General features: G+C 31.9%; 14 protein-coding genes, 1 long non-coding RNA gene and 2 pseudogenes across 17 annotated transcripts; 9 read left to right on the top strand and 8 right to left on the bottom strand.

The window, feature by feature from the left end:
• Window positions 1–14122: 14122 nt before the first annotated feature.
• LOC122582672 (F-box/kelch-repeat protein At5g60570-like) lies at window positions 14123–15467 on the bottom strand. Its single transcript, XM_043755100.1, has one exon. The coding sequence runs from the start codon at window positions 15391–15393 to the stop codon at window positions 14296–14298; it is 1098 nt and encodes a 365-aa protein (XP_043611035.1). The 5' UTR covers window positions 15394–15467; the 3' UTR covers window positions 14123–14295.
• Window positions 15468–25954: 10487 nt separating this feature from the next.
• Window positions 25955–33307, bottom strand: LOC122582782 (serine/threonine-protein kinase GRIK1-like). 2 transcript variants are annotated; one of them, XM_043755217.1, is made up of 13 exons: window positions 33195–33307; window positions 32887–33057; window positions 31344–31679; window positions 30721–30795; window positions 30587–30631; window positions 30127–30201; window positions 29752–29839; window positions 29539–29663; window positions 29052–29147; window positions 28621–28687; window positions 28027–28142; window positions 27850–27928; window positions 25955–26631 (listed from the first exon to the last, which is right to left on the bottom strand). In XM_043755217.1, the coding sequence occupies exons 3-13, from the start codon at window positions 31656–31658 to the stop codon at window positions 26471–26473; spliced, it is 1242 nt and encodes a 413-aa protein (XP_043611152.1). In that variant the 5' UTR covers window positions 31659–31679; window positions 32887–33057; window positions 33195–33307; the 3' UTR covers window positions 25955–26470. The 2 variants fall into 2 exon arrangements, with proteins under 2 accessions (XP_043611152.1, XP_043611153.1); XM_043755218.1 differs by having other exon boundaries at window positions 31344–31669.
• Window positions 33308–37051: 3744 nt separating this feature from the next.
• LOC122581820 (probable pyridoxal 5'-phosphate synthase subunit PDX2) lies at window positions 37052–42093 on the top strand. Its single transcript, XM_043754113.1, has 7 exons — window positions 37052–37174; window positions 37280–37407; window positions 38632–38719; window positions 39250–39323; window positions 39428–39613; window positions 40761–40858; window positions 41738–42093. Exons 1-7 carry the CDS (start codon window positions 37123–37125, stop codon window positions 41874–41876), a joined length of 765 nt encoding a protein of 254 aa, XP_043610048.1. The 5' UTR covers window positions 37052–37122; the 3' UTR covers window positions 41877–42093.
• A 728-nt stretch (window positions 42094–42821) lies between these two features.
• On the bottom strand, window positions 42822–45147 carry LOC122583553 (annotated as a pseudogene).
• Window positions 45148–45448: 301 nt separating this feature from the next.
• On the top strand, window positions 45449–46861 carry LOC122580829 (annotated as a pseudogene).
• An 11335-nt stretch (window positions 46862–58196) lies between these two features.
• Window positions 58197–59764, top strand: LOC122582076 (malonyl-coenzyme A:anthocyanin 3-O-glucoside-6''-O-malonyltransferase-like). The gene has a single exon (XM_043754427.1). It carries the CDS (start codon window positions 58233–58235, stop codon window positions 59670–59672), a length of 1440 nt encoding a protein of 479 aa, XP_043610362.1. The 5' UTR covers window positions 58197–58232; the 3' UTR covers window positions 59673–59764.
• A 1510-nt stretch (window positions 59765–61274) lies between these two features.
• LOC122583552 lies at window positions 61275–62374 on the top strand. Its single transcript, XM_043755945.1, has 2 exons — window positions 61275–61740; window positions 62034–62374. The coding sequence occupies exons 1-2, from the start codon at window positions 61275–61277 to the stop codon at window positions 62372–62374; spliced, it is 807 nt and encodes a 268-aa protein (XP_043611880.1).
• A 1163-nt stretch (window positions 62375–63537) lies between these two features.
• Window positions 63538–67800, top strand: LOC122581228 (DNA polymerase epsilon subunit C). The gene is made up of 4 exons (XM_043753402.1): window positions 63538–64006; window positions 66459–66543; window positions 66976–67017; window positions 67388–67800. The coding sequence occupies exons 1-4, from the start codon at window positions 63578–63580 to the stop codon at window positions 67453–67455; spliced, it is 624 nt and encodes a 207-aa protein (XP_043609337.1). The 5' UTR covers window positions 63538–63577; the 3' UTR covers window positions 67456–67800.
• Window positions 67801–68551: 751 nt separating this feature from the next.
• On the bottom strand, window positions 68552–73149 carry LOC122581226 (probable catabolite repression protein creC). Its single transcript, XM_043753401.1, has 11 exons — window positions 72817–73149; window positions 71691–72032; window positions 71487–71595; window positions 71293–71386; window positions 71010–71097; window positions 70826–70909; window positions 70592–70688; window positions 70425–70512; window positions 70238–70343; window positions 69972–70064; window positions 68552–69097 (listed from the first exon to the last, which is right to left on the bottom strand). Exons 1-11 carry the CDS (start codon window positions 73012–73014, stop codon window positions 68747–68749), a joined length of 1650 nt encoding a protein of 549 aa, XP_043609336.1. The 5' UTR covers window positions 73015–73149; the 3' UTR covers window positions 68552–68746.
• Window positions 73150–75955: 2806 nt separating this feature from the next.
• On the top strand, window positions 75956–78873 carry LOC122582445 (fasciclin-like arabinogalactan protein 12). Its single transcript, XM_043754836.1, has 2 exons — window positions 75956–76440; window positions 78372–78873. Exons 1-2 carry the CDS (start codon window positions 75985–75987, stop codon window positions 78675–78677), a joined length of 762 nt encoding a protein of 253 aa, XP_043610771.1. The 5' UTR covers window positions 75956–75984; the 3' UTR covers window positions 78678–78873.
• Window positions 78874–83431: 4558 nt separating this feature from the next.
• Window positions 83432–85605, bottom strand: LOC122582192 (zinc finger protein BALDIBIS-like). The gene is made up of 3 exons (XM_043754551.1): window positions 85183–85605; window positions 84679–85078; window positions 83432–84550 (listed from the first exon to the last, which is right to left on the bottom strand). Exons 1-3 carry the CDS (start codon window positions 85313–85315, stop codon window positions 83647–83649), a joined length of 1437 nt encoding a protein of 478 aa, XP_043610486.1. The 5' UTR covers window positions 85316–85605; the 3' UTR covers window positions 83432–83646.
• A 16607-nt stretch (window positions 85606–102212) lies between these two features.
• LOC122583551 (uncharacterized mitochondrial protein AtMg00810-like) lies at window positions 102213–103397 on the top strand. Its single transcript, XM_043755944.1, has one exon. The coding sequence runs from the start codon at window positions 102213–102215 to the stop codon at window positions 103395–103397; it is 1185 nt and encodes a 394-aa protein (XP_043611879.1).
• Window positions 103398–111120: 7723 nt separating this feature from the next.
• LOC122583007 (agamous-like MADS-box protein AGL62) lies at window positions 111121–112000 on the top strand. The gene has a single exon (XM_043755440.1). The coding sequence runs from the start codon at window positions 111296–111298 to the stop codon at window positions 111815–111817; it is 522 nt and encodes a 173-aa protein (XP_043611375.1). The 5' UTR covers window positions 111121–111295; the 3' UTR covers window positions 111818–112000.
• A 1343-nt stretch (window positions 112001–113343) lies between these two features.
• On the bottom strand, window positions 113344–118192 carry LOC122582867. The gene is made up of 2 exons (XR_006321265.1): window positions 117865–118192; window positions 113344–114918 (listed from the first exon to the last, which is right to left on the bottom strand). It is a non-coding gene; the product is annotated as an uncharacterized LOC122582867 (long non-coding RNA).
• Window positions 118193–120891: 2699 nt separating this feature from the next.
• On the top strand, window positions 120892–121415 carry LOC122583549 (agamous-like MADS-box protein AGL62). Its single transcript, XM_043755943.1, has 2 exons — window positions 120892–121055; window positions 121112–121415. Exons 1-2 carry the CDS (start codon window positions 120892–120894, stop codon window positions 121413–121415), a joined length of 468 nt encoding a protein of 155 aa, XP_043611878.1.
• A 2469-nt stretch (window positions 121416–123884) lies between these two features.
• On the bottom strand, window positions 123885–130681 carry LOC122581100 (MLO-like protein 12). Of its 2 annotated transcripts, XM_043753248.1 has the most exons (15): window positions 130363–130662; window positions 130165–130222; window positions 129825–130063; window positions 127973–128089; window positions 127781–127841; window positions 127160–127248; window positions 126769–126843; window positions 126542–126636; window positions 126398–126447; window positions 125333–125373; window positions 125061–125234; window positions 124889–124924; window positions 124740–124807; window positions 124573–124633; window positions 123885–124493 (listed from the first exon to the last, which is right to left on the bottom strand). In XM_043753248.1, exons 1-15 carry the CDS (start codon window positions 130492–130494, stop codon window positions 124098–124100), a joined length of 1692 nt encoding a protein of 563 aa, XP_043609183.1. In that variant the 5' UTR covers window positions 130495–130662; the 3' UTR covers window positions 123885–124097. The 2 variants fall into 2 exon arrangements, with proteins under 2 accessions (XP_043609183.1, XP_043609184.1); XM_043753249.1 differs by lacking the exons at window positions 123885–124493; window positions 124573–124633 and having other exon boundaries at window positions 124736–124807; window positions 130363–130681.
• Window positions 130682–133924: 3243 nt separating this feature from the next.
• Window positions 133925–139615, bottom strand: LOC122581457 (MLO-like protein 6). Its single transcript, XM_043753690.1, has 15 exons — window positions 139472–139615; window positions 139297–139354; window positions 138947–139188; window positions 138244–138360; window positions 138045–138105; window positions 137592–137680; window positions 136723–136797; window positions 136484–136578; window positions 136322–136371; window positions 135576–135616; window positions 135256–135429; window positions 135124–135159; window positions 134956–135023; window positions 134696–134756; window positions 133925–134606 (listed from the first exon to the last, which is right to left on the bottom strand). Exons 1-15 carry the CDS (start codon window positions 139592–139594, stop codon window positions 134115–134117), a joined length of 1782 nt encoding a protein of 593 aa, XP_043609625.1. The 5' UTR covers window positions 139595–139615; the 3' UTR covers window positions 133925–134114.
• Window positions 139616–143644: the final 4029 nt, after the last annotated feature.

Raw genomic sequence — 143644 nt, 5'->3', positions numbered from 1 at the left:
TGATGGTGATTTAATTCATTAAGGGTATTTTGGTCAATTCGCATGTCTCATTTTTGTCAACTTTCAACATGGGCTTATAATTTTTATATAGTAGTACAGAAGTATAGATGAATGTTACCGCTTTTACAGGATACGTATTACTTTGGGGCCAGATGAGCTTTATGGGGCTACATTAGTTAGAAGCTAAGCTAGCGCCAACCCTAATATAAGGTAGTTTGAACACCACCCTTGACTGCGCCTTTAATTGGAACGATTTGGCCAAAATAGACGTTTACTCTTCTTTATAGGGTCTTGATGTGCGAATACTTTTTCGATCTAGAATTAGACCAGTAAATGGACTAAAAGCCTGGGTTAAACTTCTATGTTAACCTAGCTAGGATTGGAATTTCAGTAACAGTTTGGGCTGGGCTTGTATGTCCCAACCAGTATTTTTTTTTTCTTTCGATATTACAAAAGAACTAAAAAACTAAATTAATGATTATGAATGAATCCAACAAACTTTTATGCCAGCTCGAAACATTCTCTATCAAATTACATTAGGTGATAATTTTCTTTATTCTTACTTTTAAACTACACGAATGCTTAATATACAACGAGCATGGTACCTGCGCAATGTTGTGGCAGTAGTGGGGAAAGCGGTCTGTTTTATTAGAGATTTTTAGTAGTTACGTAAAGAAAAAAAACAAAAAAGTCCAAGGACAAATAAGGTATTTCAAATACATAAATATTTAATAGGGGGGATTTGTTTTATTAATAACTAGTGAGGTTTGCCCCGCTTTGCGGGGCTTCTATTGTCGTGTTAATGCGAGTTTATTATTATAGTCTACCTGAGAACACAAAAGCAAGAAAATTATGGAAAAAACCAAGAATAAACCCCAAATGGGATCCGATATGACAAAGTGATGTGAAATATATGATGAACCAACAGAATAGAACACAAAAGCAAAAAATATTGTACAACAAATTAAGCAAAACCGAAAGAAAAAAATGAACGGGATCCGATATGGCAAAATTTGAGTAGTAATGCGGAGTGTGTAAAAAAGTGTAACGTGGCGGTGGTTGAGAACACAAAAGCAAAAAAAAAAAAAAGAAACTATGAAAAAAATGAAGAAAAAACAAAAAGGAAAAAAATATTAATACTATAATAATAATAAGAAAAAAAAATAGTATATTTAAAAAATAATAATTTTATACAATATTATTGTAAATATATAAAAAAAAATAATAGTATAAATATATAAAAATAGTAATAATATAATAATATTAATATTATATTATTTATATTATTATTTATTATTTTTATATAATATTATTAAAAATCTATAAAATAATAATAGTTTAAAGATATAAAAATATTAATAATATACTAGTAAATAATATAATAATAATATTATTATTTATTTATATTATTATTATTTACTATTTTTATATAATATTATTATAAATATATAAAATAACAAAAATATAAATATATAAAAATATTAATAATATAAATAATATAATATTTATATTATTATTATTATTTATTAGTTTTATATAATATTTTTATAAATATAAAAAATAATAATATAAATATATAAAAAGTTTAATAATATAAATATATAAAAAGATTAATAATATAAATGATATAATAATAACATAACATAAGTAATAATATATGTTATTTAAAGGCATTTTGGTAAATTTGTAAACATTCCATTGGAATGTAAAGATTCCATCCATTTTGTGATGGAATCTTGAATTCCATGATTTTGAGAATTTGAGGGAAAGCTTGCAATTCCAATTTCATCAACTCTTCCAACCAAACATGGTAAAGTATGATATTCAAATTCCAATTCTTATTAAATCCTGAAAATTCCGCGAACCAAACGACCCCTAAAGAGTTAGATTCAAATCCATGTAGATATTCCCAAGATAAAATACCTTACCAATGGGGCCACCTACCATATTGACATTAAGTGGTAATTTTTCGGTTGCCGCAATTAGACATATTCTTGGAAACTTCACTGTTGGGGTCAAGGAGTTCAATTTTGTATGGAATAAATGGGATCCGGAATTGGAGGGCGGTTATGGATCAATTACCCACAAAAGCTGCTTTTGTTAACGAAATATCCAAGTCTTTTCTCTCCTTTAAGTTCATTGCAATCAGTTTCATGAAACAATGGAACACCTTTTAATATCTTGCGAGTTCACTAATATGTTATATGGGGGAAGGGAATATGAACCTGTTAGGCACCTAAGTTGGGTGAAAAACCCCTCACATACCTTTTTTTAAACCATAAAAATCATGGGGGGCAAACATTTATTCAAAATATTAAAATATTGGTATGTGAGAGGTTTTTCACCCAAGTTGGGTGCATAACAGCCCCATACTCACTTTTCTCATGTTATATAGTCATATATATCAGTTCTGGAAGATAACACCTATATTTGTTTTTTCTATCGACGATTTCTTGTGTCTTTTCAAGGTAGCCAAAGTTGTGACATTTGCAGCCATCTATGCAACGTGGCTTGCGAAAAATGAGAAATGACACATGCCTTGATGGAACTCCTAGTCGAAAGAAAAGGTCAAGAGTAAAATTTGAGCAAAGAATCGGAATTTATTTAGGGAAAATGGTGCGATTTAAATTTCAAAACAATGCACTCAAGAAGATCTTGATCGAATCTGGAGCACCACTTCTAAGGTGGTGTTTGGTACAATGAAATGCAAAGATGAGAAAGAGAAACATTTCTCTTGTTTGTTGGTCATAGAGAATGGAATTGAAGAGTTACTGTATCATTCTCTTTCCATGATTTTGATTCTTTAAAAGAATTAGAGAAAGCATGAGAATGTAAATTTAGTAAGGAAATATCCCACGGTCCATTCTCATGTGAATGAGGAGCTCCTTTGTCAAAACTAGTGGGTATAAAGAAGATAGAACACGTGCATTGCACATTCTATCACAAAATAAATTACCTACTCTCTAGTGATTGTAACTCAAAGCCATAAATTGAAAGTTAATGTTCATCTTCATCCCCAATAAAAATCAGTCTCCTAATCTTTTCTTTTTCTTTAAAAGTTAGATTAGATGACTTCTTTCATACCTTATTGATTTGTGGAAACTTTATGAATTTGTAGTTTTAAAAGATCTAAAACTAACTGTAACTTTTGGATTCAATTAGATTAGAATACGTATTTCCTTTGAATATATAATTGATTTTGTGCTAAAAAAAACATTATTAATGTTTTCTGTTTTTTCCTTTCACAATGAAACTAAACAAGTATTTCAGATGAAGATATAATATTTATTATATATGGTTTCCACAAAGTATGTAATCTTGTTTCATAAAAATACAAAACAACATTCTTTATAACATTTCTTAATTTTAACTCTCTACTCATACCAAACAAGGTAATGAATTTCATGATTCCATGTTTATTCCCATTCACTCTTTTTCCATTCTCCATTTCAATTCCATTCTCTTTGATTTCCTTCTACCAAACACCCAATAGTACTTGGACGTGTTTTATGGACCATTATACAAAGAGTTTGGTCCTTAACTGCATATCTTGTTTGAGAGATAACATTAATGATGATGTATTTGATTATTCGGATGTAACTCGATTTGGGTTTATAATTTGCTTTAAAGGATTTATGTCAATCTGGGTCGGTCTGTATGACTTTATGAGGCATTTTTCAAAAATAAACTAGGGTGAGAGCGCACGGTCCTTAGTCTTTGGGATTTTAGTTTGAGATCTTTTCATCTCCATTTTATTTCTCTTACATTTAAGATCCGGACCATTTATGATGTTTAGCTTCTTTATAGTCTTTCATCTTGTATTATGTCTCATGGGCGGCACTAAATCAGAGGGAGGGTAGCCGAAGCTACGGATCCGCAATTTTATGAAATACGTTCGTTTTTTATTGGTGATACGGGTCAACAAATTTTGGGATACCGGTCCACGTAGATAACTTTAAAGTTTTGAAAGATTTTTTATAGCAACAAAACTTATAGAAATGAATTTGAGTAACTAAATTGGAAACGAAAACAAATAAAAGCATTAAACTCTTATCAAAATGTTAAAATAGTGAAAAATACTTAATAATCGTAACAATCTAGTTATTGATGTTACTTTGCACGAATATGAAGCTTGTAATAAAAGTTTTGTGCTACGGGTTACTCGCAATCCTGGTTCCGCTACTATTATGTCTGTACTCAGGAGACTACGTAGCGATTTGTTGATAGTCTATTTACTAATACGTATACTAAATTACCTAAAAAAGAAAAATTTGACCAATTGCATATAAAGCACTTAAAGAGGCTAACGAAATATATTATTAAACTAGTAATTAACTTAACTAGTCGGGTATCCATGCAATACTACAATGGTGGTGGCAATGAATGGTACTAGTTGGGGTGGTGGCGATGACAGATAATGTATGTAATTGATGTAACGAGGTAGTGTATTTATTTAAAGAGTTCATTGTTAGATGTTGTAAATAGGTTAAAGATGTATATTGATCATTTCCTGTATCTAAAATGTACGACTTTCAACATGGGATTAATAATTTTTTAATACTATTTCATAAAAAGTACATCCCTTTTTCTTTAAGACTTTAAGCATTTCTTTTATCCTCAAAATACTCTATATTTGTTTAGTTCTAATTTCCCATCAACTTCTTTTCTACCAAAACTACCCCTAAAAATTTATATAAATTTGTGAGAACTATTTGTACCAATTTACTGAAACTATCAATCGATGCAGCCGTCACTACAACCAATCGCCGTCGCCATCACCACCATTCCACTGCCACCATCACCAATCGCCGGCGCCACCATCATCATTACATCGTCACCACCACCACCACCACCATCGTTGTACGCTACCGCCACTCTTCACTGTTATCACCATCGCATCACGCTATTGTCCATTTAGTATATGGTAACATAAATGAGGTGGAGAAAATGATTTCAGCATATTAGATTTCTATGATACAAGCACTATAACTTATACTTATTGCAAGTTTGTAAATGAAAAAGAATAAATTGTTTAATTGACAAATTTGGAAATGGAAATGGCGACATCTACAAACCCCAAAAAGGTAAAAGGGTCATTGGTCGACTGTCGATTCAATTTATATCTTATCACCTGACTTTTGGCCCAATAAAGCCCATGTGGTTAATAAAATATCAAAAATGGCCTTGTAAAAGTTCGATTCTCTAATAGTGTTTTTTGAAAACTTTAAAATACAGTTTTACCCTCCAACTTTTGTCTTATGCATGATAGTAACCACTCATTGGTTGGTGGCACTAACGACTTTGCCCTTAATCATAAACAACCACCAAGCAGGCAAGAGCAACTAGCCAGGACCACATCATGGTTTATCAACTCATAACACTTCGTCAATTTGCATTTGGTTTAAAAAACTAATTATTGTTTCTAATGGTATATATGTCTATAGGAGAGTAAAATTTCTCCTTCTTCCAGTAAGGTAATAATATATAAATCGGTGGTGTTTGATAGAGACATAAAGTTCAACATTTTATAGACCAGAGGCAGTTTTTTTAGTTTTTAACCTCGATCGAGTTGAGACATAATTGTCTATATTTTATCTTTTTATATTTGGTAATCTACATGATTGTTTAGTTTTATAGTATTGTTGATATGCAACGAAAGACAATTGGTTCTATTTTAGTGTACTCTATGACATCTTTCATTAAATGATATTTATCCACATGTTAAACTAGATTAATACCCGGTAGGTGACCGGGTTACCAACTAAACTTATACAGCAATGTATCATACATTACGAAAAATATACGTCTTGTAATATATTATAATAAAGTTTATTATGAAATCGGGCATATGTTAAGATAACAAATCTTGTACTTTTTTGGGTATAACATATATGAAGTCGGTTTTATATATACTCGACCTTACATGAAGTTCGACTTGAAACTAACCTGGAAAAACTAGGTTAGGGTTATGAAATCTCGACCTGGTAATCTTCCAACTTGATTTTTTGGGTCATGGTCGGGTTGACCTTTTGAATTAATAGATCAAACCGTCAACCCAAAAATATTTTAAATTTATATAAAAAATTATAATAAATCGAACCATCAACTTATTTGATCAAACAACTCACAACCCATTTACTTGAAATCAATCCGCCAACCACCAACCCTATCACCTGAAATTAACCCAGCAAACCATTTAACTCGTAAACTTTAGTTTTGTTGGTTGGTGCTTGGGTTTGTGTTGACGAACTGGCAGAGTGACAGGTTTTGGTTGAGAAATTTTAATTTAAATTATAATTATATACCGACATTCCGAACCCATTAACTCGAACCTGAGATAATTATACTTATATTTATTTTAATTGTTGTTCTATATAAAATTATTTATTCTTTCATAAAAAAATTTAAATTATATAATAACTTGCTATAAACTTTTAAAGTACATTTTAAATGACTAAAACATCATGTTAAGCATATTTTTAAACATTACATTGTACTTTATCTATATAAAAAATATATATATAGGCCACATATATTAAAACATTATTATATATCTGTAAAATTTAAAATCAAATATCTTAATAACTATATGTTGTAAAACTATATGACAGTAAATATGGTTGAATTAATAAAATAATATATGAATATTCAGAATAATATAAATCTAACAAAAGTAATGGATGTAAAATTTTGGATTAGACTCGTAGGGTGAGTTATCATGAAAACCTCTAAAAATCTTTTAAAATTTAGGTATCACGACTATCTTGTTCAATTTTCTTAAGAAAAACACTTTTACGTATTATATACATTAATTAAAAATTAAAGTAATAATATATTTTTCCTTTTTTCCCCCTAAAATAAATTAGTTTATGATTTTTAATTAATTTAAAAATCATTTTTTAGTTTTTTTGTTGTTCAAATATAAACTCTTAAATAATTTGTATTACATATATATATATATATATATATATTTCACCTCTTCCATTTGAATAACAAAATATTACCACTAATCATAGTTAGATTCACCCTCCTCTTCCTTTTCACCTAAACAAACAAACATATACACTTTTGATGTCATTATGCTCGTGATGGTATTTTATAGCTGAGATGTGGTATTCTCATCTTTGTCTAATAATCAAGATATACATCAACCTTCCCATCCCGTCAGCCACCATCTTCGGCTAGACCTTCCCGTAGAGAACAACCATCATGTGGTTGAGAGTGAATGAATGAAAATAAAGAGTAGGTGAAAATTGAATAGAAATGAATGGTTGTGTAATGACATTGACAACCCGTTTTAAAAAATGGTTGGAAATAACGATATTTTTATTCCAACCATTTTAAAAATGTTTTTATTTTTTTGTTGAATTTAATTTTTTATATATTTTTTTTTCTAATTCATAATGATAAACTAACCCTAATGCAACTTTCATGAATTGTAAGTTACATAATTATTCGTTTAACCTGGTCACTGATCGAATATTAAGCTAGTTTTTTATTATTATAAAAAACGACATGTTTGAAAATGGGTTAAAAATGAGAAAAAAAATCACTAAAACGTTAGCAAATGAGAGATAGGAAAAAGACAAAATAAATTTTAAACATGTTACCATATATATATAAACTACACATTTAATATAATTAATTAGTTACCATATCTAGATTTTTAATTTCAAGAACTTAGATTGATTTATAAAACTAATTTCAATGGTCCAGATCAAAGGTTAAATTTTATTTTTTTCTCTTTGCTCTACCAGCAATATATATATATATATATAATATTGGATCCCTCAGTCCCGGTCCTGTTCTAGAGGTTTGCTAGCTTTTTATTTATCATAAGGTTCTTTTGTTAGGTATGGAGAAAAGAAGTTAATTATGGTTGAAAGGATATACTACATGTTCAATTATATTTTTTTGAAAAGGTGAATTTCGCTGGAAACTTTGTGTCGCGATTCGACATCGAAAGGTCTAGCATACGTTGTCTTAACCGGGTCCGCGCTAGAGAGCTCCCTCGAAGTAGAAATGCCTATTTCAAATACCCGATGGGGGAAACCCCCTACTAATCCGCCCGAAGGCACGACGATCAATAAGGTTAAACTCTGCCCCCTCAGACTTGAACATAGGTATACCCAAGCCAAGCCCTCATAAAGGGACTTCTTTATGTCCTCCCTAAGGCTTGAACTCAATACCTCATGGATAAAGGGATGGTATTTCAGCCATTGAGCTAATGCTCAAGGACACATGTTCAATAGTATAATACTAGGTAGATGTTGCACGACGAGAGTGGCGGTGTGATGGTAGCCATTGTTAGTGACGACGACAAAAGGTGTAGATTATTGGTGTAAAAGAAAATAATGTCGTTAATTACCTTACGAGTTAAAAAATAAACTTTATATATTAAATTTATTAAAGGTATTTTTGATTGATCATGTATTTTAGTTGGTATGCAGCGTGGTTTGGATTAGTGGTAAATACTCAGCCTTTTGGAGACAGAGGTCAGAGTTCGATCCTTATCCCATTCAAAGGCCAAAGGTCTTTTTCTATGTAGAACCTGGAAGCAGCCTCTCTAACTAGCTAGGTAGAGGTAAAGTCTATTTACTCCTTAACCTCCCTTATATACCGTAGAGGTATTGGAACTCAAAATCCATGTATTTTAGACATTTCAAAAACTAATTTTGTAGACATATTATTATAAATAAGACATTCAAAATGTTTTATAATCCTTATATAATATAAAAGTTGAGTCATGAATCAACTCTAAATAAAACTTAAATAATCTTTCTTCATAATTGTTGTTACAACTCTAATTGGATAGTTTACGAATGTATGTAGCATGTGTACTAAATTCTTGATTTGTTATGTGGTTTATTAGTAGGTATGCGCATTTTTATAAGAGTTAGTAATTAATTATATTGATGATGATTAGAAGTTGAAAGGATGGAATGTGAAAAGCATATGTATATGTAAATGTATATATATATATATATGTAAACGTGAGGTTTGTGATTAATAGATAGATGGTTAATGAGTTTAACTGAGTTGGGGGCTATAGAATTTGTTTGGTCCATGATGAGGGTCTATATATATGAGAAATCCATCTGTCACTTTCCACTTTGCATTCTTCCCTCCTGTAAACATTTAGTTTTCGTAGGTCTATCTAAAGCAAAAAATTACTTTTTCAAATGGGGAAGAGTAATGATATTGCTGCAAAACAACCTATAGACTGGGATGTTATTTTTTTTTATCAACTTCACAAGGAGCCTTCTGGCCTGATTGTTGTCATGATTTGTAGACACTGGGATGTAATTAGCGTGAAGAACAAGTACATAAATACCAACTTCATCATATGTGAAGAAAAGGAGCCAAATTTACTCCCAGTATTATCATAACCATTCACTTATGGATCTTTCAATTTCCTTCCTTCATTTCTATTGACTTTAAAATGATATGACTTTTGGTATTACCTGTTCATCACCATATACTATTTATTTTGATTGGAATTTAAACCCAAATTATGTTTCTTAATATGCATCTTACTTCGTCTTTCACAATAACTCAAAGTTTATATTTCTATTTGTGCCATGTTTATTTACTCTGGATTATTCACCAACCTTATATTATTTCCATTTCCAAATACGACGTTTAATGACATGTTGAAAAATAAGTAATTAAACTCATCATATACAACATTAAGTCAATGCTAATCAGGGGCGAAACCACATATAACTTAGGGCTAGCCGGGGCTACGGGTCCGATAAATTTATGTAGTACAAAATTTTCAAAAAACAATATATTTTTTATTGGTACTACGGGTCAAATAAATATGGGATACCGGTCAATGTGACCAATTTTAAACTTTTGAAACATTTTTCTATTAATAAAACTTATAAAAACGTATCTGTACAACTAAATGATAAATAAAAACTACTAAAAGTGCAAAAAAATCCTTAAAATTTATTATAAATAGCAAAAAATCATAAAAAAGGCTAAAAATCGTAACAATTTAATAATTATCATTGTTATCATTACTTTAGGCCGATACAAGACTAGTGGGAAAAATTTTGCGCTACCCGTCACTTTTGTTTCTGGTTTCGCCACTTATGCTTCATAACTTTTTTTTACATACAACTCAACACCGTTCTACTATAGATCATTTTAAAACAACTACTCCCTCCGTCCCATTTTAATTGTCTTAGTTTTACTGGTCAAGTCTTTTTCTTCCGACTTTGACCGTAAATATCTTTGTATGTGTTATAAGTTAGTTGATAAAAGTTGTATCAATGAAAATTACATTTAAAACTCAATCAATTAATATATATTAGATCAAGTGTTATATAACATAAACAAAGATATTTACGGTCAAAGTCGAAAGAAAAAAAAGTCAAAAAGTCAAACTATGACACTTAATATGGGATGAAGGGAGTATTACGCAAAAACAAATATAATTCATCTCGGTCGTGCAACGCACGGTTCTTAATACCTTATATAGTAAAAGATATGAATTCAACTTTAACTTATAACTATTGTTTCGTATAACATTACCAAATAAAATCATGCAAAGTGGTGACTTACAAGTTACAACCATGAATGTAGTAATCTATATATCAAGATGTATACAGCTGATGTACGTATTTTAAATTTGATACACATAATAGTCAATTAAAGATAAATACATAACATTACGAGTAATTGAGTAACAAATCAACAGATGTCAAAAACATTATTAGATATTTAGATTGTATCAATATCAATTACCAGAATTTTCAATTTTGAATAGAACACAATCTAGTCAATGAACATGTAAAATACTAGTTTTAAGTTTAAAGAAAGAAAAAATAAAAAGAGGAGCCAAATAATGGGCCCACGACATTCTAAAATAGGAAAGAGGAATCATTCATCTGAGAAGATGAACTGTCAAAACACAGCTAATATTTGCCAAACTGAGGACATTGTGGTAGGGGGGGATACCCCTACACTTAAACCCCATCCACATGTTACAACTCATAAACTACATCTCAAACTTTTGACTTCAATCATACCCCACCCTACCTCTGCTTCTCTATATGCCTTTTTATCTCTTTGCTTCAACATTAATTCATCTTGCAAATTTCCATCATGTTTTATTTATATCAAGCCTTATCGACATCCTATGTCAAATATGTAACCATACAATGCCATTGACAAAATGTAGATCGTTAATTGGTATAAAATTAAGGGGGATTTTTACTCAAGTATATACTATAGGAAGTGATATTAGTATCACAAATAGTGACTTATTTAATACACTGTACAACTTTTATAACATACTGTACAAGTCAGTAAAATGCATATGTGGTAAATTTATCAATTGTTGTGGTACGGATATCACTTCCCATATACTATAGGGGTAACAATTAATGGCTCAGTTTGACTGATTTGAGCTAAAATCTCAACCAAACAAACATAATCGGTATAGTATTTTTTTCCAACCCAAACTACGTCAACCGAACAAACCAATACTGATTGATTTGATCGGTCTATTATTATTAACTTTAAAATTCAACAAATTAAACCAATTATAATACGTAGCATATTAACGACTAGTAAAATCATATGCTTCGTATGTCATAACCATTATTATTAATACTATTAAAATAGAAAATAAGACCAATTTCATGACATAGTAAATATTACAATACAAATATACACAGAAACGGTATAGTGTCTCTAGAATCATATTGGATTACCATCATGAGACGTGACCTCCACATAAAGTTTCCGGTAAAATACTTTCATTTAATATCCACATGATTTTGGTATCTCTAACAATTGAACTTGCTTTTTTCTTTAACTTTTCATATAGACTCAAACTGCATTAGTAACGAGTATTACTTCTTTATTGATAGATTTGTCACAAATATTAATATAAACAAGTACTTGCAACTACTTTGTTTTATTTAATTACGAGCTAAACAATCCGGATTCAACCCGGACATTGTAATCAAAATTTTAAAACCAAAAAAATGTAAAAGAATGTATGTAATTTTTGTTATCAATATATTATAACTTGATACGAAGTTAGTGAATCGACTAAAACAATAATACGTAAAATAAGAGTACTTGTTGCGTTAACAAAGTATAAAAATAAGCACTAAGTGAGATTTTTTTTTTTTGTCAAATATGACATCATAAATGAAAGAAAAAACTTATTAAAAAATATGTAATTTTGACATATCATAATCTTTCTAAAAATACTTCTTAAAAACAATCCTTAATTATTATATATAAAGAATTTTATACTTGCAACTATACACTAACTACACCTTTTGCTATCATTGTAGTCGGTCATGTGTCATCCTCGTATACATTTCAGGAGGAAAACCCAATTAACCGTGGATGCAAGAATCAAACCTATGACGTAGGTGTAACGTATTTGTCAAAGGCTCTATCCCACTACCTAGTGACCACTTGAGGATGTCTTGTTTGGTTCGAATAGTTGGTTAAACATGTAAATTTAAATCCATAAAATAAAATAATAAATCATAAAAACGGTGTATGAAAGAAACATTCGAGTTGCTTGGTTATCAATGATTTAATTAGTTGGTTTGAGTTAAACCGTGCACATCGTACCGTGTACACTAATTTAATGTGGAAAAGGAATAATGTCAGGAAAACGCTAATAAAAATAAAAGAACTTTTCTTCTAATGTTATTCAATCTTTATAATCGACCAAGGAATAGAACAAAAGAATTTTACTTTAACATATAAAACATACAGTTATAAAAAGATAATTAAACATTACATTTGTCATGAATAATATTACACATAATTAATATAATTTAATAGATACTCCTTCCGTCCCAATTTAAATGTCTAATTTTGACTTCCTGAGTCTTTGTACTCTAACTTTAACCATAAGTATTTTTGTTTGTATAATATAATACTTAATGAAAGTTATATTAATGAAAAGTACATATAAAACTTAATCTATTCATATATTTTACATCCATTTTGGTATAACACACACAAAACAATTTACAGTTAAGGTTACGAATGAAAGACTTCAAAAGTCAAAATAAGACATTTAAATCGAGACGGATGGTCCTAATCATATTATGATATTACAATGTGCATGCAATGTCATGTTTTAGCGTAGACATTGGAAAAGTTTCTTTTATATACTCTTAGACTAGATTAATGTTTTGATATAAACATTAAGGGTTTTTTTTTATGTACTTGTTAGACTAATTTAAGTTTAACATTATTGAGGATGCTCTTAGAAGAACATTTTATGCCATTTTAGTGCCATAAAAATATACAGCTTCATCGGTGGTTTTAACGTTCAGTTGGTATTTTGGCCACACCACGTTCAGCGTCGATTGGTATGGTCAAGGGTTGGTGATTGTCGGCGTGGGGATCTGATAGTTCGACCATTTGAGCACTCACCAACAATTATCTAGATAACTGGTGTTGTGTAAACTTTTATACACATCATTTTAGCTTATCTTATTATATATCTATATCCCTTATAAAACATATTGAACAACTATTTTAAGAAATTAAGCATTTTTTTCAGTATTCCCATAATACCCCTTACACCCTTACTTAAACATAAAACTCTTATATACTCTCTTTTTTCCATTCTTTCTAATCATTACACGCTCTTATCAACCTTCTATCACCCTCCGCGCCGCCCTATTTCTCCACCGTCTCCCTTTTATGTTGTCCTCGCCTTCTAGCCGTCGCAACGCGCGGACACTATGCTCGTAATACAATAATAGCCATTCCAACTTGCCTAAACAAACTTGTTAACTTCTTAAAGATGATGATCTGCATTTTCAGAGGCTAATCACAAGCTTTTTAACATATACATATATTAGCTAACCTAAACACCTTGTGAAATACAAAATATTAAATATATGTCCATTAACAACCTATACATAGATCTTCAATCACAAAAAATGTAACTATATCATTAAATTATTGTTATTTCAAGACTTGAAAGTATACTGGTGTACTTGAAAAGCAACAAACATTTAACCGTACCATGTGACCCTTGACAGAATATAATTCAATCATTTGCTTTAGAATTTACACTCGAGTATTGAAATGATGTAAATTGATAATGAATATGAGACAGGAATAAACATTAACCTCAAAATACTATACCCTTTGGAGTTCATTGCCACATAATACAAAGTACACGAATCCAAGAAAAATGAAAGTACCCCAGATGAAATATTTTTTTCAAAGGAAAAAGAAAAAAAGAAAGTTAATCAGAGAATTCCCAGGGGGAAAAAACCTATGGTTAGGGTTTCAAGAACCCATCACAGCACAATTGTAAACAAACACACCAGCATGTTCCTTGACCCCAAGAACCTTCCAGTCCAATACCCTGTTTTTGACCCCGGATTTTGGGCTCCATGAGTTAAGAACAATCGCTTCACCTTCCGGTCCCCTTTGTCCACCCACTACCAAAAGCTCATCCCCACACGCTCTAAAAGCCAGACCCCAACCGTTTGATGAATCAGCCCGAACAGGGAGTCTTCCCAAATCATCCCATGAGTTTTTATCTTTATCGTACTTTTTAACCATGTTGCTTATATATTCAACTGCGTATAATTGATTATCTACAACTGCAACAAGTGGGGGTGCCATTGCAGCCCTGTTTACATTAGGGTACATCCCATCAATTTTCCTCCATGTTTTCGTTGTGAGATCAAATTCTTCTCCACAAGTTAATGTATCTTGAGGGTTTGTCATCCCTCCAATCACGTAAAACTTCCCATCCATGAAAAAACCCGCACACAATCTACGTGGGGTATGCATATCAGGTAACATTTCCCATTTACCCGTTAACGAATCATATAACTCTGCAGAATTCAAAATGTTACCATTATGGTCACTACCTCCTGCTACTATAGCAATCGACCCAAAACTCCCTGAAGCAAATAAACATCTAGGATGCCGCATTCCCTCACATTTAACCCAACTCCTATAAACCAAACTATACTTCCATATAGCAAACTCAAACAACTCGCGCCCAAAAACCAATAACTCACTACCAACAGCTAACGACTCCTTATCCGCATAATTAAAACACTCGTCACAAGGAATCCTAGGCAATCTCATCCATTTCTTACTTATCGGGTCAAACGACTCCCATCCTCTAGGATCACAAACCATATACACCCAATGCTCTATTATCCCCAATTGTTTCCTTAACTCGTATAAATAACCGCTATTTATTAGCAAACTAAACCTCGTGTTTAAGCAAGATAAGGAAGCGTAATCGAATCGACAGGCCCACGCTAAACAAATCAACGCTACATCGTCGTATAATCCAGGTATAAAAGTCTCTTCGTTCTCTTCACATTTTAGTCTACCTTGATAATCACTTTTCTTCCCTTTCATCTTATCCTTAAATATAACTATAACTTATCCAATACAAAAACACTTGTCTAACCTCACACCTACTTACCACATTTTCCTCTATATATCTGTATCTATCTATATCTATAAATAAATAAATATATAATATACAATACTATTTCTATTTCTATATTTCTATACCACACAATCAAGACATGCATACGTCATCACCTCAACAAACTTAATCAAAATCCAAACTTAAAACAAATTTATCCTAATTTCTTAACCTAATTAAAACCTATAATAAACAAATATATCTGATACATTAATTAATTCTATCTTAATCGATAAGCTTATATCATTTCATTTTTTCATTCAATAACTTTTTTATTTTATTGAATTTAATCAATGAATATAAGCAAAATATGAAATAACTATAAGATCAAGATACAGTAGCTTCACCGTAAGGACAAGGCAGATCCCGGCGGTGACAGAGTAACCATCACCGGAGATGATGATGACAGTTCCGATCGTAGCCGGAGATTAGTGTTTTATATGCAGACGTATCACCGGCCGGAAACGTAACGAGATGTTACGTGTAGATATATATATATATAGATATAGATATAGATAGATAGAGATAGATATTGTATGTGTGTGTGTGAGAGAGAGAGAGGGATGAAGATTTAAGGGGGAGAAGGATAAAATGGTACGTTTCTTAAAAGAAAGAAACTGAAACTTGTTGAGAGAGAAAATGGGCTGAAAGTGTATGGGGGGTTTGTCAATTTATACTTAAAAGTCCCATTAACTTTGTTTATTACAAGCTGATAATTTTTGTTATAAAAAAAATACGAGTAATGAAGATAGGTCCAGGTTTTTTATTCGAAATTTCTAAAACTTTGGATTTTTTCATTTTTTTTAGTTATTTTGGATGATATAGACACTTTCAAAGGACCATCTATAGTTTTGATTTAGTTAAAAATATATTTTCTTACGATGTGACAGTGATATAATGGTGACATCAACAAATAATGATAAAGGTGATGACAACGGCGGTATGTTAGTGGTCGCGGTAATACAACCACAATGGATTAGATGCACGGATAAAATAAAATAAAAGGACATCTATATTCATTTATAAAAAGAATAACACTCTCTCTCTCTTAAATGTTGAAAGTGACACATGACGAAATTACACTTATACTCTTTTTATTCTCTACCACTTGAACACACACAACTCACCCATTGAACACATAACCCACCCCTTGTGAGTTGTGACTATATTTATAGCATTGTGATTTAAACATGCTCCATTTAGGAAAAAGTAGGTGTAGATCGGATGATTTTGTGATGTCAATTATATCCACAGCAATGCGCGAATACCATGCTAGTGTTAGTTAAATCTCCTCACCTTTGTTGCAAGTGGGGAAGGGTTTTCTACTTCTTTTTAATAATAGTATAAATTGAGATATTTTAACTTTCTTAAGTAACAAAAATGATCTTAATTTTTTTTCATTATTTTAATCTTCATCTGAGAAAAAAAGCGGAAAAGATTGATTTTAATTTTTTTTTTAACCTTCGTTTTTCATTTTTAATTTCCATTATATATTTTTAACAAATCTTGTTTAAAAATAATTGGGAAAAAAAAATACCGTACACATATGTATACAACTTACACGTATACATTACACATGTGTATGATATTTACAGTTTGACACATGTGTAAGTTATATAAACTTACACATAGATAAAGAATTTTTTTTTTTAAATAAGTTTTTACCAAAAAAAAAATAAAGAGAATAAAAATCATATTTTTTTTCTTTCTTTTCTTAAGACCTTTTCGATCTCTTTTATAAAATATATTTTATAACATTTTTTATTTTATTTATATTTTATAAATACTAACATATCTACCATACCACTTTCCATCAATAATATAAACCATACGTTGCCACCCCACATTGCCCTCGCCATCATTGTCAATACTTATAATATCTATCATACTCTTAATAAAATTTCATTTATAACACTTACCTCTTAACTCCAACAATAACTCAATTACCTTCTTTTAATATAATAACATTTACATCAATAACATACACTATTCGTCACCGTCACCGTCATTCACCACCACCACCAGCCGTCGTCATCACCATCACACTTTTGCTACCGCCGCTATCACTACCACTACCACTACTGCCGCCACATCATGCTGATATCCGTCTAGCATTATATGAAAGTTACACCACATTGTTTATATAATTCCATATTTTCAATATTGAAAATGATTATTAACTCTTATTCAAACAATCTTATTTAACCTTACCTTATATATCTAGTCAACTTTCCATCTGTGTTACTAGTTACTGCAATATTTACTTAATATATTTCGTCAAACTTTTTATTGTTATAATTATATATTAATAACGGTTTTTACACGACATCTTCAGGATTGTCGCATTACGCAGATATTTTTCTTTTTTTAAATATACTTTTACAAGTTTTTCGTCATATATATATGTTTTTAAAAATCCATTTATTAATTTGTTTTAGTTTGAAATACATTTTATGATATTTATCTTTAATTAATACAGTAATATGTTACATGTCTCTCATTCCATTAAAATAAAAACTCGTATCATATTAGATTATAGGATATGATATGTTTAAGAGAAGAGTGAAGTGAGTCGTACCAAAGCAGGTGCCGCACCATGTTATTGGTTTTGTGATGGTCACACCGGAACAAGTTATTGGTTTTGTGATGGTCACACCGGAACAAGTCAATTGAGTTTGCTCGAGGTGTGAAGGTAATGACATAAAAAAACAATTTGAAAGATAATTTGTTTTGGGCTATATTTACCCTAGGTTACAACTTACGTACCATATGTTTTGATTGCACTTCAATTTGAAAGGTTTTTCATGGGCTGAACTTATCTCCTGATAAATCCTAACTCTCAGCCAATATTCTAAACTGTGGCATTGGAAACTTCCCGATAACCTACCCCAGTCTACCGGCTGGATTAAACATGAACTTGATCAAAAATTAGCTACCCGTCATTCAAACATTTGAATCCCGCCTCTCACAATGGAAGGCCACTTCCCTCTCAATTGGTGGTAGAATTACTTTATTTCGTTATGTGCTTGATAGTCTCCCGACCTATTATTTCTCGTTGTTTAAAGCCCCGGTATGTGTTATTTCAAAACTTGAAACAATTCGTAGAACGTTTTTCTTGGGGGGGGGGGGGGGGGGGTTCTTTAAATGGATGCAAGAAAATCCATGGGTCTCTTGGGATAGGGTAATTGCTCCAATTGAATCGGGAGAGCTTGGGTTGGGCTGCTTACAAACAAAAAAATTTAGCTCTTTTATCAAAATGGTGGTAGCGCTTCCATAAAGATTCATGTAGTCTTTGGGGACGTGTCATTAGTTCGATCCATTCATCAAAAAAGAACTGTCAACCTATACCGTCTCGTTCCGTCATCATGAGAGTATGGAAGAACATTTTCGATTTATATTCCCACCTATGCCATTACTTGGAGAAACTGTTTGCAGGGAACATAGGAAACAGAAACAACATTCGATTCTGGATTGACTCGTGGAATGGAGACAAACCGCTCTATGAGGCCTACCCAGAATTATTTAAGCTAAAGAAGAATAAGGTTGTTCAATAAAGGATAGATGCACAAGAAATGGTCGTTTTTCACAATGGGAGTGGGACTGGCTGAGACCTCCATCGAACCCATCAGAACTACAGCAGCTCCATGATTTGATAAGTCAGATCGTTGGTGTTATACTCCACCACACAAAAGACTCGTGGAGTTGGATTCAAGACGCTTCTGGAAACTTCACCGTGAAATCAATGAAGGCACTTCTTCAATCTGCAACATATGGACCGCACCACTGGAGGTTTCCCTGGAATCGATTGGCACCCTTGAAGGCCAACATTCTCGGATGGAGAATAGAGATGAATAGGATACCAACGAAAGATCTAATGCAAAATAAGAACATCATGATATCATCTAACTATTGTCCTTTATGTAATCAATTTGATGAGTCGACCGAGCACCTATTCCTCCATTGCTCTTTTGCTTCAACTCTCTGGAACTTCATCACTGCTTGGTGTAAACTCCCTCACACGAGACCTACATGCTTCAAAGATTTGTTCGAGACACATAAACATCCACTACTCAACCTAGAAAAAGGCAAAACCACCAGCCTCTTAATACTGGCCTACTGCTGGGTAATATGGAAAAGTCGGAACGAGTGCGTCTTCTCCAGCAAGATTGCCTCGACAAGGTTTGCCGCTAAGGAAATCAAGACGAAGAGCTTTCTCTGGTTTATAAACAGATCAACAAAACATCGTGTAGATTGGAACAACTGGAGCACTTTTAATTTTTAACATATTTTCTGATAAACTGTACTATAAAACCCATATTTCATCCTCTCATCCGTGCTTGTAATCTCTAGCCTCTCGCTAATTTTTGCTTGAATGAACAAAAGTGTTGAACGTTCAAAAAATAAAAAATCATAAGACCATCCAATGTTGGATGTTTAAGAATGGTTCGGTCGGACCTAACTGTGAAAAAAAAAAAAAAATACAAACAAAGTTAATAACAACCGACTTAGTCGGTGAGGCAACGGAGGTTTGGGCCAAATTTTTAATTGCAAGTTGCAACATACTGTAATGTGTTTTGTCTCACTTGTATATTTTTAATTTTCCCAATTTGTTCTAACTTAATATCGTGCCAATATGGTGTTTTATTAATTCAAAATCTAAATTCTATATAACTAAATTAGATCTAAAATAAATAAATAAAATTAAAATATGAAATACAAAGTCATGATTGATAATTTAATATATTGAATTAAAATAATACTTTGAATATTTGAACTTAATTTTAAATAAAAGAAATATTAATTAAAAGTATTATTATATATTTTAAAAATAATAATTTGGTTGGGTTGTTAGTGGGAGTATAAAAGTTGGTATTGGTTGGATTGGATATATATAAGAGACAAATAAGTTTTTTAAAGAATAATATTGTTAGATTGGGTTGTGAATATTAAAAGGAACTAAGTTTTTTTGTTGTTGCCAATATAACATTTTTTTTCTAAACCGATCAAGTGATAATAGAATCACATTTTAACGAGCTAGTTAGTCACGTAATTGTGTCATTAAAGTTTGGACCAGATGACCAATGTGACTTATCTATATCGAGTCAAATTTTATCGAGTCAAACTTAAACTAGTCGTTTTTTGCGGTTTGCCCTTAGCGTAGTGAGTTTTGACTTTTTACGTTTAACAAATTTATCATTAAGCAGTTTTTAGCCTTAAAAGAAACAAGGTTCGTATCATTAAAGCTACAAATCATATGTTTTTTTTTAATATTCGTGTCACCGGACAGCTAGCCGTTACATCCATACGGGCAGGTAGTCCTAGCGACCAATCTACGAAGTCAAGGACCACAGGGGAGGAAAAACCCACCAATTTAACCGCTACAGAAGGCACGGCGTTAAAAAAAAAAGGCTCAATCTTTGAGGGTTACCTAATCATGTAAGGATTAAGATAAATGTATTGAAACGACATTATATGGCTTATACGGGGTAAGTTGATCGACAACTCATTGTAATAGTAATTCGAAGTAGGGATTCCCCCTTACCCTTCGTGGTTAGACGTCAAGTTTCGTCATAAATGGTCTCGAAACAATCACCGAGGAAATAAGTTAAAAGCTATTCTCAACAAACATTTCGTAAATATCCTTTTTAGATTATACCACGTACTATTTGAATCGAAATTGACTCTATCCTATATAACCTAAACAAAAATAAGGACTTTTATCTTAGTTTACTAAATTTTAGACTCGTGTTCAACACTGTACACGTGATTTAGGATATTATTAATATTAAATCTTTATACATTTAAGTCATAAAAGCTTATAATTTTGAAGATATACAGTGTTATACTTTGCAAGTTCTAGTAAAAAATCATAGTTTCGTCACTGTCATTATTAGCTGAGACATATTGATGAAAATTGTTTGTCGTATTCATTCCACAAGGCACATGCTAATTTCACTATTATAAAACTTTTTTGACACCAGTTGTACTCATAATGTGATATTGTTATGAAAGATAATTAAGAATTAAAATATAAACATACTTGTGATCTTGTACACGCATAGGTTTATCTTCAATCACATGTCATATGAGAATTAAATAGCAATTAGGATTGTTTTCATATTTTTTGATAACAAGATTTGAGTGACAATTGTAACTTTAAACATTAATACGCAAATCTAATATATAAAAAAAGGAGAAAGTTATGTACCTTTTTTTTTTGAGAAATATAATGAATCTTGAATGAGGTTCATATTGATGTGGATTTAATATTCAAGTAACCATCTGTCATAAATCGTGCTTTGTTCTGTGGTCGTCTCATGATTAGTGATTCCTATTGTGTTTAGGATAAGGGTGTTGTATATCGCCATCTGCTATTATGTTTGGGATATGTATTTAGAGTTCAAATTATGTTTACATTAAATATTAAACTAAATATTAATATTTATAATTTATAAAAATCTAATTTAATATTTGTTAATAAGTCATTAGGTTTTGAAATAATTTCTTATAAACAATATTTAATATGTTGAAATTTTTTTCTAACTAATTAAATAATTATAAATTTTAAAAAATTCTTGATAGCTAAAAATAAATATAAATAAAGTATTTAGGGCTAAAAGTGTAAATTATTGATGAAAAACAAAAAAGTGTAAATTATGAAACCTTTTCTATAAAATAATATCTACCAATATATTAAAACAGAATTGTAGAGTTTTTATGATGACATGTGACACAATCTTAAAACGACGCATATCTTTTTTTAAAATATATCAAACTCTATTATATCAAAATCTTTTTTTTATGATGATAATTAATCATTATATATTTAGTTTCCATAATCCATTAGAAATCTAAACCTTATCTGAACTTAAATATAAATATACTCATTCCGTTTCTTTTTTGTTCCAGGTCGTCAAAACAAAGTAGAAAGTTTGTTTTGTTTTTTTTCCCCCTATTTCCATCTTTACAAAGAAACTAAAACAATACTATTAGTCAATCAAGAATTGAAAGGAAAAGTTGATTTTAGTTACTTCCATTCGAGCAAAGAATTACAGAAGTCAAGCTTCAATTCAACTTTCTAAAATAATTTTATTGTCATTAAAAATCTATAATATTGCCATCATTAACAAATTGTCTCTCTTTTTTTTTTTTTTAATTATTCAACTCCTAATACTTATATTAATTATAATAAGCTATTAACATGAAAACTTCAAAAATTTGAGTTTATGATCCGAAGTCACAAGGCCATTTGCCATCATCCAGATCCATTATGTTTACAAGTTCTGATTTTTGATTTTAAAATTTTAAGGTAAATTTAAAATTCTAACTAAATATATATTATATTTATCATTACTGTGTTTATTATAAGTTAGCTTCGATCATCGATTTACTTTAACCACAATTTATTTCAAACTCACAAATCATGTATGAGGCATATTTGTATTTTTTTTATGATACAATTTATATATCTACCGTACATCGTACGGGTATTAGGAATAGTAAATACTAATATAATAATATATTTGGATAATTATTATTAAGATTTTTAATTTATAGTTAATCAAAATGATGACATAAACGAGAGTCTATTTGATAAAATTGAGCGATATGACTGATTAATAAGTTATTAATTCAACTGTTTTATGGTATCTATTAAGATGAGATAAAATTAAGAAGCTCTTATTTTCGAATAACAACTCACTCACGACAGAGTGACAGACCACATCGATCCTTAAGCTACCAAAACTGTGATAGTTGTGTGGATCCAAAATTATTGATACTGTTTATTTTACGTAAAAAGATTACAAAAGGAAAATTTAAACAAAACTGTAGTAGTTGTGTGGATCACAACAGACCACATCCTCAAGCTATAAAAACACTTCTTTTCCTTTTCAGACTGATGAAAGCATATGATTTTGTTTTCCTATAGGATAAATGCAAAGTTACGTGGTTCTATAAACATAAACCGAATGATATTATCCGTTTCATTTATTATTTTCTTTGAAAATGTGATTATTGGAGGTTTATGTGTTTTTTTCATATTTCAAAATACTCCATTTATAACTTTAATTTTAAAAAAATTTATTACACAGTAATTTTAACACAAGTGGATAAAAATTAAGGTTGGGGAACTTGTAACTCGGACTCAACTCGACGAGGGGAGAGTCATGAGTTTTTGGAGAATCAGACTCGACTCGTGGAGTACTCGAATTAGAATTTTATATAAGTATTTTTGAAATTATATGTAATAATACTTTAAAAATATATTCCAAATTTCAAATTTAAATATATCTGTTTGATAATATTAACATAATAATTCAACTTTTAAAATTAAACGTTAGATTAGTTGATAGATTCACGTTTCATCAACACTTTTTCCGTATTAAAATTGGAGAACTCGTGACTCGGACTCGACTCGGCGAGGTGGGAAGTCAAGAGTTTATTTTGATACTTGGCTGATTCGAGAAAGTTTTACAACCTTGATAAAAATACGACTGTTGCATTACGTAACTCGTGAAAACTTATCTTTACCATTTAAAAGTTTTCTCATTGGTATAGTCAATAATTCTAATACACTCCAACTTATCTTTTAGAAATTTTCTCATTGATAGAATTTATAAATAGACATAGTTGTAAAACAATTCAAAATAGAGAAGTAAACCATAAAAATGAATATTAAAACAGCTTTAAATATATAATTCATTATCTATACATCAACTTTACCAAAATGCTTAATATAAACTATTTATATTAGTTTTGTATAATTGTATCAAAGTTTAGCCTTATATTTTCAAGGTCCTCAATCGTTTTGTTTATTTTATTCGGCATTATTTTAGTGAACCAATAATTTGATATGATTGGAACTTGGAAGTATTATATTTGGGTTTATTTCAAGTGCCTTAAATCAATTTTGTTTTTAGTCCTTTTTGCCTTTTTTCGTTTTCCTATTTATTAAAGAAGTCAACTTTGAACCTTGTTTTTAGTCGTTGGCCAAATTAAGCTTTACTAATTATAGTTCGAAACACGGTATTATTTATACGTCAACATGGTTCGAAAAGGCAAATATTTATTCTAAAATCACATAATATTAACACTAATAATCTCCAACACTTGATCTCATAACGTTTAGGTTGATAAAAACCATCAATTAATACCGTCACGTTAAATTCCCCTATAAATTCTTGTACGTTTGTTATGTTATAGGCCGCTTTGGGTCACTCAGCCATCTCCCCGAGAGATATTTTCTTTCATATAAAAACATAAAAACGCTATACAATTTGCTAATATAATGATTGTGGACCGACGAATTAAAACAATATTAGACGGTCAACTAATTAATTCTTTTTAATATAAGAATGAGGTAAGCTCTAGTTCAGAAATTAGAACGTTTTATAATAGTTGATATATCTTGAATAAAAACTATTGATAATGTGATACGTAGAACTGTAAGGAACCTTTCGTTTGATCGGAAAATATCTAAATTTATCTCCAAAGTCTCTGACAAGGGGGACCGGGAGATGATCATGCAGCTTAGCCATAGTAAAAAAAAAATGTAGGTACATAATTTGAGCGACACATTAATGATCAAATTTATTTGAAATGATGACGATGATAACTTAAATCAAATTCATTTGTATGCCAGTTATCAATTAAAGTTTTTATTTATTGATGATTGATGACATAAAATCTACTGTGAGGAAACTCTTCGAAAAGACAAGGTTATGTAATTAACTAATTATGTTAGAGAGTCATATCCTGATTTGGGAAGTCATGGGCTTAATGTAGAGGGATATTAGTATATGTAGTTTTATTTTTGGTTTTTAAACTCTAAATTATACAATGGATTTAAACGAGTTGGACAATGGATTTGATGTAACTTCAGATTTTAAGCTCGAGCTCACGTCATTTCAGAACTTACGAGTAAAATTTGAACATCATTTACACTGGTTAGGATCATTTTGTAAAATACCAATTTCATAAACACTATTTTAGTATTTTATCATTAAATTAAATTATTCGCTGTTTGTTTAACTCATTTTTGGATTCTTTATTCGCAAAATTGCAATTAAACGTCATTTGTATTTTATTGTTGAAATATATATATATATATACTGCTACTAGAAAATACTCTACTTGAATAAAATTCATTGTTAGTAATTAACAGACCCGAATTCTTTTTGGTTAATGAATTTTCTTTTTTAGTTCATATGAATCGGAAGGGATTGGTTGACTAAATATGATTTGGAGACTTAATTTTGATATGCCGCAGAACAATATACTATTATTATCGCGAGATATGTTGGCAGCAATACCCTTGCACATAAACAAGACCATCATTCCATAAAGAAAAATGGTACTATGGTGAATTGTGGACGTCTGATTATTTAAAACTGTAATGTGTAAAGAGACTGTGGAAATGAACGGAAAAAAAAATTAAAAAATTCTGCAACACAATCAGCATAAATCTTATGAAACAACACAAGACTGTAAATTCAACTTGACAGATTTGCATGAATATAGTTGTAGAATGTTAGGCATAAAGAAAAATGAAACAACATGGCCTAAGAAGCCAACCCATCAAAGCCCTTTTCGGTTCATTAGGTCGAGAACTAGCAAAAAGTCAATCAATTAATCTCATTTCTTGTTGGTTCTCTTTTTAAAAACCAATTTTCACACCATACAATTATCTGTATTTGTCTCTAATGGGTCTCAAACCCACAACCTCTTTATTGTTTCGACCATCTCGAATACCACCAGGCCAAATACCCTTTGATTCTCGTTGGTTCTTCTAACACTTATAGAATGGATCCAGGCAGATATTTATCCAACTTCAGAGCCATTTCACATCAAAATGTGACAATAAATGTCACAGCTCATGAAATTCCAAACTATTATCTAACCTTGTGCCCTTTCCATTCGTCAAAACCTTACTTTAAACTCATGAATGATAATTAGATCTTAATGTACAACAGAACTGTTAAGCAAAACAAACGCAAAAACACCTTAGTTTGTATTGGTTATATTGTCGTTTCTGCTCCCAGTATATTCTTCTTTCTGTAACTTGTTCTGTTTGCACCAGCAAAGATATTGGGGGATCGGTCCGACATCTCCCATGACCCACGAATGCAAAGCAACCTTTCCAAGAGTCATCCGTTGTGTAGGATCTGTTTAAACATAGCACACAATACCTCAGAAGTTAACAAGATTATAATATCAAACCACATTATCATCTGGGATATACTTTTGATCCATTTGACCCAGGGTTACCTTTTAGCTACACTTTCTTATTTGACCCATTCAGATATACACAAACCATATCGGTTGATTCATAAGAATATTGGTCCAAATTGCCAGATATAGAAAAGTCTACTAGTTTAATTAAGTATCAGAGCAATTACTTCATATTCAAATAGAGTGCACGTAATATCGAGCGTAAGAGAGATATTAACAAGATAATGATATCTTATTATCATGTGAACTGTGAAGCAACATGGCACATGCTTGCAGTTTAGATGCAGTTTGAAGATCCTTCTTCGTCTAAAGAAAGATGTATAGTTTGACTATAAGTCAAACCATTTAATTAAGTATCTAAGCAAATACTTCATATTCATATAGAGTGCATGAGATCTTGGGGGTGAGTAAGAGATATATTAACAAGATAATGATATCTTATAATCATGTGAAGCAACATGGCACATGCTTTGCAGTTTAGATGCAGTTTGAAGATTGTTCTTTGTCTAAAGAAAGATACTGTATATAGTTAAACAAAAAGTCAAAAGCATTTAGCATTCATGATCAAATAGAGCACATGATACATTATGAAAGAGAGATTAACAAGATCAAATCTTTTTTATCGCCTGAGAGAGCTTGGAATATGTTTCTTTGTTCATTTAGATACTACAAACTATAAAGATGCTTCCGATATTCCAATTACTAATACTAAAAAACCAAAAAGGTCAAACCAATTACTGACACTCATATCTTAAGATGAGTATTCATCACTTCCTGGTATTTCGATGCAATGTAACATAATTGACAACCTTTCTTTTATACGAAGAGTTTAGAGTTACAACTCGATCATAAAACTAAAAAACTTGAGTATTCTTACTCCATTAAAAACAATATTTAAATTGACACATATGGATTAGGCGAAGTAATTTAACTATTTTGTCAAATAACTATAAGCAATGAATAAACAGGACGTAAGTAGATCTTGCAGAACCAAATTAATACCATTACCATCATTTCTTTTAAATGATAATATTGGCCAAACAAATACTGCCATGAAACTTTCTACAAAAGAAAATAGTGACATTTACATAGATATAATGAAAGCAGATAATCCCCTCAATACCAGCAACAAGAGAAACATAGACACTAACCTTTGCAGAGAAGCCCCTCAATAAGGTCCTTGAGCAGGGGGTTCATATCCTCGGGGAGATATAGGGTATCATTAACAATCTTGTAAATAGACATAGAAGAATTTATACAAAATAGTGTTAGTTTTTGATCAATAAAAAAAGGTACAGAAAATGAACAAAATGACAAGACCTGCTTACCTTATCATATGTATCTTGCAGTGTGTCTCCAAGAAAGGGATACTGCCCCAATATCATGCAGTATAAGGTAACTCCTACTGCCCAGGTATCCGCAAGTTTGCCATGATAACTTTTACCTAGTAACCAGAAAAATGGAGGATCAACTTGTTGAAAATGAGCAAACTGTAGCAGTGTAGCATATTTAATAACCCAAGAGGTGAGAATTTCGAGCCATTCACTATGAATGGGTCGATTTCGAGTGTGTTTTTATTTCAAACAGAGACTATAAGCATATGGGGATACCGGGATACAGGTCAAACTGCTTGAGAGTTGCTCAATGTTTATTATTAATGCGTACAATCTCCTCAATAGTTTCATTTCAAAATTTGATTATTGATATAATAATGTTTTTTGGGGAATCATAATTAATGGATCAACTTTCTTCAACTGCATTCTTTTTAAAACAGAGAAAAGTGCTTGCGGCCAAACCCGAAATTGAGTCGTTGCGTCCTGGACTCCTGATCCCATTTTGACCCGATACCAACCCACCCAACCGGCCTACTTAGCCACCTCTACCTCTACTTATAGCTACATATATCTAGAAAACCATCTTACCTAGACAACACTCAGGAGCAGTAAAAACAGGAGTTCCAGGGGAGCGGCGAAGCATGTCACTTTCATCCTACCGACACAATAAAAGGTAAGAGTTATGATTAAACATAAATCATACGACAAGCCAACTGGCCATGATTAATGAATAATGAGATTATTTTGTATGTTCATACTCTCATGCCTATTACCTAAAGAGTAGGTCTGATAATTTTAATTATAGAATATTGGTAACGGAATGAAGATTACATAACCACAAATACGTGCTGGTAAGGTCATTCCATAAATTGCAAACTAAAAAATGAATTACAAACATCATAAGCTTATCTATGGCATACGTAAGAATTAGGTCATTGTTGTATAAGTTTCCAAACCTCATATTCAACATATATTTGAAAATATATAACAAGTGAAGCATGAAAAGAGGAACTCATTACCTCAAAAACCTGGCTAACACTGAAATCACCAATCTTCACCGTGCCAGTAGCAGTAACCAGAAGATTATCGGGTTTAATATCTCCGTGAACAATATTCTGAGTTTCAAGAGAAAGTAGATGTAAACACAGAAAGCCAATTGATTTACATGTAATCTTATGTCTAAAAGTTATCGTCATTAACTTGGTCTTGTATATACAGCACTTCCATCGTCCCAAAAAATGCAGCGGCTGACCGCACATATACTTTAATTGAGGTTTTTCACTAATATTAATAGTATAGCCTATATAAGTCTCGACTCTAGATGAACTTTGAAGCCCAAAATCAATGCTAAACAATATATATGTGAACTTAAAATTGAACCTTGCCTAAAAAGGAAAATCTGTGCTTAAACTTGGTTGTCTTGAAAAGGGCGTTGTTATGCTCACTTGGAACAGAGGAATCATTACTTTTAAATACATGATTAAAAAGAAAGATTTGTAACATTACATGAGAATGGAGATACATCAATCCAGAGACTATATCGCGCAGATATCTCCTTGCAACATCTTCACCCAGGCCACCTGGCGGACCAGCACCCTCAAAGACCCACTTGCCTTCAACATATTCAAGAACTGAAGAGGGAAATGACAAAACTTCAACTTACAAGCTCACATAGAGTATGATACGTGTGTGTGCGTAATTAAGATGCATAGTTCATACCCATGTAAAAGTGATCCATGTTGGGATCATCAATCACCTCAATGAGATTCACTATGTTAGGATGATCTAGCATCTTCATGATTAAGACCTGCGAGTAATGTAATGAACAATAAAAAAAATAGCACCTGCACATAAAGTACAAAAATAAAAAGAACTGGAAAATGCGTTTTACATTACTTAATCTATCTATGAACTTTCCATTTGCTTTTCAAAAAGAAAAAATAAAAAAATTCTATCTATGATTGGCAGCCAAGGAGTACAATAATATTATGATAAAAACTAGAAGTACATTAAGGAAAAATGCCAGAGGTGTGATTGTATAAGTGTAAATTGAAGAGCCGACAACAAAATGTACACAAGGTACCCAGAAATTACCTCACGAAAAACATCAGTCATGGCCGTCTCGGAAGGGGCAACTCGTAGCTTGGATAAATGAGACTTGTGGAAGGCCTGAGTAAATAGATTAGACAAGGTCAATGTCAATCTTATTAAGACTAACCAAATTATATTTAATATTTTCTAATTACACATATACTCTAATAAGTATTAGCAAAAGTTCCTATCCCTAATTTAAAAACTGACCAAACTCCAAACAATCTCAGGCTGATTGAGAAAACACAGGAGTCAATTTAACTCAAATTCTAATAGTTAATTGGCTTTGAAAAGTGAGCCGATATGTTCAAGAAACATCTGAAAAAAATCCATACTAGTAGCAAAAATGAAGCCTAATATAACACCACTTAAAAGTATATTCATGCTTCTAAAGCAGCTTAGGTTATTGGTTTTCCAATAAAGAAATTTTGAAGAATTAAAAAAGCACAATGAAGAATATTACCTTAATCGCATAATGCTTCCCATCAACCTGGCTTCGATACAGTACCTATGAAGCACGCAATTCAAACGAGTGTTAATTATAACACTTTCTCATTGAAAATTTTTAATGTAATTAATCAGTAATCAGCTAATTACCACTTTTCCGTAGCTACCAGAGCCAATTTTACGCTCCCGAACATACTCATTCACCATCTTGTTCCCATTATCATCCTACATATAAGCAAAAAAAAACAACAAGAAGGCAAACACTATTACATTCTGTTACACACCATTATCTTGTGTTCGCACACTACACTAGATCGGAAAACTGTAAAATCTATATGATACGGTAAAGGAAGATGTCCAACTTCATTTATTGAAACTGGTTCATGTGTTATCAAATAGAAATTAAAATTTGATAACGATGCACCAAAAAGTTCAAATACTTTCGAAAGTAATATAGAGTTTTTTTGCGAACACTCTCTTAGCTGACCATGTAGCCGACACCATTCGTAATTCTACTGTATACCACGTCATCCCTCCCCAACAAATCCCCCATCTATAATCCAATGTATACATACTAAGGTTGTATATGGTATTAATGTACTCTTTCTGAGTTGGAATACTCATATTAAACTTAGTGAAAGCCCTTTCGTGCTTAACAAAAGAACTATCAAACTATTGTATAAAGAGGCATTTAGAACAAATTATAAAAAAAAAAAAAAAAAAAAACCTCACCCGCACAAAATTATTGATGGTGTATGCAATCTTAAGTTTACCTCTGATTTTATTACTTTGTAAGTTTCCATCACAGGGAACTCCCTGCAAATCAATCCGTTTTCCGTCCTAAATATAAGAATCTCTTGAGAGCTTTTGGAAGGGTTTATGAACTCTTCATGATCACCCTTCTCATTGTCCGTCATGTAGTCACAATACAAATTATCTTCATCTTCTTCTTCCTCATCCTCTTCTCTCTCTTCATTCAACAACAACCCTTGTAAAACATGATTCCCCCCTTCTACCCTTGGCCTCAATTCCTTCTTGTGCTTCTTTGCAAACGAAAATCCGAAACAACCACAACATCCCATCTCCATCACACTTGCACCTGAGTAATTCTGTACAGCATATATCAACTAGTCTTTCTCAATACAAAACTTATGTAAAAAACAAAATAGTCCTGTAGCTGAACAACCAATAACTAAATAATTGCTATAGTCCACAAAACAGCACTTATAGACAAACAAAGAAAATGAACATAGAATTTTATACTTTGGCGTGCTAGTTTGTTTTTATATGTTTCTCCTTATAGAAACATATTCACACACCGTTACCAAATATACACACATCTGTCCTAACTCCTAAGGTTGACTAAAATCCATAGCCTGTTCGATGTGGGTCACCTGAATACCGCTAAGTGTGTGCTCATTTTAATTTCACATGCTAAGGGCGCGTTTAGTTGGGGAAAACACCCCCTCTTTTTCATTTCTGTTTTCCAAGAAAACATGGAAAACAAAAAAATGCGATCAAATCATAGGTTTCTAAAAATGCTTTTCAAAAAAACAGAAAACACTGTTTTTCACTTTTCTATTGGAAACTAAAAAACAATTATTTATCGTTTTCCACTTTTCATTTTCCATTTTCTAAATTTAACAACCTTAAATTATATTAACTCTCCCCCTACGCCCCCATCCCTGCCCCCCGTAACCCCTTGCCGCCGCCCCTGTCACCCCCCGACCTCCCACTTAACCAAGTATACTAAAACATGTTTTTGAATATGGAATATAAAATAACATTTTCTAGTTTTGAACGCGTTATCAAAATTTTCATTTGTTTTCTAGAGATGGAAAACTCCTTCCATTTTCTAGAAAATTAGAAATGGAAAAACTAGAAAACATTTTCCACAACTAAATGCGCCCTAAAAATCTTAACTTTCTTGACATTTTTGCTAAATTTCACTTAACTGTTTACAGGATACCAAAACTATACGGGCATGACATGCTTTAAAATATTTATACATACTCTTGATAAAGCATAAACTTTATGAATTATAAAGAAAGACACATATTCACACACCATCACCACCAGATATACACTGCATTGATCCTAAGTGAGACTAAACCTGATAACCCGTTTCGTTCGTGGGGTCAGCTCGATTAACTTCATATACTAAAAAAAAATAAACTTTCTTGAAATTTTTGCTAAACATCCCAACTACTCAAGATTATATAACTATGTTGCCTTAAACTATTTAATTTATTTCATATCCATTCTGGGTATGAATAAAGCATGTATCTTTATCGAATTCGCCTCGATAAAACTCACCTATAACTATAGAGGAAGGATGCAAAGTAATATTAATCAGCTAATTTGGTGAACTCCAAAGGATGCCATTCAGAAAAATGAAAGGAACAGTTGATGATAATATAAGCCCCATTTCTATTCAACCCCTGCAACATCTCTCTTTGCCAATAGTTCTTCCAGTTCTTCTTTTCCCTTCAAATCAGCACCAAAAAACAAAAATCAAAATCAGAATCAGGATGATACATATACATATATATATATATATACATACAATATATTAATTCATATTCAGCGAGTATGAAACTATGAATGATCATATAGTGACTTACCTTGAAAAAAGAAATGAATGGCAAAATGATTTGTGCCTTTGTGGAATTTAATGGGAGTGAATATGAGATTTTGTTTTATTTTTTTATTGATTTTGATGTGTATGTGAAATTGATTGAATTGAATTGAATTGAATGGAAATATAAAAAGAAATACTCTGTATAAGTTAGAAATTATTATTTATTTATTAATTTTATAATCAGCTGCAAATAATTATTTTTTAATTACAATAAAACTTGCTGGAGGAAACATAAGCATATTCGACTTTGTTCCCATGTGAAATGTTGAATGATTACATGCTATGTTTAACAAGATTCCAAATTATTTCATTTTCTAAATTTCTGATTTATTAAAAAAAAATAAAATGTCTTTTCACATATTCTATCATTTTTGGACCTCAATTAAGTAGCGGAACCAGGATTTCAAGTGACCCGTAGCACAAAATTTTTTAACACTAGCCTCACATTCATGTAAAGTAACGCTAATTACTAGATTGTTATGATTTTTAAGCATTTTTAACGGCTTTTCGTTATTTGTAGCATTTCATAAGAGTTTTAGTACTTTTGTTAGTTTTATCTCCCATTTAGCTACTAAATTACATCTTTATAAGCTTGTTGCTATAAAACTCTTTCAAAAGTTTAAAGTTATCTACGTTGACCGGTATCCCAAAATTTGTTGACCCGTAGAACCAATATAAAAAAATCAACGTATTTCGAAAAAATTTACACTACATGAGTTGAGCGGACCCGTAGCCCGGGCTACCCCTCGGTTTAGTGTAGTTCCACCCCTGATTTTATCTCAAACCTTTTTGGTACATGAATGAGGTCAATATACAATTCAACTTAAATAATATAAAAAGACCTATGATCTTTGCCTGTGATGAAGATAAAACATTTGACCTAAGTTATCACTAATCCAAACCACGCTAGTTAAAATTTTGATTTATTACTCTAACTTAAATTTATGGGAAAAAGATAATGATAAATCGACCTAATTAATTTGCATAAAGATATGTCTAATAATGAGATGATGACATTTGGAAAATTCAAGGAGTAATATTAATAAAGAGAATTAATGAAATATACATGTCAATGTTTCGAAGCTTTAGGTTGATTTCTAGGCACATTTTTAAGTATATTTATCATTTTATATGGGAAATGATAATGATAAATCTTTCTAAAATCATAAAATGATATCATGTGAATTCCATAATTTTTTTTCATAATTTAATTCCTTGATTTTATCACTAGTCATCATCATATGGTTAGAAAAAATTTTAGGCAAATTATTTAAGATAATTAATCATTTCTCTATATTTATATTATTCATTGTTTCATTTTCATACTAGACTTATGCATGCGTGATACAAAGACAATGGTGGTGGTGGCAGCGACGGGTGGTGGTAGTATTGATGAGTGATAACGAAGGTAATGGCGGCGACGATGATGGTGACGGTGGTGATGTGGTTATTAATGTAAAGGTAATTAACGTAAGACAATGTAGTGCAGTTATTTTGTGGGTTAATTATTTCATTAAAGTATTATAGGTAAGTTAGGTGAAGAACAAAAAATAAAAATCATTGTTGAGTAAGAAAGAGTCAATTTTAGAGTTTTTTTTATTTAATTTAATTTAATTTATTCTTTTTTGAAAATGAGTCATTAAGGAGTATAGATAATTGATTCACCGCTTAAGTTTAATTCTTTCAATTTACACACAAAGTAAAATTTGTTGTTCACAACTTGTAGTTTATAAAAAAATAAAATAATATGAAAACTTCTAATGTGTTTACGACCCGTTAGCTAAAAACTTTCGTAATACATTTAAATGAACTTGTCCAACCATCTACAACCATAACTTATCATTTTTTTTAATCCATTATTGTCTTTTACATAACTATAATCGGTAGCTAAAACTATCCTTTTATAAAAATTCTCTCAATAATCAAAACTAATCATTCCTTGATGTTTAATAACATCAAAATAACAAAACCCCTACATAAATTTGATTAATTCCATCATTCTAATCCAAAATCTTCAAAAAAACCCTAACTTTTAAATCAATAATCTCCATGTAGATATCCTTCAATCTTGTTCCAAAATTTTGTTTTGTTTCGGGTATGAAAGACATATATATATGTAACAACTTTAGTGGTTCTCAGTATTGACAGTGCCGGCTTAAAATAGGTTAGTTGGTCAAGCATGTGCTTAAGGCCACCAAAAGCAAAGGCCCCCAAGTTTTATAAACGGTGTTGTTTTTTTGGCTGACTTAATTAAGATAAGGTCGATAAACATGTAACAATAATTTGTACTGCTTATGTAGACAAATAAAACAGCCGGTTACTATGGATTATATTGAGAAAGAGATCGGTGCCTACCAAAAGTAGCCTAAATCTCTCACGAATTAAAAAACATCAGCTGTTATCCAACTTTTTTTTAAATATAAACAATAAACAACTTCCAAATTAAATAGCAACTCAATGTGTGCGTTCATCTACTAAGTAAAAAAATAAGGGTTTTGTTTGATAAGAACAGGCCCCAAAATTTAGTTCGACTTAGAGACAGCAAAAAGCTTAAGCCGATTCAGAGTATTGAATATTGATGGCACTCAACGAAAGTACAATTAAATTCCAAGATTGATATTGTGAAGATGATATACATAAGCTTGAGATAATAATTGTTAATATTATTCCTCAAACCTTATACTCAAAATAACCTTATTTGTGGATGCTAAATCCATGTGGGATCAAATTGTTAGCTCAATTTAAAAGATCCAAATACAATTTTAAATATGAAAGATGACTTCAATAAAAAGTTATGAGTTTTTCTTAACATCATCTATTAAAAAAAGATAACAGTAGATAATGTTAGTATCTTTCAATCTATAATATAACTAAAAGGGAAGGTTGGGGGTACACTTGGCACCCCCAATCTCTCTCCTTTAGCCTAAAACTCTCTGCTTATTAATTTTTTTTTTGTAATATTTATTTAATAAAAAAATGGTCGACCTTTAACAAAAATATCTTTATTATTATTATTATTATCTATATACGTTTTACCTAGAATAAACCCTCACATATTCTCAACCCTAAAAAAACCCTACGCAAAAAAAGAAGCTACAATCGACTACCAAAAAGGTTATTTTATTTATATACTTTGTTCATTTTTAATTATTATTATTATTATTATTATTATTATTATTTAACATTGAATTCTTATGTTATTGTTATTATTGTCTCTTTTAATTTAGTTTGTTTCAATTATATGTTCATTATGGCTGCTTAAACCCTCACATATTCTCAACCCTAAGAAAAAACCTACGGCCAATAAGAAGAAAAATCAAAACGTTTGAGATGGTATTTGTTGATGAATTGATATGTATTTTTTCAAATTATATACTCTACACTTTTTATTTAACTAAAGTTGAAATAAAAAGGGTAAACAAAAATCAATATTTATATAGAGTTATTTTTCATATGTTTTTTCTTTAGATTTCGCATTGATTAAGTTGTGATATTAATCATACACTTTTCGTTTCACAGCTATTATAAAATTTATATAGCTTGAGACTTACCGTCCAATGGACGGGCGTATCAATCCGGTGAGAATCTAATATCGATATACGAGTATTCACTACCGTCACTATGAAGTATGCACACGAAGACTCTACTAGCGTCCAAAGGAAAAATAAAATAAAATAGTGGGGTGCACAAAAGGGCCTTGGAGTCGAACCCCCGACCATAAATATGAGAGATCCGATCCATCCGTTCACGTGGAAATCGAGTGACTCAAGGTCATACACGGCGACACAAGACTCAAGCCCGCCACTAACTGAAATTCACTACCGCAGCCTTTTTTTTTTTTTTAATTTCATTTCGTTTTCTTTCTTTTCTCACAGACACACACCCAAAATATCAATCCCATTTGAATAAATATGGCGGTGGGTGTTCTTGCTTTACAAGGTTCTTTCAATGAACACATCGCCGGTACATCCCTCTCTATCTATATCTATATCTATCTATATCTATCATACATATACATAATCTTAATATTAATATATATAAGTGTATATGGCATGTGTGTGTTTGTAGCGTTAAGGAGGATTGGGGTGAAAGGTGTGGAGATACGGAAAGCTGAACAGCTCGAGAATATTACTTCTCTCATTATCCCTGGTGGCGAAAGCACTACTATGGCTAAGCTTGCTGAGTTGCACAATCTGGTCTGAATCTATACATACATATATATATACATATATGTATATATATGATTATAATTATTACTCGTATTATATTTTTATGATGATTTATGTCGAGTGTTACTTTTGCACTCTAAGTGTTTGACAAAAAGTCATGTATGATTTTTTAAAAAATGGACGGCAAATGTTAGTTGCTAGTAATCAAACGCCAATGCCCGGATTTGAATCCGGGACCTTCGGGGAGGCAACGGCCTCCCATCTCTTCCAATTGAACCACTAGACCAAGAGCTCATTGGCCACAAATGTCATGTATGATATGTAATTATATGAGTGCTACTTGTTTTAGGAAAGGGGGTCAAATGCTTGAAAATGAATCTAAATAATAGTCTGTAACTTACTGTCTTATTGAAATGTACTGTAAACCTAATACAATCTGCTAAATGATAAGAGTCATATTACTCCCCGCCTCAAAAAGATATGGTCCTCAATGTGTTAACAGCTTTTGACTTCTATCTTACTATACATGTACAAACTCATTTGACCTAATATATAGGATAGAGATTCTCTAATAGTTTCAGGGCCTAATATTAGTGATTTCAAAGTTCAAACCCATTCCCAAACCCACATATTATTATAGGTCTAGCATCAATTCAACACGTCAGGTCCGTTTCCCTTGTTAGGTTTGTGACATGCTGTAGATTGTGGCAGCCATCATCATGCTCGCCCATCTCAGCCATCTTTAATTTCCCAAGACGGCAATTTACCCGATTCATTTCCCGCTCCCCATTATGGCATTATGTTTCCACATAGGTCACAACTCTTCTTCTGTGACCATAACCCTTCCCCATTAGGCTGAAATAAATTCAACCCTAGTAGTCCTCCGTGTATAAGGATGAATCCCACTATATTCCCCGCTGTCCCACTGCCTGCACCCTTAGGGTTTCAAACCCTACGTGGAGGCAAGGAGGCCAAAGTCGTCTGGGACATGGACACCCCTGACTGCGACACCTTTGGTTACTTAAACTTTTGCTTTTTATAATGGCAAACTATGCTACTCCCTTGATTTATACTAATTAAATAAGATCCTACTAATACTTTCCTGATTATAAAATATCCCTAAATAAAATAATTTATAATAAATTAATACAATATGCTAATATATGACAAGGATAAACCTTTTAACTTTTGCATGGTTGGTTTTTGATCATGTTTCCTTATTTCTGAGTTGAATTGATATGTTGGTGGCAGTTTCCCGCGCTTCGTGAGTTCGTAAAAATGGGAAAACCAGTTTGGGGAACATGTGCTGGTCTTATATTCTTGGCAAACAAAGCAACTGGTGAGATCTTATTTCCCTATAATTCCATCATATCGGACTCGTGAATACATTCAATATGAGTGAAGGTGTCAAATTGGGTGAGAAGGGCAACATGTTAAATGGGTAACTGTTTTTAGGTACATGTTGAAATGGGTCAGGCTGGGTTGACCTGAAGTCTCTTTTTTCCAAATTTTCAAAAGGCACATCTTGCAGTTACCTGATGTGACTTGAAACTTTTTTTCAGTGAAGTAATTTCAGGAGGTTTTACGCTTGAAAGATACATTTTGGGTGACTTTTGACCCGGTTTCTTAGCAATTATCGGGTTTACCTTTTTGAGATAAAACATAAATCGATTTTTTACATGAAAATGGATCTAAAAACTCACCTCTATATATGAGATAGATCTACTTTTATTCGAATTCAGTGCAGTGTAATTGTGTTTGGATTTCCACCATGCTATTAGCTTCAAGATTTACCATGCGTATTTGGGGAGCCAACACTTATGATTTAACTTGATTCTTGAATCTGAACTGTACCACACTTTCTTTCAGGACAGAAAACCGGAGGACAGGAGCTTGTTGGAGGGCTTGATTGTACAGTCCATCGTAATTTCTTTGGTAGTCAGGCAAGTATCATCTCTATTTAGTCATGAATTCTGCTTAACAGGAATATGAATGAATATTTTTATATTGGTTCATGTATTTTACTTAATTTCAATATCATATACAGATTCAGAGCTTTGAGGCCGAGATTCCTGTACCAGATCTTGCTTCTAAAGAAGGGGGGCCACCAAGTTTTCGTGCTGTTTTTATTCGTGCTCCTGCAATCCTTGAAGTGGGACCAGATGTGGAAGTGCTGGCTTCTATTTCTATCCAGTCAACCAAAACAGTTGATGCCGATTCTTCTCTTCAAGAGGTAATGCTTTTTTGTTTCATGATACATGAAATTTCCCTTATAAAGTATCTTATGCTGTATGACATAATCGCATGCATAAAGCAACTTATGCTATTAAAATTTCCATTGTTATGTATTGATGAAGAAGCAATGCAAAGTGCAAACAAATTTTGGACTTAGGGTGTGTTTGGCGAGGAGCTTTTAAGAGCTTCAAGCTTTAAGCTTTTAAGAAAAAAGCTTCTATCTAATGAAAAACCTTGTTTGGTTAGAAAGATCAAGCAGATAAATTGGAAGAAAAAGCCTCTTGATGAAACACTAGTGTTTGTAGCGTTTAAAGAAGCTACAAGCTTTTACTTCATGAAATTAATTAGATAACCTTCAAGGGTATGATAAAATCTATGCTGTGAAACTTAGTCTGCTTCTGTTTCTATCGCCATCTTCAAAGTAAGTTGTGTTAAAAATATATGTATATATCGCTAAAAACCAACAAAGTGGTGACGTGGTTGATGATAAAAGCCAACACAACAGTGTATTTGAAATCATATAGGTAGCTTCGAGGTTTTTTTAATGACTTTTATATTCATTTTCATATATATTTGTAGAAAACAAATTAAGTTTTTTTTTTTATATATATTTAATTGAAAAAGAATTTACATATACATGTTTAGTATTAAATATTTTTATTTATGTCCATCATTGTCATTTTACGTTTTTTTTTTTTATCAAAAGCTATAGCTACTCTGCCAAGTACTTTGTAAACTTTTTTTTCAGTTACCAGCTTTCAGCTACCAGTTAACAGCCATCAACTAGTTTTGCCAAACAGACCCTTAGACTACTTCTTCAGAGCCAAAAGAGATATGTTTGCACTTTTTTTTTTGTCTTGAAAACATATTTTTCAATTGAATTCAAAGTAGATGTAGAATTGACTACCTACATTTTTTTTGGAATTGCAATGATTTACAACCACGTAATAATTACACCAATTGTCTCGACTCTCTGCTCAAGTGAGATTTGAAGTTTGAACCTTAGTATAATGCCGGTAAGCTAAATGCCCTTTAGTATAATGACTACCTAGTGTACACGTGTTTTTGCTGGTAGTTGTGATAGTGTGCAATCTGGTTACCAAATTTGTATTTATAATTTTAAAGTGGCGACTCTTATTGTTTAGGGGATTATTGAGTCCGACAGCAAAGTAATTGTAGCTGTGAAGCAGGGCAATCTACTAGCAACTGCATTTCATCCTGAATTGACTATTGACTCTCGATGGTATTTTGTATATCCAGTTTGATATAAATTTTTTAATTTTTAGTCAGACTGGGCCGCTTGGGAGGTTGGCCAACAAGTCAAAGATGACAATTTGTATGGTTGGGTTAATCTGAAACACCTTTTGGCCAAATATAATTCGAAAGACATTTTCCTTGATATTCGGTGTGATAAATGAATATGAATGCTAAAACTTATTACACCACCTCCATCGTCATACTTGGAGAAAACTTTAGGATCTCAAAACATTATTATTCCTTCAAATTAAGTCATCTCCAACCATCCACTGCGAAGACCACTACACAAATTCTTTAGCACTAAATCAGTTTTTAAACACTAAAGTAACCAAATTGTTTACTTGAAATAATTAAGAAGCTAATAATAATAATAATAACATATAGAGTAACATAATGACGAAAAACTTAAAAATGATGAAATAGTTTTTTGGAGTGTTTAGTGTTTCTCCAAACATGGTGGAAAAGTTGTTTGCTTCAAAAGTTTCCCCTTTCTCTAGATATCTGGTAAAACCAATTTCTTCACCTTTTTCTTCTCCATGTCTCCAAATATGGGTATGAGAAGGTTAAGCGAAGGTTGGAGGCGGCCTGAGTAAAACTTTTTAGAATGCTGTATGCATTAGAAGTATATCATGTTTGATCCATTGCCCTATGTATTTATCTTTGTTTTTTGGTTTAAACGTTTTGACCTGTTAAACATAAATTATTTGAGTCTTCTGTTTTTATCTTTGTTTTTTTGTTTACTCGTTTTGACCTTTTAAAGATAGCATAACCCAAATTGACACTCATGTAACTTAATGCGTCAAAAGTGCCACCTATAATTTAATATTTCTTGATCAAAGATGTGTGGTACATACGTTTTTTGCAGGCATAGTTACTTTATGAAAATGACATCTAGCAACAATCAAATAGTAACAGTAGCGAGTAGCAGCAGCAACTCATTTGAAGATCAAGAAAGCTACTTGTACAACAAACAACCAAAAACCGACCTTCCTATCTACGAGTAGCCGCAAAATTCCATCAATATAGGAGACCAATTCTTTAAGAATCATTTGCAGGTGGCTGAAACTTATGAAGATGAAATGATCCCCTCTAGTGCCTGGTAATTTCAACTTGTTTTGTATATATAACAATGGAAATTGGTTCATATTTGCTGTATTTTTTATAACCAAATCTTTTGAATTCTCATCATCTATAAAGACATTGGGTACTAGTTTCAGTGAAGTTTTTTATTCATCTTTCAATTGCGATGGCGACTGTTTTACCTTGGCAATTACATTGTATTTATTTGGACGATGCATAGGCAAATTATGTATGCAACCTAGGTAAATTGTCAAAATGGGTAATTTCAGGAGCAAGTAAAAATGGGTCGGGTTAGAATTTGTTCACACTCTTTTTGTTCCATATGTTTTGAAGTACTACTGAATGTATATGGTTACAAAATGTCAAAATGTATATTAGAGAAGTGATCAAGTGAGAACCAAAATAATGAAGAGAACTGTTAGAACCACTAAAAAACCATCTTTAAGTTAGAGTTAAGGGCTATGCCCGTACCGTATCCAACTACCACTGTTTATTGGATCGCCGCTTATCAAATTCATAGCATTCCCATATGGGTCTAGTGACAACCTCTTTAGAATGAATAAAAACAACCCTTGTACCGTATCCATACGTTTTTAACACATTACAATTTTTTTATTTTGGAAGGAGTTTTTATTAAAAGAAAATAAAAAACTAAAAAACAAATTCAAAAAACAAAAATTAAAAAACCACACTAAAAATAAGAAAGAGGGAGAGAAACTAGTGGTTCTCAAAAATAAGAAAGAGGGAGAGAAACTAGTGGTTCTCATGGTTCTGTTTTAAGTTTGGTTTTTACATTAATCTTACCCTCAAATGTGTCACATGTCCTTAGCTATCATTGTTTTCCGATCTCATTGTATTCATTTTTTCTACTAAAGTATGCAATTATCAGATTTTATTGCTTTCATCTCTTCTATGAAAGCAGTTAAATCTGTGGACAATGATCCACCCACTTTAGCAGTTGCTTTGCGTATTCCTTGAGTACTTGAGCCCGCTTTCTCCTTTGATTCCCTACTTCGTCCCCCATGACCCTTTCCATGGCTTCCTTGATCACCTCTCTTTTCACACCTTCAATAATATTTGAATTCCCACTCCACTCCAAGTCCCCAATTGAGATCACGATTGTTAAAACATTGGCTACCAGTTTTGCATTCCAAACTGCTCCATAGATGTCGGCCAGGTCACCATTGCTACCCCACCATATACACCTTCCAACGTTGAATTCCAACAGTTATGGGTCATGAACTCGTGTTATTTTAGCAACTTAAATGTGGATACTTATTCTCTATGATGAGTAGCAGGTATGCTTTGGGAGGATTTTGTCAATACTTGAAGATGGAGGGCTGAAGCTGTAAGGAAATAGAAGATTGAAGCTGAGGGACTAGAATATTGTTTTCTATACTTGAGGGACTGGACTTGTTTCTTACTGCTCTTTATATACGCAGCCATACCCATTTAGGTCGCGTTTGGTTCACAGAATTTGATGGAATCTGATGGAATTGGAATTGAATTCCATTCCTTAGTGTGTTTGGTTGGTTAAAGATGGAGGAATCACATTCCGTTGGAATGTTAACATTCCCTCATTTGATGGAATCTCCATTCCTTGGGGATGGGGGAAAGAATCTCATTCCGTCCCTCACTTGAATCTTCAAAAAATCAAAAACATTCCGTCAAATTCCATTCCTTCAGATTCCAATTCCTTTGAAAGATTCCATTCCTTCCAAAAACATTCCGCGAACCAAACGCGCCCTTAGGAATTCTAACATTCCCCAAATTATTTTCTTACTGTAATCTCACAATACTCTCTTGAGATGTAATCGTTTTACATGTTTAGGGGTTTGTTCAAAATTAGTTGTGTTTATTCTAAATCTATTTTATTTTATGTATAAACTATTTATGTAAGTAGTTATCTATCAATCATATGGCTATTTCGGTATATTTTGAACTTGTGGTTGAATCATCTCGTGTTAGTCTCAAGTTTTATATAAAGTTTAACTAATTTTACAACCCGTTGACGGAAACATGGACAAGGATCAACACTTAACTGCTCCGTAGATGTCGGCTAGGTCACCATTGCTACCCCACCATATACACCTTCCAACGTTGAATTCCAACTACTGTTATGGGTCATGAACCCGTCGACTAAAACATGGACAAGGATCAACACTTTTGGCGCCCAAGTTAACCCTTTAAAATCCTCAAATCCTTTAGTCAGAAGTAATGTTTCTTGATCGTTCCTAATAACCCAAATGAAGTCATGATTGCATGCATGCTTCAAGCCCCATAGCAATCTCATAAAGTTGGCAACTCCCAACCTTCCCTGTTGATCTAAAACTTACGAAAATTACAGGATTAGGTGTTTTTGAATCCAACCATTTAGAACATTCATGTTGATCAATGACTGATTTCTCCCCTCTTTCGAGATCTTCTGCATTCTTTGAACTTTTCTTGTTCAAGGTCAGGTATTGGCTTTCTAGATAGCATGATCTTGTGAGGAAGATGAGGGACAATAAGCGATTCTCAATCAGATGAAACAGTTTTCTTAGGCTTGTGAATTCTTATTACCTCATTGACACGTCGTTGAAAGAGCCCAAACACATCAAAAAAGATTTGGGGAATGTTAAATTTTGCTGCAACTTTTGTAGACCATGCATAAGACATATCAGCAATGATGCAATTTGAATTGGTTGGTATTGTTTAAGGAATTGCATGCTCATCAACAGGTTCTTGAGTACTTGAAATAGGATCAAGAAAGTTGGGTCCCATTAGGTGGTTCAATTCTATGATATGGAGAGTGATTTGGTTATGAGTATAGTTTATGGTTTGCTAGATTGATTTATCGAAGCAATGAGCAAATGATCGAGTAGTGATGACGGTGATTTTTAAGCCTCGAGAGGCTAACAGCTTTGCTATGTCAACCATCGGAATCGTGTGTCCGAACAATGTAAAAGGCAGGCAGCAACACAATACGAGATTCACCCATTGGTTTGGTTCAAGTATAGATGGAAGATATAAAATCAACTGTTCGTAAAAATGTTAATTTGTTTATAATAAAATCAACAGTCTAGTTAAATTTTGGACAAATGAATCTCGATTCCTAACATAAAACCTGTTAAATGTGACTAATTTATGGTGTAGTTTACCTAAAACATGCTTACATACGTCTATCGAGTAATAAAAAAGAAATTGTCACATCATATTAGTAGGAGTGATATATTATTGGAATTATTAACTTGCTTTTTATCTCGTTTTCCTTGTAAGCATGTATCCACTGAATCAACTAATCAATCAATATAGAACTATAAACAACTTTGATACAAAAATATATTATATATTTTGATCACAACTGGCCGGCAATGGTGCAACGTGAATTCCGTGTGGATATTAAAATAAGAGCTACCAAAATTGTATTGTAATTTTATCGATCATAACTGGTATATAAATATAGAACGAGTATATCTCTTAACTGATCGAGTACAATCGCAAATGCATCAATCAGATGGCTTCTCATCATCCAATACTGACTATTCTTCAACAGTGTCAAGTATCACCACCTCCGGCCACCGTAAGCAACGCCAAGTTGCCACTTTCTTTCTTTGACACGATACACCTTCGCCGGCGTCCAATGCACGATGTTTTCTCCTATGAACTATCGCCAATCACTAGAAATGAATTCATTCAAACTATTGCTCCGAATCTTAAACACTCGTTATCAATCACCCTTCAATATTTTTTCCCTTTTGCTGGTAACTTAATCGTATACCGTAATACTAGTGCTACCGAACCCCAAATCCGCTATGTTGAAGGCGAGGATTCCGTCGAGGTAACTTGTGCAGAGTGTAATCTTGATTTCAAAGATCTTACAGGAAACCACCCTAGAAACTGTGATAAGTTTCACCATCTTATACCACCACTCGGAGACTATTCTAAACTACTCGTATCTGATGATTACATAATAAAGATCCCAGTCTTTTCGCTTCAGATTACACTTTTCCCTGACCATGGTTTCTCTCTTGGAATGACTACTCATCACAGCCTCGTTGATGCTAGCTAGCAGTTATTTTCATTTCTTGGAAACGTGGACATCAATCGCTAGATGCGGTAGCGATAATATATTCTTATTAGCTAATAATAATAATGATAGTTTGCCACTCTATGAAAGAGTAGTCAATTATCCCGAACTTGATGAAAGGTTTTTAAACCTAGCAAAAGTCGAAACTCTTTTTAACGGTGAGTATCAACCATCAAACCTATCTAGTATAAAGAATAAAGTGCGTGCCACGTTTGTATTGACACGCAACGTTATTGATCAAATGAAAAAAAGGGCCCTGACTCAAGAGCCAAGGATATCATATGTATCATCTCTCACGGTTACATGTGCTTATATGTGGACTTGTATTGCAAAATCACGCAAGGATGAGTTAGAAATGCTTGGTATCCCGATAGATTGTAGGACGCGCATGGATAAGCCCATCCCAGCGGCCTACATTGGTAATTGTACGTGTTATAACAAGTGTAAGTATAGCAAAAACCGCTCTTCTAACTGGAGATCGTGATGGATTTATAAATGCTGCAAGGTTGCTCGGAGAGAATCTCAATAACATGTTAACCGATAAAGATGGTATAGTGGCACATAGAATCCGAATGGAAGATAATTTGTTCTCCTCCGGGATGCCAACAACCATAATTGCGGTTTCCGGAACACCAAAGCTCAAATATTACAATTTAGATTTCGGACGGGGCAAACTGAAAAAAAAAAGAAAATGTTTCCCTTGATTATGGTACCGGATCCATGTCGGTTGACGCATGCAAAGAATCGAACGGTGACTTGGAGATCGGTGTTTCCCTTACGACTACTGAGATGCAAACTTTTGTTCGTGTCTTCAACCAAGGATTACAACTCTACCTTTAGTAGACTTCCCAAATTAATTATGTTCATAATATTTCAAATAATCAAATGTATTTTGGTATTTATTTACGTGTGCAACTAAAGATCAATCGAGATTTATGTACTTGTAATCAACTCTCTATCAATCAACCAGTTTCAACGTGAAGCTAATTAATCTTCCCTTAATTGATTAGAGAACTAATTAACGGTACACTGTTAGAAATATGATTGATCTTGGATCAACAATCTAAACAATGATTAACAATATAGATGAAAAAGATAGTGATGGAGAAGAGAGTTAGAGGGAAAAGAATAGCATATCTTATTATGTGTTACAAGAATTAGGGTTAAGACCCCTATATATATATATAGACTAATTACTAGGGTATAATGGTAAATACATATGGCTATATATATTTGTATATAACACTCCCCCTCAAATATATATATTTTTACACATTATATACTAATTGTTATGTTTGTCTCATTAAAACCTTACTAAGAAAACCCAGTAGGATAAAGCTTAGTTAAGGGAAAAAGAGTGCAATGTGTACAATGCTCCCCCTCAATTCAACATGCGTCTTTCAATCTTCGAAACCCGATCTTATATTGACAACTGCTCGAACTGCTTTCAGATAAGGACTTGTAGATAGATAGTAGGTTATCACTTGACTTGGCTTTTTGTACATCACTCTCATTTCTTTGTAGATCATAAGTTGAAAAGAATTTTGGTGAGATGTGCTTTAGTCTGTCACCTATGATGTAGAGCTCTCTGATCTGAGCTATGCACACAACGTTGTCTTCATAAATGTTCTTCTGGGTCTTCTTGATTAATTCAATTCCACATGTATCTAGTATGTGATTTATCATTAAACACTTATCGGATAGTGTTTTATTTGATTACTTGGGACTTGTTATTTTGATAAAATAGACCTAAGTCTTTTGTCCCATAAGAATAAAAAGTTTTATATTGAGTTCATGCACCTCTTTCAAGTTTCAAGAACTTCTGGTGTCATGTATTTTCCACCAAGTAAGAAAGCATTGAGTACGTTGTCAAAAATGAATTTTGTTGATTTTACAAAAGTGCCTTTTTACACTTATGACAATAGTCCACTTGCTAATTATTTTGTTGAATTGATGAAGAGGGAAGCACGTGAAGGATGTTATCGACATTTTCGTCCTCAGAGAGGTCAATTATTAGTTAAACCAAATGAAGTTGAACCTATTACTAAAAAGCCTAAAGGACGAATAGTTTTTAATGAAATTGAATGCTTGAAGGAAGTTCCGATGAAAAAGTTGAAGCCGAATATGTTGTTAAATATGAAGTTTTGGAGGATGGATGTCAAATCTTTTAAAGCTGTGGCTGAAGATGGTGATTCAAATGAGCTTCTCAGAGTCTATGAGCCTTTTCATTTGGCTAATTTGTGTAAGAAAGACCTTGCGAAATTAGACAATACTGAGATGATATCCATAGGTTGTAGTCTAAGATTAGTTCAACAATATCAATTAATGGTGAAACATTTATTGAAATTTAAGATGTATGCCAAATATGTTTGAAGATTGTGAATACTGTTGAACATTCTGAAGATTTTGAAGACTGCTGAAGATTCTAAAGATTTTGAAGACTGTTGAAGATTTCAAGATGCTGATGTCAAGGGGGAGTTTATTGGTGCATTTCCTAGTGACAACAGCATCCGTGAAATGTTGTTTTGAGTCTTTAGTTTATGTAATAAAGTCAAACTCGAGTTGGTCAACCCTATGTTGACTTGGTCGAGCTCGACCTCTCGAGCTTGAATGGTTATACGAGATGGGTTCGGTCCATGATTCTCGAGGCCCAACTAGTCAATTAGTTTAATATTAATAGAGATTAAACCTTATGTTTAAGGTTAATCTTCCAATCGTTTTGTTTTCATAATTTGATATTACGAACTTGGTATCTTATTTGTAATTGCATTTACTGAAGTAATATACGATTCTAATTCATATTCGTGTTCGTGTTGTTGATTGCTTTTGTATAAGAATTCCTGCACTTATACATTAGATACTTAATCTCGTTGGATCCGGTGGAAAAGGGACTTTCAATCACAATTATATCAACCTACACCACTTGACACCGCCACCACCACGAATAGTACCATCACCGACACCACTAGACCGTCTTCCCAACCACTGCCGCCGCATTGCACGGGTACCATGCTCGTTTAATTATTAAGCGTATATATTACTCATCTTTTGTTTAAAAACTTTGTGAGGGAAGATGATAAATACTGCAACAGCACCCGTCATTTTCCGAGAATTTAATTAGATAAATTGGTTACATGATCTTCATAAATCTAGAAATCAAGTATGAGAATTATTTAAAAATGAAAGCATCTTTCGATTATTATTAACGAGTCGGGGTGCCCACGCGATGCAGCGGTGATGGTGGTAACGATAAAGGTGTGGCTGCGGCAATTGTGGCGATGATGTGCGGCGGTAAGGGTTAATATGGTTATTTAAGGATTGGAGAATCTATATTGTAGTTTATTTTATTAAGGGTATTATAGGTATATAGGTAAAGATGTTTAAATTAGTGAATAAATAAGAAGGGTAATATGGTCATTTTAGGTTCTTAATTACTTAAAGGGGAAGAGCAGTTTGCTTTATATAGTAGTATAGATTACAGATATTAACTTTCTATTTTTCCCGAATCAAAAATTGAGTGAAATATCTAAAGTTACAGTTGCCAGAAATCAAAAGTTAGCTTTCTATTTTGGAAATACCATATACTTGATTTTGGGTATTAATGTAAACTTCGTGACTATTTTATGCAAACAACCGTTTATTATTTACACTTTTGCAAGGTTAATATACCCAAAGGGTGAGTCTATCCACATTGCTCATGGAAAAATTTGGGATTAGATACAAACCTTATGAATATAGAAGCATATGCAATGCTAGAACTATGGGGGAAATATATAGGGATTAGTCTCCTGGAATGTAACTATCTTTGATCGAATGTCTATAGTAGGAAAAAACTAAAATTATGTGTATTGTATGTAAGCAACTTGAAAAAATGTTTATTGTACGTATGTCAGAAAACATACGTGACAATCATATACAGGTGTCACTTGTCAGATTGTAATTGGTTGAAACGAAATTCTTACATACAATAAACATTATTTCAAAGTTGTTTACATACAATACACACAACTTTAGTTATTTTCTACTATAGACATTCGTTCAAAGTTTCTTACATTCGAGAAAACTAATCCCAAATATATATATATATATATATAGGGTAAAGTTATTTTGAGAACTTTTTTTTTGCGAGAACCTTTGAAAACTTTTCAAATCAAGTCCAACCGATGATTGTTCTTTACATGAAAATTGTTTTTTGATTGTCTTCTGAATAACTTATGTGTAAATTTGAATTTTATAATTGTGTGAAGGCATGGATTATTATCCGTTATACAATTATGTGGAGATTTGGATTCTTGATCACATGTGCACGAATATTGCTATGATCACATGTGATTTTTTGAATTTTTTTAAAAATTATTTTTATATACTTGAATGTTATTTTTTTTTTTTTGTAATTATGAACTTTTAAAACTTATATTTTGTTATAAAGTACATATTTGGTATTATGTTTTAAGGAATTGAATTGTAATTATATTTTCAATATTTCCATAAATTATAGTAAGTTTATAATATTTTTATATATAAAAAATAAAATAAAATAAAATAAATTAGCCTTACTAACTGGCATTAAATTAGATCCTCATATGCAGGTATTATAGGTTTTGATTTGGGTTTGTTTCGATTTTTGATTAAATTCGTGTTTGGAGGTTTGTTAGGGACAAACCATAAAGATGAGTGAAAAGACATAAATGCCCCTCACGTGTATGGGTTAATGGATCCAAAGACGAAATGCAAACCACTTGGAGGATTTTGGTCAAAAGTTAACGGCAAGAATGAAAACTGCAAAATCGAAAAACCATAGGGATGAAAAAACTAATGGGCCCAGCTATGTGAACCACTAAACTGAAGGCTAGAATTAGATTCATGGGCTTTTAATTAATCAATAAGCCTAAATTAATATAACGGGTCGATAAAAAAATATAATTATGTCAACGGGTATGACAACTTGACAAGCTCCATTCCGGCGACTGAGAAGCAAAATCCTGAAACCAAAAAAAAAAAGAAGAAAAAGTAACAAAGCTCCGGTACCGGCGAAATCAAATGGAAAACACAAAATCAACTGATCACCGGAAAAACAAGATAGCCCCCTGTTTGACTTTCCACCATTTGGATCTTAAGTGGTGGTTGAGTCTCATGAAAGGTAGGAGATTGTGCTGATTTAGACAATGAGGCTATTAGTCTTAAGCAATCCATGCATGTCACCACGTGATATTTTTTTTTATCTGAATTCAAAACCAAAGATATAGAACGATACAATCAACGTTGAGTATTTATCACAAGAGAAAACGTCCAACTAGTCAGAGGCATCCCAAGTTTTACTGAAAGTCTTGAGTTCGATCCTTAAGAATGGTAAGTCTTGGGGGTTTTTTCCTCCGAATACTTGTAACGGCCCATAGTCAACATCTCGTTGTCTAGGATACGTGCAAGGTTTCACCATTATACGGTGAAGTTTCTCTAATGTTACATACCGACTGAATGTTCGGGAAAAAAAAGTAAGAGTAATTAAGTCCATGTACTAAATTAATAGTAAAACTGCACCCTTATGGGCATAAGCTTTAACAACCCTGTTGATATTATATGATAGTTTTACAAGTAAGATGATCATATAGAAGGATAACATATCCAACGTGCCAGGTTGATGGATTAAGAACTTAAGGGGGTGTTTGGTACGAGTGAATCAAAGAGATTGTAAATGTAATATCAAATGAATATAGTGGGAAAGAGAATTAATATTTGGAAAGATAATAAATTCCACCGTTTGGTACAAGCAGAGAATAGATATATGAAAAATACAAAATTTTAAATAAATATTAAATTTAATATATATAACATCATTAAAACAAAAAAATATATTTTTTTTTCCATTCTCATCCATTCTCTACAATTTATAGAGAATGGAGAGAATGGAATCGATTCCCACTTCTCGATTCTCTTTGTCATTCTCTATTGCAATCAAACATGATAAGTCTTTCTCATTCTCTTTCCACCCTTTCTATTCCATTATACTAAACACCCCAGACACTTTCTACTTCAAATAAGATAAAAAAAAAAAACAAACACACACCATAAGTACAATATTCTTGTCAACATCAGATTTTTCACGGTAGAAATTGATGCACACATCTAAATCGAATGCACACATTTGCTTGTTATTAGTGTTATGGTCCTCGGCTTTAGAAACGACTATTTCTTGTTCTGATTTGAGGGTGCAGTAACACAGTTCCACAAGGCCAACCTTGAATTCTTTCATATACAAACACTAACATGATATCCGCACGTTGTAGCAGGTATTATTAACTTGGTGCCAGAGCCGGTCCTGATGATTCGGACGCTAAGGGCGAGATGGTTGAATATCTGCCCATGTTAAAAACTTATATACCATTTTTTTTATCAATGGTATGATCGTTTCGTAGCTTATGTATATAACAACGAAAGGCCAAAAACAAAGGCCCCGGTCTTTAGTTTTCTAGGTTGAAATAGATGGAATTTGCCCATATTAAACTTATTCTTAGTTTATTACAACAAAAAAGTACTATTTAAATAGCCATACAATTTGAATTAATTATCAACAATAACAAGAAATATTTCATATTATAGTAGATTCTTTTTAATATAATTTGATAAATTGATGTCCAACCACAAGACAAAGCATTATATAGTTTAGTTAGATGATAATGTTTATAGTATAGCTAGTATATATGTAATCGGTTTTGAAGCCATCGTATTAGGATTGTTATCATTATTCAATAAATTACGGAGTATAACATTTCAATCATCAAGCGTATGAACTTTTTGTCAATACTTTAATGAACATGATATAAATGTTGACAAAAGCTAATGAAACACTTACAGAGTTACAACGTCAAAATTAACCTTTATCTAACAAACAACTAGCCAAAATGAAAAGATAAATGCGTAAAATAAACTAGCCTAAAAATTTGAACATGTAGGTTAGTCAAAGAGTTGCAAGCCTTTTTTTAGTACGGGGTGCATTTTCGTTATTAAGTAATATAGATATAGATAACAAAGAAAAAAAATATGAATATTTTAACAACATTTAAGTAGAATTGTTGAAAATTAAGTGACGTCCAACCACACAAGGCCATCATTCAGTTTGGGCCAAACTATATTGATGCATTTGCATGTGGTTAGCCAATAAATATGGTGGCCCAGGTGTGTGTTATTGGTCCATAGTGACTGTCACTCAAGTTTTCTGTCACGTGGGTTATTATTCTTTATTAATTACCTACCATTTAACATGGACGTCGCATATACATGGCTAACCGTGTTTATCGGCCAACCATATGTCAATTTTCATATGCATATGGCTAAACGTGTTTATTGGCTAACCATATGTCACTAGTTTTGCATAAGGTTCAGGTTCAATTGTTTAAGGTAATTATGAGTTTTTTTTACTGTTTTACAAACAGACTAATTTCAAAAGTTGATTTGCTTTGTGAGTTCGGAATCACATCAATTGAGCGTATGTAGCCAATAGTAATTAGGATATATGTTTTTAAGGAACTAGTGATCAAACTTGTGACCTCTATGGAGTATCATCCTTTTAAAGATATATGCCCAACTAATAAACCACCATCCTAATGCTTGTATACAAATTCAATTCAATATTTGCTTATTCATTAATGACTTCATGTGTTGCACACATGTTTCTTTTGTTTGATATGAGTTTCTAAATCGGAGGCTTGATAACTTTTTTGTTTGATTTCTTTTACTATATTTTAAACAGAAGTTTAATTTTACGTCAATTAAAAAATCATTTTGGATAAAAAGAAAGAAACCAAACTAACCTTGACTCGAACTGAGACCCGTCCACCTGGCAACAAAAAAAAAGGCCGCCAAAAAACTGCCCAATGGTCGGGCGGGGCGAAAATAAAACCATGCCAAAGATCGAGTCTTCTTTTAAAGGGTTGGACTAGGCGAAAATAAAACCAATCCAAAGATCAAGATCGGCTGGGCTTTATTCGTCTCTACCAATAAAAAACTTGAGTTATTTTGACTTTTAATTGAAAGAATGAATAAAGGTTAAAGAAAAAGTTTTCTTTGTTTAAATAAAGGTTAAATACTAGATATATTTTTCCAGCTTTCTTGCATTATGATTGAATGTTTTCATTCAACAAGACCTTGTCCGATGCATGCGGCCTTTTTTCCCAAAATAAACTGGCATTTTTAAATATGAGTGTTACACCCCATGTGAGGGACGGAATACTATTGAGGGTCAATTTTTTTTTACATTCTTAGATACGACTGTTTTACTATGACAACAACTTTTTGAATTGCCCCCTCACGAGAAAATTTCTGGCTATGTCTCTGTCTACCACTCTCCCCGAAGTAGCCTATTTCAGTCCTATCATCGGTTCAAAGGCTAGTACAAAGCCCCACCCTAGATCGATCAGGTTTAGTTCGACCTATTATAGTCTGTTTTCGCCCGGTCTTTAGCCTCACATGTTTAAAGCCAAACTTAAATATGATTTTTGTTTGTTTTTTTTCTTCACATTTGTATTACTGCCATTTAGTTATCTATTGTGTGTCTGTGTGTAGAATATGAAGCTGTCGAAATTAAATCAAATAATCAATTGGTGGTCAATTTACATATATATGGACATGATTGTCTTTTGAATCGTGACTGCTTCTTATAATGCATATGCACATGGTATGGGTATTTAATGTTTGTACGATGATTGATCAAGAACAATGTGAGCTGAAGTGTCAGAGTTTACCTCTGTTAATCGTCGTGTTTCGGACGGATTAGTAGGAGTATTTCTCTATTGGGTATTTGAAATAGACATTTCTACTTTAAGGAGCTCTCTAGCACGTATCTGGTTAAGACAACGTATGCTAGACCTATCGTTAATTCGTTATCGAATCGCGACATGAAATTTCAAGCAAAATTCACCGGAAAAAAAAAAAACTTAGACCAGTGCTATGGGCCCCCTTTTTTTGGATTTTACCTTCTTTTTTACCGCTTACTTAGATCACCTGGAGTATTGGTCGAGCGAACTAATATAGCTTGGTATTTTGTTGTCACTCTATCAACATTTTTTTTTTTGAAAAGTCACTCTATCAGCGTCTAGGTATTGATTTTCTTGTCATAAAATTTAATTATTAAGCGTACATATTATATCATTTGTTTAGAAACTTTGTGAGGTAATTGAAGATGATAAATACTTCAATAGCACTCGTCATTCTCTCAGAATATAATTACATAAATTAATTTTTTAAGGAAAATGCTAAATAAAGCCTTAAGATGCATAAAAAGGTTGTACGTTTCCATATCAAAAGTCCACCCCTGATTTTTATGGTAAATGTACAACTATTTAAATGCATCTTAATGAAAGACCATAGGGTTTCGTTTAGCAAAACCCATTTTTTAATTATTTGCATAACAAAGTTTACATGAACTTCATAAATCTAGAGATGAAGTATGACAGTTATCATGAGAAAGCATCCTTCGATTTTTATCAATTACAGAAATTATAAACTTTCGATTTTTCCCAAATTGAAGATCTGAGTAGAAAAATATCCACGACTACAGTTGATAGAATTTAAAAGTTGCTTTCTATTTTGGAAATTTCATATACTTATTGATTTTGGGTATCAATGCAAAATTCGTAATAGATTTTGGGAAATTTCATATACTTATTGATTTTATGCAAATAAGTGAAACAACTGTTTATTATTTACACTTTTGCAAGGTTAATATATCTAAAGGGTGAATCTATCCCACATTGTTCATGGAAAAATTTAGAATTACATACAAACCTTATATACATATAGAAGCATATGCAATACAAGAAGTATGAAAATAAAATTTTGTTGTTGTTTGTATTCATCATAAATTAATCCAAACGAATCAATTGATATCAAAGATAATAAACGTCAACATAAAAGTGCCATAAAAATGTGAGAAGTTATTCATTTTAATTTTTAATAACACGTAAACATGTTGTCACATGTTCTCCCTGTAAGATTATAAGCCGCTACATTGCGTGGATAAATTCAAAGTTCTTACATAATTAATGATTTCAACCGTTCACTATCAGTACTAATGTATACTTCTATATCTGTATATATCTATATTATTTTATTAGATTTTAGACCCATGTCAAATATACGGGTTTTATAATGTCATTAATATAAGAATTAGTATATAAAACTAAAAAAAATACTTATACGTTAAATGTAAAAATATACTTATAAAGGAATTCAGATATTCAAATGTTAATACTGAATGCTAATATTATAGCTGGATGGTGTAGTAAGTTTCTTTTATACAAATTCTTTCAGAAGCAATATCTTAATTTTGATTACACAATTTACCAAGTTTTCATTAATGTCTTGCAAAAAGTGATTTTATTTTCGTTGTTAAGAACAATAAAAGTAGCGTCTGGTTCGTGGGGTTCTTAAAGATTTCGTGTGTTATGATTTTATTTGTAGTGTTCATTTTGTATGAGAATAATACGTATCCTAAATATAGTTTGATTCCAATTACCTGTCATAATTATGATTATCTTAATTATAGTCTGATTACAAATTAGATAAACATTATGCAATAAAATATTAATTATTTTTTCGAAAGATAATGTTATAAAAGCAAAATCCATTACTTTTTGTTTCTTTCTGTTCACTAACAAATTCCCAATAACAAATATATATCATTAAGTTGGATAAAAACAACCAAACAATCTTATTTATATATGTTTTCATCGGAATGTTATACAGAGTATATATTTTTAATGTTAGATTTAAGTAATTAAAGGTATTGATAAAGTAGATAATATATGGGTTGACATCGTATTTATCTAAATATATCTACTTGATTTTGATAAAGTAGATTTAAGTAACTAAACGATGATATCAGCAAGAGTCAATCTAATAAAATCGAGAATTATGATTGGTCAATAAGTCACTATGTCAGTTGTCTTTTAGTATATATATAAAGATAAATTGAATAAGTTATAATTATAGTTGGATAAATTCTAATTGTGCTAATTGTAAACAAAGTAGATTTTTTTTATTTATTAAAAAAATATTTTTTATTATTTAATTAGCTGGATATTTGGGATAAAAATGAGTTTTATATTTTATGTATTTGATTTCAATAAAATTATTATTTTATTAAAATGGACTAAAAGTGTATAAAATCGAGAATGATAATTGGTCAATAAGTCATTAGGTCTTTTAGTATATATAAAGATAACTTGAATAAGTTATAATTATAGTTGGATAATTACTAATTGTAAACAAAGTAGTTTTTTTTTATTTATTAAAAATATATTTTTTTTATTATTTAATTAGTTGGATCTTTGGAATAAACATGAGTTATATATTTTATGTATTTTATTTTAATAAAATTATTATTTTATTAAAAGGGACTAAAAGTGTAAATTGATTATGGAAAACAAAAAGATATAAATTATATTATGACATATGCTAATTTAATTAAATTAGAGAAATCAAGAGTTGTGATTGGTTAATTGAGGTTAAGTCAGTTGCCTTTTAGTATATATTAAAATAAGATAAAGCATTTTGCCATTTTTTTAAAATTTTAAAAAATGATTTGAACTATCTAAAATACCCTCTTTCTTTATCCACTAATTTAAACATCTTTACCTAATATACCTATAATACCATTAAATCCCAACTACTCATTTTTTCTCTCTCCTTAAATCTCAACTACTCATTTTTTTTCTTTTTCCTCCATAAATTATTTTATTCCTCTAATTAATTCAAAATTTTTTATCTCAAAAACCATGTATCGATAAATTATAAAAATTGTATGAGTGTTATTAAAATTTCATGCTCTTTCATTAGAGATGTCATTCAAAATAATTCTGACGAATTTTTAAATCCGAGTACGGAGCCCGTACAACTAAGGCATTTGTCTATCACACTCTATGACTTATCACCTCCTATGACCTATAACCTCACTATCTTACCGCCGCATAATACGGGTATTATTGCTTGTATACAATAACACACATGTTTTGATCCTTCTAATTCTTATATAATGTCTTATGGCTAGATTTTTATCTTTTACGTGAATATATACGGAGTACATTTAAGAGTAAAACATGCTCTATATATATTAATCTCAATAAATTGTCAATTTATAATTTAGAGGGCCATCAGCATATCTTTAGTCTCTGCTAGTATATATACAACTTAGTTAGCTCAGTAGATTATATTCGCAATGCATGCATCATCAGATCAGATGGCTTCTCATCAACCGATCTTAACTGTTCTTCACCAGTCCCAAGTATCACCTCCTCCGGCCACTATAGGCAACGCGTCGTTGCCTCTGACTTCGTTTGACATATTATTCCTTCTTCGGCCCCCAATTCACCATGTTTTCTTCTATGAACTATCGCCAATCACTAAACATGATTTCATCGAAACTATAGTTCCGAAACTTAAACACTCGTTATCAATCACCCTTCAACATTTTTTCCCTTTTGCTGGTAACTTAATCGTGTACCGTGCTAGTACTACTAGTGCTACCGAACCCCAAATCCGCTATGTTGAAGGCGAGGATTCCGTCGAGGTAACTTGTGCAGAGTGTAATCTTGATTTCAAAGATCTTACAGGAAACCACCCTAGAAACTGTGATAAGTTTCACCATCTTATACCACCACTCGGAGACTATTCTAAACTACTCGTATCTGATGATTACATAATAAAGATCCCAGTCTTTTCGCTTCAGATTACGCTTTTCCCTGACCATGGTTTCTCTCTTGGAATGACTAGCCACCATTGCCTAGGTGATGCTAGCACTCATTTTTGTTTCTTGGAAGCGTGGACAACAATTGCTAGATGCGGCGACACAGATAATAAGTTATTCTTAAGGTTGCCAATTTATGAAAGAGTAGTTCATAATTACCCTGAACTAGATGAAAGGTTTTCAAAGGGAGCCAAAGTGGAAACTCTTTTTAACGGCGGCTATCAACCACCTGACCTATCTAGTAGTGCGAAGAATAAAGTGCGTGGCACGTTTGTGTTGCCACGCACTATTATTGATCAAATGAAGAAAAAGGTTTGGACCCAAGAGCCAAGAATACCATATGTATCATCCGTTACGGTTACATGTGCTTATCTATGGCGTTGCATTGCAAAATCGCGCGAGGATGAGTTAGAATTGTTTGCTATTTTGATAGATTGTAAGACACGCTTGGCGGATAAACCCATCCCAGAGGCGTATTTTGGTAATTGTATTCTAGGTAGTTTCACGTTAGCAAAAACCACTCTTCTAACCGGAGATGACGGGTTTATAAATGCTGCAAGGTTGCTCGGAGAGAATCTACATAACATGTTAACTGATAAAGATGGTATAGTGGCACATAGAATCCGAATGATGGAAGATAATTCATCCGCCGGCCGGATGATGCCAACAACCATAATTGGGGTTTCCGGATCACCAAAGCTCAAATTTTATGATTTGGATTTCGGATGGGGGAAACCCAAAAAGCAAGAAATTGTTTCCCTTGATTATGATGGATCCATATCGATTGACACCTGCAAAGATTCGGACCATGACTTGGAGATTGGTGTTTGCCTTACAACTACTGAAATGCAAACTTTTGTTCGTACCTTCAACCAAGGATTACAACACTATCGATCTTTAGTACGTACGTAGATTTCCCAAGTTATTACTTTTAGTAACAAATTAAAAATTTTGTCAGATTTTTATGTGTGTAAAAATATATAAAAATAAACATTGTGTATAAATTTATCCACACTAAAAAGTGTGAACTTTTAGTTTTATACATTTTTTAGTGTGGATAAATTTCTAAACACTTTTAATTCTATATATTTTTACACACATAAAAGTGTAACAAAATTTTTAATTTGTTCACACTCACTAAAAGTATGGACAAATGCAACATTATTTATAGTGATAATATATATATATATATATGAGTGATCATGATATATATGATCAGTGTGTAAAGAGGTAATTAGCGTTTGAAAATGTATTACTCTATGATCGAAAATATATAGTGTTATCGATTTCAAAATCGTTTTTTTTTTTTTTTTTTGGTATATAACTGTTAAAATTAACTAATGATGTAGTTTAGCTAAAAAAAGTTTATGGGTATCCAGTAATAAAATGTTTTGCAACTTTAACAACCACGCCATAATTTGATTAATTCCTGTTTAACACGCGGAAATCATATATATATATAAACAATGGCGTATCAATATTACATAATATGGATGAACAATCACAAATGCCAATCCCGTCTGAATTGCGTATTGAAACCAACTCATATGAGACCCATAACAATCACAAACCCACCTAAAAACGAGGACCAATCTATTATTGATGTTCTATTTATAAAGAAATTGGGACAAGTGTATTTCTACCAAAGAAAATTGAACCAACCCGATATATATTACCTACCAAAGAAAATTGTACACCTCACTTTTCTAGACCTTAGGCCCATGCCTGTATTACTCGTCCTCCCAGCCGGGCTTGATCGGAAATTACCACTTACATTTATTATTTAATAATATTTATAATTAACTTAAAGTTCCTTTTTTTTGATGAACTTTTATTTAATTAAGTAATTAAATGTCTTTAATGATATATATTTATCTTTTTTTTGGACACTCAAATAAACAACTTCAATACCTTAAATGGTATATTTTGAAAATCTCCCTTAACTAATCGTATAGACAAAGAGAAAAATAATGAGTTCTTCTTCATAAAAAAAAAATAGAAATTAAAAACTAATGGCCTAGGTGGCTAGCCCAGTGAGCTAAACGTAAAATGGGTCAATGATGACTAGTTCAAATGGTGAGAGACAATCTCAGGTTTTACCAAAGATATTGAGTTCGGTGCTTAGGGATAACAAGTTTTGGAGTTTTTTCTTTGAATACTTGTAATGGTCTATAAGACTAAACGGAGTGGCAATGTTATTGGCCGACCCTCGCCCTCTCTCGCCCGACGTCGCCCCCCACACCACCCCCGTCCACCGACTTTCCTTTTGCCCGACTTCTCCCCCTCGCCCGTTCCATCTTTGACCATCCAAACTTCAAGATTTTTTTCCCCCCTTTCCAAAGCCATTAACGGCTATTTATTTTTTTTTTCATTTTTTTTAATTTTCCTCTTCCTATATATATCTTCATCTTCTTCCTTTTTTAACAAAACATATACATATATACAAAACACCATCACACACACACATAAATCTCTTCTTCCATTTTTACATAAATATATACATATATTACGGATATGGATCCTCCATCACCCTCTTCATCCGATGATTCAATCGATCTCGACGACGCTATTCTTAGTACCGTTGCTTTGACGGTTACTACTATGATTCAAGCCGCGAAAGACGAGAAAGATCAACTTTCGCCTAGAAGAAGAACGGTTCTGGAACGTCGACGTGAAGAGGCATACGCGCGATTGGTCCGCCTTTACTTTGCCAAGCGCCCCGTATTTGGCGCGAGAGATTTTAGACGGCGCTATCGTATGAGCAAGCGGCTATTTTTGAGAATTACAAATGATTTGGAAGAAAGGTATCCATATTTTCAACAAAGAATGGATGCTCGTGGGAAGCTAGGTTTCATGCCGATACACAAGACTACCTTCACGCTTCGTCAATTAGCATATGGGTGTAGCGTCGACTTGTTTGACGAGCATTTGGAGATGTCGGCTAGGACTTCCCGGGAGTCGTTAATTTATTTTTGTAAAGGTACATTTTATATATAGTTATATCTTATTTACTTACATACTATATATATAGTTACATATTATTTAGTTAGGTATATAATATTTACTTACGTATATATTATTTATATAGTTAATTTTACATTTATATAGTTATATTTATATAGTTATATATCAAATACTTACGTACATTATATATAGTTACATATTATTTAGTTAGGTATATAATATTTAGTAACGTACATATTATTTATATAGTTAATTTTACATTTATATAGTTATATATTAATTTTACGTATTTATAAATAATTTAAATAGGTATAAATGAATTGTATGGACCGACATACCTACGGAGACCTACATCTATGGATCTTGAGCGAATATACGATGTGCATGAGCAGCTTCATGGTTTCCCTGATATGATCGGTAGTATTGATTGCATGCACTGGCCATGGGAGATGTGTCCAACCGCATGGCGCGGTTCGCACACCAGAGGGGATGTTGGTAGACCATCATTGATGCTTCAGGCGGTTGCGTCTACTGACTTATGGATTTGGAATGCATATTTTGGTCAGCAGGGGTCCAACAATGACATCAACGTGTTTGAGGCGTCCCCAGTCTTGGAAGAAATTATATCTGGCTTGACACCTACACGTTAATTACGTACTTAACGTTTAAGTATATAATATGTAGTATATATTATATATGCTTTTATTAACTAATATTAGCTTTTGTTTAATTTACAACGGGTTTTTATGCAAACAACAACTACTACAAAGCCGGATACTACTTGACAAATGGCATCTACTCTGAGTATTCCACTTTTGTAAAGACTTTTACTGACCCGATTGATGAAAAGAGAAAATACTTTAAGAAAAAACAAGAATCGGTGCGAAAGGATATCGAGAGAGCATTCGGGGTTCTTAAATAGCGTTGGAAAGTTGTTAGTTTTCCCTCACGGTTTTGGGACAAGCAGAGGATGCATGACGTGATATACGCGTGTATCACCCTACACAACATGATATTGAAGGATGAAGATAAAGCTTTTTGTCAAGACTTCAACGATGAAGACCCGACACTAGACCCGGCGTATTGGGAACAACAAACTTCAATGGAGCAACGGATCGCGAATTCACAAGCCGTACGAAATAGCCAAACCCACAACATGCTCTTAGCGGATTTGGTAGATCATCTTTGGAAAAACAAGAGGGGAAATCATCCACCATACGTGCCACTGGAAGTCGATGACTACTTTAGCGATGATGATTAGTTATTAGTTATTTATTTGTGTTTGTGTATCGAATAATTTTTTTTATGTGTTTGATGTGTGGTTTTTATGTTTTAATTTGTATGTGTTGGATTTTAATTTTAATGGTTAGTATTTTATTTAACTATTTATAGAAATTTTGTTATTTTTATAATAATATGAAAATCATAAAAAATTAAAACAAAAATAAAGTCAATCATTAAAACCAATCATTGAAAGTGCCACATGGCACAAGTCGTCCCTTACTTAAAAACCCATCCATTTCCACCCTTTTTGAAGGGCAACTCTTTTTACCCTCCATGCCACATGGCACAAGTCGCCCCCTCCTACCCTTTTTCCCACTCCTCTTAGTCTAAGTAACATCTCATTGTCTAGAGTTCGTATAAGAATTCACTATCATATGGTAAGTTTTTCCAGAGGTTGTATTTTGACAAAATGTTAAAGAAAAAAAAAAACCCGTAAAACTGGATATATGGGCTTTGAATCAATAAGCCCAAGTTGAAATAACGGGCCAATATATGAACAAACGTCTCAAATATACCAAAAACAGTATGACAAGCTCCCTTCCATCCCAGCTCTAGAAACCAAACAGAAAATGGCGACTGAGAAGAAGCAAAATCCTGAAACCAAAAAACGGAAAAGTAACAAAGCTCCGGCACCGGCGAAATCAAACGGAAAACACAAAATCAACTCACTGGAAAAACAACAAGGAATTCCGATCATCACTGCTTCCAGTTCTCACATTCAAACTAACGGAACAAAATCAAAATCAAAATCGAAATCGAAATCGTCTGAGAAGCAAAACGATGTCGTTTACGCTAACGGAACCGAAAATGGGTCGGTTAAAGAAAATAAGAAGAAAAGTATAGAGAAAGTGAAAGAAAGTAGTAACAGTAACAGTAATAATGATAATATAAGTATAATGTATCAGATACCGATGAATAGAGTGAGTAGAATAGTCAAGAGTGAAGATCCGAATATTCGTATTACTCAAGATGCCGTTTTCGCTATCAATAAAGCTTCGGTATATCTTCCTTTGAATTTCCTTCACTTGGTTTTTATTAAGTTAGGGTTTCGTATCGATACATTAGCCGTAAATATCGCCTTAGTTTTGTATATTATAGGGATAGTGATGCTTAGGTTACTGGTTTTTGTGAAATGCTTAGAGATACATGAATTAATAGGCAGTGCCTTATATAATAGAGGATTTATGATTTTCTGCAGTGTGTTTAGTTATATACGTATAGCGCGAGGTGCGCAATTGTTCTTGATTTGGGAAGGATGAAGTACCTATTGATTGATTTAACTTATTTTAAGTGCATCAAAAAGTGAGGTTCATGTGCTTCAGGAGTAAAATGTAGCATCATCCTTATTCCTTCGTACATATCCAACGTTAACAACCCTTCCAACCTAAACATACCCCCATCGTAATTGTATTTTGTGATCATTAATATGGAAAAAGTGTTGAAAGCTCAAATGTTACAAAAATAAAGTTAAATAGTTTAGCTAAGATACAACTTTTTTTATAATGTTCACGAGTCCAGTGATACGTAAGTTAAAAGAACTTCATCCAGCATTTGTTTTTCTTTGTAACATGGAGACTATCTATCTATCTATCTATTGGGTGTTTGTTGGCTTATCTCAATGAATCTAAAATTATGCTTTTCCTTGGACCAACAAGCTTATCTTTGTTAGTTGTTTGTTATCCGTTATCTAATGGATCAACAAAACCAATATGGGAGGAAATATCTTATGGTGGTGATTTACTACACAACGGGTGATGTGAAGAGATTTTGGTTTCTAATGCCTTTTATTCAAGTTTAGGATTCTAGGAAATATTACATTGATATCTCGAGATGAGAGGTCAAGTTAATAAAACATACCAAAGTTTCAGTTTCTGATGGACTTCAAACCCTAACGAAGTTTCTGATGGACTTCAAACCCTAACGAAGTTTCTACCTTTATTTCCAGTCTTATCTTTAGTATTTTATTTTAGGGTTGTATGATATGGGAGTTCGGCTATTCAGTTTCCTTTCTCATCTATTGGTATACATGTTGAGTCACTTGACTTAGAGTATATGTCATCTTATAGTACATACAAAATCTTTTTAAGATTACTTTCAAACTTATCTCAGTACTTCCATAAATGGAATGCTTCATGGTTAGTGCAAAGCTAGGTTGAGATTTTGGCATGCGGTGCAGTCTTGTAGGAAAAGAACATGTAAAGTACACGTGAAATAGAACGTGTAAAGTGAAAACTATCTCCAATCTAGTTTTATCATTATTTTAGAAAAAAAGTTAGTTAATTAATAATTGATATGACAATTGAAATTTTGCGTAGTTAAGGACATTCTCCAAAGCATACTAGCCTTGGCAAATGTTAGACGAGTATACATTTTTTCTAACTATCCTCAAACTTATTTCTATATTCAATCACATTTGATTGACTACAGCAAGACTAATTCTATACATATTTCTATCTCTACTTTCTGCATGACTTCAAATTTTCAAGTCTTCACGTGCTAAACTTATGCTTTTCTGATAACTTGCATCTTCTGGTCCTCATTCTTGATGCTCTATATACTCTTCTTAGCTTTATATCCTTAAACCATTTTTAGAGTTTTCAGTTTCAAGTCTGCAGCCCATCAGAAACATTAGGAAGATCCAAAGTAGCCTCATAATCTGTACATGAGCCGATGGCTTCATATTTTAACTTATTAGCTTCAGTTTTATCATATACACAATTTGCTGTAAAATCTGTTCATTAAGAATTTCTGTCCCTAAAAATATTCTTGCTTTTTTCTTTTCCTCCAAATATGGTACATAGAAGCGGCCCATATTAACCTTTGTAACACACTCCAGATGTTCTGATAGCTTTGTTGTTTATCACAGCCATGTTAACAGCATCCCAATCATTTTTAAGTACATTCAGTTTTGCACTTTCGCCTTTAATTCCATTCTTTCCCAGATCTCTTTGGATTGTTTTGGGGTTCATTGGATGCATGTGCAGGGTACATAAATCAATCAAATAAGGCTTGATTACAACAAGTTAAACACAATTGAATAAAGATGAAGCTAAGGTCTTTTATATTATCTTGTATGCAAATTTGAGTCCTCTTTTTGTGGTGGATTAACATAATTTTCTAATGAACCTGAAACTGTTTGGGAGACAAGTTCCTAGAGATGGATCAACAATGATTTGGAGAATGAACACACATGTGAAAGCTAGCAATATGATATGTAGTTACTGACTTACTGGTAACAAAATATGATTTTTCTCATATGCTTATATGATTTGAGATATTTGAGAGCGTGCGGCTGCTTGCAAGTTGCAACATTACTTTTGAAATCTGAATCTATCATCTTGTACAACTGTTTTAATAACCACAAAGAAAACATCATAAGCAACTTAGCTTGATTGACACATGCGTATTTCTACTATCATCTAAATTCTTCTGCATTGAATTTGTTTGCAGGAAAAGTTTCTCCAGCTTCTCACGACAGAAGCATATGCTAGTGCTTTTCTGGATCGCAAGAAGAACATTGATTACAAACACCTTTGTAAGCTATATGCCTTGCCCTTTTTAATTCATGAAGTTGTATATGTCAATATGAATTCAGCAATTGCTCAAACTATATTCATTTCCTGTACAATTATCTGTTTTACCAGAAGTAATATTATGGTATTTTGATTGTTTATTCTCTTACTTAAGCTATTATTAGAGTTATTATCCCTTGCTGTTGCAGTATTAAGTTAGTGCTCTTTTTATTTCTGCATCATTTGGAGATTATTTTGGTCATTAGAGCTGGGAACGACCTAGGATATTAAAAAGATTAATGGCTGTCTTGTATTATATTGTTGACTTACGTCTCAAAATGTATCTATCTTTCAAGGATGCATACTATTCATATACATATTGATTGCACCTAAATTTACTAAAACATCAAATCGTAAATGTCTAACAAATTTGTTTTTTTGTGTTCCCGAATCAGCATCGGTTGTTAGTAAGCGAAGGAGATTGGACTTCCTTTCAGGTATATCACATTCCTCAGAGTTGGGGGGCATTTTTAATTCATTTCTTTTTGTATGGGTCAAGTCGGATAAGTTATGTTTTCCTTTAATGAGTCAAATATCATCCAAAGCCTTTATATTGCATAAATGTTTATTAAATAGTTGTTGAAATTGAATTAAAATAATTTTGTAACTACGTTAGACACTTCGGTTGCCTTTAAAATGTCAGCCAATCTGACCTGACCCATTTTGACATGAACTGTTTTAATTTGTTAGTTGTTACACCACTGGCCCCCACCCTCCATTTGCCAAAAAATTTCTTTTTTTACATAAAAATTTATGCAAGCTTTTCTTTTGTGATGTTTTACCTTATGACCTTCTATGCTCATGCAGATTTTGTTCCAGAAAAAGTGAAAGCAGAGGATGCGTTGAAAGAGTCATCACCAGCAGTCGAGACTTGAAAGGGTTCCTAAGATTAACCCACATATTTCCTTTTTGGCATGTCGAGTGTTGCTCATCAGTAGATATCACCCTAGTAGTAGCGTTTTGTAACATTCGCTTACAACAATAACGATCCTAATTGTAAAATCAATGTGCATTTTTGGTGTTTTCGCGACTTGATTCATTCAAGAATTTGTCTTGAACTTTACTTTGTAATTCAAGAATTTGTCTTGAACTTTACTTTGCTGCGACTTGACGAGAATGTTAACGGCAAAACCAAATAATATGCAGTGGTAAGATTTTAGGGTGGATTGTATTCAAAACCTGTATCTTTTTATATTTTAATTACCATTAACTTTAACAAAGGTGTCAATTATGTTTTTAATTTTGTTGTCATATTTCAGTAGTATATTGCCTTTTTGTTGTTTTAAGATTAATCTAAACATACTTTCACTAAAGATCAAAAAAGAAAATCTGAAAATACAATAGAGTAATAAATTGCACAAACCATACCATTAATACCATTGTGATTACTCAAAACACTAAAAATATGTTAAATCATTAAACCCAACAGAAAACTTCAAAGAAAATTAATGAAAAATCTTCTATCATATTGCATTTATCATCACGAGTTCATGAGCCCTTATGTCAACTTTGTTCTTGCACTCAACCAATGCATGAAGATGCTCTTCCAACTCTTGAAAATTCATTCTATCAATCGGCTCTTCGTACCACATTAAACTACTGTCTTTTTACGTTTCTTTTCGTCCAACTCCTTTAAAACATCAATATAGTAAATTTGATTGATTTTGTTTCTTAGAAAACCATTATCATTGTTTTTGATATCAAGATAACGGTCAATGAGAACGTCCACATTGGGGTGACCAAAAGTATAAATCCTACCACTGGGAGAGTTTGTCAGAATAGTGACCCGGCCTCCAGTCAAAACACAGTTCAGAAGCTTTTTTAAACAATTCGGTACGTCGTTCAGAAGCTTTTTAAACAAACCATGCACTCATTTTAGAACAATCAAACAGCTTCATTTTAGAAAAAGAAAAGATAAAACAATCAAACAGCTTCATTTTAGAAAAAGAAAAGATCACTAAACACTCATCATAAAACAAAAACGAACTACTACTACTACATTATACATGTAATAATGGTCTTCAATGGCCAAAAATCAATTATTCTACATTTAAAACCACCCACAAAATCGGGCAAACAAGTTACCCAGTAATGAAGGGAAAAAAACAAGTTAAAACTCAACGCTATAATAGGTCACTCCTTTCAACATATAGGTAATACAATAGTTTATTTGAAACCAGAGCTAACGGGTTTTGTGGGTGTGCTAGTGTCAGAACTGCTCACTTGGCTATCGGGTCTTATCCAAATCTTCACATGCCCATCACGGCTAGATGTGAGAATGGAATCCCGAGTGAAAATTAGTCCAGAAAGAGGTTCAGAATGGACACGGTGAGCCACCAATGGTGCGAGCTTAGGGACATCCTTTGTGCTAGGAGCTGGTTGGAGGGTGCCCACGGGGACAACACTATCCCAATGAGAAGACTGGGTCCTGCTATACGTGGGTGAACCACCAGGTGGACGACGAAGTGGCACTACAAGCTCATCCATTGCAAGGTCCCAAAGCAATAGTTGTGTATCCTGAAACATTTACATCACTTGTATCAATTAGGGCTAGATCCCACTTAATTTTATTTAATTTTGTTATTTCATGGGTCTTTGTATATTAGAGATGGCAATTGTGATCGATTGATGGTAAACATGTTAACTTGGGTTCTATTTCCCTCCAACGGGTCAATTGGATAGTTTTAATTTTTAAATCTGGTTCAATTGGAAACTGGAAAAAGGTCAAACATAGGCCTAAATTACCTAAAAGTGTAATCAGAATGCGTAAGCCTCCTACATCGTTTTATGTAAAAGATCAGATAAGCATTTTAAAAATATAGTTATAATTGATCACATGCAACACGTTAAGTTGTAGTACTTTTAAAGAAAAGTACGGACAACGTATTTGCAGGCCCGTTCAGCTAAACCCAACCTAAAAATTTCCATTTATGGCTGTTTGGTAGTCCAAGTTCAAGACTTTGAGTTGGATGGTTGTGGCCCAGATATATACATCCTAGAATTACACGAGTCCAACCAATCCAAAAGTGGTTAAGATTCATAAAAATGGTCTCTATTCAACTAAGAACCTAACAGCTGCTTTCATACAACTGACCGTAAATAAGTCCTTTATGTGCATTGTTAATTAAACTTCCAAAGAAGGATTAACTTAGGGTTTCTAACTTTCTTATGGAAATTACTCGTATAACAGGATTAGACTTTTCTACTTTGTGTTACAAGGACGCGGTTATACACTATAGATAAATAAATTTTTACAGATCTTAGAAAAAGTGCACCCCATCTATCACTATAATACTAACTTATGGTGGATCTGACCAACAAAACCAATTCTATAGCTCTGAGTGTATGTTTCATATGATATCAGCTTAAGACTACTTATTTAAAGACGTACCTGACCAACAGAGCCAAATCTATATACTGTATTTTCAGATTCGTCTTCTGAAGTTGGTGGTGACCAATATGAATCAAAAGCAACTCCGCTAACCTGCAAATCATTCGGTGTAAATGAATAGAGAATATATAGATAATTTTTCTTCGTTCTACCATTTTTATTCCAAGAATCCAAGCTAAATATGCTTTCTCATTTTCTAGAAGTATATGCTCTTGGACCAATGATTTATTATATATACGCTGGCTTCTGAAATATTAATATATTACCCATGAGTTGTGACCTTCTCCCCATGCTACCACTTTCCTGTCTTCCATACTCCAGACCTGAACTAGATCATCTTCCCCACCAGTCAAAATGTATTTCCCATCAGGACTGAGTAAAGGAAATCAAAAGTTTATATTTCACTTCATGAAATAAGAATATATTTGAGGAAATTATCGGGAGTGCTTTTACCTCCAGGCACAACATAAAAGTGCACCATAGTAACTTTTTCCACCGCATATAAGTTGTTCATTTGAGAAATCAAACACCCGTAAATAACCTATGGAAAGAATGGTATAAAGTAAAAAAATTGTAGAAAATGACTGAATTAAAAATTACAAAACCAGATCAGTGATTACCATCTCTACCAACAGTCGCCAAATGTCTTCCATCAGCTGAAAATGCAATGGCATTAATAGGACCTTGGCAGATATGCCATCTAGCAATGGGGTTACTCTATTTAATGAGATACATGAGTCAAATTTACATTTAAAAGATAAATACTCACGGCAAATATGACACTACTGAAAACTTGTTCACTTGTGTGTATATAGTACATGCTTTCTTACTAATAAGGAAACTTGTAGATGTACCTTACTAGAACGTGCATGTGCAACAGAGAATTGGGTTTGATCCTTGATTACAGGGAATGTGGAATCACCAGGACCATCCTTGCTCTATATATGTTAAATATGAAATCAGTGTATCAGATGCAATTTGATCAACCCAACGGCTAAAGTGGTAATAAAAAGCATTTGTGATCAAATTGAGGCTTGCCTTCTCATATACATACAAGTTTCCATCAGCATGGGCAGCAACAAAAGCACCATCACGTTCAGGTACCCATGCGATGCTAGTGCATCGGCTGTTAAGAAAAGGCCAATTGAATGATTATTGGGACAATCACTATGTATATGGTCATCCCTATATATATGAATGAACCAGACACCTCTACTTGAAATAATCTTACAGCATACAATGATGGAGCAACATTTGGTTCATGATGTCAACACTCAAGTACTCAACATCAAACAAAACCTTGGTTCACTTGATAGCTTACCTATTGTTAAGAGCTCCATCTTTGTTATAATGATGAGCACCAACTAGCTTTTTACCAACATCTTGCAACTGCAGTCTCAAGGATACCGAGTATACTACAAAAAAATAGGGCTACATAATAAGTGAAAAGCTGATTACTTCTAGTAAAGACAATAGAAAGTCCATTTGCAACAAGAGATTAGAAAAATTAAGTACCATCTCCGGAATTGAGCCCAATCAAAAAATCATGCCCATCTTTGGCTTTGGAATCAAATGCATGACATATAGGGTTTGAATTGCCAAAACTAACTGATTTTATTGGGTCCTGAAAATTTCATCTTCTACTTGTTAAAACTCAAATCTAATAAACAAAGCATCAACCATAAAGTAGCATTAAAAACTCTGCAGTACCATGATTACCTTTTCTTCTAAGCCCAATTCTGTAATATATATAGTATCTCCAACGTTGAATATCAAATACGTCCCTTTACCATCAGAAGTATTTGAACCAATGGTAGAACTACCACCATTGCTCAACCCTCCCATATGGCTACTCTTACTAGCTCCACCATTCGCTTTACTACTTGTGCCATTTCCTCCCACAAATCCAAGCATTCGACTCCCATTGCCACTGCTTCCTAAAAACTTCGACGTCACATATCTCACTCCACTACTAGCAACACTATAGCTTGAGGTAGGCTGCAAAGCAGGAGAATTTCCAGCAGCATGCGGTGGTTGGTTCTTGAGTTGTGCTAACGTTATCTGAATGTAAAAAACAAAGATTTCCATCACTGATCCAACTCAAACAAGACCAAAATCAACATATTTTTGCTTTATCCCTTTTTTTAAAGGCAAAGATTCCACACAAATCAAGGCCAAGGCCCAGTGGCAACATCAACAAATAGAATAATATTGCCTTCAAATCTACGAACACAGCTATATTTTACATATCATTTCCGCAGCCACATTGTGTAGATAAAAAGCTAGTTTCTAACAAACGATGCACGTAGAGTAAAACGGCGGCTTTGAATTTGCATCAATATTCAATGTCAAGTTCATATCAGGCAAGATAATAGCATTGATGCTAGAAATCAAATCAAAGTTTTTATTTCCCTTTCTTCTTGAGCACAGATATCCGATCCTTTAGGTACGCTAGGGTTTATTTCATCAATATGAAACACTAATAACACCTAATATCCACTTCAATTTCAACTTCACATATATTTGTATCAAACTGATTATAAATATACTAATACTGACCAAATTATACACAAATGATAATCAATATTAATCTGAAAATAAACACTAATAACACCTAATTTCAATTTCAGAATCAATATCATATCTACAAGCATACATACATGAATCATATTTAATATATATTATAAATTATAACACCAATAATACCTAATTTCAATTTCATATACATATAGAAATCACAGTCAATATGATGTGAATTCAAACACCTGTGTGTGTGAGAGAGAGAAAGATACATATATTTGTGGATGTATATATGTATAGATATAGATATAAATTGAGAATTGACCTGAGTGATGGATTTGGCGAGAGCATAAGGCAGAAGAGAAGAAGGATGAGTTTTATCGTGAAGAAGTTTATAACGGCCTTCAGGTGTTTTAAAAAAGTTTTTGAGACCGAGTGTTGATTGGGCGGCGGCGGAGTTAGACGACGGCTGAGATGCGGTGGTTGTAGTGGTGGTGGTGGTGGAGGTTGATGTGTTGATCATGGCGGCAACGTTGACTGGTTATGATTGGGAAATAAAAGGTCATGACGATTGGGAATAGAAGTGTTTGGCCATTAAGGGAGCCTTTGGACTTTGGAGTTGCAGGTCAATTTGATGATGCGCAAGACGCTACTATTTTCCACTCTGGTTTTTTCATATTTACATTTATTTTATTTATTGAAATTTAACATGTTTACATTTTACATCTCTCACAAATACGAAAGTGTAAGATTTTCGGGTTTAAACGTCATACTTAAAACCGTATGATCCTTATAATTCATGATAATTTGACCAAGAGATTGGATACTGTTAAATATCGTGTGGGTTATAATCGTTTTGATTAATTGGAATAAAAAAAGTTTTTTTTTTTAAATGTGAATTACTCGTGAATGATGGGGTATAACATACATTGTTTTAACTAAATACATGTTAGAAAGACTAATCACATTATAGATCCCCAATTAACATTCTTCTAGAAATCTCTATGCCTTTATCACCTAAAGATCTCGAACTCAAAACTTTTTGTGAACAAATAAATCTCCTTGACACTAGAATTAGAATCGAAGATCTTACGTATACATGTTTTAGTTGAATCTTTTATTTGACATCGTGCTCTACTTAGAGTTATGATGATATATAAAGGATATATAAATTTGAGGCTGTAAAAGGCCTTATGAAGTTACACTTATTGCACTTTTTGATACCTCCATGACTCCAACATATATCAATTTCTCCATCTTACATTTGACACAAATTTTTTTTATCCTTGTTAGATAATCATGGCTCTTGATTTGTCTTGAGATTTTGCTAAAATGCAAACCATTCCTTGGATACCATGTCTAGCAATTATGCAAAATCGTAAGTCATAGTTTGCGATTTTGCAAATATATAAGTCATGATTTGTGATTTTCATAATGATTTGCAATTTTAGTAAGTACTTTATGAAAACTCAGATTTTTATTTACAAAGTATTATCTTATAATAATGATTGTTTAGTAAGTATAAAAAGTGAGTAAACACTCGATCCTATGTATGAGAAAGTTTGAGATGTAGACAGCCTATACCCCTATCATGATGGTGTAGAGATGCTGCTTTTAGGATTCTATCTATAATAGATATAGACTTCTGATCTCGCAAGACATGATCACATGAATATAAAGTTCTTGATCTCTGCCTTCACAGACTCACTTGATTCAGGCTTGATGGTTTATTAATAATTTTTAGGTATAGACATTATTTTCCCTTCTCATACCCAAATGAACACGCTTAAGATATGGCCAATTTTCCACTCGCGTATATATTGGTTATGGGCGCGCTTCTGGCATGTGATTGGGTAAAATATTTTGGGTCTTGTGAGCCATGGGCCAAGTTTAAATGAAGATCTGGGCTGATAGAGCACCCTGCTAGCCTGCTGGCTCCGCAAAGGAAAGAACCAATAATAACAATCATGGTGCACTTTTTTTTCTTTGAACGCCTACGGCAATCATGGTGCATTTTAATATTTGTATTTGTATCTATATAAACAAAAGACACTATACAATGGGACCAACTCTTATTACCTTTTGCTGTATAATTTCATGATCTTATATATAACTTGATCGTAAATTAGTTAACTATGTGTTGAAAAAACATAACTAGCTAATTAATGTATGAAACACAAACAAATTTTACTGGCGTTTAATACAAAAGGTGATTATTAGAATTAGTTTTTCTTGCACGTTAGACTCAATTAGTACTTTTGCAGTTTTAGTTTTTTTTTTATTCAACATTTGTATATACAATAACCAGTCTATAACAAAATGTGCACTTAGAAAAAATAAATAAAGTACAAAATACATCTATGCATTTAGTTATTTACTCCGTATTATGGTTTGTGAAAAGAAAAAAAAAAGAAAAAAGAAAATGATGTAACTTTTGTTCTAAGTTTGTGGTACCCTCTCATAATAAACATATATGCAATTTGGAAGCAAAAATAATTATACAGGCCAGCTTTTATCAGAAACCCCTCAACCCTCTCCTGTTTTTTTTTGTTTTTTTTTTCTTCCTGCCTTTAGAAGCAAAACATTGAATACTGTTATTTTTGTTTTTTGATCTCATATTGAATGTAGTGTTGTAAAATTCTATTGATAAAGTTGAAGTTTTATCACTTATCGTTGATTTATCCGTTTATAAATTACATCTATATGATAATACATGCTACAAGATCTCGATAACTTTTATAACAGGGATGAAATGACTCCCATTTGACGCATGTTCAAAGATATATATGCAGATAGAGTGATATAGATATGTAATAATGTAGGTCATGATGCGTGCACCATCTTATTTTAGCTGTACACCACAAAATATGTTTTTAAAGTGTTGTATTGTACCATGATGTGAAACATATCATATTCGGTTAAAATAGGTGGTGCATGCGTGTATGCAAGGATGAATCTTAATATGGGCAAATGCAAAACGTACACGAGATATTACTTATAGGAAGATCTATGCTAACGAAGCTTGAATATATCTTATAAATCGATCATTTGCCCAATTAACATCATGGCGCTGTAAAAATTATAATCACTAATTTCTTCGATCTTGCTAGCTAGTTTCGATAAAGAACGTAAATCTGTCTTTATCAATAGATCTTTTTACTTGAAGAAAACACCAATTTGATATTAATCATACTATGAGAACTTAATGGACTTAAATAAGTGATCAGATCACCTTCTTTGTAACATTAACTGATAATGTTCAACTAACAACTTTTTCCTGAGATATACAAAATACATATATTATACATAGTCACATACATACATGATATATACAAAATTAATACATATATATGGATAATACTAGCTAGCTTGCACTTAAATTTAATTGGATAGAGTGATTTAAAAGTTTCTCCTTGCATAAAAACCCCCCCTTCCACCAATGAACTCCAAGCATTCTTCCACTATTTTCCTTAAAAAACAAGTTAATTAAAATATGACTTCATTATTTTTTCTTTCATTTCCATTATGTTTACTACTCATCCTCCATTGCACCACCACCACCACCACCCTTTCCCAAACCACCGCCCTGCCTCCGGCACCACCAGGACCGACCAACATTACCAAAATATTGGAAAAAGCCGGCCAATACACAATCCTTCTCCGTCTCTTTCGTATGACACAAATTGGAGACCAAATCAACACCCAACTCAACAATTCTGACCAAGGCATGACTGTTTTTGCACCCACTGATAACGCATTCTCTGGCCTCAAATCCGGCTCCTTGAACTCTCTTTCGGATCAAGAAAAGGTCGAGTTAATACAATTTCATGTCGTCCCAACCTTCCTATCCACCTCACAGTTTCAAACAATTAGTAATCCTTTGAGAACACAAGCAGGAGACACTACCCATTACATGTTTCCCTTAAACATAACCACCTCTGGCAACCAGGTGACCATATATACATTTTCCTAGCTAATTGAGTAATTGTGATATGATACATGCATTTTTAGTTTTTGTATTAACAACAAATATTCCATTTAAATGTCTTAGTTTGACTTTTCTTTTAATTTAATTGTGATTCATTTTTAGTTTTGAAACATTCATATATTTTACATCAAGTTTTATATAGCACTGATTAAAATATTCATAGTCAATAACTGAAAATAAAAGACTCAACAAGTCAAAGTCATATTTATAATGGGACGGAAGAAGTACATTTTTAAAATATAGTACTTGTATAATTATTGTTAGAATGTGATCACGTAAAATGAACGTATGTCCGAAAAGTATTTAAGCCTACGGGGTCACACCTCAACGTGAATGTAACTATAATCTTACTATATACTATAAGACAATTGAACTAATGACTTATTAACCAATTAAATCGCTTAATTTCATCAAATTGACCCTCGTTTATGTCATCATTTAAATTAGCTATAAATTAAAAACTCTAATAATAATTATCCAAATATATTATTATATTAGTATTTATATTAATTTGTAGAAAAAATCTCATTAATTTATACTTTTTTGTTTTTCATCAATAATTTACACTTTTAAACTCTCAATACTTAATTTATATTTATTTTTAGGACCAACTTGAGGAGATTTTTTTAAAAAGTTACAAAAGGTATTTATATTTAATTTTTTAAAATTTCAATTGTCACTTAAATCAAAAATCCTAATTGTTATCAAAGAATATGAAAACAATCTTAATTGTTATCTTAATAAATAGGACATGTGCTTGAAAGTCAACCTATTCGTGTTATGAGCTCGCATCATGATCAAATACATATACTTGAATGTCAAGTACCAGATAAAAATATATTTATATTTTAATTCCTAATTATCTTTAATAATAATATCAAATTATGAGTACAACTGGTTTCAAAAATTCTATAATAGAAAAATTATTGTAGCATGTGCCTTGTGGAGTGACTACGACAAACAATTCCATCAATATGTCTCAACTAATAATGACAGTGACGAACCTATGATTATTGTACTAAAACTTGCAAAGTATAACACTTAGAATCGTATACGTTCAAAATTATAAGTTTTATAAGTTAAATGTATGAACATCTAATATTGATAATATCGTAAACCCCGTGTCCAGTATTGGACACGGGTCTAAAATCTAGTTAATATATTAAATGTAATTTATTAATTAATTTGATCACGAAAAACTAACGGTCGTCTGTTAAATATTAATAGTTAACGGTACTTAACTGACGGACTTAACGGAGGAGACAATTGTGATTAAATGAAAAATTAAGAAACCCTCTAGAATATTCCTAGAGGGGGACGGCTAGCCTTAAAGGGTTTTTAGAAAACCCTAAACTTGTTTTTCAAGTTAAACTTTGGCTATAAATACAAACCCTTTTCTTAAGTTTTTCATACACAATTATTAAGGTTTTCTAAAACCCTAAAATTCTCTCCTCCTCCCTCTTTCTTGGCTTCAGCCGTTCCACACAAAACAAAGGGCTTCGGGTTTTGTTTGGTTCGTGTAAAAGGGTATTAACAAAGGGTTGTTTGTTCGTGATCAAGTACTAACATACGTACGTTCCAACGTTGTGTGTGCAATCGTAGAGAGGTTAATTTAAACCTTGTTCTTGTTTAATCTCTCCATTATAAGGTACATATTTTATACTTTGGTTAATTAATTAAACTGCATAGATCTTGTCTTCCGTTGCGTGCTTTGTAATTTGATGTGATAAATAGTTATATAACCCAACAATTATAAACCCGAAAACTTGTACCTTTTAAAAGCGTACGCACAAGCAATAATGTAATAATATATGTATACAAGCGACATATCTATTGTAGTGATCGATCACTAATTAACCTTACAATTGACTCACAAAATTATTAAATGGCAGGTGAATATATCCACGGGTGTCATTGATACCACGGTGGCAAATACGATCTACACGGATGGTTCACTAGCGGTGTATCAAGTGGACAAGGTATTGTTACCAATGAGAATGTTCGGTCCACCAGCTCCCGCCCCAACTCCACAACCAGAGAAGAAGAACAAGAATTCGAAAGCCAATGATACCCTGGCCGATGACAATGGCATTGCTAGTGTCAACGCCTCGGGTGTAGCTAGTTTTAGTCAGCATGTGCATGGCTTCATTTTGGGTCTTATTGAAGCGATTGCCTTCATTGGGATGCTTTGTTTGTGACGTTAAATGGCCTATATATATATATATATACTGATATATATAGATATGGTGCCTTGTCGGATTACCAAATGGGTCCTATGTGTTTTCTATTCTCATTATGTTTTAAGAGATTTGTGTTTTATACGGTGAGGATCGTATCATGTATGTGTAGTCCTTTGAATTGAATGAAAGTTTTGCAACCTATGTTATCCCACCATTGATTTTGTAAAAGTTTTGCAATCAATATACATCATAACTCGTCCCACATCGTATAATTAAGAACAAAATTTTGTTTATAAGTCTAAAGACATAGGCTACAAATACTTAATACCATGTTTTTTGGGCTTCAAATTCAAGATATTAGGCAAATTTATGTCTCGAGGTTATATGGCCTAATGGTTACTCGTCGCATAAGGAGAGGTTAATTAAATATCTTGGGGGTGACTTAGGAAAATTAGCTGGAACCGATCATAGGAAAGCTTCGTAAAGTGAACAAATTTGTCATCATATAGATAGTCCGAACAGGAAATAGTAAATACCACCTCCTATGTCTATTGGGCGTTTTAGGTGATACTGACAATAAAAAAAATAAAAGGGGAACATCAAATTACATTACATTGAGAATAAATTGTAGGCCACTCAATCCAACTAGGCCAATAGTGTTTATGTCTACATAATATCCAACTGAAAGACAATAACATACATTTATCTATCATTAAACAAAGTTTCTTGTTACTTTGTTTCTTGATATTGAATGTACGTAGAGTCATTTCTAAATTTCCTTAAGTACGAGTAAATGGAGGTGAAGGTCATCGAATCAAAGTAGCAATATTGAATATTGGGAAAATAATACCTACTCCCTTACTTTTTCCTTTACAAACCAATTCATTATATTCCCCATGTGATTAAATAGCATAACAATTTTAAAAATCTTGTTGTTATGTGAGAGGAAAAAGCAGAGAATTGCTTTTTTGTTTCAGCAGGTATGTTATCCTCTTTAATATTTTGCTGGATTAACAGATGAAATCCCATTTCTTGTTGCAAAGGAAGCATCGAGATCAATTCCACTTCGCCGTGTTAACTCTAATCTTGATTATCTACAAGGAAATGTAGACTTTGATATGAATCTCGAGGTTTGTAAACACATTGCCACTACGAGTCTATATGATAAGAAAGACCAAAAGAAGTTGGTAATTCAGTGATCTGGTCCCCCCAAGTTGGTTAAGTTTATAACCGGGCCAGAAAGCCCTTCTCAAGACCCGAAAAGACGGCCCAACAGGACAGGTGTAGGTCCATAAGTGACAGCAAGAAACAGCCCAAAAGTGTTGACTTGCGCAGTGGTCAGTGGAGGTCCTGGATCGGAGGACAAAATTTTATTTTTTCTTTTAAAGGTGAATTTCGCTAGAAATTATGTGTCGCGATTCGACAGCTGGAGCTCTAGCATACGTTGTCTTAACCTGATCCGCGGTAGAGAGTCCACTCGAAACAGAAATGTCTATTTCAATTATCTGATGGGGAGAAAACCCCTTACTAATCGGTTTGAAGACACGACAATTAATATGAATAAACCTTTTCCTCCTCTAAGATTTGTCTTAGAAGACAATCTAGTAAGCAAGTTAGGGAAACAAAAATAAATATTACAGTAGCTTTTAGAAAATAGTATAGCACGCGCTGCGTTGCTTGCGTATTCCAATTTATACATTTAAATTAAAAAAAATTCTACCATGCATATAGTAACACTAGTCTTCAAGCCCGTCCGATGGACGAATAGTGTCGATATGTATATATATCAAAGTTAAATATCAATATAATAAATAACAAAACAAGTAAAAAATAACAAAACATGAACAAAATAAATTTAAAATATAGAAGAAACCATAAAATGATTAAAATCTTCTAAGTTGATGGCTAAACATAGATATAATTTAAGTATTTATGGCTAAAAAGTGTAAATTATTAATGAAAAACAAAAATAGTGTAAATTAATGGGACTTTTTTTTACAGATAGTAATCTCAAGATATATAATAAATCTTATAATAATTGTGAAACAAAAAGTGTATGACCAATATCACAACTTAATGAATACGAAAGCTAAAGAAAAAACATATGAAAATTAACTCCATATAAATATTGATTTCAGTTTACCTTTTTTTTCTCTCCAATTTTAGTTAAATAAAAAGAGAAACAAAAAGTGTATGACCAATATCACAATTTAATCAATACGAAAGCTAAAGAGTTAAACATATGAAATTTAATTCCACATATATAAATATTGATTCCAGTTTATTTTTATTTTTTTTCAACTTTAGGTAAATAAAAGATAAACAAAAAATATAGAGTATATATAGTAAAATATTGATTCTAGTTTACCTTTTCTTTGTTGTAATATTGATAGGAGTAAATACAGCAAGATATATGATGATCAACAATGGCGTTCGGCGTTAGACAGACGTGATGGTATGGTGAAGGTGTCGTTATCTTTTGTTTTCGACCCTTTATTTTTTTTATTACTATATCAAGTTGTAGCCAAATCCAATCATGTTCAAAATGTACAGCTCTTGATGTACTATTTATATAGCCGCAAGAGATATTTTTTTTACGTCATGTGCAATATCTGACCAAGTAGATATATAAGTTTTTGTTTTATTTAATTTATACTATTAACGTTTTATCCTATAAGAATAGATTGTCTTTTTAGACCTAACACAAACGGAGTTTCTTAAACCACCATCAAATTTAGAGGCCGGTTTCGGTTTGAATCTCCCCAAGTAAATAATTTGAAAGTTAATTAAGTTAGTTTTACAATAAAAAAAAATTGTACTACAAAATACTTTAATATAATGATATACGAGTACCTCTCATGTTGTATATTTTATTTCCTTTATGGTATACTTAAATTACTCTTAATGAAATATGTTATAATATAGACTTTTCATCCTTTAAAATTACTATGCTACTACATTTTACATAAAGTATTTTTATATTAATAATCATAAAACCCACCACCTGTTGTCGTCACAAATGCTATCACCCTCCGCCGCTGTCACCACTAAACCATCGTCAATATTACCATCATTGATGTCGCATGACACGGCCACATGTTAACTATAAATTAAAAACGCATATTCTTCATATAACTAATTAATGGGAAACATCTTAATTATCCGCCAATGATTGACAGTTGATCGAAGTGGTGTATATGGGACACAAATTTAATTCACGAGGTAGAGGTTCAATATATATATCCTTGACTTGACCTTTGTAATGATGAGCTTAGCTAGGCTACCCATCGTCATCTATGTTCATAAGATCGTCTTTCGTACGTTATTGAGTTAAACTAGATAACCGGGATTTATCCATTAGCTTGTTAAAAAATAAGAAACAACTCCTGTGTTGATCATGTACATACGTACGCATCCGAAATGGAATTTTCTCACACATGTCGATATATATAGTGTAAGAAAATGATTAAAAAGTAGGATTGGGGGGATTGTGAGAGTAACGGAAAGTGGTAAAAAGTTGAGTGGGGTTAGATTCACACAGTCATAGAGGAGACACAGTACAAAGAGCAGTTACAGTTGTATAGTCACAGAAACCTATATATAAAGGCTTTCCATAAAAGACATGCAAATGCAAACACTTCCTTTGTTTCACTCTCTTTTGTCTTCTCCCTTTCCCCTCCTGACAATTCACAAGACCCTCTTATCATCATTATTATCTTTCTTAATAATTTCTTCTTCACTTCTTGTTTTTTTTTTCATCTTTTTTTTTTTGAAAATGTTTTCCTATACATCCTTAGCATCTTTCATTATACATTGGATAATTTTAAAAAAACTTAGTATCAATGTTTAATTGATCAGAATTGTTAGCTCAAAGCATGAATATGAACATGAACACCCTAGCTAGCTTTAACTTCTTCATATTTTTGTTTTTATATTTTCATTATTATAACTTTTGGCCTCAAATTCTAGCTGAAATATGTTTTAAACCGGTTTAATGATTTTAACATTTAGTAATATGCTAGGGTTTCCAATGTATACATAAAAGTCTCAAATTTTAGCTGAAATATATGTTTTTGTTAAGGAAATAATTTATATAGAATTTTCTGAAAACGCTACACAAATTTGAGAAACTTGAACATTTTTTAATTTTTTGCAAGCAAAATAAATCTGCTAAAGCTAAAACTAAAGAAAATGGTTCGAGCACCGCATACTGCCCAGCAATTGGATGTCACTATGGTGTTTCGAATGTTAACTACTAACTCGTTATTAAAAAAAATAAAAAATAAAACCCTGTTCAACATATATATAACGTAAAACTTTTATCGATCAGTAGAATGATTTAATTAGTTAAATGTACGTAGGTGATGTTTACATACATGATTACGTTCTCTTACAAAATTGTATACACCTATTTAAGATTCATATATATGACCTTACTAATTATTAAGTTATTTGAATTAAAAATGAAATGAATACTTATATATGGTCTTGTTAAAAACTATATGTGTATATAGTACCATCAACTCACATGCGCACGATCAAAAACAACAACATCACAATACATTGACGTTAACGTTGCTCCAAAATAATGTTTCTCAAATGTTAAAGTATCCAAAGTATTCTATTATTATGGCTTTATGGTTTATATATATGTGTCTATTCTAGCAACTACTTATAGTGAAAAGAGTAGTATATATATACCATGTGTGTGAACTTGTGCTCAATATAATATGTAGTAGCATGTAACAAAGAAGTTATATATAGTAACGGTCTTCATGAAAAGCAACCTTTTTAAACGCAAAAAGGTTACCAATTAAAACCATCCAAAACTACAATATTTTTAAATTTTTTTTGTGACAGCCAGTCATTAAAATGTTCAAAAAGGCATAGCTAAAAGTCCGAAAAGCATCATTCGATACAATTTCATGATGCTAAAGTGTCATTGAAGTACGTTGTACGATCGAGTACTTACTATACCACAATTCTCTTATTGATCATGGCTGCGATTGAATTGGTTGAAGCCCATCGTTGATGAAGCGAATTTGCTTAGCTCTTGTTGTAAGCTAAACGAGACGCCCCTTTCACTTCTCGCTACACCCAAAAAGTCCCTCGTTAGATCGCCGTCGCCAAACTCGTTGCCACTTGTTCCTTTGCTTTGTGGTGCTCCATCGGTCGCTGCAGCTGCCATCATCATCAATCTATCCCCATTTCGAGGGCTTGATAAGCTAGAGAGTGTTGTACTACTCATGAGCCCAAATCCGGTATCATTCCCACCAGAAACCCCCGAATTTGTGCTTCTTGTTGATCCCATTTGAGCCGCTTTTTGTAAAAGAGCGGTGGCTGACATGTTAGCCACCGGTTGTGGTGGTGGTGGTGGTAGAGTTGAACACATGAGGTTGTTTTGAGTCGTAGAGCCACCATAGTTAAACATTGAGTTCATTTGCATTTCTTTTTGGTTCTCATCTTCCTCTTTTAAAGATGATAACCCTTGAGGCAATCCGTTGTATCTACTCAACCAATTCACCATTTCTGGTGGTAGCATTCCACCATTATTGTTGTTGTAATTGTTCGAACTAGACGCCCCCAAGAATGTCGAATTGTTAGGGTTTTCAAGGTGGGGATTGTTGGCATTTTGGTCTAACCAAATTGGTAGTCTTGATTTATTTGCTCCATTGACATCAAGGTTAGGATTCTCTAAACCACCACCAAACATACCTTGGAATTGTGCATCACCAGCACCGCCACCTCCACCACCACCGCCGTTCATTATCATCAAATCATTCCGAAAACCCAAATTCCCCATGTTTGGAAGCACCGGAAGCGATGTCATTCTTGAATTTTCTTCCATTAATGCATCACAAAATGCTCTATGTGTTATGAAGCTATCCTTCCTGTTTTCACATACAAAAACATGCAAATCTATACATATACATATGGAATCTTTTACAAATTAATCATTCAAACTGAATGAATCCAAAACACACATATATATAGTACTATACATGATGTACATACATACCTTGAAAAAAGTGTTCCACAATCACACTTGTACTCTCTAGTACCGCAAATCTTGCTATGAGCTTTCCAATCCGATTGGACCGCATACTTTTTGGAACACTTCTCACACTTCCACTTCTTTTCGCCATGTTTCCGGCTAAAATGCTTCTTTACACCGGTGAGATCTCCAAGAGCTCGAGAAGGGTCATGATGGACACAAGTTTTTTCCGGACATATGTAAACTTTCTTCTTAATCACTTCATTTTTGTTTCTTTGCTTAAGTTTCCATGGCAAGTTGTGTCCTCTTCTATGAAGTTGTAAATTTTGGTCTCTTTGGAAACCTTTATTGCATATCTCACACACGAATCGGTTCGTTGCCATAAGAGATGTTGGTGACAAGGCTATCACCTCAGCCTCTGGATCTATAAATATATAAATATATCTTAGATATATACAAACACTGTCTAGATATCTTTATTTACACAATTTTTGAACTTGAAAACAATATTAATTAACGTAGATTTACCTGGATTACCGGCTTGATTACGCTTTCGTTTAGCGGAGGCTGATGAAGAACTAGGGTTAGGGTTTGGAATTGGTTCTTGGATGTAAGAAGTGAGGGAAGAAGGTGGTGATGAGAACCCATCACCAGACATCATCTTTATTAATTGAATCTTTTTTATAAGAAAAACAAAAACTTAATTTAGGTAATAAATGAACAACAAAATTAATTAAAGAGCTAGCTAGATAGCTTTTTAAACTTTATTAATAAAAACAGATGAACATGAACATATGAAGGTGACAATATTTGATGTAACTTAAGTGTTCTTCAAAGATGAAGACAACCCATATCTAGCTAGACATCATTTTTGGTTGAATCTTGAAGGTACAAAAACAATAAATCAAAACAAGTGATAGTAGTGTAAGAAAAAAAAAAAAAGAGTTGGTAATTAATCTAATAGAAAACACATATATATGATGAATTGAAGATGATGGATGTAACTCAAGTAGAAGTGTTGTTGTTCAAAGATGAAAAATGGCTAGAAAGAAACTAAACTCCATGGAATTGTTTTTGTTAAAGTTTGTGAATAATCAAGTTGTGAGAGACAGATTATTGTTCGTCTTTTTGCTTTTGTTTGGATCATATATATCGTAGAGATAAAAACAGACACATGATAGCTACTTAAAAAGAGAATATTAATGTCTCTCTCTCACACACACACACATATACACGCACAAAAAACACATACAAAGAGAAATTAAAGAAGAAGAATTGGAATGGATGAGTGTGATGAGCCTTATCATATCTTTCACGGTTTACATGTATAGTAGGCCAAACCACGGGCTCAACTTGACCACATATTTTTAGCGCAAAATATCGGATTATTGGAATTTAAAATTATACATTTTAACTTAATTATGAGCTTTTTTATATTATTGCACTAGACAAATAGATTTAATAAATTACATGGATATAAGTTTTTGTTAGATACTTCTTTTAGTTAAAGATTAACTAACATATTCTTGAGAATAACATATTTCACTTCCTTCATCATTTTACTCTATAGAAATACAGATACATATATATCCCTTGGGACTTAAACCCTCTTCACTTCCTCGCCGGTTAACCAAAGACCACCAAACTGATGAAGCAACATATTGAAGAGTTGTGTCTAAAAGTGACGAGCTCTTTGATTGAAACCAAAGAGCCCGTTGGGAGCTGATCGAGTACTCATCTCTTTAATATATATGGTTTAGACTTTAATATATCCGTAAGGTGAATTGTGTGAACCTTATATAGAGTTAAGAGAAATAATAAATGGGTAATGATCAACCCTCCTAATTGTTTAGCTTAAAAATCCTCTTAATTAATAGGACCATGACATGTGGAAAATAAAATGATAAGATTAGGAAAGAGAATTAGTGGATTACATGTGTTAACAAGTGGATATATTAGGAGGATTTTTAAGAGGATTGATTAAGAGGATTGATTAAGAGGATTTATCATTTTCCATAATAAACTGATTAAAGATGTATGGCATTTTTCAAGTTACACCAAAAGTTTTATATCAAATTTAAATATCTTGTATGTCAATTTGTTCCTTTTTTTTTCAGTTATACAAAAGTCCAAATTTTGTTGATCAGTCCTAGCTAGTAATTAGTAGTTTGTACACAATTATTAAGTCTTGAGTCAACGTACGTATGTTGTAGTACAAGGCTATTCGTGAGTTTCTGGCTGGTCGAGTTTGTCCAATTGAAGGCTAAAATGAGTGACTTAAAGCGGTGATGACGACTCCAACATCATTTTAACTTTTGATTTATTTTGAGTTACATTTAGATGTTTTTTTTTTTTTGACTTTTTTAGTCAAACTCATGTTTTTTTCTGTCGTTTAGTGGTTTATCGACGATGAAACAGAAGCCTAAGACCATGTAGTGTATACACTCCATGTACGTATAATATATATTGGGTTGATTGTTATAATTATTAGGCGACAGCGTACGTAGTTAACATATAGTAGGGATATATCTATGTTTTAAGAAGATGTATGTATGTATGTATCAACTTAATTATAATTGGGACCCTCAATTAAAGCCGATTAGAGCGAGAGTGAGTGTCACATGCATGGTCATCTGACATGTAGGCAAGTAAAGTCACAAAACACACATTCTCGTATCTTCAGTACTCCTCTCTATTAATAATTTTGACACTTGACTCTTCTCTGTTTAACACCCTTTATTATTATAGGAGGTGATATATACTTACCATATGTTTTTATTTATTTATAAATTAATTTACCACTATTTACAAATTACGCATCAGTCATGCCACTAAGCCAGTGCTCGTTTTATATACGTTGTTAGCAATTTTTAGTACTACAAATTTTCTTACAAAACATATTCTTAGTCGAATCCAACTTAACCATATATAGTTTCTTACAAAACTTATTATTGTTATAGACTTAATTGTACTCTATACTTTCAGAGTTTCAGTTCGTTATTGTATAAAATATGAGGATGCTTTCCCACGAAAAAAACAAAATTAAGTTAATTGAGTACAATAGTTATATATGAAGTGTAAATTGATAGGAACTCCTTAGCTACCTTTTTGGTACCCACATAACCTTCAACAATGATAGTATCAATCAAGAATTCAAGATAATTCAGTCATAAATTGATCATGTCTTTAACAGGATTCGAACCTGGGTTGGCCATCCCACCAAAGTGAGATGGTTAATACGATAGGTATATGTACAATCGTTTAATGGGCACGTATGGTGATTTGCAATTTGATATATCCCACCTACACACGTACGCTATCTTTGTGATCTCCTAATTAAATAAAGACGAGAATGGTGCTACCTAGGAAGTAATAATGTCGGGACATATATATAGGAACACTACTTACAAATAATTAATGACGACAAAATAACTATTTTTTTCTCTCTACGTAAAGATAGAGGTCCTAGTGTTACTTTATCAATATTGTATTAATTGGGAAAGCAAAATGATATATGTATTTGTGTCATAATTATTTCATGCATATACATATCGACTAAGAATAAAATTAAGACGCATATCTAGCTAGGCAAGCCCCGTTGAATTTCAGAAGCCCTATGCCATATGTATATAAGCATATACAGTCGAACCTCCATAAATTAATACTCGATAAATTAATAACCTCGATAAAATTAATAATTTGTCTGGTCCCAACTTACATGGGACCAGTACAAAATTTGATCCCTATCAATAAAATAATAAGATAATAATTTTTTTGAAATCCCATTATTTATAATGGTTCCAACGAAACTATAAATTAATAACTATTAAGAGCTTCCAAATTTTATGATTGCTTAGTAAAAAGTCGCTTGTTTTTTGTTTAAACTTAAAATCTATATTGAGTTTATCTTTAAATCTTCTCATTTTACTCAAGATTTGTGACATTGTTGTTTTCATATTGCTACAAAAAGTTGAGAAGAGTTGTTGCTCTTTACAATGTTTCTTTTTAAAGCTATTGGACATCCTCAACTTTGTCATCAACCAGATTTTGAATGATTTCGCCATATATTTTTTAATACTTTTTACCCCATAACCTTTATTAGTTACATCGCGATAAATAAACAAGTCATTCACAACCATTTTGTGTTGATAATGCATACTCGTACAAGTTCTTAGGCTCACAAATGTATTCTCCAAAACTTACATCGTAAAACTTCTTTAAGTAAATAAAATAAATTAATTTATCGATATAATAATATCTCGATAAATTGATAAAATATCCCGGTCCCGACATTATTAATATATAGAAGCTTTACGGTATATACAAAGTGGGCCCTTGAAGGTCAAATAAATATATGTTAAAAATTTAATTAGTTAATGCTAATAAAAATTTTAAACCAAAAAAAAAAAAAGAAAAATTTTTATTCAAACGATATCATCATCCCATAGTACCCTATTTCTACCAACAAACGATATCACAATGGAAAACACAAGGAAAAGATCTACTTATTAGTCATATGTCATTCAAACATATAAACTTATAAAACATACAAACTCACAATAATACAAATAAGCAGGATACCAACAAATAATAGTGTTTAGTGTTTTAGTACTCCGTATTTTTTATTATCATTACATACTATTTTTGAACCATCTATTTTTATGATTCTAAACAATATAAATAAAGAAACAAAAACAATATTGAAACAACATGATGAGATGATAGAAAATGTGAACAAATCAAAAGGAAAGGAAATGGTAAATATAAAAATTAATTTTATGTGTGCTTCTCTGGTTTTGAACTCCCTTCGTATAAAATTATACCCATAGTTAAAGTTTTGGGCCCCTAAAGAAACTTGGGCCCTACTTGGTTTGCCCACCTTGCTCTTTCCACATACCCAAAGTCGGATTGAGATCCTCAGGTAAAGTTAAGGGATTTTGACTATTGGATTAAAATCAATAGTCAAGATTAAAAAATCAACTTTAAATTTTAACTTTTGATTTTAATCCAAATGTTAAAATTCCCCTAACTTTACCTATAAAGTTACTCTAACTTTAGAGGATCTTTATCCCCAAAGTCGGTCTAAAAATACTAAAGTTAGGAATTAATACAGAAAATATATGAAGAATAACTTGGATGATGTTAACATTATTTTGGTTGGATGATGTTGCTCTCACAAACCATTAAAATCATGGGGGGCTTTTTGACATGTGTATATATACTCTATATATTTTAGAAATTGATTTAAGTGAGTTTGTGAGAGTAACATCATTCAACAAAGATGATGTTAACATTATAAATCATTTTCCATTTAAAGATATCTATCATTGCTCTTCAAAACAAATTCTACCCGGCCACCTTTTAAGAATATTATACATATTAGTTAGAGAAAAGAATGATGGTTAGGTAAAATGTCACAGTCAATCAATTAGTCACTGTTATAACATCAATAAATAATAAGCATGGAAAATATTTTATAATTTGATCAACAAAACCAGATCGATGTGCCCTCTCATCTATCTAAATAAAGTTCATTCATAATTAACATATATAGAGATCAAAATTTATTGAGAATTTCTTTTAGCTAAGCTACAAATTAACATGTATTAGAAATGTAGGAGTAGGACGATACAAGAAGTACTTTTCAGCTAGATATCGTACAAAAGTGTAGTCGAGCTTAAATTTTAAACTAAATAGTGAATATCAATGACTGAAAACCCTTTAAAAATGATAGAAAAAAATACAATTAAATAAAAGTCAACTTTATGTTACATTCAACTTTATTTTGGAAAAGGCTAAAAGCGACTTTTAAACGGTAAACAATGTGTATAAAAAAATTTATACTTTTTATACCAAAAGCTCATTTTTATATTTTATAATAAGTGTATAACTATTTAATGCACCTTAACTGCAGTCATAAGGGTTGAGTCATAAGGGTTGAGTTTAGTAAAACCAATTTCTTGTTTTTATTGTGGTTGTTATATTAATTAACTTTATTTTACACCATTAGATAAACATGAATCAATTAGCATCCTAAAATTTTTATTATTTGGATTTTAATATCAGCTTTTACAATGATTTACAAATAACCTCATCTTATATATACTGACGGCACAAAACCATTTGTGTGCTTGCACAAAATATTTTTCCTTTCGTTTTCTTCTCCCCATATATATGTGAACTAACGGGAACATTATATGTTCGATTCCAACCCATGTATGGTAATGTTTATATGTTCGATAAATTATAAAATATCGATAAATTAAAAATGAAAGAGTAGGCAGTAATATATTCGCTACAGTCCACGAGGTCAAAACCAACTCCACTCAACACGTACATATATATATATATATATATATGTTTCATTCGTGGCAAAGTTTAACGCTATTAATTTCATTCATAGTATATTTATCAAGCGAACGACGACGACGCAAATAAAATTACCATATATATACACACTTCGAGAAACCATATATAAAATGACGCGATCAAGTTTGTTTGAAAACCGTACGTACTAAAAAGAATTTCATGAAAATAATGTAACTATATTTTGTTTGTCTATATCTACTTGTTTTTTTGCATGATCGAAGGTGAAGAAAAAAACGGCCGTTTATGTTTGTCTTGTATATATAATTAAAAAAAAAGTTGTTATTGGTACTAGTGGTGGGACGACGTTCTTTAATTTACCCACCTTAACCTTTTCTCCTGAACTTATTTGACCTACAAAATCATGCTTCGATTCCTTTTAAGAGCATATATTTGTGATGGTTCATATTGACTCGTGCAGTATTCGTTTTTCACTTGACCACGATACCACACCAGTGTGTTGGGTACGTTCTTGGTCGACTGGCGATGTTTTGCTCATGGTTTTAACAACGATCAAGTGCATATATGGACACCGTAGATGCTCAAGCTGAATTGAAAATTTAAATTGACATCATTAAAAGAGCTACTATTTGGGTATTTTTGTACATATATGAATGATGTTATTTGTTTTTCAATTTTTTTCAATCTTCATGGCTAAAGTTACGAGAAATTAAAACATTATCTAATTGTTGTATATATTTTTAGATTGTTTGCTAATAGAGACTTAATCTATTATCTATTATATAAATAAAACACAATTTTGATAACATAATTATTTTCAAAAAAATCTTACATGACATCCTTAGAATTTTTTTTAATAATTGTGTCTTTTAACTAAACTGATTTATGATGACATCATCTTTTAACCTCTTTCTTATTAATCCTTTTATTATAAAGTTTTCTAAAACGTAACCAATTTTAATGTAAAATAATATTTCATAACCTTAATATCTTTAATATACCCGGATGACTAGCTGGTTAGTTATATAAATATGTTTTTATGCCGTTAAATTTATTTTTTATTATTAATTTTGGCTCTTGTTTGAATAGTGCAACTACTAAGTAATAAAATGGACACGTTTAGTTGTAGAACATATTTTTTAATTAGTTTTTTTATTTTAATATTTGGAAAAATGAAAGAATTTTTCTATCTCTTAAAAACATATAAAATTTTGAAAAGACCTTCAAAATTATAAAATTATATTTTCATTTTCCATATTCAAAAAACATGTTTTAATATACTTGAGATTCGGAATCGACTAGATTGAGGAATCCGGAGCCGAGATCAAAGCGTTAGTTCAAGATAAGAGCCCTTACGAACCAAGGCTTCTAAGTAATGCCAATAAAAAATAGAAAATGAGAAAGTGAGAGGTTAGGGGTGAGGTGACGGCGGAGGGTGACGGGGGCAGTAGCGTGTGCGTAGGAGGAGGGTTAATATAATTCAAGGTTTTCAAAACTAACAAATGAAAAGTAAAAAGTGAATTTTAAATTTTCATTAAAAAGTGAAAAATAGTGTTTTATACTTTTAGAAAAAAAATAATAACTTGATCGTATTTTCTATTTTTCATATTTTTTCAGAATATAAAAATAAAAAATAAAGGGTAATTTTCCCAATTAAATATGTCGTGAGCTCTTAAATTATCTTTGGTTTACTAGTAGGTGTCCATAATGATATAACTAAAAGAGGAGGTTGTGGTACACTTGACACCCCTAATCCCCATCATTAAGTCTAAAACTCACTCTTCATTAATCCTCTATTTTTTAAATATTTTCTTAATTATTATGCCTAACTTATTAAGATTTAACGTGATATATATATATATATATATATATATATAGGGAAGGGAATATGAGACTGTAAGACACATAAGTTGAGTAAAAAAACTCTCACATACCTTTTTCTAACTATAAAAATCATGGGGAACAAATATTTATTCAAAATATTAAAATATTAATTTGTGAGGGATTTTACACCCAAGTTTGGTGCATAACAGCCCCATACTCACTTTTCTCATATATATATATATATATATAGAGGAAAAGGGAATATAAGGTTGCCCGACACCTAAGCTTAGGTGTGGATACCCTCACATACTAATATTTTATTATTTCTTGTTTAATAAATAAATGCATGGGCCCCCATGATTTTTATGGATTAAAAAAATAATATGTGAGTGTTCCACACCTAAGCTTAGATACCCGACAACCTTATATTCCCACATTATATCTATATATCTACCAATATATATATAACAAGGTCCTAAATTCTTTTATGGAGAAACAAGGACCGTTGGATGAGTTCAAACTTTTAATTACAACCCTTAGATCTAAATAATAGTACCATTACCAAATTTAATATTAAGTAAACACAACATTAGTCCATCTACTTTGGATAATTTACACTTTTTTGTTTTCCATCACTAATTTACAATTTCCACCATTAATATTTAATCACTAATATTAAGAAAACACAATATTAGTCCTTGTATTTGAAATAATTAAATTTTGTATATTTAATAAAGTATGTATATACCTAGGAAGCCATAAATCGATCGATCAGTATAATGTGTAAACATAATGAACTAATATATATACCCATGCATGTATGAGTTTATATTGTAACCGTATTATTAAGTTATCAAATCGTTTACAATTATATTTTATACATTAAAGGTCTTTTAGATTATCCGATTATTATTTAACTAATATAGATAACTATTAATTTATTAATAAAAGAAAAAGCATGTCATTCACTATATATACTAGATACTAGATTAAACTCGTATGTTGTGCGGGATAATTGAGAACAAAAATATAAAAACAATAATTGATAGTTACATTATTATTCATAGTTATGGAATATAAAGAACTATCAGATTACGACTGATAATTTTTTTTTTATAATTTATGAATATATTATATACGCTAAGTATAAAAGCAAGACTAATGAAACATAAATATTTAAATCATAAAAGTCTTTCTCATGATATATAATTATTAAATATAATATAATAAATACTTTTCAAAAAATAAGCATAATATAATAAACAATCTTATTTGATAAAAGATAATTATCATTGAATTAATTAAAAAAAACTTATTACTTGACACTTTTTAATAAGTTATTCATTATATGTTTTTCCTAATAAATCTAGAAGTTGAAATTTAGGGTCTCTTATAACATTATATTATGAACTTTCAAATCTTAATTATTGTATTATAATTTGCTTTTACATAGTTATGTTAATTAAAGTAAATATTAAAAGTTTAAGATTTTAATTTCCTAAATATTTTAGCTTTTAAATTTGTTACATAAATCCAATATTTGTTTCAAATATTATTATTATTAATAATAAAATTCAACCATGATTTTAAAAAAATATTTTGAAAATTTCTAAAGATTTAACTATAAGTACATATTTCGAAACCTCAATATATTGATGTGAAATTAATTTTAAAAATTTCAAAAGGTTAACTATAAACACAAAAAGTAAGCTTTCAAAAGGTGAGCTACTGGCAAGGTCTTAAACCTTAAGGAAATCCATCAGGGTATAAATCACACTTTCGAAATTTGTATGAGTGGATAATTAAGAGGGTTTTCAATAACACTGGGTTTCATCTCAGACATGCGTGGTTCAAATGCTAACTACTTTTTTTTGTTAAATTTTCTTTATATGTATATTTATATAAACATTAAACTACGTGAAAATTGTAAAAAATGACTAATATAGTTACACTAATTAAAGAAAAGTCAAATCTATATAGAGCTCTTATTTATATTCCGCTAAACAAATCTGTTTATATTGAATTTCAAACTATCACTTGACACAATAATTTGAAGTGTTACTAATTGTTTATAGAAACATAAAATCATGAAATTTTATGATTTTAATTTACAACTTTGGCACCATGATACTAGTCAATCTATTTTCAACATCTTTTATATATGGTTGTCAATGTATGATATTGTGAAACGATAACTTGTCACTAATTGAATATATTATTTCGCGTATTACGTGGGACAATAATCTAGTATATATATATCATAATAAACCAAAAACAAAAGCTAAGCCTAACCTAAATTTTATGAACCATTCTATTATATTTAAGAAAATCTCACGGCAGACTTCACAAGAAAAAAAAAGGTTTCTGTATCTTTTTATTTGACAACTTTTTTTCCAATTTCATGAGTGTTTTTTTTCAATTTTAGTTATAAGATATATTTGATTTTAGTTGATTAATAATCAGATTTCTTTTTTATTTTTATTATTCTTATTATTGTTTTGATTTAGTTATGATTTTGGGGTGATTCTATTAACTTGAATTTAATCTGGAAAAATATTGATGATTTTCTTTCATTGGATTATGATTTCAGGAGCTAAATGAATTTGGATAGTAACAACTGTTGCAACAAAGATATCAAAGTTAGACATGGTTAAAGCCAGTATGCCATCATATATATGTGTTCAAAGCTACTAATCCTATCTCACGAGTCACAAGTATGGTTAATGATATGTTTTCAAGTTTTGCATGTTTTGTGGGAAATAAGTTTTAATTAAGTTAACCTCAACCAAGTTAGTTAATCCTATCTCATCAGCTACAATTTAGCCTTTCAATGTCAGATGACTTAAACAGTTGGGCTACATACTTCGGTTATGCAAAGTAGGTAAAATACCTCCTACATGATTTTCTTTTTTTTACATATCCAAGGATAATACTCTAAATCATGTAGTAATTTTTTATTTAAATAAAGTTGAAAAAAAATAGTAAACTATAATCAATATTTATATGGAGTTAATGTTCGTATGTTTCCTTCTCTAGTTTTCATATTGACTAATATACTTGAATTTTAATTTTTAAACTTTGATTAATATATTATGAAATTAACCGTCACGCCCATCATACGGATTTGAAGACTAGTCATATATAATCGTAAGTCAAAGTGGATTTGGTAGACTTGTAATTACGCGTGTCATTCTGATATGCGTTTGTATAATTTTGCTCCACGTCTAGCACCTTGCCTGAGATTGTAATAAGTCAATGTGTCGTTCGATCAAAAATTAAAAAAACCACATGATAGCTAATAAAATAACTTGTAGAAGAATATTACATCTATTTATTAATTAAAAGGTCACAAATTAATGTCGAAACTTAATTGGGTACATAATGTTAGCATATAAACAAACAAGCTAACACATGTATATTATGCCAAACACCCATTGAATATACTAGAAAAGTACCCGACTATCCGTACAACTCGGCAACCGAACATGTATATATTAATTAGTAAGCGGCTAAAAGGTTAAAAGTAACAGTTGGGAATTGGATTTGCCGAAGGTCGTCCTTGTTGACATAGGTCGACAGCAGTCTGGAAGAATAAGACTCAATGATCCCTTATATCAAAGATGAGTTTGGATAAGATCTATATATCAAAGAATAAGACTCAACCTTCCCTTAATAGTGACCCATTTTATCATTTTTAAGAAAAAAATTCAAATCCGTGTATGGTTGTATATAGTTTTTTCTTTCACCATAAATATAAAACAAACGAGAAGGAATTCCAATTACATTAGTTACAGAGATCTACATATAAATGGTTGACAACTTTTCACATATCAACATTTTCTCTTAATTCTCTCACAACACTTAGTGATTAATTCATAGTTATTGATGCGCACTCTAAACTTAATTTGTCCCATGGAAAGTGAGTGAGGTCACCCTTAGCCAATATGTGGAGTTGTAATAGGTGATTAAATAAATACAATTAAGATCATTTATATCCTTTAAAGTTATAGCGTATAAAACTATATAAATTCGTTAGTTAATAATAATGATGAATGTTAGGTGTTTCGACTTCGAGTTGGACGTCAGTCACGTCACCTCAAAAATTTACTTTCATTTTCACCACGTATCCTCTGATCGATTTGTTGACAAGATATATGTAAGAAAAGCGAAATGACTTTACAGCTACAATTGTTGACGAAAAGCTCAGAAATCATTATGTTATAATTGGTACTGCAACTAACTATTCTCTTTTTCTTTTATCATCATGTCTTTGAGTACCATTTTGCATTAGATTACATGATATAACACATTGTAGTACGTAGACAACGATTTTACCGGCATGTTTAACACTACACTTTTTAAATAACTACTCCATCTTCATTATAAGTATAAACACCTTTACACTAGAAATTAAACCACATATCTCAATTGTTAATTTTTTTTTCTTTAACATTTAATAACAGAACCGCTCATCCCTAGTGATCCCTACATTCATTTTTGGACAGATGTCATCGCAAGGATTTAAAAAATATACCCTGATATAATAGTCCGCCAAACAACACGACAAATAAGTAAGGGTAAAACCGTAAAACATTTGTTTTTATATATATATTTGAACACCTAGGTCTGTTCAATTCGGGCCAAAAGCTCATTGAGGAACTTTAGATACAAGTAGCTAGACTATTACCACATTATTTCTGTCAATTTATCTTTCATTTTTTACATATTAATCACATATATTTATTTTATCAAACTTTTAACTAAGTTTCTTAATTTATACTGTAGTTTATTTTGCACAACCATTGGTAATAATTTTAACCCTATATATAAAACAAGAAGTGAAATAATATGTTGTCGACAATTATCATACTTTCTTTTATTTTGTTAGTTTTCATCGCTTTTTTATGGTATTTCGCATTCCTCGAGGGAGTTATATATATGTTGAGAAATATAATTCCATTCTCAAATAAGATTGTTGCTTATTGCATGATTAGCTCTTTTCAGGTGTATAAGATGATCAAGATGTAGCTTAAAGTATTTTGGACTTCAAGTGTATACTTTCTGGACTAAGAGTGCAAGTTTCTCATTTAGAAGGACTAAAGCTGTACAAGAAGAAACGAGAGAAGTACAGGGGTCATTTGTGACTTTCTTGAAAGTTTTTTCCTAGTATATATAGAAGGTTATAACCCGATTAGGGTATATACTTGTATAATATTTTCTGCATCAATTCTGCTTCTCTCTCTTGAGATTCATTCGTTTAGATAGTTTCTTTACGTTTACAATCAAGATTGTAATAGAACACTCAATAATATAGTTGAGTGAATCCATACCTGAATAGCAGTGGTGGATGTTTGTTATTGTTGCTTCATATAATCAATTTAGATTGATTAGATTTCAGAATTATAAGTGAATTAATTGAGATTAATTCTGGGTTCAAGTTTTTGTTCTTGGTATCAGACCCAGGTTATTCAGAAGAATAATCGAATTAATTTTGTTAAATAATAATTTCTAGGATTCTAGATCTCCGATTTAGGGTTTCACTAATATTTGGGGATTTTATCTTTTGATCTGGTATTGTTAAACGGCGTATGATTCCTTGATCACCGTTACAATTTCTAGATCCAATTGTTTTAGAATATCCTAATTTGTTCAAAATTAGGGTTAGGGTTTCTACTGTTCATCGACTAAGAGAATCGATTGAATAGTTCAGGATCTTCTTCTTGATTCTATTATTCATCGACTAAGTGAATCAATTGAATAAATAGAATTGTTCTTCCTTTATTTCATCCGATAGCACTGTTTGTCTTCTATTCCCTTATCTCTTTATTATTTTTCAGTTATATTTTTTTTTTCTTATTCTCATTCAAAACATTGGTGTTAAACTTGACCTACCTTTTGAAAGGCAAGGAATCCTGTCCCTGGCACCTTTGGGAGAATAAGCTCTTATTTTCAAATATATATATATATATATATATATATATATTCTTCTCTTTTTTTTGTTTTTGTCATTATAATTGCTAATTGAGATTAACTGCTTATCTGCTTGTTTTTTTGTAATTGAGATTAACTGCTTATCTGCTTGTTTGTTTGTAATCTGTTATTTGAGTTAAAATGGATGATGGTAATTTGAATGATTATGAAGAATATGGTTATGTGTCAAATAATGATTCTGAAAATAATGTTACTCAGATTAGCAAACTTGATCTTAGCAGTCCTTTACATTTGCATCCTAATGATTCTTCCACTCTGTCTATTGTTTCCATAAAGCTAAAAGGGACTGAAAATTATCAAATCTGGAGTTGTGCTATGATTCTTTCTTTAGAAGCAAAAAATAAAATAGGTTTTGTTGATGGTTCTTGTAGAAGGTCTAATACTGATGAAGTGTTAGGAAAACAGTGGGATAGATGTAATGCTGTTGTACTTTCTTGGATTCTTAACTCAATCAATGAAGAATTGTATTTAGGGCAGATATTTAGTAGAAAAGCTAGTCTTGTTTGGAAAGAATTAAAAGAAACATATGACAAAGTAGATGGTTCTGTGATTTTTAACTTGCATCATAAAATTAATTCTTTGTGTCAAAATGGTATGCCATTATCTGATTATTATCATAAGCTGAATGCTCTTTGGAAACAATTTGATGCTTTGGTTCAGTTACCTAGATGTATTTGTCATGCTGCTTCTGATTTTACTAAGCATACTCAATTAATGAAACTTATGCAATTCTTGATGGGTCTTGATGATATGTATGTTAATGTAAGAAGTGCCATTTTAACTAAAGAACCTATTCCTGATCTTAAAACTGCTTATTCTATTTTGTCTAGAGATGAATCACATAGAGGTTTAACTTCTAATTCTGGTTCTCAAAAGTCTAATTCTTCTGCTTTCATGTCTAAAGTTGGTTCTGGTAGTTCTTTTCCTACTATGAATAATTTTTCAAAAAACAGAATTAATAATCCTCAAAATTCTGGTAAAGGTCCTTCTGTTGTTTGTGAAAACTGTGGTTTTAATGGTCATACTATGGATAAATGTTTTAAGATAATTGGATATCCTCCTAATTTTGGAAAGAAAAAATTTAATACTCAAGGAGGTCAAAGAAAATTTGCCAATAATGCTTCAACCTCCAATACTGCAAGTTCTTCTTCTACTAATCTTTCTGATGAGCAGTTATCTAGAATTCTTAATCTGTTGAAAGATAATCCAGAGTCTTCTCAAGGTGTGAATGCCAATATGGCAGGTGTGTTGTTTAATTCCAGTAAAATTTTTAATAAAAACTTTAAGAAGTTTTTTTGTTCTAATTCAAATCTAAGACCTAGTTATTCTAAAAAAGGGTGGATTAATGATTCTGGAGCTAATCATCACATTACTTTTTCTGATAACAATATGGTTGACATTATTGATGTTTCTGCTTTCAAAATTAAAGTTGATCATCCTAATGGTACTTATGCTTATGTACAAAAGATTGGTAACTTACAGTTAACAAGTTATTTGACATTATATGATGTTTTAGTAGTTCCAGAATATTGTGTTAGTTTGTTATCTGTTCATAAAGTTGCTAAACACCATAAGTATCTTATTGCATTTGATGATAATTTTTGTTATGTGATGACTCAGGATTTGAATTCAATGAAAATTCTAGGAACTGGTAGACAAGTTGGTGGTTTTTATTACATTGTTGAGAATATGCAAGGTATTGATAGATTAATTACTTGCAATGTGTCTAAACCTGTTTGGCATAGCAGATTAGGTCATCCTGCTGATAATGTGTTAAATAAACTTCAATCTGATTTACATTACAAGAATGATTCTAATCTGAATTGTGATATTTGTTTATATGCTAAACAAACCAGAGATTCTTTTCCTAAGAGTAGTCATAAATCTGAATTTTTGGGTCAACTTGTGCATTTAGATGTATGGAGACCATATAAAGTTACTGGTAGAGGTGGATATAGATTTTTCTTAACCATTGTTGATGATTTCACCAGGGCTGTTTGGGTTTATTTATTGAAGTCTAAAGATGAGGTTTTAGAAAATTTTGTAAGATTTTACAATCTTTTAAAAAACCAGTTTAATAAAACCATTAAGACTTTAAGAAGTGATAATGGAACTGAGTTCATTAATAAAGCTTTTTCTACATTTGTTGAGACAAATGGAGTTATACATCAAACCACTGTTGTGCATTCTCCACAACAGAATGGTATTGTTGAAAGAAAACACAGACATCTTCTTAATGTCAGTAGATCTCTTATGTTTCAAGGGGTATTACCTCTTAATTTATGGACCGAATGTATTTTGACTGCTTGCTATTTGATTAACAGACTGCCTTCTTATGTGCTTGATGGAAAGTCACCTTATGAGCTTATTTTTGATAAAAAAAAAAAACCTAATCTCTCTCACTTAAGATCCTTTGGGTGCTTATGTTTTTCAAAAAATCTAAATATCTTTGATAAATTTGCTAAAAGGTCTACTAAATGTATTCTTTTAGGTTATTCTAATGTTAAAAAGGGTTATAAACTTCTTTCTATTGAAGATAACAATATTTTTTTTGCAAGAGATGTAAAAATTTTTGAAAATAGAGAAACATAAACATAAAACTTCTGATCTTCCTATGGTAAGTATAGAAGATCAAATGAACTTTTTTGATTCTCATGAGTACCCTTCATCTCCCAATGATGAAGAGAGAGATAGTGGGAATGATGGTGATGGCAGCTCATCTCACTCTGGCAGTACCTTTGGTATTACTAGTGAAGATGTTGCAGCAACATATGAGTTGGACAATAATGAAAATGCTGAGGGTAATGATCATTTAAATGATCAGATAGTTGAGGAGGTTCTTGTTGAGAATCAAAATTTAAATGAAAACAATCCTTCTAGTTCTGTTCAGCAGCCTTTGAGAAGGTCTAAAAGAACTTCTGTCTTTCCTTCTAGCAAATACAATGATTTTGTTGTCTATAGTAGTAATAAATATGGGTTAGAAAATTTTGTTTCTTATTCTGCTTTATCTTCTAATTGTTTATCCTTTGTGACTGAGCTTAATAAAAGTACTGAACCTCATAATTTTATGCAAGCTAGTAAAGAGAAACATTGGTTAGAAGCCATGAGTGATGAGATGGAAGCATTATACAGAAATAATACTTGGGAAGTTACTGAACTTCCTAAAGATAGAAAGTCTATAGGTTGCAAATGGGTTTATAAAATAAAATATAAGGCTAATAGTGAGATAGAAAGATATAAAGCTAGACTTGTGGCTAAAGGTTATGGTCAAAAGGCTGGTATTGATTTTGATGAAACATTCTCTCCTGTTGTGAAAATTGTGACTATTAGATGCTTAATTTCCTTGGCTGTGCAAAAGGGTTGGACTTGATATCAATAATGCTTTCTTGTATGGTGATCTAAATGAAACTGTTTATATGGACTTACCTGAAGGATTCTTTGATCCCAATGATAAAAGAGTATGCAAATTAAATAAATCCTTATATGGTCTTAAACAAGCTCCTAGACAATGGAATGCTAAACTTACTGAAGCTTTAGCATCTGATGGTTTTGTTCAAAGTAAAAGTGATTATCCACTTTTTACTAAATCTGGGCAAAATTACTTCATAGCTTTGCTTGTTTATGTAGATGATATCATTATTACTGGTAATAATGAAGATGAAATTAAAAGATTCAAAGTATTTTTGCAAACTCAATTTATGATTAAAGATTTGGGAATACTTAAGTATTTTTTAGGTATTGAGGTTATTAATACTAATAATGGTGTTTGTTTAAATCAAAGGAAGTATTGCTTGGATCTAATCTCTGAATTTGGTCTTCTTGCTGGTAAACCTATTTCTGTTCCTCTTGATCCTAATGTTCATCTTTCTAGTGAAGATTCTGAGAATGATCCTGTTCTTAAGAACATTACTGAATACCAAAGGTTGATTGGTAGACTTATATATTTGACTCACACTAGACCTGACATTGCTTATACAGTGCACTGTTTAAGTCAGTTTATGCATAAGCCTCTTAATTCTCATTTGAAAGTAGCATTAAGAGTATTGAGATACTTGAAAGCTGCTCCAGGTAAAGGAATACATATTTGTAAGTCATCTAATCTCTCTCTTAAGGCTTTTGTTGATTCTGACTGGGCAAAATGCATTTCTAGTAGAAGAAGTGTTATTGGATATTGTGTTTTCTTTTGTGGTAATCTTGTTTCTTGGAAAAGTAAGAAACAAAACACTGTCTCTAAATCTTCTACTAAAGGTGAGTATAGAGCTATGGCTTTTGTTACATGTGAAGTTATTTGGATAGTTAAAATATTAGAGGATTTACTTGTCAAAAATGTTCTTCCTATTAAAGTGTTTTGTGACAGTAAATCTGCAATTAAGATTGCAGCCAACTCTGTTTTCCATGAAAGAAAAAAACATTTAGAAATTGATCTTCACTTTGTGAGAGAAAAGATTTTGGCAGGAGTTGTAAAGATTAAAAAAATAGATGCTGCAAATAATATTGCAGACATTCTAACAAAAGGGTTGGATAAAAAATCTCATGATTTTCTTTGTAATAAATTGACTCTTTTAAATGTATTTGAGAATAGCATTAAGGGGGGATGTTGAGAAATATAATTCCATTCTCAAATAAGATTGTTGCTTATTGCATGATTAGCTCTTTTCAGGTGTATAAGATGATCAAGATGCAGCTTAAAGTATTTTGGACTTCAAGTGTATACTTTCTGGACTAAGAGTGCAAGTTTCTCATTTAGAATGACTAAAGCTGTACAAGAAGAAACGAGAGAAGTACAAGGGTCATTTGTGACTTTCTTGAAAGTTTTTTCCTAGTATATATAGAAGGTTATAACCCGATTAGGGTATATACTTGTATAATATTTTCTGCATCAATTCTGCTTCTCTCTCTTGAGATTCATTCGTTTAGATAGTTTCTTTACGTTTACAATCAAGATTGTAATAGAACACTCAATAATATAGTTGAGTGAATCCATACCTGAATAGCAGTGATGGATGTTTGTTATTGTTGCTTCATATAATCAATTTAGATTGATTAGATTTCAGAATTACAATTGAATTAATTGAGATTAATTCTGTGTTCAAGTTTTTGTTCAATATACTTTTAAGTTGCCATTTGGAATTGACGAGTGCATGTTTAACAAGCTAATTGAGGTAGTATGAGCTCATTTAATTAAGTCTAGCTCGAGTATAGTACGTAGTTTCAGAACTCGAGTCAAACTCGACTTGAAACTTAATTACTACTTGGTTAGTTCCACGAATTGAGGTTAATAATTAATTAATATTAGTTCGGCTCGTTTAATTAAAATTAAGTTTGTTCAGTCATTCGACTTGAGTGAGCTCTTCGAACTTCATAAGTCCAACAAGCTAAGATAAAGTGAGTTATATTAGTTTTTTTAATTTAGTTATAAGAGTAACTTATTCATGATTACAAGTGAGATTATTCGAGCTCTAAGTTCCAGTAATTATACGAGTTTTAAATTCGCGCTTGAACAACAACTAAATATTCGAGTTCAAATTAATATCCTTTTGAAATAATATTCGAGCTCGAACCAAATACCTTAAACAAGCCGTGCTTGTACCGTCCACATGCATCTACTAACTCGATCATGTATACATATATAGCTTTTCATAAACTTAATATACCTTTGAAAAATGTAACAAGTACGAAAATCATCTTATGAATATAATGATGACATATTTCATACTTTCATTTATTTATTTCATTGTAATTACAAATGGATGCCGTCCGTGACAGTAGTGACACGTTGAAATCGCCTTGGATTGGATTGGATGACTTTGGATTGGGAGAAATCTGTGGTGGGCCCCTCAAACATGAGGCAATAATGAACTCATCTCAAACATGTCTCACAATCAGGATGGGCCTGCAATTAGTATGTGGCCGGGCGACAAAATAGACCTTAATCTGGCTTGGTAAATGCGGGAATAACATTGAAAAAATTGATACTGTGGCTTAGGCGGCTCAATTAGAGGGGCAAGAAGCGATTAACCGATTTCGGTTACCATATTTAATAATCGGTTTCAGTTATTTTTTTAAACAATAATAACCGGTTAGATAACTTGTACCAGTTAATAACCGGTTTATAGGTTTTAAAACTGAAGCCTATCTAACCGATTTCGATTAATAATAACCGGTTAACCGATACCGGTTAACCTATTCGGGTTTTTTTGACCGCCCATTATAATATTGAGAAAGTGGTGAACAATGGGGGAAAACAATCATTTCCGACAAGTTTGAGCAACGAACCCATATTTTAAATAAACATCATTTGAAAGCTTACGAAATTAATCTATATATAGTATAGATATATTGAAATTCATGTTGCATCTAATAAAAGAAGCATTAATCTATATATTGAAAACTTACGAAATTAGCTGATGGTGCGATATTTTCGGTTATATTTAAGTTTATGGATATAATATGATTGATATATATATATATATATGTATGTATGTATATATTATGTGATTAACCGGTTATTATTTGGAATAATTAACCGGTTATAGGTTAACTGGTTAATAATTGGTTTTGGTTTTGAAAAGAGTAATCGGTTAGTAACCAACGGTTTCTGGTAACCTATAATCAGTTTTTACTATTCCGATTACTAACCGGTTTCAGTTACGGGTTATAAATCGAGTCGGTTCGGTTTTTTCTTACACCTCTAGGCTCAATATGATCGGCCTTTTGGATTAATAAAATTAATGTTCCTCTACGTCGAAGATTTTTTTTCTAGCTTTTATAGATGCGTTAATCAAATTATAATACCAATTTGGAATACTCACTCTAAATCGCAATAAGTCATTTCATTTAATTTTCGTTTGTGCCAAATCTAATGTATAACTATACAAATATGAAGATTTCAAATTTTTGGGGCTTGAAGCCACTTGTTCACTTACTTTAACGTCGACTCACTACTGTATTACGGTAAATAAAGAGGGATCCTAGTCTAAAGAGATAAGAGAAGGTCCGGATTCTCCGAAGCAAGCTCGTAATTATACCTCGATCATAATTATATATTTTTTTATCACTCCTTTTATGCATAAATGCGCGTGTTCCAACTTTTAGCATACTGCTCGCTTTAGATATTATTGTTATGGTTCAAATCATTAACATATAACACTTCCAGTTTAAATAAAAATATGTGTTTCTATAAATAAATTGAGTAAGTTCCGTAACTAAAATTATAAAAAACTAAAAATGTATTATATTTAAACTAATTTTGGAAAAAGAAATTTCCAGCATAACAAAATATATTATATTTATGGTAAATCTGTATAATGTAGGTCTTAGTTTAACATAACAAGTAGACATGATTACCATATGAGAAGAATACCCGCGCAATGCAGTGGCGGTCACGGCGATAGGTGGTGGTGGTGGTGATAGTGACGGTAACGATGTGGTTATTAATGTAAAAATAATTGATGTAAAAAGGGGTAATGTAGTTATTTGTAGGGTTAAAAAATGGATTTTGTAAATAATCTCATTAAAAATATTATAATTAGCTATATATTTGGTGAAATAAATTAATGGAAAAAGAAGAGAAATAGTTTGGAGTGATAAGGTTGAAAAATATTTTAGGGATATTTTGGGTAGATGTGGTGTGTGGGTTAAGAATGTGTTGAAAGTTAAGAGTATTTTAGATATTTTAAAGATCGAAAGTTAAAAATGAGGGAGGGGTAGAGTAATTTGTTTTATAGAGAAGTTAGATTAAGTGAGTTGAAATTTGAGTTTCAATTTTGGACATAATTATATTGTGTTTTTTAATAATCCCCATTCCCCACTTTTGTTAACTTTTTTTTACTTTAAAATACAACCGCTTACAACTCGTGTTTACAAACACACAAATAAATTAAATGTGAGATACTAACTGTATTGTTGAGTTTAATTAAGTGTGGAAAGGAAATAAAAAAAGGTAAATGGGCGGGAACCCTCTGGTCCCATGTATCATTTTTGATACTCAGAGCGCACACCGCATAGTTTTCATAAGAGAGGAGGAAAATCATAAAATTTATTTTTAGAATTTTTTTTTTTTTAGTGTGGAAAGGAGAGGAGTGGAGAGGATAAAATTCATTCCTAAGATTATTTTAAGTGTGAAAAGGAAATGAGTGGAGAGGATAAGAAAGGAAAGTGTGGTTGTTTTTGTTTCAAGATTTTTTATCTCATTTTTGAGGTGATTAAAAAGGAAACTTTCTCTCATCTCTCTTTTCCTTTCCACTCTTAACTTAAAGTATTGTTTAGTTTGATTAACTGTGGAAAGGGGAGGAGAGGAGAGTGAAAATCATAAAATTCACTCTTAAATTTTTTTTTTTAAATGTGGAAAGGAAGGGAGTGGAAATAACATCAAAAGCAACGTGTCCTAAAGGCACGAAAGCGTTTTGAATTTAAGGCTGCCATAAAAGCTTTATGACCGCGCTCAAGCACATAAAGTCCATGCTCACGTCTGCCTCATCCTAAAACTTCCTTTGTGAGACGATTCTGAATAAAAAACACATTGTCAAAAAATAAACATCAACGGGATTATCAGATGTCAATTTGCTAATTAAAAGTAGGTTTCTTGTGAGATGAGGAACAACAAACACATCTAATGGATCAGTATTCTTGGAGAAAGATGTATTACCAACATGAGAAATATGTGAAACATGACCATTTCCAAAACTGACTTGGTCATTACCTGAGTAAGAAGCGGATGAATCAAGATTCTCAGGTGATGGCGTCATGTGAGCAGTAGCCCCAGAATAAGCAAACCAATTAGAGTTTTTATCATTGACGTGACATTGAGCTTGAAATACATGGGCCAAGTTGGCATTGATGGGTGGTCCACGATGAGCAAAGGTAGCCAGATCTGGACACGAGTTGGCGTAATATCCGTTTTTTCCTGCACAATTGACAATGAGGGGGACGACGAGCACGAGCACGACCGCCTGTACATCCACCCCGAGAATACTGGTTGTTTCGTCCACGACCAATATAGTGACTACCACGTTGAGCATTGAACTGGGAGCGGTTGTGTTGAGCATTAAAAGCCACTAGAGCAAGGGAATCAAGCGTAGAGTTGAGAACTAACTCATGGCCTTCAGCTTTAGCTTGAAGAACTCGGAAAGCGGGACGAGGTGTGATAGCCCGGTAAGAGGTGGAAAAAGACTCGAATGATGGTCCAAGGCCACGAAGAAACCAATGATACATCAACCGGGTAGCCGATGGCAGCAAGCTAATCACATAAGGATTTGAATTTTCGACCATATTCAGGAACTGGAGAATTACCCTTTTGTAGTTGACGAAGAGAGTCACGAAGATTTTGCATCCGCTCCATGGAGTCATAGCTATAAGCGGCCTCAAGGGCAGACCAAATATCACGAGAAGTAGTAAGTCCAAGAACCCCAGTCATGGTTTATTCGGTAAGAGAAGACTGAAGCAATAGAAGGACACGCTGATCAGATTCTTTCCACGTAGCATACGCGGGATTTGGAGATGTTTTATTATCAGTTTTAATAGTAGATGGGGGCTGCTCAAGAGTACCATGAACATGGCTTTGAAGATTTTTATACGAAAGAACGGGAAGAATCTGACTTTTCCATAAAAGATAATTAGTAGATGATAGTTTGATAGTGATCATGTGAAGTATGGTAGCAAGGGGAATGGAAGTGTCATTTGATTGAGACGACCACCAGCCCTGAAAAGAGATAGAGGTGGAAATAGGAGGTGGATCGATTAGGCTGATACCATGTTAAGGATGTGAAAGATCACCACAATTGTGATGTATGTATAGATATCTATTTATAATACGAGGTTACAATATAATAAGAAAAGGAAAAGATATATATAAATACACGATTACTCATATTTATGATATTCAATGTTTATCTCTAATAGTTAGTATCGATGTTCATAACAATTTTGTAAAAGTATGTGTAATTGGAATGCTATTTGATGAATATGATTGGTGTTTTTATTGGATTTGAAAAATGCAAATGATTATTTTTTTTCGAGCATTCAGTCGGTATGCGGAAAATCTCACTGTATAATGGTGAAGTCTTACACGTATCCTAGACAACGAGATGTTGACCATAGGCCGTTACAAGTATTCGGGGGAAAACCTCAAAATTTGTCATCCTTAAGAATCGAACTCAAGACCTTGAGTAAAACTTAGAATGTATCTAACCAGTTGAACTAGTTATCATTGACAATAAAATTGATTATATAATTGGTGTCTTATATTTCGGAATAGTAATATATGTGGTTCCCATAATTAGTTGTTTCCAGTATTGAAGTTTAAACGCATAAAAAGAATTTTGAACTACAGGTCAACCAAATGCAGGTCAAAAATTTGAACCACATGTCAACCTAATACGAAGATCATTAGAATGTCCATTAGGGGTCTAATGTTACCTTTTTATAGGCTTTTTGTAATTTTTTTTGTTTTGCTTATAAGAGTGGTCCAATGACCTCCCCTACATATTATATGAATCTGCCATCGAGTAAATGTGGCAATTTTTAAAAAAAATTGATACTACAGTAAATGAACAAGGATCCTGGTCTAGAGAAATAAGATGGAGGCTAAGATTTTCCGAAACAAGCTTGTAAATATACTTCATAATGTTGTACCTAAATTGAGTAAGTTCCGTAACTAAAGTTATACGAAAATTGTACTACATTTAAACTAAATTTAGAAAGAATTTTTGTTCCATCCAGGTTAAAATATGTTATATTTACTGGGTCGATATGGTTAATTTGGCTATTTATAAGAGCATTAAGTATTGTTCAAGGATACAAAATTATCCTGAATGTCATCTCAGCGTCATATCAAACTTTACCATTTAATCAAATTTAAATCATTATATAGACGCATAACACTATTTCTTTTAAATATATATACATGTATATAAATTACATAAGCTATTTTTAAATGAATTTTCTAATTTAATAACACAAATAAAACATATTAGTATTGACTGGTAAAGAAATTAAACTAAAAAAAAAAAAAAAGAAGCACTACACTCTGTTTCAGGCTTCCATCTCCACTATTTGTAATTTGATAGACACGTATTCTACTTTTCTAAATATATATAAAAGAAAAACCATATATATAAAAGAGAAACCTTAATTAATAATTAAAGAAGTATAGACTTTTAGAGGTAATTCAATTTTTAATTAGAGCCATTAAATCAAATGATGATATAATATACCTTATTTAATGTTTTTAGATTTAGTTTTATTTTAAATTTAAATTATTTTTATTTCCATATTTTAAGCTTGTAGACGTTAATAATTAATTTTTTTAATGATACAATTATGGAAACTAATATTTTCATATTTTACATTATTTTTTTATTTTTAAAGATATTTTAAAATTTTTTTTATAGTTTTTATTGAATTTTATTTTTGTATAGAAATTTTATCATATAACTAATTAAGTTTGGTTATAAGGATTTTTGTATAGAGTATTTATCATATAACGTCTTTATTAATCAATGTTTTGAAAAGCGGACCTGATGTCAAACCGACCTTTTTAGTAAATAACTAAAAAATCAAATATGGGGTATATAGTAAGTTATCACAATTATATATCAGAAAAATAAGTGTAAGAAAATTGCAATGATATTATGGATAATTTTATGTTAGATTAACACAACATCCGATATATAGATTGATAATTAAATTGCTTAATAAATTTAGTGTATAACTAAATTATTTGAGGAAAACGTTAAATCACAAGTACAATGACAATGTTGACATATCCTGATGAAAGAAAGACATCAAAAGAAACGAAAACCTTACTTAGCGAGACCTTTAATAGATGATGTAATCATTTTTTTAACTGTCTGGTCACTGTTAACCGTAATTCAAACGACCACTAACGTAATTTCATGTTTTTTAGTGGTTTAATTTTTACCTGTTTAAATATTAGTTAACGACTTATTATATTATAAAAATTTAACATGTCATTAGTAATATATGTTTCTCGCGTATTACGCGGGTGATAATCTATTTGGTTTCCTAAATAATACTAATGAAATTGGAATATAAATTTATAAACTATTAAAATCAAAAGAAACACTCTATTATTTATCACATTTCTCTCTATAATATATATTGTGTTTTTTAATCCATCTCCATACCTTCGTTAAATGTTAACTTTTTTTACTTATAAAAAAATACAAACGCTAACCGCGTTTTTACAATCACAAAAATAAATATACTCGTTTTACAATTATCGTGTTTTTACAATTACCGCGTTTACGAGTATTTTCCATCCCTGTTTTTTCTCGGTGACAACTTTCCATTTACAAATTTACTTACACCGACCTCTTAATCGGACATCATCATAAATCTATACATACAGGACATCTCATATTCTATATTTTTATAAATAGCGCTCGAAAACCCATCATTCTCATATCTTACTTTTTACTGCCAAAAATTTACCCCCATCGAATCATCTTGTGCAAGAATCATCAAGAACACCACCACCATGGAGGATTTAACCCACATTGCAGATTCAAGTATTGTGATCAAGAAAAAGAAAACTAAAGGTCGTCAGAAAATCGACCCTACTAAGAAAATCCTAAACCCCACCAGTCTTCAAGTCGCATTCTCTAAACGACGAACCGGGTTGTTCAAGAAAGCCGCTGAATTGTGCGTTTTGACCGGCGCCCAGATTGCGATTCTGACCCAATCTCCCGGTGGCAGAATCTTTTCATTCGGTCACCCCAATGTGGATGTTGTCGTTGACCGTTTACTTGATAATAAGGAGTTGGAGGAAGAGATGAAGAAAGGCGAAGAAACGAGTAATTTAATGTGGTTCGATCAGCCGATTGATGGGATGAATCTTGAAGAGTTGGAAGAGTATCTGCATTCTTTGGTTGAGCTCAAGAACAATGTCGACACAAGGGCTCATGAACTTATGATGATCAACACAAATCCAAGATTCTTGGGCCCGAATTTCGTTGATTTGGGGTTGCAGAATGGTTTTTCACCTTTGGGTGTTCACTGAACAGTGGTTTTGAGTTGCAACATGTGGAGAAATTCGGAAAATTTATGTTCTAGTTTGGTAAATATTCGAGGTTTATCATAAAAGTTATAGTCGTAATATATTTGTGTTGTTAGTATTGAAGTTTATAACAATTTTGTAAAAGTCTGTGTAATTGGAATGCTATTTTGATAAATTTGATTGATTGATTGCTGTTTTTGTGTTTTTTTTAATGTAATTGAATTTGAGAAATATGATTGATTATTTTATTGGTATCTTGTGTTTTGAATTTCTAGTATCCAGTATTGGTTCCATTGTTGCCATAATTAGTTGTTTTCAGTATTGAAGTTTAAACACATAAAAAAGATTTGAACTGCAGGTCAACCCAATGCAGACTGACCCGTTTGACCTCTACTAAAAAAGTACTACTCGTGTATGTTTTGAACTGTTATCCAGGATGTCTCGCCCCAACCCATTACCTTTAGTGAATAGTGAACATTGTGCTTGGATCCTGACTTGTGTTTACCTTTTATGAAGTAGGATTGGTTTGAAATAGAGTTCTGGAAAGCACAATCAGCGTCAGAGTAGAAGATAACAGAGCCCTTTTTGTTTACAGGTTGAAATGATCTTTGTAACCATCTGCGTAAATGTTTGTCGAGATAATATATTGGACCAGAAATCTTCTACATATTCTTTTCCCTGAGAATGTGTGAACTATACTAGGACTTGAGTCTATTTAGGTTTGCTGAATGTCATAAGGAATACAGATTGACACAAGCATTTACAACAAATGGGTTATCTGTTAACATCCTTGTTATAAAGCAGCTGCGGGAGATCTTCAGCCATCACTTATGAATGGATGAATTTAGGTTGTGTTTAATCTGAAACGGGTCAAATAAGAAATATAAATATGTAATGTAACATACTTGATAAACAGGTGCTTAATAATTTATTTGACTACTGTATAAACCAAGAACAACTCATGCATACATATGTTTGCAATATTGACCCGATTACAATGAACAGATTAGTTTAGGTTGTGATTTAGCTAAAACGAGTCAAATACGAAATAGGTTAACTGGTTCAAAGAGGTTGAAAGTCACTAAAAGTTTGTTTTTTTTAAATTAACAACCACCTAAGCTGATCTGTTACAATTAAGACTACTACTAAAGAAAGGAGCTTTTGTGTTCATGTCCTATGTCTAAAGACAAAGAGAAATAACAAAAAATAACAGATTCAGAAGACTCCTTTTAAGAAAAATGTCATGATGGACCTGGGCCAACGCAACCTGAACCGGCCCGACTCAACTCTAACTCTAAAATATCCTGCTTCATCCCGAATGAAGTTTGACCTATTATCTGACTCACAGGCATTTTCAGGTGTACATATGATCAATATTTTACCTATTAAGACTTGACAGAAAAATCAGTTATATGTAACTTGATTCTTCCAACATAATCAGTGCAGATACATGTAACTACAAACGGGTTATTTAGTAACATCCTTGTGAAACAGGTGCTTAATCAAGATACACAATGATAAATAGGGTCTGTCGTAAGAGTTCACATGAAACTTATATAACTATATACACCAAGAACAACCCATGCATACATATGTTAGTAAATTTACCCAATTACCTATGAACGGATCAAGTTAGGTTGTAGTTTATCTGAAACAGGCCATATACAAAAAAAAAGGTAAAGAGAAACAGGTCACTTGGTTCGATGTCAATAAAAGCCCTCATTTGTTGCTGCAAATCCAAGGAAGCTTTATGAATTTCACGTAGTGAACCTAAGCCAAGGCCTCCGAGTTCTTCAGGTTGGACAACTTTGTTCCACGATACCCAACAAGTTTTTTTTAGAATCCCCTTTGCCACCTCAAAAAAAAATCTCTTCGTAGCTGATCTAGCTTCTCCAATACCTGTAAAGGTACCTTATAGATAGAAAAGTAATAAGTTGGTGAAGAATTAAGGACTGATTTGATCATAGTCACTCTTCCACCTGACGACAGGTTATTAGCTTTTCAAATGGATAACCTGCTTCTACAAACATCAATAATAGGCTGCCAGTTTTTTACCAAGTTCATATTCCCACCCACCGTTAACCTAAGGTACTTAAAATGGCATAACACCGACCCTGCAGTAAAGTAACCCTGCCATTAACCCTAAGGCCCGAAGCAAGGTAAAAACATCTAAGAGTTCTGCATAGGTTAAGGGCATTAGCATTTGACCATTCTCCAAAGAACACCAAGTCATCTGCATTTTAGCCCGTTATGGAACAAGCCTTTTTCATGACTCTAGTAAGTGCTTCAATGGCGATAATAAAAAGAAATGGGGACAATAGATCCCCCTGCCTAAGTCCCTGAGAGCACTGAAACTCATGTGTCGGTGACCCGTTTACTAGGACTGATGCCCGTGCAGAAGATAATGAAGCCATGATCCATGTGCACTAAACTTGCGGGAAATTCATCAGCTCCATAATTGAAATCAGGAAGGTCCAGCTCAGAGAGTCGAAGGCTTTTTCTAGGTCCACTTTAAAAATCAACGCTTGTTTTTTTTTAGATTTTTTAAGCCAAGTCACTACCTCATTGATAATTAATGGTCCGTCTAGAATGCTCCGTTACTAACACCTTTGAAATGATTTTGTTGATGCATGCAATTAACCTGATAGGTCTAAATTCAGACAAGAGTTGCGGGTCTTTGACCTTAGGGATAAGTGCAACATCTTAGAATTCGTTAAACAAGTTGTAAAAGTCATCTTTTAGAAACTCCCAGTCCCAGCAGCGCCTTAAGAAAAAGAAATTCATCCCGTCCGGGCCCGGGGTCTTATCCCCAGCACAGGCCCATACCGCCCCTCGTATTTCATCCGTAGAGAATGGTCGAATAAAAAATGCAGCATCAGACTCATATAGTTTGGAAAGGTTAGGACAAATGAGATTCAATAAATATTGTAGAAAAAAAAAAGAGAGGACCTTCTGCTTAATGAGGGGAGGATCTGTAAATAATCCCGTGGAAAAAAGATGAGTTTTCATCATTAAAATTGGGCCCATCTAGCTCTAGATTTCTGCTGGAGATTTAATTCCTCCTCAAAAGAGTTTATAAGACGCTCTCTGTTCACATTCCACATCTGTAAGTGATCGACCTTCTGCCTCAGCTTCAAGACCCGAATTTGAATTTTAGTTAACATGATTGATTGGTGTCTTATGTTTTGAAATTGTAGCATCCAGTATTGGTTCCATTGTTGCCATAATTAGTTGTTTTCAGTATTTAAGTTTAAACACATAAAAAAGATTTGAACTACAGGTCACCCAATGCAGACCGACCCGTTTGACCTCTACTAGAAAAGTATATGTTTTAAACTGTTATCCAGGATGTCTCAACCCAACGCATTACCTTTAGTGAGCATTGTGCTTGGATCCTGACTAGTGTTTACCTTTTTAGAAGTAGGATTGGTTTGAAATAGAGTTCTTTAAAGCACAATGAGTGTCAAAGTAGAATATGTCAGAGCCCTTTTTGTTTGAAGATTGAGATATCTTTATAACCATCTGCGTAAATGTTTGTCGAGAAAAGCAGAAAACTTTCACATGTTATTTTACTGAGAATATGTGAACTATTTTAGAACTCGAGTCTTTTCAGGTTTGCTGACTGGTATAATAAAATACAAATTGATACAAGCATCTACAATATGAAACTGCAAATGGGTTATCTGCTGTTATTAAGCAGGTGTTGGGAATTTTAACCCATTTACTTAAAAATGGATCAATTTAGGTCGTTTTTAATCTGAAACAGGTCAAATAAGAAATATGTAATGACATAAGAAAATACACGATGCGACAAACATTTACAACTAGCAATGACAAATGTGCTCATTTGGTAACAATGTCACATACTTGTTAAACAGGTGCTTGATGAAAATACACAATAATAAATGGAATCTGACGGAAATTATTAAACTATATACCAAGAACAACATATGCATACATATGTTTGCAGTATTGACCCGATCAGGCAATTACTATGAACAGATTAGTTGAGGTTGTGGTTTATTTAAAACGGGTCAAATACGAAATAGGTATATGAGGAACGGGTCAACGGGTTCAATGAGGTTGAAACTTGAAAGTCACTAACAGTCCGTTTTTTAATAAGACAACCACCTAAGCTGATTTGTTTGATAATTAGGACTTACCAAACAAAGGTGTCTTTGTATTCATTACCAATTTATAAAGACAAAAAAAAAAAAAAAAAAAAAAAAAAAAAAAAAGAAACAGACCCAGAAGACTACTTGTAAGAAAACTATCATAATGGACCTGTGCCAACCCAACCTGAGCCTGCCCAGCTCAACTTTGACTCTAAAATATCTTGCTTCATCACAAACTATGTTTGACCCATTATATGACTCACTGGCATTTGCAGGTTTACATATAATCAATATTCGATAGTTTACCGATTAAAACTCAACAAAAAAGCTTTATACGCAACCTGATTCTTCCAAAATGATCAGTATAGATACATCTAACTACAAACGGGTTATCCGGTAACATCCTTGTTAGACAGGTGCTTAATCAAGATACACAATGATAAATGGGATCTGTCGTATGAGTTCACATTAAACTTATTTAACTACATACCAAGAATCGGAGCTTGCCCGGCTCAACTTTGACTCTAAAATATTCATCACGAACTATGTACGACCCATTATCTGACTCACTGGCATTTGCAGGTTTACATATAATAAATATTCGATAACCTATCAACACTCAACAGACTAACTTTATATGTAACCTAATTCTTCCAACATGATCAGTATACATACATGTAACTACAAACGGGTTATCTGGTAACATCCTTGTTAGACAGGTGCTTAATCAAGATACACAATGATAAATGGGATCTGTCGTATGAGTTCACAAAACACTTATTTAACTCTAAACCAAGAACCCATGCATATATATGTCAGCAATTTTCACCGAATTACTGATGAACGGATCAAGTTAGTTGTAGTTTAACGGAAACGGGCCATATACGAAATAGGTAAAGAGAAACAGGTCAATTGGTTCGATGCTAATAAAAGCCTGAATTTGTTTAATTTCTATGAAAATTATGAGTAGAAAAAAAGTGTTCTTGTATGCGGTTCCTAATTTGAAGGCAATAAAAACTGTTCAGAAAACTACTTTTAAGAAAACTGTCACAGTGAACAAGAAGCTGTTAGTGGGACAACCCAACTTAAGCCAGCCGGATTCAACTTGTACTCCAAAATAGCTGGCTTCAACCCAAACTCGTTTTCATCCACTATCTAACTCGCTCGCACTTTCCAGTATTAGTAGTACTATCAGTAATCGACAAAATTCCAAGTTATATCTAACCTAATTCTAAAATTTAAAAAATAGCAAACCCTACATGGGCGCCAAAGCTTATGAGTGACAAGTTATGAATAGTACTATCAGTAATCGACATCAAAGAAAATTCCATGTTATATCTAACCTAATTCTAAAATTTAAAAAATAGCAAACCCCTATGTGGGCGCCAAAGCTTATCAGTGACTAGTTATGGAAACTAAGATGTTACCAAAAGAGAACTCCTTCAATGCACGGGAAGTATCTTATAACATAGCAATTGATGCCGCATCAAGTGCATTAATAGAGCATAGCTTATCAAAGGATCTAGTGCAGCCATGCCAAATCATCATCCATACATGATAATTCTCTCGATCGTACTGACTACTGAACTTAAAATCGAGAAGAGCTAGTGATTCCCATAGGTTACATAGCGACAAATGAGCACGAGGGTTGAGTGCTAAACAATCAGGGAAGTTTACTTTGGCAAATTCTTCACTTGTCAAATCAAATGACATGATTATTTTCCACATTATTATTAATCCTATCCAATATGCAATCTTAACAAGCTTAAGGTCAAGATTCCGAGGACAACCGCCAAAACCAACAACAATCCTATAGTCCTGTTCGCATTTGTTCGGTACTGTTTTTCTAATGGAAATACAAGCCATAACAACTACCAAGTATACCTGAACGATAACTATAAATTCGGCAACCGAATCGGGAACGAACACACTAACCTTTTGATGATGAGGGAAAGTGACGTCATCATCATCGACAATGGAATAATATCGCCTGTGCAATCGAGTGTCTTTATAAGTAGATGACGATTATGCCCCTGATGTCGGAGAATATGAGCCTTAACAAACTCCTTGCTGTCGATTACAGACTTCCATGCCTTTGAGACCGATCTGCACCGAATTAACGATTTTGTATCTGGGACTCTTCGTATGATTTCCGTTTGGACTTCAAAAGTCTGACATTTTTTTTATTCGGTGGTTTGGGGAGGAGCCGAGTTTGGTTCTTTGGTGGATTATTTGTACTTAAAACTGAGAAAATACATTGGGTTGAGTAGGGATGGGGTTAAATATTACTCATAAAATTATAAATTTATTTTAGTTATTTTTTCTTTTTGACATTTGAATTCATATTTTGATTGAATCTGCCACTGGAAAATGCGAGAAACTCTTTTTTTTTTTTTTAAAACTGAATCTACAATAAATGAAAGACGATTGGGTTGTCGTGTTCGGGTTCGGATTAAAAAAATAAAATAAGTAACGTCCAATGCCGTCTTTCACGGGTTTTGGGTTCCAATACCTCGACGGTGTATGGGGAGGTTAAGATGTAGACAGTCCTACCCCTACCACGACTGTATAGAGAGGCTGCTTCCAGGTTCTATCTAAAGATAGAAAATGACTTCCGGCCTTGCAAGGGATGAGGATAACGGGTAGAAAATTTTTGACCCTAACCTATCTAACAAAAAAATTTCAAGTCAAAAATTTAAACTTAACCCACGACCGGCCAACTCGAACTCAACCCATCAACTTGGAAAAAAAAACTGGGTTGGCAGGTTGATTTTAAGTCAAACAAGTTATATGGGTTGTGGGTTGGTGAGTTGGCAAGTAGATATCAGGTGAAATGGGTCATGTGTTCACGGTTTACCGAGTCAAATAGGTTGTTGGGTCGACTTATTAAAAAAATTATATAAAATTAAAATATTTTCAGGTTAGCAGGTCGACTGTTAACCCAAAGGGACCCAAACCCAACCCAAAAAAATCAAGTTAGTGGGTTAGCGGATTAACGGGTTAATATTTCATAACCCTAACCTGATTTTCCCGGTTTGGGTTGAAGTTGAGTTTCGGGTTGAATTGATATTGACAGCCCTAGTTCCTAGTCAGAGAGATATGAGGATTGTCAAAATTCTTCCAAAACAAACTCTTAATTATACTTCATAATATATCTTTATATTTAATCTCTTATAAAGAGAATTGGATTAAGACTTTAAGCATATTTTTTGTTCAAACCTTTCAACATCTTTATGGTTCCCAAAATGTCTCTCTACACACTATAACACTATTTAATGTATGTGTAAATATTATATTGGTTTGTTTTTTGCTTTATTATATTAGTTCAATATTTTTGTTATCAATTTGTAATTGATTCTAATTTAATTAACATTAATCTTTTTATATGGTTTTAAAACAATTGATAGAACCTTATAATCTATAATTTTGACACAATATATAACCAATGTATTCTTCCAAAAAAGTTTTAAAAAAAATTCTGCTAGAACATATGGATACTATGCTCGTGTTCTTATATAGGTGGAGAAAGTTCCATGACTTAACTTATATAAAAATTGTATTGTATTTGAATATATTTGGAAAGAAGTATATTGTTTTTAGAATATGTTACATATAGCAAATATGATTAAGTTTTTTTTTTTTTTTTTTTTGAAAATATTACCCTTGGTCTCCTGAATTTTTTGGTAAGTGTACAACTAATTAATGCATCTTAACGAAAGTCCTTAAGACTTTGTTTAGAAAAAAAAAAAAATTTACTTAAGAAATAAGAATTTAATTGATTTAAGCAAACTTTATGTTTTTTTTAGTTAATAATCTAGATTTTAGACCCGTATCCAACACTGGACACATGGTTTACGATATTATCATTATTAGATTTTCATACATATAAGTCATAAAAGCTTATAATTTTGAAGGTATATGGTTCTAAGTGTTATATTTTGCAAGTTGTAAACATGTTCGTCACTATCATTATTAGATTAGAAATATTGATGGAATTGTTTGTCGTAGTCATTCCACAAAGCACATGCTATAATAATTCCTCTATTATAGAATGTTTTAAAACCACTTGTACTCATAATGTGATATTATTATGAAAGATAATTAAGAATTAAAATATAAACATAATTGTGAGCATGTACTTGACATTTAAGTATATTTCACAGACCGATAACACAAATAGGTTTATTTTCAATCTTTTATCTTATGATAAACAGATTGTGTTTAGGATAATGATGTTGTATATCGTCATCTATTATTGTGTTTGAGATAAGTAATTATGGCTAAAAAGTGTAATTTTTTTTATGGAAAACAAAAAAATGTAAATTAATGAGACTTTATATATAAATTAAAAATAAATACTAATATAATATCATATTTGGATAATGATTATTAGGATTTTTAATTTATATTTAATTTAAATGATGACATAAGCGAAAGTTAATTTGATAAAATTAAAGGCTTTGATTGTTTAATAAGTCATTAGTTAAACTGTCTTATAATACAGATAAGATAAAATTAAGATAAAAATAACCGTCAATTATCTACTATTTAAATTTAGATAACACAAAAAGACATTTATTTATAGATTAAGCTAATGAGTAAAAAAACGAGCCCTAACTTTTCTATTAAATGAGCTTTTGGACACAATTATATTATGTTTTTTAATCCATCCCCAACCTTTGTTAACTTTTTTTACCTTTAAAACAGAAATCCTAACAACCGTGTTTTTACAAACACAAAAATAAATACTCGTTTTTAGAATCACCGCGTTTTTGACCTATTCACTAATCAGACATTCAGACATCATCATAAATCTATACATACATACATACATACATCTCATATTCTATTTCTATAAATAGGTCAAGAACCCAATAATCTCATATCGCTTTTTACCGCCGAAAGTTTACCCGCTTCGAAACCCATCGAATCATCTTGTTCAAGAATCAGATCGAAAACCCCATGGAGGATCTAACCCACATTGCAGATTCAAGTATTGTGATCAAGAAAAAGAAAACTAAAGGTCGTCAAAAAATCGACCCTACTAAGAAAATTCAAAACCCCACCAGTCTTCAAGTCACATTCTCTAAACGACGAACCGGGTTGTTCAAGAAAGCCGCTGAGTTGTCCGTTTTGACCGGCGCCCAGATTTTGCGATTCTGACCCAATCTCCCGGTGGCAGAATCTTTTCATTCGGTCACCCCAATGTGGATGTTGTCGTTGACCGTTTTCTTGATAATAAGGAGTTGGAAGAAGAGATGAAGAAAGGCGAAGAAACGAGTAATTTAATGTGGTTCGATCAGCCGATTGATGGAATGAATCTTGAAGAGTTGGAAGAGTATCTGCATTCTTTGGTTGAGTTCAAGAACAATGTCGACACAAGGGCTAATCAACTTATGATGATCAACACAGATCCAAGAATCTTGGGCTTGAATTTCGTTGATTTTGGGTTGAATAATGGTTTTCCAATGATGGGTGTACACTGATTTTTAAAATTTTTTGATGTCCCCAGTGGTTTTGAGTTGCAACATGTATAGAAATTCGGAAAATTTAGTTTCTAGTTTGGTGAATATTCGGAGTTTATCATAAAATTTATAGTCGTAAAATATGGAATTGTTAGTATTGATGTTTATAACAATTTTGTAGAAGTCTGTAACTGGTATTCTATTTGATAAATATGATGATTGATTTGTTTTAATGTTTTGAATATAATTGGATTTGATAAATATGATTGATTGGTGTTTTTATGTTTTGAATATAATTGGATTTGATTAATATGATTGATTGGTGTCTTATGTTTTGACCTTGTAGTATCCAGTATGTAGTTACATTATTGCCATAAAGATTTGATAATATGATTTAATTAGTTGTTTTTAGTATTCAAGTTTAAACACACCAAAAGGATTTGAACTGCAGGTCAACCCAACGCAGCCCGACCCGTTTGACCTCTGCCAAAAAGTATCTATTTTAAACCGACTTGTATCTGATATCAGAGCCCTCTTTGTTTGAAGGTTGAGATGATCTTTGTAACCATCTGCGTAAATATTTGCTGCTTTTAGTATTCAAGTTTAAACACACCAAAAGGATTTGAACTGCAGATCAACCCAACGCAGCCCGATCCGTTTGACCTATGCCAAAAAGTATATATTTTAAACCGACTTGTATCTGATATCAGAGCCCTCTTTGTTTGAAGGTTGAGATGATCTTTGTAACCATCTGCGTAAATATTTGTTGCGATAATATATTAGACCATAATACTTCCACATATTCTTTCACTGAGAATATGTGAACTAATTATGAATGGATCAATTTAGGATGTGTTTAATCTGAAACGGGTCAGATAAGATATACTGTATGTAATGACATAAGAAAATACATGACGCTACAAACATATACTACTTGCAACTACAAATGTGCTCATCTGGTAGCAATGTAACATACTTGTTAAAGAGGTGCTTAATCAAGATACACAATTATAAATGGGATCTGACATAAGAGTTCACATGGAAATCATTTAACTACATACCAAGAACAACACATGCATACATAACACATATGTTTGCAATATTGACCCGATTACTATGAGCAGTTAGTTGAGGTTTTGGTTTAGTTAAACCGGGTCAAATACGAAATAGGTATATGAGGAACGGGTCAATTGGTTCAAAGAGTTTAAAAGTCACTAAAACTCTAAAAGTCCGTTTTTGATAAGACAATCACCAAAGAAAGGTGCTTTTGTATTCATTACCTATTTCTAAAGACGAAAAAAAAAAAAACAGATCCAGAAGACTACTTATAAGAAAATTGTCATGATGGACCTGCGCCAACCCAACCTGAGCCTGCCTGGCTCAACTTTGACTCTAAAATGTACTTCATCACGAACTATGTTTGACCCGTTATCTGACTCACTGGCATTTGCAGGTTTACATATGATCAATATTCGATAGTTTACCTATTAAGCCTCAACAGAAAAACTTTATATGTAACCTGATTCTTCCAACATGATCAGTATAGATACAAGTAACTACAAGCGGGTTATCTGGTAACATCCTTGTTAAACAGGTGCTTGATTAAGATACGCAATAATAAATTAGATCTGTCACATGAGTTCACATGAAACTTAATTAGCTATATACCAAGAACAACCCATGCATATATATGTAAGCAATTTTGACCCAATTACTAATGAACAGATCAAGTTAGGTAGTTTAACTGAAACGGGCCATATACGATATAGGTAGAGAGAAACAGGTCAATTGGTTCGATGCCAATAAAAGTCTGCTTTCGTTTAATATCTTTGAAGATTATTTACTAAAAAGAAGTGTTCTTGTATGCTGTACCTATTTTGAAAGGCAATAAAAACTGTTCAGAAAACTACTTTTAAGAAAGTGTCATAGTAAATCGGCCTAAAATGCTTATCTTTCCTCTGACTATAAACAGCTCCTACTGCAAAGTGACTCGCATCACACATTATCTCGAAGGGTAACGCATAATCAGGTGACACTACTATAGGTGAGTCCATAAGCCCGATTCAACTTGTATTCCAAATTAGCTGGCTTCAACCCAAACTCAATTTGATCCACTATCCAACTTGCTCGCACTTTCCAGTAATAGTAGTACTATCAGTAATCGACATCAAAGAAAATTCCAAGTTATATCTAACCTAATTTTAAAATCTAAAAAATAGCAAACCCTATGTGGGCGCCAAAGCTAATCAGTGACAAGTTATGAAAACTAAGACGTTATAAAAAAATAACTCCCTCAATGCACGAGAAATATCTTATAACATAACTATCTATGATTCACAGAGACATGTAACAAATAACTTTACATCGAATGATCGAAATCAAATCCCAACGTTATCTAAAACTCGTTTAGCATGATACTAGAATTCACAGCCTCTTGTTGATGGATCACCTAAATCACCGATAAGAGGATCATAACAAAAAATTCCAATATACAGTAAATCGTGGATACACATTGATTAAACCATTAGAGAATAACTCTTTTATACAATGTTTTTCTCATTCACCCTGTCATATACTTTGTTTACCTAGGAACTCTATCATATATAGTTTCCTTTACCTACTCAACTCTATCATATACTTTGTTCTTATCAAATGAATTTCATAGGAACTCTGATTGATATATCATGTTGGCTAACAATGGACTCAAGAATTACCACCACTTCTAACGAACTCATCATTGATATCTTCACGTTGATCATTCATAGAGCCCAATTCTACCTGTTGATGACCTGTGGATGTTTCAATGTCACCAAATTCATGATCTGAAAGTGAGGGTGAACCAACAGTGCCCCAATCATCGCCATCAACGTCTGACATTCTAGCAGGCGTCTGCAAGCTATCATTGTCATTTTTGGAGTTAAGTATTAGATGACTTGGTGTCATGCTGCGAGAAGGTGTGCCAGGCCTACTTGACATTGGAGTTATTACTTGGCCCGACTTTTTGTTTACTTTTACATGTTTTTTGGCGGTTTGGTGCCATGATTTTAATGCTGTTGCAACATGCTCATTGAAAATTGCCGGCTTCATCGTAGATCCCATCTTTATTTCAAAAGAAAAGTTAGTGAAGGAGTTAAAACTTAAATTTAATAGCTAGTAAATATAATTAGTTGCAACTTACCTGTGTGACAAGGGCGTACAGAGGAAGGGTAACATAACTACATAGAATCTGAACAAAAACCCTGGCCAATGAAAAAACAATAATTACTTTCTAATTTTAGTTATGGGGTAATATTTTGGGAATTTGGGAATAGTTTTAGTGTCACAAGTATTCTCACACAAACTCACCCCATTGAGATCCTGATCACAATGTCTTCTGTATGTTCATGATAACAAGATTTCCACCCAAATTCATACTGTTTTATATATGAAAATCGTTACTTTAGAAATACATATAATGTTCTCAAGTATAATAAAATATAACTTTTAAATCTTACCCACGTCCATACAAAGAAAGCCATCTGAAAGGCATTCTGCAAAAAAAAATAATAAAAAATAAAATAAAAACTGAAACCATATCTATTGTGTAACTTGCTATACTGTCTGAAAATAAATGTGCAACTTTGGATGTGAGACATACAAACTTTGTAGTATGGAGTACAAGTTTACCTGAAAGAGGACAAAGTTGATGGAATAAAGGATGAGACAAGGGGTCTTAAACCAAAAGTGATGGTCACCGAGTTGAACCACAGGTTCACCCCGTATGACGTCTCCTGTCTCTTGAATACTTAATCCCATCCTCGTGATTATCACCTGTAGCTTTGTTCCGACCAGTAAAACTATCTGAAAAGTATAATGCAGATATAATTTAAACAAACAAACAAACAAAAGGTTCAGTTAACTAATTCTGCCTATAAAATGGTAAGAAAGTATGTACTTACAAACAACGGTATAAAGGGTAGCCAAAAGTAAGAATACCACCCTGTCCATAGTAAGATAATAAGATATACGTAGTACATTTTAGAGGAATAATACAGGTAACCAGAAACCACTTTTAACCAAAAAAAGTAAGTAAAATTTACCAAACTAACTCAGTTGCATGTTCTCTATTGGGATTATCATAACTCTATCATCGCGAATTTCTCCATTAAAGTTTTCTATATATTAAGTAATTAGATTTCTTGTGAGATTTCATGTCAGTTTGTACCTTGTAGAATAAGCTAATTATTTATTGAAGGTAAGATGTCTTGCTATATTTCATGTAGTGTCTATAAAATGTTTGCGGCATTCATTCAATCATCTCAAAAAATAACATAAAACCAGTCTTTGTATCTCAGTATTTTACAGACTATAATTCAGCAACACAGTCCTAAGTTGCTAATGACTAACATGGAATCACTTAATTACTTTCTCGGTATATCTGATGCTTGCAGCTTGTTTTGTTTTTACAATAAGGTCCTCATATGTTGAGGGTCCTCGACTGCATACCCTGTATGTTAATGACGTTATTTTACAGACTATGATTCAACAGCGCCGTCCTAAGTTGTCAATAACTAATTTGGGGTTACTTAACTACTTTCTTGGTATCCCTGATACTTAAAGCTCGTTGTCTTACCATATTAGAAGTATGTTATTGGCATCCTGAAACATGCTAATATGCAATGCTACAACCCCTTGGTACACACTCATTGATACTTGGTCTAAGTTGGATGGCTATGGAGACTTCCCTTGCCATTGAAACCATTTTCTACAAAAGTTTTACTGGTATTGTCTAGTACCTCACACTTACTAGGCAAGATATCTCCATTTTCTGTTAGCATAAATGCATAATTATGCTATACAGTCATAGTTCAATGTACTGATCATGGCCCATGAAGGCTCTGACGTCGCATTTTTATGTGTACCTATACTATAAATCTGGTGGACTTTGCCATAAATATGCGGAAAGTATTACGTTTGTGTACATAATCAACTTATCAAATAAAGAAAAGTTGCACTTAACGCACCATGGGTATTGAAGAGCAGAAAGGCGATGGCGAATAACCAAATATGTGCGCTGTTAAGAAAATCAATATACGTAAGTTTGCAGGTTAACTAGACATCAAGATTAAATAGTTATAAAGAAATGGAGTCCACTAAGATGTTAGTACCTTATACCAACAACGGTCTTGAAATCTTCTTCGAGTGATCTATTAATGTATTTCTGAAAATCGAATCTGGTCTGGCTGTGTACAGGTAGATGTGCCTGAATTTAAATGAAAGCAACTTAAATGACATTCCAACATGTCACAACTTATGTGAGTTTAGTATAAGCTTCTTAGAAAAGAAGAATTTGCAGAGATGATATTTCCATGTCACAACTTCAACGAAATCTTACCATGATGAATCCATGTCTCAATGTGAGATAATCAACTTTAGGGACCGATCGACCAAATTGTCTGAAAAAACAAACCTGGATATATGTATCAGTTAACAAATGTGAATAAAACATAATGACATATATTAAAGAACAACCTATTAATATGTACTTGCAATCATTCTATCAAATCTTTCCCTCTCTCTTTTCGATATTCTTACAATTCTTTTACAAATCAAGTATTTCAGTATATATATCTTTGTGAATGTCTGACATTATATACAATCCTTGAGTTCGGTTATGTGATTCAGTGATTGTAAGAATGAAGTTGTGGACATCACAGACTTGTATGAAAACTGAATGTGGAAAAAAGATATAAGAATGACATTGTTCCTGGAACTTAAATACTTACAATCCATAGCAGAATGGTAGACTCGCTCCAAAAGTTCACGTGCCTTCTTCCAAACGATGTTTCCCTTGCAAATCTAAACCTCTCTGGGTCTAAATGTATATATGAAAATGATACATTAGATATCATCACAAAGTGGAAAGTTCATGTAAAATTTGGGAGTTACCAAAGGGAAATGAAAACTTATGCAACTTTAATTAAGATTACTGAATTCATATCAAATTTCATTATAATCTGTAAGGAATGATAACTTCCAACAGACTTATAAATCTTATACCATAATAACAATCATTTAACCTATGTAATCTGAATACAATGTGTTTTTCTAACTTAATATAGTATGTTCATAAGTTAAAAAGTAGGGATATAAAACTAAAGTGTTAGGTAAAATGTGGCCGGCAAGTGTTAGTTCAGTGACGTGACAATGCTATGGAATAAACCGAGTTTATACCAATGGTCTCATGAAAATTCTATAACAATAAATCATACCAATAGGAATGCCATAGAACAATTATCTAATGAATCAACTCATATGATTTTCCCAAAAGAAGATTTCAAGTGATACATGCATATATATATATAATATATATATATATACACATGTATACATGTGTTTGTGCTTACCATGAGAGAATTGATACTCTGCAGTTCTTGTCTCTTTCTCCCAATGCTTCCATGTTCTCATCTATACATGCAGTCATTAGATACTGACTACCAACTTTTGGTGATAAAATGAAAAAAAGTTTGTGGAAGGAATTAAAACGATGCACTTTTGAGTTTGTATTAAAACTTGGTCAAGCAGCCAATAAACTCTACCTTTAAATGTCCTAAAGCCATCGTAAGGATGCAATACATGACGTGAAATAGAGCAAGAGCGAAGATAAATATATGAAGTTGATGAACCCCATCATTTGACATAAACGGTACTTGTCCCTGCAATGTTAAACCAAAAGTAAGTTTGATTACTTAATTAGTACATTTTAGCAAGAGATGGTGTATATGAAAAAAATAAATAAATAAATAAAATAAGAATCACACCATGAAGACATCAAAACGGAGACTGTATGTGCATCAACAAAAATTTGCAACATTTAAGTGCAAATTGCTATATATCCGGTCACAGTCTCAAGTCTCAAGTCTCAACCCCCATTACAATTGAAAGTCTCTGACGTGTCTGACTCACTCATTCAAGAAATTAACAATAAAAAGTGAAATACACTAGTATATAAAATGTCAGTTTGTGACACCTTAAAAGTGTCACTAAATTCTAGTTTAGTGGATTTTTCGAAAGTGTGGCAAAAATCTAAAGGTTTTTTATTTATGTTTTAATAACACAATTTCCTCCAAAAAGTGTGCTAAAGTTATTAAGTGCAAGGGCAGTCATAGGCTTAATTCCATATTCCATGAAAGTCTTTATCTCTCATTTAAAATATAAGATAAAGACAAAAGTGTACAAAACCATCAATCATCAATCAATGTGCATGCGTGGTGATTGTTTGGTTAAATCATTCTCATCAAATCGGATGAGGATCATCTGAGGTCGGATTTAACTTTCGTTGAAACCATCTTGACCTTTAGATGGTTAATTTACTAGTAAAGTTAATAATAATTTTAGAGAATTCCCATATATCAAAATCTAAAAATATAAAAAAGACAATATCTCTAATGCTATTTAACTTTAAAAATCCCATAATAGTGTCATGTCACATCACGTCAACTAGAAACATATATTGCAAATGAAGTCACCATGACTCTTGGGGCCACAAGGGGTTTTTCTTTGGATATGTTACTCTCAAAATGCAGCCCAATGACAATATAGTTTACACCGAGTGACATTTTTGCATTATGAGCTGGTATGCAACTCAAAAATATGGAGTATTTGAAATTGTAATTATTGCATTTGGATAATGCAAATAATCAAAAATAAATGTTAGCTACAAAAATAATTATATGCATCTGATTAGAAAAAGAAAACAGTTTAAAGAAAGCAAATAAAAACAAGTTTTCTCAATACACTAACCTAAAATTTCTTTTCACAAACGTAATCTAATCACCCTTATACCAAACACTCCAGATAAGATCAAGATAACATGTGAACTTTTAATATTAATTGTGGAACCGCTGACCTTCCTGTTCCTTGATGGTGATATTATGTCCTATAATATGTTTTTAATGTAACATGTGAGTTCTTATTAATAAAGATGTATACTCTAAAACGATTACTTTTTTCCTTTGACTTTTTGAAATGTTATTTTTCCAATGGGGAAAGCATATAGGTATTAATATATCTACGTTATTACTCTCACAAACTGAACATTTCTTATGTACTATAATATGTTTTTGATGTACATGTGACTACTTAATTATTAATAAAGATGTATACTCTAAAACGATGCTTTTTTTCTTTGACTTTTTAAAATGTTATTTTTTTTTAATGGGGAAAGGATAGATACTCTCACAAAAAGAATATGTACATTTATTAAATTTGCAGGGGCAAAATATAGCGGTTCCTATCATTTCCTCATATTTTATTGATGATATGATGATGATGATGATGATATAATCTTGATATGATAAAAATAAAAAAAACTACTCGTATGAAGTTAAAATTGTAAAAGAAAGACAGATTTTTTTTTTTATACAATAGGTGGGGGCATATATAGTGTACCTTGTGTGCACAGTTGTCTTGACCATCACCACTTGCCAATATTCGCCTTGCATTATCACCCATCTTTGACCAAGTGAGCAGCCTCCGGTGGGTGTCTCCGGCGGCCGGCGCCGCCTCTCCTGCTTCCTTCCGGCTGCACGGATGCCAACTGTCGGCCGCACTTTTGGATATACATATCTTCGTAATAGGTTTAGTTCCCACGGTTAATAACAATGATATAAATCCCAACAGCATAAGCTCTACAATTTTTTTTTAACAAAAACATATATTAGATCGACCATATTTACATATTCGATATATATATATATCAATATATAAGTTACACGATGTAATCATGTACCCGCTTTGATCTTTTCCAAGGATTCGTATAGAGCTTTCTTTCGTCTCTTCTTAAACCACTACAAAACAATATGATAATTCAAAAACATGATATATGCCAATCCAATATAGTTTATTTTTAAACCACTACCATATATTATTTTTAAAAAAATTATAGTCAGCATTGACTATATGTTACAAAAGAAGTATATAAACGTACATTTCCGATCATATGGATGATTTGTTCGACAAAAATAGAAACAAATATGAGGACGAAACAAACAGTGGCAACTGCCCATGTGGGTGTTTGCTCCAGCGATCTTACATCAGTACTTGCTCCACCTCCAGCCATCGGTCTCTACAAATCAGAATGAATTATTTATTAAGGAGTATTATTGTTGTTGTTGTTGTGAGATAGGGAAAAGAAAGGTGAGTTGGATTTATTATGATTGATGATGATAAGAAATACTTCTTTATATCCATTTCTCAGTCGTAGTACTGACTACTGAGTATATAATAATTAAGGATTTAAAGTTCATCAAGACAGAATGAGGAAAGTGATATGTTAGCCATTTATCCATCACTCATATAAAAAGTAAACTTTGTCTAATTGGCGCGTTTTTTTTTTTTTTTTTTTTTTAAAGGTGAATTTCGTAGAAAACTTCCTATTGTAATTCGACAGCGAGAGGTCTAACATATATTGTCTTAACCGGATCCGCGCTAGAGAGCTCCCTCGAAGTAGAAATGTCTATTTCAAATACCAGATTAGGGGAAAACCCCCTACTAATCCGCCCGAAGGCACGACGATTAATAGGGGTAAACTCTGTCTATTCAGACTTGAACCTGGGTAAACCCAAGTCAAACCCTCAAAAAAGGACTTCCTTATGTCCTCCCAATACTTAAACTCAAGATCTCATGAATGAGATGGTCTTTCAACCATTGAGTTAATGCTTAAGAACAATTGGCGCGTGTCTAGTAAAAGATGGAGTAAATTAACATCAAGTTGTCACGTTTTATGTTTTCAAACCCTTAAATAAATTTATTACAAATTAACCCCTGAAGTTGGCAACGCCGTTTCACTCTTAGACCTCAATTGTAAATTTTTTTAACTTCACGAAATGAATTTTACATAGGTTTGAAGTACAAAACGTAACGACTTGAAGGACGAAAATATAGTTTTATCTAAAAGATGTTATTTTCATTTGTAATAGGTCTAAATTTTCAGTTTTGTTGTGAGTTACATTTCTAATGTAATTAGTTTTATTGCGATTTACATTTTTGTGGTTTGCTCATTTCATGGTTTACATCCACTCGCAACAAACGGAGTAATTAGCTATTCTACTAACTTTTATGAAAAGGAATATAATCCATGAATATAAACAGATCAAAGGGATGAACTTTACAATTTAACTCTATTTGTAATTCATGGAGATAAAGAAAAATACTTTGTTTAATTAACGAGTAGTTTGGAAATGGAAGATGAAACTAATAATATTATATCAATAATGTTATCACATTCATGTATCATAGCATGTATCATATATTTATACAGTCACTTATAACATTTATACAATGTGATAAATTAATTTAAAACTATGATATCAATATCAATTTCTTTTTGAAATATATATCTCTATCTCAATTTCCTTATGATTATATAGCTGATTTGATCTACACTACATAAGTTTAATGGTTGTCCCGTGGTGGATTAAAACACAAAATATATGTATATGTTAAGATCTTTGATGGAAAAAACAAGAAATAAAAGGAAGAATTCAAATGGGTTTGAATCTCACTCATTTATATTTATATTATTTTATAAAAAGAATAGTTATCAAGTTAAAAGTTATATAGAGAAAAATGTCTAAAATACCTTTAATAATTAATTTACACTATCAGTCCTTTATCTTTACATATCTCTATTAACTATCTACATCAATTATCTATATCACTCAACGCATCCTCTACCACCAACAGTCGTCCCAACGCTACACCATCGTTACTGCAAACACCCCTGCATTAGGAGAGTACGTGCTAGTCATATTTGTGAGGATGGGACGATGACTTAACAGTTATCCATAACCAATTGGGCCTCGGAAAAAAAACTAAAAAGATTTTTAAAGGGATCGTTATAGTGACGTGTTGGAGTCTATGGAAGGCAAGGAACGACTACAAGTTCTCGGGGATGGAAATTAATGTTGGGAAAATCATCCTTTGTGTTAGGTCGACGAGTTTCTTGTGGTATAATAATAAAACAAAAAGTGGTAAAATAGATTGGGAAAAGTGGTGCAAATTCGATGTAAATTAATAGTTTCCTTGTATTGTTTTTAACCCCACATGTTTGGCGGGGTATGTGAATAAAAGTTAACTTTCAAAAATAAAATAAAATTTGGGGGTGGGGTGGGGGTTTAAACCTATGAGATTTTATCCAAACTTGTATAACTTAATGGTACTAGTAAAATAGTATGTCTTTAAAAAAGTTATAATTGGAAATAAAAATCGTGAATATATAAAGGGCTCAGGAACTGAGGGTACAATGATTCAAACACTAGACTAGAAAGACATAAAGTGTCGTTTTTTATGGGTTTTAAGTCCCAATATCTTGACGGTGTATGAGGAAGGTTAAGCTGTAGGCAGACCCTACCTCTAAATAGAGAGGTTGTTTCTATTTTTTTTACCTAAATGGTAGAATATGCCCTCTAATCTTTGCATGTGATCCAACCATGCAGCTTAACACTCGACTAGAAAGCTAAAAGTTAAAGTTAGCTCTAGTAAAGCAATGGAGCACATAGAAAATTGTTTGGGCCTCTTTCAAAAGTGATAATGGGCTACTTGCACATGCTAGAAGCCGGGCCTATTTCTATAAAACAACACAGACATACATATTTTGGAAATTTTGACCCAGTTGCTTATGAATTTATGAATGAATCAATTTAGATTGAGTCAGTAAACGTGGAATGGGTCAATTGGTTATAACGTGTCAAAAATTACTGAAAAAGAAATTGCTTTTGTAGGCAATACCTATTTCTGAAGATGAAACTACCTCTTTCACTCTTTACAAAAGTACTACTCGTATTAAGAAAAATGTAAGGGTGCATTCTCCAGTTTTAATTTGATGGGATAAGAAAGGGAAGGAGAGGAAAACTTATGTTTTTGTATTCTTGAGTTTTTTTATTAAAAGAAAGGAAAGTGATGGAAAGGAAAAGTGAGGGGTTTTGGAGCTAAAAACTTTCCTTCTATATTTGACATGACTTGGAAGAATAAGTTATAAATTTATCAATATACCCTTCAACCATTATATAAACTATAATAATTATGAGGTTATAAATGTAAAATTACATATTTTTATCTTTTCTTATCTTTCTCTTTTAACTCAAGAATGCCTTTACATCCTTTTATTCACTTTCTTTTCTTTTAAATGATAAAACTCAAAAATGCATTTTATAAATATAACTTTTTATCTTTTCTTCTCCTATCCAATCTTCTCATTTATTTTCTTTTAATAAAAACTCGAGAATACAGTCTAAGAGTGGACAAAAAGTTGTTAGCAGTTCAACACAACCTGATCGGCCCAATTCAATTTGTTTTGACATGCTTCAACCCAAGTTTGTTTTGGCCCACTACTTGAGTCACTTGCAATAGTTATATCGATTGGTCACATATTCTAACTGCGAAAAAAATCTAAGTTGCTTTTTAACCTGATTCTTCCAACATTATCAGTGATTAAGCGTAGATACCTTTGATATATACTTCAAGATAGAAATGGCAAAGTCGTTCATCGAATATAAAAGTTGGCCATGTTCCTAGCAATAAATAAAAAAAGTTGCAAATATAATTTACAAGAATGTACGTGGCCGATTAGAGAAAACATATGAAATACTGTATATGTTTTTTTTACAATGGTTTTCTCAATAGCTATGGCAAAAAAAGAACAAAAGAAATTAACAGACGTGAAATATTTTCCTCAACTACTTACACAGCTCTGCTATCATATATACTTAATCTTTTATCAAATGAAAATTCTTTAGGAATTCTTATTGTCACTTCATGTTGTTGGTTAACAAAGGGCTCAGGGATTACGGCCACTTGTAACGAGCTAGGATCATTGATCTCGCGACCTTGATCATCTATATTCCTCAATTCTATCTGATGATGACTCGTGGATGCCTCTGTATCACCACGTTGGTGATAGGAAGGCGAGGGTGAACCATCAGTGTCCCAATTATCCGTATCAAAGTTTGACATTCTAGGAGATGTTTGCGAGCTATCGTTGTCGTTTCTGTAGTTACGTAAGAGATGAACTGGTGACATGCCGTGAGTGGGTGTCCCGGGCCTGCTTGACGCTGGGGTCACTTGGCCTGACTTTCTGTTTTGTTTTATTTGTTTTTTTGCGGTTTGGTGCCATGATTTTAATGCTGTTGCAACTCTGTCATTGAATATTGCTGGCTTCATTGTAGATCCCATCTATATAATTAAGCAAAAAAAATTAGAAACACTCAATGAAAAGTAATAAATAACTTTGATTACTAACTTGAAAATTTGAATTAACTTACCTGTGTGACAAGGGCATATAGAGGAAGAGTAACATAACTGCATAGAATTTGAACAAGAACCCTGGCCAAAGAAATTAAAAACAATAATTAGTTATAATGGATTTCAAGATTACTTTCCAATACCCTCTTTAGGCCCAAATCCATTCTAATTACATATTAGAAACCACATGCCCCCTTATTTCTGATGGTAATTAGCTAGTATTATTCTAGTTATTAAATTTATTTTACGAACTAGCTAATTAAGAAAAGTACAAACTCACCCCATTGAGATCCTGATGGCAATGTCTTCTGTACGCTTATGAAAACAAGATTTCAATCCAAATTCATACTGTTATACAAAAATATTAATATTAAATACTTTAGAAATACATAAAATATAATGAAACATATATATAACTTAAATTTGAAGATTAGAATTTAAATCTTACCCAAGTCCATGCAAAGAAAGCAATCTGAAAAGCATTCTGCAACAATCAAAATAATAAGCCATATGTTAAACATTGGATGTAGTATAGTATAAGTGTTTAGCATACAAATTTGTGCATGGGGTGCAATTTTACCTGAAAGAGGACAAAATTGATGAGATAGAGAATGAGGCGAGGACGGTTAAACCAGAAGAGGTCGTCACCAGGTTGAACCACAGGTACACCTTGTACGACCTCTCCTCTCTCTTGAATACTTAATCCCATTTTCGTGATTATTACTTGTAGTTTTGTCCCGATCAGTAACACTATCTGAAAGTTTTACAATGTATAAATTAAGTTATGTAATTAACAAGCACAAGTAATTAAAAATAAGTTAGAGTAATTTAATGTCTAAATAATTAAGTAACGTATGTACTAATATATATGAAATGGAAATTAAGGAAGTATGTACTTACAACCAATGGTATAAATGGTAGCCACAGATACGAATACGACCCTGTACGTACGTACGTACGTTCAAAGAAAAGAAATTTTAAGATTTGTCAATAGTTTGACTAGAAATACTAACTAACTTAATCGATACTCTCTGAATGCTAGATCGAATTTAATTTAATTTCTATACACCGAATTGAACGTTCTAAAGGAAAATATATGAAAAAAGTTGCAAATTAGTGAATTGCGAATATATTTATCACCCTAAAATATGTATATATATATATATATTTTCAAATATTTATAAAAAGAATTTTGTTTTGCAATTTGCTGTAAAAACTTTTTTTTTTTTTTTTTTGAAAAGAAAGGGGTTTGATTGATTATTAAATTGATTAATGACCAAAGTGATTTTATAAGACGTACAAGATATGATAGCTAGGACCTTTTTTTTTTATTTTTATAATAAAAGTAACCAGAAATTTTATACTATAAGATATTGTGCTTGTAAGGGTACAAACATAAATGAAAGTAGACTCATTCAAGTATCGTATATATATGAACACATGTCTAGCGTTCACATCGATTTTATTAATTAAGATAATCAATAATCTTACTCTACGTATTTTAAATGTTAGTTTCCTCAATATATATGATGATAACTAAACTGGTTAATTAGGTTGCAGCAAACATAATGATAGATCAAGTTTATATAATCACTAATTAAGTCACTTATCGAATAAATACTTGGGACAAATCTCGATTAACGTACCGTGGGTATTAAAGAGCAGGAACGCGATGGCGAATAACCAAATAGGTGGGCTGTACATAACGAAAATTGATAAATGTAAATAATTTGTTGTTGAAATAACAAGACGTACATGACGTCGAATGATTGTAAAGACGTAAAGTGAACAAAGATTTGATTACGTACCTTATACCAACAACGGTCTTGAAATCTTCTTCGAGAGATCTATTGATGTACTTCTGAAAGTCGAAATTTGACTGGCTGTGTGGAGCTAGATGTGCCTGAATTCGATATATCAACACGTACGTACAAAGTTAATAAATCAGATAATAGTAATTAAGTTCAATAACTAAAATTAGCTTCTGAGATTTAAAAAAAATAGATGATATAATTCCATATATATCATAATGTAAACAAAATCTTACCATGATGAAACCATGCCGCAATGTGAGATAATCGACTTTAGGGACCGATCGAACAAATTGTCTGAAAAAACAAACCTGAAATGCAAATAATTAAATAAACAACAATTAGCAAATTAATTAATGTACCGAGAATTGAACTGTATATTAATTATTTGTGCATATACATTTCTTTCTTTCTCAACCTAAATGTCCAAAATTGATTCCCGAGTTTTTTTACCTCTAATATTGACTATAAATATTTGTATTTATACAATGTAATATCTAATGAAAGTCATATCAATAAAAAATATCGAAAGTAAATCTATCTATATATGTATAATTAAAAATAAAATAAAATTAAGTCAATGTTTAAAAAAAAAAACCCTTCAAAAACTCATTAACTTGAAGTTATATAATTGATATACATTTAAAATCTATCGCTATTGAGATTGAATGATTTTTAGAAACAGTTAATGACAATAAAAGTGACAATTGCTTATTGCCTTGAAGGACTTTAATTTAAAGACAGTGGGTCGTTACCGTATTTGACTTTAGCTAGCTACATTGATAACTACTAGCACATGATAAATTAACACGTACGTACCAGCTTTTTATACATATACAAGTCCATGCAATATTAATATAGTGTATCATATTTTAAGGATCGATATATATATATTTATTAGGTTAAGTGTCTCTTTCTATATTTATACGTACAGCACTACTCGATCTGATCTTTATTACTGTATATATAATTGGACCAGAAACTTAAATGAAAAATAATGTTAATTTTCAGACGAAATTAACAACAATGTTAAAGATCTAGCTATGAATTAAGTTACAAATTAAAACTGTTTATATATCATATTTATGCAAAACTACAAACTTACAATCCATAGTAGAATGGGAGATTTGCTCCAAAAACTCATGTGCCTTCTCCCGAATGATGTATCCCTTGCGAATCTAAACCTCTCTGGATCTGTATATAAAAACGAATCATAATTATTATTATAAGATATATTACAACATTACTATGTTAAATGAAGATATATAAATAGGAGTTCGTATAGTAGTACTAATTATACAACATTTCCTAGCTAGCTAACTTGTAGTACTTAAAAAGGATATATATATATATATATATATATATATATATATTGCAACATTGCCTTGTAATTAACAAACACGTACGTACGTACTTACATAATTAACATCAAATAGTATGTACCCTAATAAAAGTCAAGTAGAAATTTCAAATCATACACATATGTATAATTTTCCTTTGTGCACAAATGTTTTCACATGTAATGAATTGAAAGTTCCGTCAATTAGTATATATGTACCGTGAGAGAATTGATATTCTACGGTTCTTGTCTCTTTCTCCCAATGCTTCCATTTCTTCATCTATATAACATGTCACTAATATATATTAGCAATATTGTTCTAACTAACACAATAATCAGAAAGTATATATATATATTTGGTAAATAAAAAAAAAAAAAAAAACTAATTAAACTTATACTCGTGTATGAGTCTAGCTACCTTTATATGTCCTAAAGCCATGGTAAGGATACAATAGATAACATGAAATAGGGCAAGAGAGAAGATAAATATATGAAGTTGATGAACACCGTCGTATGACATAAACGATACTTCCCCCTGCAAACGTTAAACCAAAACCGAAATTCTATCATTATGACAGTTTAATTAATTAGAGATCGATTTAATTAGCTATGCAATATGGGTGAAAAATATATATTTATGCAATATGGGTGAAACTTATTATAACCAAATATTATATTAATTAATGATTAATAAGGTGGCTAATTATATCATCATATATATAAAACTAAATACATGTATCTAGCTAATATTGTACGTCAACAACTAGATCTTCATTATTTAGAATGAGTCAATCATAATAAAAATTAAAAATTGTACGTCTGATCGACTCCAAAGACCAAAAAGGCATCAATTTCGCTTTTTCTTCTTAACGACCGACATCATTTTGCACTATATATACACTACACACTAATTTAAAATTTCCAATCAGAATTAATAATATTTGATCAATTCCAATAAAATTTGATGATTGTATAGTATGTTAAAAACCCACATTAATTTAGCACGTAATTGTTATGAGGTGCTTTGTTTTTTTAGAAAACCAAAAATAAATTAATTACCGTACGTGCATGTGAATAATGTTAATTAGTACGAGTAGTTGTTTTTATTAGAAATGACAAACCTTGGCTGCACACTTCTCCTCACCACTACTAGTTACCAATATTCGCCGTGCACTGTCGCCCATCTTTGACCACGTGAGGAGCCTCCGGCGGCTTTCTCCACCGTCATTGATGCCAGATTCTTCCTCTGCATCCCGACTGCACGGATGCCAACTGTTGGCTGCGCTTTCGGATATACATATCTTTGTTATTGGTGAAGTCCCCGCGGTTAATAACAATGATATGAATCCCAATAACATGAGCTCTACAAAAACAAAACCACATGTCTTAATTCAAATGTACCTGAATGCTAACTATTACTACTGACTCGCTGTTCAAATATATTATATATATAAAAAGTCGTTAATAAAACCTGCTTTGATCTTCTCTAAGGATTCGTATAAAGCCTTCTTTCGCTTCTTCTTAAACCACTACGTACGTACAATAAGATTCAAAACGATATGATTAGATCGAAAAAAAAAAGGGTTAAAAAAAAACAAATAAAAAATTCTTGCACGAATTGAAGTACTTATATATTATATACTTACATGTCCGATTACATGAATGATTTGTTCGATAAATATAGAAATGATAATGAACACGAAACAAACAGTTGCAACCGCCCATGTTGGCGTTTGCTCCAAAGATCTTCCAATATCTCCTCCAGCCATATATCGATATATATATATATATATATATTAAAACTAATAAATGAATTAATTAATTTTTGTAAGAGAAATTAAAGTGTGAGTGTAATTTATGATCGATAAGAAATATTAGTATGTTGAGGGATTGGTATGGAATTTATAAGGATTTTGATATTTGGCCTTAATTGATTTTGAGTAATATATACTCCGTATGTAGGAAAAAATGACGAAAGTGAGAAGTCAAAAGGTTGACTTTGTCTTTTAGACGCGTGCGTAAAAAGAAGAGGCATTTTTATCTATCTAGCTTTGCTAGGATGGGAAATAATTTGTTGACTCGAACTTCTCAATTAAGGATAGTTTTGCAATCTTGATTGGTTGGTACTCTGTCTTTTTTAAATCGATATTAATATTATTATTTTTTTTTGTATAATATTAAACTAATATATTTGTCATGTTATATAATTTACAAAGTCAAGTAAATGAATTAATAATCACGTCTATTTACTTGTTTCTGTGCCTGGAGTTTTCTTTTTTTTTTCCTTAGGGATACGACTCTATATCATTTTTCTCATATTCCTCTCATATTTTTATTTTTGATTTGATGGAATTAGACATTGTAAATTTGTAACTGTTATGTTTTATGATAGTTACATCCTTGCATCCTAAACTCTTATAATCTTGTTATAAAAACTGGTTTAAACGAGCCGTGATAGTTAAACTGGCCAGCTTGTTTTTCTGGTTCGTAAATTTTTTATTTTTGAAATTGTTATATATTATTATTAATTAATAGTAAACTGTACGTTTAATGCTACTTTATATTTTTTGAAGTTTAGGATTTAAAGTAGTATTTTTATGAAGATAGAAGTTGACTAGTCAACTCAGTTCAACCAGTTAAACTATTTTAGACCTGTTCAATTTAGATCAATCTGTTCAATTAAAGGGCTGGTTTTGAAAACATTAACTTTTACAATTGTATAAAGTAATGTATTATTATTGTAGTAAATTTATTAAGATGTATGGTGAAATATCATCTCGCATAAGAGGATGCGATCGAATTAACTAGCTTGGCAAAAACTGCATTTTCCAAAAGGGAAAAAACTATTGTAACACAACTAGCCAATCAGGATTTTAAGAACTTACAAGACTGATGCATATCTACATTACATTATATTACTATATAAAATAAAATATATTAAAGAGAGATTTGAATTTTGAGTTTTTCATAAATTGCAATTACTATACCACCTCTTACGAAAAGGAGGTGATATTTCTACAATAGAATTTTGTCATCTACAACGAATGTATAGATATTTATGCACAGAATTTTGCCATTTACAACGAATGTATAATTTTGCCATCTACAACAAAATTAGTGACAAAGAGTAATAAAAAGTGACCATTCAAAATTTGGCCACTAATTTATCGTAATGACAAAAATTTTGTCACTAATTTTGTTTAGTGACCAAATTCTGGTCATTATGATAAATTAGTTCCCAAATTTTATGTGGTCACTTTTTGTCACTCTTCGTCACTAAAAGTACGTCACTAATTTTGTTTAGAGACCAAAAAATATTATTTTTTGGCCACTAATTTTGCTTAGTGGCCAAATTTAATGACCACTTTTTCTTAATAGTAACTAAATAAGGTTATTAATGACCAAATTTTAGTTGTCACTAAGCAAAATGGTCACTGATCAACATTTTTCTTGTAGTGGAATATAACTGCATGATGCAGACATTGATATAGATGGCTAAAATGTGTTGTAGGAATATCGTTTCTCCTTACCAAATGAAGATTATTTTGGTCAATTACATTCATATTTGGATATTCCACTATCCAAATGAAAAATTCAATTTAAAGATTAACGAAATAATCAATGGATCGAGTTGGTGGTATATTGATAAGGTCTCATTTTTACAAATATGTAAAATTGAATTATTGAGGGGATATTTTGAGACTCATGAGTTCTGTGTCTAGTATGAGTGTAATAGAACAAAAGTGGATTAACTTGCCATTCAAAAAAAATTGACTAGATTACCTGATCATGACAATTTAAAATATTTTATTATTACTTTCCGTAATTTAAGTTTTAAAGTATAATTAATAATAAACTAAATTAGTAATTGAATAAGGTAATTGTAGAACAAGAGATGTTTTACTAAATTGAAAATGAAATTAATTAATAAATTAGAAAAGTTAATAGAAATATAAATAGAAATAATTATATATATATATATATATATATATTAAGTAGAGATATTTAAATTAGAAAAATTTATAGAGATATAAATAGTAATCGCACATGCATATAAAAGGGTGTTCATGTGATATCCGTGAGGTTGATAATTTTAGAAATAACATGGTAATTTTAGTCCAACTTAATTCTGACCTTTCAGTAAAACGATCGACAGCCCAACAGTAGTGACTAGGAGTTTAGGACCTAATCTAACTATCATGGTACACTTGGCTTTTTATAACCACCGTTACATTTTCAGACTTCCCTAAAAAATGGGCCAAATATTTGGAATAGAGATACGACTTTGTTGCCGTGTCGACATCTCGCCGGCTTTGTGGATTGTGTGTCTACTTTATAATTTTTTAAGTTTTTTAACTAGTCAAAAGCTTGAGCCTAGTAAATAGGAGACTCAGGAAAATCAAGGTTCGTACTTCAGAAAACCAAATTTTATAATTAATTCGTCCTATGAAACGGACGGATTAGTGGAGTTTCCAGGAACTATAACAAGTAATTTGGGGTGCTTAAGGCCGTTTTGTATCACTGGGTTGGGCCAAGTAGGACTGCCATTTTGCCATTGGGTGACCCAATGCGATATACGAGGGCATATCACTTCTTGGCCGTTAAAAACTTTTTTCCTACAGATTAGGTCTAAGTGATTGACTTTTGGGGTATTTAGTTTAACAGATTTAACTATGCTTAGGTTCACTGGTTCGTTAATTCTTTTTTAATAATTTAACGTTGTATTAAATGTCTGCATGGATAAATAATGTTTATAACATTATATACTGTAATAAATATATAATTGACAGTTAGTTTTGTTCATTATGTCAATAAAATAAACATGAAATTTACTTAATGTATTAAAAAAGAACAATATAATAATAAATATCATAATTAACAATAACTTACTAAAGAAAACATGAAAAAATAAGTAACACCCAATACCGTTACATGAGTATCAATGAGGAGATTGAGATATAAACAGTCTTACTCATACTTAAAGTTTAAGAAGCTACTAATTTCAGGTTTTATCAAAGTAAAAAAAGAAAAAAAAAACATCTTGTTTAAACTAAACCCTTAGACATGTGTTTTCAAAGAAAAATATATTAATCACTTTATTCAAACCTTGGTTGTAATTTACTTTAATAATATTCTACAAAATTTACAATTAAGTGATCCAAGCCTTGCGATGCATATGTTTTGTCACAATATGTATACGAACTAGTGCTCAGACCTGTTCATTGAACGAGTAGTTTCAAGATATATAAATTTTATAATATTTGTGAAACAAAAAGTGTATGACCAATATCACAACTTATTGAATACGAAATCTAAAGAAAAAACATATGAAAATTAACTTCATATAAATATTGATTCCAGATTATTTTTTTTTCCAACTTTAGTTATATAAAAAGAGAAACAATAAGTGCATGACCAATATCACAACTTAATCAATACGAAAGCTAAAGAAGAAATATATGAAAATTAACTTCATATAAATATTAATTCTAGTTTACCCCTTATTTTTCAACTTTAGTTAAATAAAAAGAAAAACTAAAAGTGTAGAGTATATAATTTGAAAAATACATACCAATTCATCAACAAATACCATCTCGAACGTTTTGATTTTCTTCGGGTTGTTCCACTCTGAAACAGTTCATACATGCACAACAGGGAGTTGTAGATGATGGTAAAAAAACCTTTTTGGTAGTCGATCATAGATTTATTTTTCCCTGCATGTTTTTTTTTAGAGGTTGAGAATATGTGAGGGTTTTTTTAGGTGATATATATATAGATAATAATAATAATAAAGATTTTTCGTATAAGATTTTTTAATT

This window comes from Erigeron canadensis, chromosome 9 (assembly GCF_010389155.1).
Source record: "Erigeron canadensis isolate Cc75 chromosome 9, C_canadensis_v1, whole genome shotgun sequence".
Lineage (NCBI taxonomy): Eukaryota > Viridiplantae > Streptophyta > Magnoliopsida > Asterales > Asteraceae > Erigeron > Erigeron canadensis.
The sequence above is the reverse complement of the archived record's forward strand: the minus strand, read 5'-3'. Positions and strand labels throughout refer to the sequence as shown.

Bases quoted from the DNA above. Each gene is read 5' to 3' on its own strand.
- LOC122582672 (XM_043755100.1), bottom strand. From the start codon at position 15,393: ATGAAAGGGAAGAAAAGTGATTATCAAGGTAGACTAAAATGTGAAGAG.
- LOC122582782 (XM_043755217.1), bottom strand. From the start codon at position 31,658: ATGGAGATGGGATGTTGTGGTTGTTTCGGATTTTCGTTTGCAAAGAAG. The intron at 28,688-29,051 runs GTAATGAGTTCC...TTGTGTCGGTAG, and splicing joins GTGTTAGCCAGGTTTTTGAG to GATGAAAGTGACATGCTTCG. The intron at 28,143-28,620 runs GTAAGATGGTTT...TCTGGTTACTAG, and splicing joins TGCTCCTGAGTGTTGTCTAG to GTAAAAGTTATCATGGCAAA.
- LOC122581820 (XM_043754113.1), top strand. From the start codon at position 37,123: ATGGCGGTGGGTGTTCTTGCTTTACAAGGTTCTTTCAATGAACACATC. The intron at 38,720-39,249 runs GTGAGATCTTAT...ACTTTCTTTCAG, and splicing joins CTTGGCAAACAAAGCAACTG to GACAGAAAACCGGAGGACAG. The intron at 39,614-40,760 runs GTAATGCTTTTT...CTTATTGTTTAG, and splicing joins CCGATTCTTCTCTTCAAGAG to GGGATTATTGAGTCCGACAG.
- LOC122582076 (XM_043754427.1), top strand. From the start codon at position 58,233: ATGCATGCATCATCAGATCAGATGGCTTCTCATCAACCGATCTTAACT.
- LOC122583552 (XM_043755945.1), top strand. From the start codon at position 61,275: ATGGATCCTCCATCACCCTCTTCATCCGATGATTCAATCGATCTCGAC. The intron at 61,741-62,033 runs GTACATTTTATA...TAATTTAAATAG, and splicing joins GTTAATTTATTTTTGTAAAG to GTATAAATGAATTGTATGGA.
- LOC122581228 (XM_043753402.1), top strand. From the start codon at position 63,578: ATGGCGACTGAGAAGAAGCAAAATCCTGAAACCAAAAAACGGAAAAGT. The intron at 66,544-66,975 runs GTAAGCTATATG...TTCCCGAATCAG, and splicing joins CATTGATTACAAACACCTTT to CATCGGTTGTTAGTAAGCGA. The intron at 67,018-67,387 runs GTATATCACATT...ATGCTCATGCAG, and splicing joins GAGATTGGACTTCCTTTCAG to ATTTTGTTCCAGAAAAAGTG.
- LOC122581226 (XM_043753401.1), bottom strand. From the start codon at position 73,014: ATGATCAACACATCAACCTCCACCACCACCACCACTACAACCACCGCA. The intron at 71,596-71,690 runs GTAATCATGGTA...TGAAATTTTCAG, and splicing joins AATTGGGCTTAGAAGAAAAG to GACCCAATAAAATCAGTTAG. The intron at 69,098-69,971 runs GTACGTCTTTAA...TAAATGTTTCAG, and splicing joins GATTTGGCTCTGTTGGTCAG to GATACACAACTATTGCTTTG.
- LOC122582445 (XM_043754836.1), top strand. From the start codon at position 75,985: ATGACTTCATTATTTTTTCTTTCATTTCCATTATGTTTACTACTCATC. The intron at 76,441-78,371 runs GTGACCATATAT...ATTAAATGGCAG, and splicing joins TAACCACCTCTGGCAACCAG to GTGAATATATCCACGGGTGT.
- LOC122582192 (XM_043754551.1), bottom strand. From the start codon at position 85,315: ATGATGTCTGGTGATGGGTTCTCATCACCACCTTCTTCCCTCACTTCT. The intron at 85,079-85,182 runs GTAAATCTACGT...ATATATTTATAG, and splicing joins TAATCAAGCCGGTAATCCAG to ATCCAGAGGCTGAGGTGATA. The intron at 84,551-84,678 runs GTATGTATGTAC...ATGTGAAAACAG, and splicing joins TGTGGAACACTTTTTTCAAG to GAAGGATAGCTTCATAACAC.
- LOC122583551 (XM_043755944.1), top strand. From the start codon at position 102,213: ATGGACTTACCTGAAGGATTCTTTGATCCCAATGATAAAAGAGTATGC.
- LOC122583007 (XM_043755440.1), top strand. From the start codon at position 111,296: ATGGAGGATTTAACCCACATTGCAGATTCAAGTATTGTGATCAAGAAA.
- LOC122583549 (XM_043755943.1), top strand. From the start codon at position 120,892: ATGGAGGATCTAACCCACATTGCAGATTCAAGTATTGTGATCAAGAAA. The intron at 121,056-121,111 runs GTCCGTTTTGAC...TCCCGGTGGCAG, and splicing joins TTCAAGAAAGCCGCTGAGTT to AATCTTTTCATTCGGTCACC.
- LOC122581100 (XM_043753248.1), bottom strand. From the start codon at position 130,494: ATGGCTGGAGGTGGAGCAAGTACTGATGTAAGATCGCTGGAGCAAACA. The intron at 126,448-126,541 runs GTACTAACATCT...TTTTCTTAACAG, and splicing joins AAGACCGTTGTTGGTATAAG to CGCACATATTTGGTTATTCG. The intron at 125,235-125,332 runs GTAAGTACATAC...TATACTTTTCAG, and splicing joins TACCCTTTATACCGTTGTTT to ATAGTTTTACTGGTCGGAAC.
- LOC122581457 (XM_043753690.1), bottom strand. From the start codon at position 139,594: ATGGCTGGAGGAGATATTGGAAGATCTTTGGAGCAAACGCCAACATGG. The intron at 137,681-138,044 runs GTACATATATAC...TTTTATATACAG, and splicing joins AGAATATCAATTCTCTCACG to ATCCAGAGAGGTTTAGATTC. The intron at 134,757-134,955 runs GTGAGTTTGTAC...TTCTTTGGCCAG, and splicing joins GCCATCAGGATCTCAATGGG to GGTTCTTGTTCAAATTCTAT.